The 126,292-nt window shown below is 44.6% G+C and overlaps 2 protein-coding genes across 6 annotated transcripts in view; both read right to left on the reverse strand.

Moving 5' to 3' along the window:
• Positions 1-24,204: 24,204 nt before the first annotated feature.
• On the reverse strand, positions 24,205-121,657 carry LOC311099043 (rho GTPase-activating protein 12-like). Of its 5 annotated transcripts, XM_084139644.1 has the most exons (21): positions 121,429-121,594; positions 103,399-104,201; positions 42,004-42,147; positions 41,573-41,707; positions 39,559-39,699; positions 38,972-39,052; positions 38,673-38,810; positions 38,172-38,240; positions 37,302-37,382; positions 35,961-36,022; positions 34,831-34,912; positions 33,159-33,260; positions 31,953-32,051; positions 31,628-31,730; positions 31,285-31,404; positions 30,939-31,037; positions 30,524-30,601; positions 30,251-30,385; positions 29,758-29,863; positions 29,221-29,388; positions 24,205-24,533 (listed from the first exon to the last, which is right to left on the reverse strand). In XM_084139644.1, the coding sequence occupies exons 2-21, from the start codon at positions 104,122-104,124 to the stop codon at positions 24,410-24,412; spliced, it is 2,793 nt and encodes a 930-aa protein (XP_083995770.1). In that variant the 5' UTR covers positions 104,125-104,201; positions 121,429-121,594; the 3' UTR covers positions 24,205-24,409. The 5 variants fall into 5 exon arrangements, 4 of the variants coding, with proteins under 4 accessions (XP_083995770.1, XP_083995771.1, XP_083995772.1 ...); XM_084139645.1 differs by lacking the exon at positions 24,205-24,533 and having other exon boundaries at positions 27,023-29,388; positions 39,559-39,768; XR_014609674.1 differs by lacking the exons at positions 24,205-24,533; positions 38,172-38,240; positions 39,559-39,699 and adding an exon at positions 27,023-28,436 and having other exon boundaries at positions 28,560-29,388; positions 121,429-121,593.
• A 3,341-nt stretch (positions 121,658-124,998) lies between these two features.
• Positions 124,999-126,292, reverse strand: part of LOC311099113 (kinesin-1 heavy chain-like) — a 27,769-nt gene continuing 26,475 nt past the window's right edge. The window contains exon 25 of the mRNA XM_084139757.1: positions 124,999-126,286. Coding sequence (XP_083995883.1) covers positions 126,283-126,286 — 4 coding nt within the window. The 3' untranslated portion in view covers positions 124,999-126,282. The remainder of the gene's footprint in view (positions 126,287-126,292) is intronic.

Here is a 126,292-nt window from a genome sequence, read left to right on the forward strand (position 1 = left end):
TAGAAAGCTAATTACGGACTCCTCTTTGAATCTGCGTATTTCTCCAAAGCTCAATTGTCCTGAGTCTGCATAGAACTGCCAGGACCTAGGATCAATGGAGACACTGAAGTTTTTTAATCCTGTATCTGTTGACACATTCATGAAAATAGCCATGGCTTCTAAACCCTCAAGCTGCATACTGGACCCTATTCCAACTAAACTACTGAAAGAGCTACTTCCTGTGCTTGGCCCTCCAATGTTGAAATAAATGGCTCCCTATCCACTGGATGTGTACCAAACTCACTAAAAGTGGCAGTAATAAAGCCTCTCTTGAAAAAGCCAAACCTTGATCCGGAAAATGTAAAAAACTATCGGCCTATATCGAATCTCCCATTCCTCTCAAAAATGTTAGTAAAAGCTGTTGCGCAGCAACTCACTGCATTCCTGAAGATAAAAAATGTATATACGAAATGCTTCAGTCTGGTTTTAGACCCCATCATAGCACTGAGACCGCACTCGTGAATGTAGTAAATGACCTTTTAATGGCGTCAGACCAAGGTTCTGCATATGTCCTCGTGCTCCTAGACCTTAGTGCTGCTTTTGACACCATTGATCACTGCATTCTTTTGGAGAGATAAGAAACCCCAATTGGTCTACACGGACAAGTTCTTGCCTGGTTTAGATCTTATCTGTCGGAAAGATATCAGTTCGTCTTTGTGGATGGTTTGTCCTCTGACAAATCAATTGTAAGTTTCGACGTTCCTCAAGGTTCAGTTTTAGGACCACTGTTGTTTTCACTATATACTCTACCTCTTGGTGATGTCATTCGGAAACACAATGTCAACTTTCACTGCTATGTGGACGACACACAGCTGGACATTTTAATGAAACATGGTGAAGACCAGAATTTGCCTACCCTGGAAGCCTGTGTTACAGACATAACTCGTACAAAACAGAGATGCTACTTTAGGTCCCAAGAAACAAAGAGATCTGCTGTTAGATCTGACAATTAATCTTGATGGTCGTTTCAAATAAAACTGTGAAGGACCTTGGCGTTACTCTGGACCCTGATCTCTCTTTTGACTAACATATCTAGAATATTTAGAGGACAGCTTTTTTCCATCTTCGTAACATTTCAAAAATCAGAAACGTTTTGTCAAAAAATGATGCTGAAAAGCTAATCCATGCTTTTGTCATTTCTAGATTAGACTACTGCAATGCTCTACTTTCCGGCTACCCAGATAAAGCACTAAATAAACTTCAGTTAGTGCTAAACACGGCTGCTAGAATCTTGACTGGAACCAAAAAAGTTGATAATATTACTCCAGTGCTAGCCTCTGGCTTCCTGTTAAGGCTTGGGCTGATTTCAAAGCTTTACTGCTAACCTACAAAGCATTACATGGACTTGCTCCTACCTGTCTCTCCGATTTGGTCCTGCCGTACATACCTACACGTACGCTACGGTCACAAGACGCAGGCCTCCTTATTCTCCCTAGAATTTCTAAGCAAACAGCTGGAGGCAGGGCTTTCTCCTATAGAGCTCAATTTTTATGGAATGGTCTGCATATCCATGTGAGAGACGCAGACTCGGTCACGACCTTTAAGTATTTACTGAAGACTCATCACTTCAGTAGGTCCTATGATTGAGTGTAGTCTGTCCCAGGAGTGCGAAGGCGAACGGCAAGGCACTGGAGCGACAAACCGCCCTTGCCGTCTCTGCCTGGCCGGCTCCCCTCTCTCCACTGGGATTCTCTGCCTCTGATCCTGTTACGAGGTTTGAGTCACTGGCTTGCTAGTGCTCTCCCATAATGTCCCTAGGAGGGGTGCGTCACTTGAGTGGGTTGAGGCACAGACGTGATCTTCCTGTCCGGTTTTGCGCCCCCTCGGGCTCGTGCGGTGGAGGAAATCTTTGTGGGCTAAACTCAGCCTTGTCTCATGGTAGTAAGTTGGTTGCCTGTTGGTATCCCTCTAGTGGTGTGGGGTTTGTGCTTTGGCAAAGTGGGTGGGGTTATATCCTGCCTGGTTGGCCCTGTCCGGGGGTATTGTCGGACGGGGTCACAGTGCCCCCCGACCCACCCGTCTCATTTTTTACATTTTAGTCATTTAGCAGACGCTCTTATCCAGAGCGACTTACAGTTAGTGAGTGCATACATTTTTCATACTCCAGTGTCTATGCTGCAGTAGTCTATGTGCCGGGGGGCTAGGGTCAGTCTGTCACGATCGTCGTATGGATTAGACCAATGCGCAGCGTTAGTAGCGAACATACTTGTTTATTAAGTGAATAACGACAAAAACAACAAACACGATAACGTGACAGCCAACGGTCAAACACAAACCTAACTAGAACAAGATCCCACAAACACAAAGGGAAAACAGACAGTTTAAATATGGCTCCCAATCAGAGACAACCAGCCACAGCTGACACTCGTTGCCTCTGATTGGGAGTCACTCTAGCCAACATAGAAATAAACAAACCAGAACTCCCAACATAGAAATACACCACATAGAATGACCCCACCCTGGCTCAACATATAGAGTCCCAGAGCCCGGGTGTGACAGTACCCCCCCCTAAAGGCGCGGACTGCGACCGCGCCTCAACTTGAACAAAACAGGGGAGGGCTGGGTGGGCATTCCTCCTCGGCGGCGGTTCTGGCTCCGGGCTTGCCCACCACCCTCCAATAATCCCCCCATAGCGCCCCTCGTCCGATCTGGCCCCGTTGGCTGGAGCTGGACTGGACATAGTAGGAGCGGATAGCTTCAGCGCCGGTGTGGAGCAGCCGACCGGTACCTGATCAGGCACCGGTGACCCAGGCACGGGTTGTGCCGGACTGACGACGCGCACCCCTGGCTTGGTGCGTGGAGCAGGAACGGTCCGGACCGGGCTGACGATGCGCACCCCTGGCTTGGTGCGTGGAGCAGCAACTGGCCGGACCGGGCTGACGATACGCACCCCTGGCTTGGTGCGTGGAGCAGGAACGGACCGGACCGGGCTGACGATGCGCACCCCTGGCTTGGTGCGTGGAGCAGCAACGGGCCGGACCTGGCTGACGATACGCACCCCTGGCTTGGTGCGTGGATGAGGAACGGGCCTTACCAGGCTGACGACTCGCACCCCTGGCTTGGTGCGTGGAGGAGGAACGGGCCTTACCAGGCTGACGACTCGCACCCCTGGCTTGGTACGTGGAGGAGGAACGGGCCTTACCAGGCTGACGTCTCGCACCCCTGGCTTGGTGCGAGTAGCAGGAACAGGCCGGGCCGGGCTGGCGACGCGCACCCCTGGCTTGGTGCGTGGAGGAGGAACGGGCCTTACCAGGCTGACGTCTCGCACCCCTGGCTTGGTGCGAGTAGCAGGAACAGGCCGGGCCGGGCTGGCGACGCGCACCGTAGGCTTGGTGCGAGTGGCAGGAACAGGCCGGGCCGGGCTGGAGACGCGCACCGTAGGCTTGGTGCGAGTGGCAGGAACAGGCCAGGCCGGGCTGGCGACGCGCACCGTAGGCTTGGTGCGAGTGGCAGGAACAGGCCGGGCCGGGCTGGCGACGCGCACCGTAGGCTTGGTGCGAGTGGCAGGAACAGGCCGGGCCGGGCTGGCGACGCGCACCGTAGGCTTGGTGCGAGGGGCAGGAACAGGCCGGGCCGGGCTGGTGACACGCACCGTAGGCTTGGTGCGAGGGGCAGGAACAGGCCGGGCCGGGCTGGCGACGCGCACCGTAGGCTTGGTGCGAGTGGCAGGAACAGGCCGGGCCGGGCTGGCGACGCGCACCGTAGGCTTGGTGCGAGTAGCAGGAACAGGCCGGGCCGGGCTGGCGACGCGCACCGTACACTTGGTGCGAGGGGCAGGAACAGGCCGGGCCGGGCTGGCGACGCGCACCGTAGGCTTGGTGCGAGTGGCAGGAACAGGCCGGGCCGGGCTGGCGACGCGCACCGTAGGCTTGGTGCGAGTGGCAGGAACAGGCCGGGCCGGGCTGGCGACGCACACCGTAGGCTTGGTGCGAGGGGCAGGACCAGGCCGGACCGTACTGGGGACACACACCACTGGCTCTACACCGGGATCTGGAACGGGCCGGACCGGACTGGCAACACACCCCAGTACCTCTCGCCGTGCCTCTACACCTTCCTTCCCTTCCTTGACCAGTGACCCCCGTAACCTGGTGGCCTTCTGAATTCGCCCCTTGTCTGCCTCCGTCAGCCCCGTCGTCCATGCCCTGTGCCCCCCCCTAAAACATTTTTGGGGTTGCCTCTCGTCCGTCCGACGACGACACTGATTACGCCGTTGCTCCTCTCTCCGTCGCGCCTCTACCGTCTCACTCCATGGCCGGCGATCCATCCCGGCCAGGATTTCCTCCCAGGTCCAGGACCCCTGCCCGTCCAAGATCTGCTCCCACGTCCAGGCTGCCTGCTCCTGGACACGCTGCTTGGTCCTGTTATGGTGGGATCTTCTGTCACGATCGTCGTATGAATTAGACCAATGCGCAGCGTTAGTAGCGAACATACTTGTTTATTAAGTGAATAACGACAAAAACAACAAACACGATAACGTGACAGCCAACGGTCAAACACAAACCTAACTAGAACAAGATCCCACAAACACAAAGGGAAAACAGACAGTTTAAATATGGCTCCCAATCAGAGACAACCAGCCACAGCTGACACTCGTTGCCTCTGATTGGGAGTCACTCTAGCCAACATAGAAATAAACAAACCAGAACTCCCAACATAGAAATACACCACATAGAATGACCCCACCCTGGCTCAACATATAGAGTCCCAGAGCCCGGGTGTGACACAGTCTGTTATATCTGGTGTAATTCTCCTGTTTTATCTGGTGTGCTGTGTGAATTTAAGTATGCTCTCTCTAATTCTCTCTCTCTCCATCCCCTCCCGGAGGACCTGAGCCCTAGGATCATGCCTCAGAACTACCCGTCCTGATGACTCCTGGCTGTCCCCAGTCTACCCGGTCGTGCTGCTGCTCCAGTTTCAACTGTTCTGCCTGCGGCTCTGGAACCCTGACCTGTTCACCGTACATGGTACCTTGTCCCGGACCTGCTGTTTTTCGACTCTCTCTCTCTGCCGCACCTGCTGTCTCGAACTCTGAATGCTCGGCTATGAAAGGCCAACTGACATTTACTCCTGAGGTACTGACCTGTTGCACCCTCTACAACCACTGTGATTATTATTTGATCCTGCTGGTCATCGATGAACGTTTGAACATCTTGAAGAACAATCTGGCCTTAATGGCCATGTACTCTTATAATCTCCACCCGGCACAGCCAGAAGAGGACTGGCCACCCCTCAGAGCTAGGTTCCTGCCTTTCTAGGGAGTTTTTCCTGGACATCTTCTACATCTGCATTGCTTGCTGTTTGGGGTTTTAGGCTGGGTTTCTGTATAGCACTTTGTGACATCTGCTGATGTAAAAAGAGCTTTATAAATACATTTGATTGATAGCAAAGGGTCTGAATAATTATGCAAATAAGCTATTTCTGTTTTTATTTGTTTTATTTAAATTTGCAGAAATGTATAAAAACCTGTTTTCGCTTTGTCATTATTGGGTATTGTGTGTACTGTAGATTGATTTGGAAATGTTTTTATTTAATCCATTTTAGAATAAATCTGTAATGTAACAAGATATGGGAAAAATGAAGGGGTCTGAATACTTTCCGATTGCACTTTAAATGACTCATGATGTAATCTTAATTAGTATAAAATACACTTTGGGTCTGTACCTAGACTTTTGTGTAATAACAACAGCTATGAAAAAGATTATTCTGATTTACCTTCATTCCTCTTGGTCAGTTCCTCCACCTGGCTCTCACTGGCTGTCAGTCGGGCCTCCATGGCTCCCAGTTCAGTCTTTGTGTGACTCAGCTCAACTCTCTGCTCCGCCATCATGTTGCTCATCTCTCTCAGCACAGTGTGGATGTCAGGCTGGCAGGTTTGCTGGCTGTGTGTTGAGGCTGCAGCGTCAGCTCTCTGTTTGTCAGTCTGAATGTCATTCCCTCTGCTCTCTCTGTCCTCATAGTCAACCTGCTGGATCTCATTCCCACTGACTCCATCTCTATCTCTGTGGACCTGGGCCCCAGACAGACAGCAGTGCAGCAACACCAGCAGAGATACAACACTCTTCATTGTCATTCCTGGATGATGATTTCCTCTTCTTGTGGTTATTTCTGCGGTTATTTTGGAGTCTCAGTTGTCCCCTTTATATCTAGTCCTCTTAAACTATGACCTGGTGATAACTGAGACACGTGTAGATATGAAGCCTAACAACAAGGTGGTAAATCAAACTGATTCACCTCATGATTACTTTTATCTGATTTCTGTGGTCCTGTAATAACCACGTGACAGCAAACAGAATGAAGATGTCAATACCAGGTTTATAATATAATTACCTTTGCCCTCTGGTCTCATTGGTTATTACCTCATAATATAGTATTCTAATCATTACGTTTGTAAGTGAATTAATGATTTACAATAAAATATTTTCATCAACAAAGTAAAACAGTAATGTGCTCTCTCAGCAAAATTCATATAATGATATCCAGTATCATCAAGCCACAACTGAAAGACCTTTGTCTTGTGTTCACGGATGTTGGCAATGTTTACATGTTTTTGTTGAAGGTATCAGTGCTCACGTGTGCAGAAATGTTTGTGTGTGTGTGTGTGTGTGTGAGAGAGAAAGACAATGTGTATGACATTATTAATTATCTTTCCTGTCTTGTGATGCTTTATTAAACAACACAGTGCTCACTAGTCTTCCAGGTACATTATTACACAACACAGTGTTCAGTAGTCTTCCAGGTACATTATTACTCAACACAGTGTTCACTAGTCTTCCAGGTACATATTAAACAACACAGTGTTCACTAGTCTTCCAGGTACATTATTACACAACACAGTGTTCACTAGTCTTCCAGGTGCATTATTACACAACACAGTGCTCACTAGTCTTCCAGGTACATTATTACACAACACAGTGCTCACTAGTCTTCCAGGTACATTATTACACAACACAGTGCTCACTAGTCTTCCAGGTACATTATTACACAACACAGTGCTCACTAGTCTTCCAGGTACATTATTACACAACACAGTGCTCACTAGTCTTCCAGGTACATTATTACACAACACAGTGCTCACTAGTCTTCCAGGTAGTTTATTACACAACACAGTGTACACTAGTCTTCCAGGTAGTTTATTACACAACACATTGCTCACTAGTCTTCCAGGTACATATTACACAACACAGTGCTCACTAGTCTTCCAGGTACTTATTACACAACACAGTGCTCACTAGTCTTCCAGGTACTTATTACACAACACAGTGCTCACTAGTCTTCCAGGTGCAGTAGGATCAATTTCATGACAGAAATGATAGAAAATCTGCATTTATTCAACACAATTTGTAGCTACAGTATAATATTGGGTAACACTTTACTTCACACCCAGTGTCAGAACATGTTATAATAATATGTCATAACAGCTGACACAACTTGTCATAACCTGTCATAATATGGTCATAACACTGTGACATATATTGTGCTACTCAAATCATTTGTTTCCCTGCCAAGAAGTTTCCTTTCGTTTTAAAGTTTTTTTTCTTCAATACTTTGTTGTTGTTGTAATGAATTCTTTACAGTCATGTTTTTTTTCATGATATTTTAAATAACTTGTAGAAATTACACTTTATGACACTGTCATGAAGCATTATGACCATCCTGTGTCACTTTACTTGGACTAAGAAAATACACTTTATGAAACTGTCAAGAATCATTAAGACCATCATAATCATATACTGTAAGCCAGATAAGCCTATCATGTACAGTACAGGCCCTTATATCAGTCATCAGTCACAAACAGGGTGTCTTGTCCTGCTCCTGAAATCTGCTCCTGCATTCATCCCAGTCATTAGTAACAGAGCATTGGGGTAGGTGCATGTCTGAAATCAATGTGTGCACAATTATAATCATAATTGAATGTGGTCAATTAAAAAAAATATATAACATAAATATACTGTTATAATATAATAATATGCCATTTAGCAGACACTTTTATCCAAAGCGACTTACAGTCATGTGCGCATACATTTTTACATATGGGTGGTCCCGGGGATCGAACACACTACCCTGGGGTTACAAGCGCCATGCTCTACCAATTGAGCTACAGAGGACCACTGTTGACTGTTGACACGTAGGCTACGGTGTAATGGTATGTATTGCCTTGTGTGGTAGGTTCTGTGGGTTTTTACACTCTTATGTAGGTGTCATAACCAGCCATAAAATAACGTAATATATGTTACAACAGGTCTCAATATATGTGTGTCATGACAGTGTTACAACCATATTATAACAGGTTATGACAAGTTGTCAGATGTTATGACTCATTGACATGGTTATGACCGTGTCATGACTCTGGGTGTCAAGTAAAGTGTTACCTAATATTAACATGACAAAGACAACACACCCCATCAGATAGTTTTTTACCAACCCTCTTACATAGTGAAGAGCAGATGACCACTGAAGGTGCTGAGGCGATTTTTACAATCATATATCTTTCTCCCAGCCCAGAGATGCATGTAGACCACATCTCCTACCTCCAGCACCACTGACACTCCATTGGAGGAATTAATGCCACCACTAGCTTGGTGAGCATGTGCAATAGCTAATAGATGTCCATTCTTATGCAAGGCTGCAGTTGTAGGAACTGAACTATCACCCTCTCCATAGATGTAAAACCTGAACAGGTAGAGTCCTCTCACTGGTGCCGTGAAGATCCCTGTATCAGAACACAACATTCACATAGAAACAGCCATCAGACATGATATGAGGACAGATGATTATTAATAACTATGTTTTCAGACAGACTTATAAATACTGATGATATGAATAGGGTGTACCTGTAGTGGGGTTATAAGCATTGCCAATGTTTGAGTAGATATTTCTGTAGACCAGGGTGATTCCAGTGTTGAAGGGTCCAGTGTTTCCGTGTTGACCAGGTGCTGCTAGTGAGGCTGAGAAAGCCAACTTCCTGTCTGTGGGATAGAGATGCGTCAACACTACTTTATCTAACTGGACACTAGTTGGTGTAGTTTAGACATGTTATCAACAATAAGGTCAGTCATTCAGACCATTAAAAAAAAAAGAAATACTGTCAAAACTCATACTTAATTTTCCTCCCATTACCTTGACTGTTTCTCTTCAGAACTTCAACATGGCTCTCAGTGATGTTAGAACGAGTCTCCATGGAGCTTAGTTTCAGTGCTTGTGCTGAAATCAGATGCATGAACAATAAGCAAGTCAGTGAGATTTAGTATATAGTTCATTCGGAAAGTATTCAGACACCTTCACTTTTTCCACATTTTGTTACGTTACAGCCTTATTCTAAAATTGATTAAATAGTTAATTTTCCTCATCAATCTACACACAATACCCCATAATGACAAGGCAAAAACCGTTTTTTGGAAATGTTACCAAATTCATAAAATAAGAAAAAACTGAAATATTACATTTACAGTGCCTTGCGAAAGTATTGAACCCCGTTGGCGTTTTTCCAATTTTGCTGCATTACAACCTGTAATTTAAATTGATTTTCTTTTGGATTTCATGTAATGGACATACACAAAATAGTCAAAAAATTCTAAAAAATAAATAACAGAAAAGGGGTGCGTGCATACCTATTCACCCTGCTATGAAGCCCCTAAATAAGATCTGGTGCAACCAATTACCTTCAGAAGTCACATAATTAGTTACATAAAGTCCACCTGTGTGCAATCTAAGTGTCACATGATCTGTCACATGATTTCAGTATATATACACCTGTTCTGAAAGGCCCCAGAGTCTGCAACACCACTAAGCAAGGGGCACCACCAAGCAAGCGGCACCATGAAGACCAAAGAGCTCTCCAAACAGGTCAGGGACAAAGTTGTGGAGAAGTACAGATCAGGGTTGGGTTATAAAAAAATATCTGTAACTTTGAACATCCCACAGAGCACCATTAAATCCATATAATTTTAAAAAAAAGAATATGGCACCACAACAAACCTGCCAAGAGAGGGCCGCCCACCAAAACTCACGGACCAGGCAAGGAGGTTATTAATCAGAAAGGCAACAGAGACCAAAGATAACCCTGAAGGAGCTGAAAAGCTCCACAGCACAGATTGGAGTATCTGTCCATAGGACCACTTTAAGCCGTACACTCCACAGAGCTGGGCTTTACGGAAGAATGGCCTGAAAATAGCCAATGCTTAAAGAAAAAAAGAAGCAAAAACGTTTGGTATTCGCCAAAAGACATGTGGGAGACTCCCCAAACATATGGAAGAAGGTACTCTGGTCAGATGAGACTAAAAATGAGCTTTTTGGCCATCAAGGAAAACGCTATATCTGGCGCAAACCCAACACCTCTCATCACCTCGAGAACACCATCCCCACAGTGAAGCATGGTGGTGGCAGCATCATGCTGTGGGGATGTTTTTCAGATTTGAAGGAATGATGAATGGCGCTAAATAAAGGGAAATTCTTGAGGGAAACCTGTTTCAGTCTTTCAGAGATTTGAGACTGGGACGGAGGTTCACCTTCCAGCAGGACAATGACCCTAAGCATACTGCTAAAGCAACACTTGAGTGGTTTAAGGGGAAACATTTAAATGTCTTGGAATGGCATAGTCAAAGCCCAGACCTCAATCCAATTGAGAATCTGTGGTATGACTTAAAGATTGCGGTACACCAGAGGAACCCATCCAACTTGAAGGAGCTGGAGCAGTTTTGCCTTGAAGAATGGGCAAAATTCCCAGTGGCTAGATGTGCCAAGCTTATAGAGATATACACCAAGAGACTTGCAGCTGTAATTGCTGCAAAAGGAGGCTCTACAAAGTATTAACTTTGGGGGGGTGAATAGTTATGCACGCTCAAGTTTTCTGTTTTTTTGTCTTATTTCTTGTTTGTTTCACAATAACAAATATTTTGTATCTTCAAAGTGGTAGGCATGTTGTGTAAATCAAATGACACAAACCCCAAACAAATCCATTTTCATTCCAGGTTGTAAGGCAACAAAATAGGAAAAATGCCAAGGGGGGTGAATACTTTCACAAGCCACTGTACATAAGTGTACAGACCCTTTACTCAGTACTTTTTTGAAGCACCTTTGGCAGTTATTGCACCCTCAAGTCTTCTTGGGTATGATGCTACACGGTTGGCTCACCTGTATTTGGGGAGTTTCTCCCATTCTTCTCTGCAGATCCTCTCGAGTTTGGTTTTTGCTCTGACATACACTGTCGACTGTGGGACCTTATATAGAAAGTGTGTGCCTTTCCAAATGATGTCCAATCAATTGAATTTACCACGTGTGGACCAATCAAGTTTTAGAAACATCTTAAAGATTGACAAACCGGTTTTCGCTTTGTCAATATGGAGTATTGTGTGTAGATTAAAGAGTACATTATTTTATTTTTTATCCATTTAAAAATAAAGCTGTAACGTAACAAAATGTTGAATAAGTCAAGTGGTCTGAATACTGTATAGACAGGTGTGTGCTTTTCCAAATCATGTCCAATCAATTTAATTTACCACAGTTGGACTCCAATCAAGTTGTAGAAACATCTCAAGGATTATCAATGGAAACAGGATGCATCTGAGCTCAATTTTGAGTCTCATAGACCGTGTCTGTGCCTCGATCTAGGTTGAGCAAAACTAAACATGGCGGTGTTCGCCTTAGCAATCTCACTGGAATAAAGACCTCCTCTATTCCTGTCATTATTGAAAGAGATTGTGATATCTCATATCTTCAAATAGGGCTACTTAATGTTAGATCCCTCACTTCCAAGGAAGTCATAGTCAATGAACGAATCACTGATCATAATCTTGATGTGATTGCCCTGACTGAAACATGGCTCAAGCTTTAATATTCACATGGAAAAGTCCACAGACCCGCTCCAAAAGGCTTTCGGAGCCATCATCAACTCAGTGGGTTTTGTCCAACATGTCTCCGGACCTACTCATTGCCACAGTCATACCCTGGATCTAGTTTTGTCCCGTGGAATAAAGATTGTGGATCAAAATGTTTTTCCTCATAATCCTGGACTATCAGACCACCATTTTATTATGATTGCAATCACAACAAATAATCTAATCAGACCTCAACCAAGGATCATCAAATCTGTGCAATAAATTCTCGGACAACCCAAACATTCCTAGATGCCCTTCCAGACTCCCTCCACCTACCCAAGGACGTTGGAGTTAAAAAATCAGTTAGCCACCTAACTGAGGATCTAAATTTAACCTTGCGTAATACCCTAGATGCAGTCGCACCATTAAAAACAAAAAAGAAGAAATGTACTCCCTGGTATACACAATATTCCCGAGCCCTGAAGCAAGCTTCCATAAAATTGGAACAGAAATGGCGCTCCGCCAATCTGGAAGTTTTCCGACTAGCTTGGAAACACAGTACCGTGCAATATCGAAGAGCACTCACTGCTACTCGATCATCCTATTTTTCCAACCTAATGGAGGAGAGTAAGAACAATCCAAAATTTATTTTCTATACTATCGCAAAGCTAACAAAAAAGTGACGATGGCTTTCACTTCAGCACTGATTAATTCATAAACTTATTCGATGAAAAGATCATGATCATTAGAAAGCAAATTACGGACTCCTCTTTGAATCTGCGTATTTCTCCAAAGCTCAATTGTCCTGAGTCTGCACAGAACTGCCAGGACCTAGGATCAATGGAGACACTGACATTTTTTAATCCTATATCTCTTGACACATTCATGAAAATAGCCATGGCCTCTAAACCCTCAAGCTGCATACTGGACCCTATTCCAACTAAACTACTGAAATAGCTACTTCCTGTGCTTGGCCCTCCAATGTTGAAATAAATGGCTCCCTATCCACTGGATGTGTACCAAACTCACTAAAAGTGACAGTAATAAAGCCTCTCTTGAAAAAACCAAACCTTGATCCGGAAAATGAAAAAAACTATTGGCCTATATAGAATCTCCCATTCCTCTCAAAAATGTTAGTAAAAGCTGTTGCGCAGCAACTCACTGCATTCCTGAAGACAAATAATGTATATATACGAAATGCTTCAGTCTGGTTTTAGACCCCATCATAGCACTGAGACTGCACTCGTGAATGTAGTAAATGACCTTTTAATGGCATCAGACCAAGGCTCTGCATATCATTTACTACATTCCTCGTGCTCCTAGACCTTAGTGCTGCTTTTGACACCATCGATCACCGCATTATTTTGGAGAGATTAGAAACCCCAATTGGTCTACACGGACAATTCTTGCCTGGTTTAGATCTTATCTGTCGGAAAGATATCAGTTCGTCTTTGTGGATGGTTTGTCCTCTGACAAATCAATTGTACGTTTCAACGTTCCTCAAGGTTCCGTTTTAGGACCACTGTTGTTTTCACTATATACTCTACCTCTTGGTGATGTCATTCGGAAACACAATGTCAACTTTCACTGCTATGTGGACAACACACAGCTGGACATTTCGATGAAACATGGTGAAGACCAGAAATTGCCTACCCTGGAAGCCTGTGTTACAGACATAACTCGGACAAAACAGAGATGCTACTTTAGGTCCCAAGAAACAAAGAGATCTGCTGTTAGATCTGACAATTAATCTTGATGGTCGTCTCAAATAAAACTGTGAAGGACCTTGGCGTTACTCTGGACCCTGATCTCTCTTTTGACTAACAGATCTAGAATATTTAGAGGACAGCTTTTTTCCATCTTCGTAACATTTCAAAAATCAGAAACGTTTTGTCAAAAAATGATGCTGAAAAGCTAATCCATGCTTTTGTCATTTCTAGATTAGACTACTGCAATGCTCTACTTTCCGGCTACCCAGATAAAGCACTAAATAAACTTCAGTTAGTGCTAAACACGGCTGCTAGAATCTTGACTGGAACCAAAAAAGTTGATAATATTACTCCAGTGCTAGCCTCTGGCTTCCTGTTAAGGCTTGGGCTGATTTCAAAGCTTTACTGCTAACCTACAAAGCATTACATGGACTTGCTCCTACCTGTCTCTCCGATTTGGTCCTGCCGTACATACCTACACGTACGCTACGGTCACAAGACGCAGTCCTCCTTATTCTCCCTAGAATTTCTAAGCAAACGGCTGGAGGCAGGGCTTTCTCCTATAGAGCTCCATTTTTATGGAATGGTCTGCATATCCATGTGAGAGACGCAGACTCGGTCTCAACCTTTAAGTATTTACTGAAGACTCAGCTCTTCAGCAGATCCTATGATTGAGTGTAGTCTGTCCCAGGAGTGCGAAGGCGAACGGCAAGGCACTGGAGCGACAAACCCCCCTTGCTGTCTCTGCCTGGCCGGCTCCCCTCTCTCCACTGGGATTCTCTGCCTCTGATCCTGTTACGGGGCTGAGTCACAGGCTTACTGTTGCTTTCCATGCCGTCCCTAGGAGGGGTGTGTCACTTAAGTGGGTTGAGGCACAGACGTGATCTTCCTGTCCGGTTTTGCGCCCCCTCGGGCTCGTGCGCTGGAGGAAATCTTAATGGGCTATACTCAGCCTTGTCTCATGGTAGTAAGTTGGTTGCCTGTTGGTATCGCTCTAGTGGTGTGGGGTTTGTGCTTTGGCAAAGTGGGTGGGGTTATATCCTGCCTGGTTGGCCCTGTCCGGGGGTATTGTCGGACGGGGCCACAGTGCCCCCCGACCCACCCGTCTCATTTTTTACATTTTAGTCATTTAGCAGACACTCTTATCCAGAGCGACTTACAGTTAGTGAGTGCATACATTTTTCATACTCCAGTGTCTATGCTGCAGTAGTCTATGTGCCGGGGGTTTAGGGTCAGTCTGTTATATCTGGTGTAATTCTCCTGTTTTATCTGGTGTGCTGTGTGAATTTAAGTATGCTCTCTCTAATTATCTCTCTCTCCATACCCTCCCGGAGGACCTGAGCCCTAGGATCATGCCTCAGGACTACCTGGCCTGATGACTCCTGGCTGTCCCCAGTCCACCCGGTCGTGCTGCTGCTCCAGTTTCAACTGTTCTGCCTGCGGCTCTGGAACCCTGACCTGTTCACCGTACATGGTACCTTGTCCCGGACCTGCTGTTTTTCGACTCTCTCTCTCTGCCGCACCTGCTGTCTCGAACTCTGAATGCTCGGCAATGAAAGGCCAACTGACATTTACTCCTGAGGTACTGACCTGTTGCACCCTCTACAACCACTGTGATTATTATTTGACCCTGCTGGTCATCTATGAACGTTTGAACATCTTGAAGAACAATCTGGCCTTAATGGCCATGTACTCTTATAATCTCCACCCGGCACAGCCAGAAGAGGACTGGCCACACCTCAGAGCTAGGTTCCTGCCTTTCTAGGGAGTTTTTCCTGGCCACCTTCTACATCTGCATTGCTTGCTGTTTGGGGTTTTAGGCTGGGTTTCTGTATAGCACTTTGTGACATCTGCTGATGTAAAAAGGGCTTTATAAATACATTTGATTGATAGCAAAGGGTCTGAATAGTTATGCAAATAAGCTATTTCTGTTTTTATTTGTTTTATTTAAATTTGCAGAAATGTATAAAAACCTGTTTTCGCTTTGTCATTATTGGGTATTGTGTGTACTGTAGATTGATTAGGAAATGTTTTTATTTAATCCATTCTAGAATAAGGCTGTAACGTAACAAAATATGGGAAAAATTAAGGGGTCTGAATACTTTCCGAATGCACTTTAAATTACTCATGATGTAATCTTAATTAGTATAAAATACATTTTGGGTCTGTACCTAGACTTTTGTGTAATAACAACAGCTATGAAAGAGATTATTCTGATTTACCTTCATTCCTCTTGGTCAGTTCCTCCACTTTGGATTTCAGCTGGACTTTCAGTTCCTCCACCTGGCTCTCACTGGCTGTTAGTCGGCTCTCACTGGCTGTCAGTCGGCTCTCACTGTCTCTCAGTCGGGCCTCCATGGCTCCCAGTTCAGTCTTTGTGTGACTCAGCTCAACTCTCTGCTCCGCCATCATGTTGCTCATCTCTCTCAGCACAGTGTGGATGTCAGGCTGGCAGGTTTGCTGGCTGTGTGTTGAGGCTGCAGCTTCAGCTCTCTGTTTGTCAGTCTGAATGTCATTCCCTCTGCTCTCTCTGTCCTCATAGTCAACCTGCTGGATCTCATTCCCACTGACTCCATCTCTATCTCTGTGGACCTGGGCCCCAGACAGACAGCACTGCAGCAACACCAGCAGAGATACAACACTCTTCATTGTCATTCCTGGATGATGATTTCCTCTTCTTGTGGTTATTTCTGCCGTTATTTTGGAGTCTCAGTTGTCCCCTTTATATCTAGTCCTCTTAAACTATGACCTGGTGATAACGGAGACACGTGTAGATATGAAGCCTAACAACAAGGTGGTAAATCAAACTGATTCACCTCATGATTACTTTTATCTGATTTCTGTGGTCCTGTAATAACCATGTGACACAGCAAACACAACAAATAATGTCTAAATGTCAATAACATGTTTATAATATAATTACCTTTACCTTTTGGTCTCATTGGTTATTACCTCATTATATAGTATTCTAATCATTAGGTTAGGAAATGAATGAATGATTTACAATAAAATATTTTCATCAACAAAGTAAAACAGTAATGTGCTCTCTCAGCAAAATTCATATCATGATATCCAGTATCATCAAGCCACAACTGAAAGACCTTTGTCTTGTGTTCACGGATGGTGGCAATGTTTACATGTTTTTGTTGAAGGTATCAGTGCTCACGTGTGCAGAAATGTTTGTGTGTGTGTGTGTGTGTGTGAGAGAGAGAGAAAGACAATGTGTATGACATGATTAGTTATCTTTCCTGTCTTTTGATGCTTTATTTCACAACACAGTGCTCACTAGTCTTCCAGGTACATTATTATACAACACAGTGCTCACTAGTCTTCCAGGTACATTATTACACAACACAGTGTTCACTAGTCTTCCAGGTACATTATTACACAACACAGTGTTCACTAGTCTTCCAGGTACATTATTACACAACACAGTGCTCACTAGTCTTCCAGGTACATTATTATACAACACAGTGCTCACTAGTCTTCCAGGTACATTATTACACAACACAGTGTTCACTAGTCTTCCAGGTACATTATTACACAACACAGTGTTCACTAGTCTTCCAGGTACATTATTACACAACACAGTGCTCACTAGTCTTCCAGGTAGTTTATTACACAACACAGTGCTCATTAGTCTGCCAGGTACATTATTACACAACACAGTGCTCACTAGTCTTCCAGGTGCAGGTGGAGAAATGTAATGAAAGAAATTATAGAAAATCAGCATTTATACAACAAAATGTGTCACTACAGTATAATATTGGGTAAAAAATTGGGTAACACTTTACATCACACCCAGTGACACACCATCACATAATATGTCATAACAGCTGACACAACTTGTCATAACCTGTCATAATATGGTCATAACACTGTCATGGCCCATTTATTTACACCTGTTGTGACACATATTGTGCTATTCAAATCATTTGTTTCCCTGCCAAGAAGTTTCCTTTCGTTTTAAAGTTTGTTTTCTTCAATACTTTGTTGTTGTTGTTGTTGTTGTTGTAATGAATTCTTTACAGTCATGTTTTTTTTCATGATATTTTAAATAACTTGTATAAATTACACTTTATGACACTGTCATGAAGCATTAAGACCATCATAATCATATACTGTAAGCCAGATAGGCCTATCACGTACAGTACAGGCCCTTATATCAGTCATCAGTCACAAACAGGGTGTCTTGTCCTGCTCCTGAAATCTGCTCCTGCATTCATCCCAGTCATTAGTAACAGAGCATTGGGGTAGGTGCATGTCTGAAATCAATGTGTGCGCGATTACAATGATAATTTAATATGGTCAATAAAAAAATATATAACATAAACATACTGTTGACACGTAGGCTATGGTGTAATGGAATGTATTGCCTTGTGTGGTAGGTTATGTCGGTTTTGACACTCTTATGTAGGCGTCATAACCAGCCATAAAATAACGTAATATATGTTACAACAGGTCTCAATATATATGTGTCATGACAGTGTTACAACCAATTTATAACAGGTTATGACAAGTTGTCAGATGTTATGACACATTGACATGATTATGACCGTGTCATGACTCTGGGTGTCAAGTAAAGTGTTACCTAATATTAACATGACAAAGACAACACACCCCATCAGATAGTTTTTTACCAACCCTCTTACATAGTGAAGAGCAGATGACCACTGAAGGTGCTGTGGCGATTTGTACTATCATATATCTTTCTCCCAGCCCAGAGATGCATGTTGACCACATCTCCTACCTCCAGCAGCACTGACACTCCATTAGAGGAATTAATGCCACCACTAGCTTGGTGAGCATGTGCAATAGCTAATAGATGTCCATTCTTATGCAAGGCTGCAGTTGTAGGAACTGAACTATCACCCTCTCCATAGATGTAAAACCTGAACAGGTAGAGTCCTCTCACTGGTGCCGTGAAGATCCCTGTATCAGAACACAACATTCACATAGAAACAGCCATCAGACATGATATGAGGACAGATGATTATTAATAACTATGTTTTCATACAGACTTATAAATACTGATGATATGAATAGGGTGTACCTGTAGTGGGGTTATAAGCATTGCCAATGTTTGAGTAGATATTTCTGTAGACCAGGGTGATTCCAGTGTTGAAGGGTCCAGTGTTTCCGTGTTGACCAGGTGCTGCTAGTGAGGCTGAGAAAGCCAACTTCCTGTCTGTGGGATAGAGATGCGTCAACACTACTTTATCTAACTGGACACTAGTTGGTGTAGATTAGACATGTTATCAACAATAAAGTCAGTCATTCAGACCATAAAAAAAAAAGAAATACTGTCAAAACTCATACTTAATTTTCCTCCCATTACCTTGACTGTTTCTCTTCAGAACTTCAACATGGCTCTCAGTGATGTTAGAACGAGTCTCCATGGAGATTAGTTTCACTGCTTGTGCTGAAATCAGATGCATGAACAATAAACAAGTCAGTGAGATTTAGTATATAGTGCATTCGGAAAGTATTCATACCCCTTCACTTTTTCCACATTTTGTTACGTTACAGCCTTATTCTGAAATGGATTAAATAGTTAATTTTCCTCATCAATCTACACACAATACCCCATAATGACAAGGCAAAAACAGTTTTTTGGAAATGTTACCAAATTCATAAAATAAGAAAAAACTGAAATATTACATTTACAGTGCCTTGCGAAAGTATTCATCCCCGTTGGCGTTTTTCCAATTTTGCTGCATTACAACCTGTAATTTAAATGGATTTTCTTTTGGATTTCATGTAATGGACATACACAAAATAGTCAAAAAATTCTAAAAAATAAATCACAGAAAAGGGGTGCGTGCATACCTATTCACCCTGCTATGAAGCCCCTAAATAAGATCTGGTGCAACCAATTACCTTCAGAATTCACATAAAGTCCACCTGTGTGCAATCTAAGTGTCACATGATCTGTCACATGATCTCAGTATATATACACCTGTTCTGAAAGGCCCCAGAGTCTGCAACACCACTAAGCAAGGGGCACCACCAAGCAAGCGGCACCATGAAGACCAAAGAGCTCTCCAAACAGGTCAGGGACAAAGTTGTGGAGAAGTACAGATCAGGGTTGGGTTATAAAAAAATATCTGAAACTTTGAACATCCCACAGAGCACCATTAAATCCATATAAAAAAAATTGAAAGAATATGGCACCACAACAAACCTGCCAAGAGAGGGCCGCCCACCAAAACTCACGGACCAGACAAGGAGGTTATTAATCAGAAAGGCAACAGAGACCAAAGATAACCCTGAAGGAGCTGAAAAGCTCCACAGCACAGATTGGAGTATCTGTCCATAGGACCACTTTAAGCCGTACACTCCACAGAGCTGGGCTTTACGGAAGAATGGCCTGAAAATAGCCAATGCTTAAAGAAAAAAATAAGCAAAAACGTTAGGTATTCGCCAAAAGGCATGTGGGAGACTCCCCAAACATATGGAAGAAGGTACTCTGGTCAGATGAGACTAAAAATGAGCTTTTTGGCCATCAAGGAAAACGCTATATTTGGCGCAAACCCAACACCTCTCATCACCTCGAGAACACCATCCCCACAGTGAAGCATGGTGGTGGCAGCATCATGCTGTGGGGATGTTTTTCAGAATTGAAGGAATGATGAATGGCGCTAAATACAGGGAAATTCTTGAGGGAAACCTTGTTTCAGTCTTTCAGAGATTTGAGACTGGGACGGAGGTTCACCTTCCAGCAGGACAATGACCCTAAGCATACTGCTAAAGCAACACTCGAGTGGTTTAAGGGGAAACATTTAAATGTCTTGGAATGGCATAGTCAAAGCCCAGACCTCAATCCAATTGAGAATCTGTGGTATGACTTAAAGATTGCGGTACACCAGAGGAACCCATCCAACTTGAAGGAGCTGGAGCAGTTTTGCCTTGAAGAATGGGCAAAATTCCTAGTGGCTAGATGTGCCAAGCTTATAGAGATATACACCAAGAGACTTGCAGCTGTAATTGCTGCAAAAGGAGGCTCTACAAAGTATTAACTTTGGGGGGGTGAATAGTTATGCACGCTCAAGTTTTCTGTTTTTTTGTCTTATTTCTTGTTTGTTTCACAATAACAAATATTTTGTATCTTCAAAGTGGTAGGCATGTTGTGTAAATCAAATGACACAAACCCCCAACAAATCCATTTTCATTCCAGGTTGTAAGGCAACAAAATAGGAAAAATGCCAAGGGGGGTGAATACTTTCGCAAGCCACTGTACATAATCAATTTAATTTACCACATGTGGACTCCAATCAAGTTTTAGAAACATCTTAAAGATTGACAAACCGGTTTTCGCTTTGTCAGTATGGAGTATTGTGTGTAGATTAAAGAGTACATTATTTTATTTTTTATCCATTTAAAAATAAAGCTGTAACGTAACAAAATGTTGAATAAATCAAGTGGTCTGAATACTGTATAGACAGGTGTGTGCTTTTCCAAATCATGTCCAATCAATTTAATTTACCACAGATGGACTCCAATCAAGTTGTAGAAACATCTCAAGGATTATCAATGGAAACAGGATGCATCTGAGCTCAATTTTGAGTCTCATAGACCGTGTCTGTGCCTCGATCTAGGTTGAGCAAAACTAAACATGGCGGTGTTCGCCTTAGCAATCTCACTGGAATAAAGACCTCCTCTATTCCTGTCATTATTGAAAGAGATTGTGATATCTCATATCTTCAAATAGGGCTACTTAATGTTAGATCCCTCACTTCCAAGGAAGTCATAGTCAATGAACGAATCACTGATCATAATCTTGATGTGATTGCCCTGACTGAAACATGGCTCAAGCTTTAATATTCACATGGAAAAGTCCACAGACCCACTCCAAAAGGCTTTCTGAGCCATCATCGACTTAGTGGGTTTTGTCCAACATGTCTCCGGACCTACTCATTGCCACAGTCATACCCTGGATCTAGTTTTGTCCCGTGGAATAAATATTGTGGATCAAAATGTTTTTCCTCATAATCCTGGACTCTCAGACCACCATCTTATTATGATTGCAATCACAACAAATAATCTAATCAGACCTCAACCAAGGATCATCAAATAATAAATTCGTACGCTGGAGGAAATCTTAATGGGCTATACTCAGCCTTGTCTCATGGTAGTAAGTTGGTTGCCTGTTGGTATCGCTCTAGTGGTGTGGGGTTTGTGCTTTGGCAAAGTGGGTGGGGTTATATCCTGCCTGGTTGGCCCTGTCCGGGGGTATTGTCGGACGGGGCCACAGTTTAGTCATTTAGCAGACGCTCTTATCCAGAGCGACTTACAGTTAGTGAGTGCATACATTTTTCATACTCCAGTGTCTATGCTGCAGTAGTCTATGTGCCGGGGGGCTAGGGTCAGTCTGTTATATCTGGTGTAATTCTCCTGTTTTATCTGGTGTGCTGTGTGAATTTAAGTATGCTCTCTCTAATTCTCTCTCTCTCCATCCCCTCCCGGAGGACCTGAGCCCTAGGATCATGCCTCAGAACTACCCGTCCTGATGACTCCTGGCTGTCCCCAGTCCACCCGGTCGTGCTGCTGCTCCAGTTTCAACTGTTCTGCCTGTGGCTCTGGAACCCTGACCTGTTCACCGTACATGGTACCTTGTCCCGGACCTGCTGTTTTTTTACTCTCTCTCTCTGCCGCACCTGCTGTCTCGAACTCTGAATGATCGGCTATGAAAGGCCAACTGACATTTACTCCTGAGGTACTGACCTGTTGCACCCTCTACAACCACTGTGATTATTATTTGACCCTGCTGGTCATCTAGGAACGTTTGAACATCTTGAAGAACAATCTGGCCTTAATGGCCATGTACTCTTATAATCTCCACCCGGCACAGCCAGAAGAGGACTGGCCACACCTCAGAGCTAGGTTCCTGCCTTTCTAGGGAGTTTTTCCTGGCCACCTTCTACATCTGCATTGCTTGCTGTTTGGGGTTTTAGGTTGGGTTTCTGTATAGCACTTTGTGACATCTGCTGATGTAAAAAGGGCTTTATAAATACATTTGATTGATAGCAAAGGGTCTAAATAATTATGCAAATAAGCTATTTCTGTTTTTATTTGTTTTATTTAAATTTGCAGAAATGTATAAAAACCTGTTTTCGCTTTGTCATTATTGGGTATTGTGTGTACTGTAGATTGATTAGGAAATGTTTTTATTTAATCCATTCTAGAATAAGGCTGTAACGTAACAAGATATGGGGAAAATGAAGGGGTCTGAAAACTTTCTGATTGCACTTTAAATGACTCATGATGTAATCTTAATTAGTATAAAATACACTTTGGGTCTGTACCTAGACTTTTGTGTAATAACAACAGCTATGAAAGAGATTATTCTGATTTACCTTCATTCCTCTTGGTCAGTTCCTCCACTTTGGATTTCAGCTGGACTTTCAGTTCCTCCACCTGGCTCTCACTGGCTGTTAGTCGGCTCTCACTGGCTGTCAGTCGGGCCTCCATGGCTCCCAGCTCAGTCTTTGTGTGACTCAGCTCAACTCTCTGCTCCGCCATCATGTTGCTCATCTCTCTCAGCACAGTGTGGATGTCAGGCTGGCAGGTTTGCTGGCTGTGTGTTGAGGCTGCAGCTTCAGCTCTCTGTTTGTCAGCCTGAATGTCATTCCCTCTGCTCTCTCTGTCCTCATAGTCAACCTGCTGGATCTCATTCACACTGACTCCATCTCTATCTCTGTGGACCTGGGCCCCAGACAGACAGCACTGCAGCAACACCAGCAGAGATACAACACTCTTCATTGTCATTCCTGGATGATGATTTCCTCTTCTTGTGGTTATTTCTGCGGTTATTTTGGAGTCTCAGTTGTCCCCTTTATATCTAGTCCTCTTAAACTATGACCTGGTGATAACTGAGACACGTGTAGATATATGAAGCTTAACAACAAGGTGGTAAATCAAACTGATTCACCTCATGATTACTTTTATCTGATTTCTGTGGTCCTATAATAACCACGTGACAGCAAACAGAATGAAGATGTCAATACCAGGTTTATAATATAACTACCTTTGCCCTTTGGTCTCATTGGTTATTACCTCATAATATAGTATTCTAATCATTAGGTTAGGAAGTGAATGAATGATGTAAAATAAAATATTTTCATCAACAAAGTAAAACAGTAATGTGCTCTCTCAGCAAAACTCATATCATGATATCCAGTATCATCAAGCCACAACTGAAAGACCTTTGTCTTGTGTTCACGGATGTTGGCAATGTTAACACGTTTTTGTTGAAGGTATCAGTGTTCACGTGTGCAGAAATGTTTGTGTGTGTGTGTGAGAGAGAGAGAGAAAGACAATGTGTATGACATGATTAGTTATCTTTCCTGTCTTTTGATGCTTTATTAAACAACACAGTGCTCACTAGTCTTCCAGGTACATTATTAAACAACACAGTGCTCACTAGTCTTCCAGGTACATATTAAACAACACAGTGCTCACTAGTCTTCCAGGTACATATTACACAACACAGTGCTCACTAGTCTTCCAGGTAGTTTATTACACAACACAGTGCTCACTAGTCTTCCAGGTACATTATTACACAACACAGTGCTCACTAGTCTTCCAGGTATATTATTACACAACACAGTGCTCACTAGTCTTCCAGGTAATTTATTACACAACACAGTGTTCACTAGTCTTCCAGGTACATTATTACACAACACAGTGCTCACTAGTCTTCCAGGTACATTATTACACAACACAGTGTTCACTAGTCTTCCAGGTACATTATTACACAACACAGTGTTCATTAGTCTTCCAGGTACATTATTACACAACACAGTGTTCACTAGTCTTCCAGGTACATTATTACACAACACAGTGGGGTTATAAGCATTGCCAATGTTTGAGTAGATATTTCTGTAGACCAGGGTGGTTCCAGTGTTGAAGGGTCCAGTGTTTCCGTGTTGACCAGGTGCTGCTAGTGAGGCTGAGAGAGCCAACTTCCTGTCTGTGGGATAGAGATTAGTCTTTATTACTTCAGTAAACAGTCAGACATACCTACATACAACCAAATAATATAATTTATCTGTAGTCTAAACTCCACATGTTGAGAAGATGATTCAGATTTATCTTAATTCCTTTTGCTCAGTTAACCTCATAATATAGTATTCTAATTATTAGGTTAGGAAGTGAATGAATGATTTACAATCAAATACTTTTCATCAACAAAGTAAAACAGAAATGTGCCCTCTCAGCAATAAGCCATATAGTGGAATAGTGTATCAACAAGCCCCACCTGAAAGACCTTTGTCTTGTGTTGATTTATGGTGGCAATGTTTACATGTTTTTGTTGAAGGTATCAGTACTCACATGTGCACAAATATGTGTGTGTGTGTGAGAGAGAGAGACAGAGAGACAGAGGAGAGAAGAGAGACAGACAGAGAGAAGCGAGACAGACAGAGAGAGACAGACAGAGAGAGAGGAGACAGAGTGAGAGTGAGTATGTCATAAGTTATCTTTCTTGTCTTTTGATACTTTATTAAACAACACAGTGCTCACTAGTCTTCCAGATCCAGCAGGATAAATTAATGACAGGATTGAGAGAAAATCAGCATTTATTCATCAAATGTTGTAGCTACAGTATAATATTGCCAATAAGTGTATTTCAAGGACCACACTTATAATGATCTACATTTTCCTTTAGGTTGAATCTGTTATTATTTCAAGAAAATGTACAGTGGGGGAAAAAAGTATTTAGTCAGCCACCAATTGTGCAAGTTCTCCCACTTAAAAAGATGAGAGAGGCCTGTAATTTTCATCATAGGTACACATCAACTATGACAGACAAATTGAGAATTTTTTTTCCAGAAAATCACATTGTAGGATTTTTAATGAATTTATTTGCAAATTATGGTGGAAAATAAGTATTTGGTCACCTACAAACAAGCAAGATTTCTGGCTCTCACAGACCTGTAACTTCTTCTTTAAGAGGCTCCTCTGTCCTCCACTCGTTACCTGTATTAATGGCACCTGTTTGAACTTGTTATCAGTATAAAAGACACCTGTCCACAACCTCAAACAGTCACACTCCAAACTCCACTATGGCCAAGACCAAAGAGCTGTCAAAGGACACCAGAAATAAAATTGTAGACCTGCACCAGGCTGGGAAGACTGAATCTGCAATAGGTAAGCAGCTTGGTTTGAAGAAATCAACTGTGGGAGCGATTATTAGGAAATGGAAGACATACAAGACCACTGATAATCTCCCTCGATCTGGGGCTCCACGCAAGACCTCACCCCGTGGGGTCAAAATGATCACCCCGTGGGGTGAGCAAAAATCCCAGAACCACACGGGGGGACCTAGTGAATGACCTGCAGAGCTGGGACCAAAGTAACAAAGCCAACCATCAGTAACACACTACGCTGCCAGGGACTCAAATCCTGCAGTGCCAGACGTGTCCCCCTGCTTAAGCCAGTACATGTCCAGGCCCGTCTGAAGTTTGCTAGAGTGCATTTGGATGATCCAGAAGAGGATTGGGAGAATGTCATATGGTCAGATGAAACCAAAATAGAACTTTTTGGTAAAAACTCAACTCGTCGTGTTTGGAGGACAAAGAATGCTGAGTTGCATCCGAAGAACACCATACTTACTGTGAAGCATGGGGGTGGAAACATCATGATTTGGGGCTGTTTTTCTGCAAAGGGACCAGGACGTATGATCCGTGTATAGGAAAGAATGAATGGGGCCATGTATCGTGAGATTTTGAGTGAAAACCTCCTTCATTCAGCAAGGGCATTGAAGATGAAACGTGGCTGGGTCTTTCAGCATGACAATGATCCCACACACACCGCCCGGGCAACGAAGGAGTGGCTTCGTAAGAAGCATTTCAAGGTCCTGGAGTGGCCTAGCCAGTCTCCAGATCTCAAGCCCATTGAAAATCTTTGGAGGGAGTTGAAAGTCCGTGTTGCCCAGCGACAGCCCCAAAACATCACTGCTCTAGAGGAGATCTGCATGGAGGAATGGGCCAAAATACCAGCAACAGTGTGTGAAAACCTTGTGAAGACTTATAGAAAACGTTTGACCTGTGTCATTGCCAACAAAGGGTATATAACAAAGTATTGAGAAACTTTTGTTATTGACCAAATACTTATTTTCCACCATAATTTGCAAATAAATTCATTAAAAATCCTACAATGTGATTTTCTGGATTTTTTTTTCTCATTTTGTCTGTCATAGTTGACGTGTACCTATGATGAAAATTACAGGCCTCTCTCATCTTTTTAAGTGGGAGAACTTGCACAATTGGTGGCTGACTAAATATTTTTTTCCCCACTGTATTCTAATCATTAGTTATGGAAGCATATGAAAAATTTAATTATATTTTCCGTCACAAAAAGGTCAGGTAGAAATTTGCTCCAGTATCAACAAGCCCCACCTGAAAGACATTGTGTGTGTGTGTGTGTGTGTGTGTTAGACGAAAGATGAGAAAAAGTGGCTCAGGTTTTACAGGGTCTCAATGGAGGCCTTTATTCCAATTAGACAAAGAAGTCATGAACAGCAGTTATTTTGAATGTAATTCTTTTACAAACTGTGTCATTTACACACAACACAGGTAAACTTCCAAAACCCCAGGTCATATAGTAAGAAGTTCTAGGGTTGCAAAATTACAGTAACTTTCCCAACAATCCTGGTTGGAATGTTCCCTGAATCAGGAGTGAATATGCAGAATATCCAGGGAATTCTGAGAAAGTAAACCGGAATTTTGCAATCCTAAATTATATATTTTTTACACAGTCGACATGATGGAATGAATCTTAATACGTTAGTGATTGTTTCCCCAAGTTTCTAACGCTCACCGTCAAGTCAAACATAATTTCACTACTATCAAACATCTGTACACACACACACAGGTTGCGTCCCAAATGTTACCCCGTTCATTCCCTTTATAGTGCACTGCTTTTGACCAGAGCAGGGAATAGGGTACCATTTGAGACAAACACACTACAGCTGTACATATTTTTCAATAGAACGTTCATTTATTAATGGTTGCCTTATTCTCCACCAGTCAGAGTACCATTTCTGTATTTTCAAGCTGAAATCTTCTTAAAACCAGAGAAGCAGAATAGTTTTGGTATGATGGCTGAAGTAAAACCATGAGTCTGTGTCTGCATCCCAAATGGCACCCTATTCCCTATATAGTGCACTACCTTTGGCCAGAAGCAGTGCACTTTATAGTGAATAGGGTGCCACGTTAGACACAGCCAGTGTGTAGAACGGACTGCTTCACAGAGGAGAGAGAGGGTCTGTACTTTAGAGAGGGATCATTCACACACACAGGGGAGCTGTAACAGGAGGCACGAGGCTCCCACATACAGTAGCTCAATACATGACATCCCAGTACATACACACTGCATCTCTATGGCACCCTATTCCCTACATAGGGCACTACTTTTGACCAGGGCCCATAGGGAGTATAGTGAATAGGGTGCCATTTGGGATGCAAGCCCATTCTCCCAGCTCTGTACAGTGGAAACAGCAGAGGGAGACAAAGTGTGTGTGAGTGTGTGTGTGTACGTGCCTGTGGAAGGGCTACAGCAGGCAGGTAGCCTAGTGGTTAAGAGCGTTGGGCCAGTAACTGAAAGGTTGCTGGTTCGAATCCCCGAGCCAACTAGGTGAACAATCTGTTGATGTACCCTTGAGCAAGGCACTTAAACCTAATTGCTCCTGTAAGTCGCTCTGGATATTCAGTCATTGAGCCAGTCTACCCTCCATTCAGCCAGTCTACCCTCCATTCAGCCAGTCTACCCTCCATTCAGCCAGTCTACCCTCCATTCAGCCAGTCTACCCTCCATTCAGCCAGTCTACCCTCCATTCAGCCAGTCCACCCTCCATCCATTCAGCCAGTCCATCCTCCATTCAGCCAGTCTACCCTCCATTCAGCCAGTCTACCCTCCATTCAGCCAGTCCATCCTCCATTCAGCCAGTCCACCCTCCATTCAGCCAGTCTACCCTCTATCCATTCAGCCAGTCCACCCTCCATTCAGCCAGTCCACCCTCCATTCAGCCAGTCTATCCAGGCGAGAGTCTAGCTCAGGTATCGACCATAGTAATCCAGTGTATGGACAGTCAGGATTGGATTTTGCCTTTTGCAGAAAGTCCCACAAAACCAGTCATGGAGAGAGGAGCAGGAAGGGGGGAAGCATCATCCAAATTTGCTGCTAAGTGCAAAGCGTCTCAACTTGAGTTTTATTGGTTGTGTTTAATAAGTCCTTGTCTTACAGGTTTGGTTCGCGGGAGATGGATTCTGAGGCGTGAATGACTACAGGTTAGAGGGAGGTGAGTTGGACCGGTCTCGCCTGGGTTGGGTTGAGAGCTCTGCATAATCATGGTGGTGATGGTGTTCAGAGAGGAGGCCTGGGTTGGAATTTATTACAGCACAACGTTACGAAGCATTTTACAACGGAAAACAAAAACAAGTGTTCACGTAGTCCCTCTCCGTTTCGGCCGTTTGCTTCCGTGTCGTTCCGAGTGAACATCACCTCGCGTCTCTACCGGTGTAGGGTGAAGATGCCCCTAGACACTGATCTGGGGTCAGTTTAGCATTTCCTCCACTAATGGTTAAGGTTAGGATTGTGGGAAGGGAAGCTGATCCTAGACCTGTACCCAGGGGAAAGGTCACCCCTCTGGCGTCTACCTAAAGATGCCCTCGTACTCCAGCAGGATGAGCTCTACTATCTGGTTCTGATAGACCATGTGGACCGCCATGTTCCACGTCTCCGTCTCGGGTCTGAGGAGGGTGGGGCCGAACACTATGGCCACGCTCTGGGTGGTCATACGGTTCTCCTCACCGTGGTCAATCACCCTGCGGACAGAGAGAGAGGAGCACTATAGTTAACGGCTACATCATTATATATGCAACATCATATAGCTACAACTCAAATCACCCTGCGGACAGAGAGAGAACAAGTTTGTATTGATTTATTTAACCAGGCAGGTCAATTAAGAACAACTTCATATTTACATTGACGGCAAGAGGAGATACAAGTACAAGCAAAGTAACAGTATGAGACAGGGGGGAGGGTTAGAGTTATAGCATTGGACTGTACATAAATATATCTGGAAAATCTGAGAATTTGGGGAAAGTTACCGGAATCTTGCAACTCTCAATATGAATGAGGCGAAGACAATCAGATCATATTGTAATTTAGTTAACTGTGCAGGTTTGACTGACCTCCTGAGGTGTTTGAAGAGGACCTGCATAGTATCCTGATTGGGTTTTGGCAACTGTTTGACCCGCTCCTTGACGGACTGGACACGCTGCTTGTAGTCTGGGATCTCTGTTGAGCAGACAGGAACATCAACAGGGGGACTATTCATTACTGCACACCGTAAGAAAATGTTTTGCAACCGATAACCAAAACAAGCTTATCTCATTGGACAACTTCAGCTTGTCCCTTCCTGTTTAGCAAGAAGAACAACAACAGGCTTCACATTCAGACAACACACAGGGTGATACCTATTTACTCATCTTTAATGTGATGTAGCGCCATCCAATGGATAAATATAACATTTACCACAATTCAGTAACAGAAATTAAGATGGATCCTAATAAAACATGAAGTAAAGATTTAAACTATTAGAATGGAGTAGCCAGGATGCATTGTGGATGTATAGTTGTTATTGTGCTCATAATAATAACAACAATGGAAATATTATGTACTCACTGATGGCGTTGACAAAGTCATGGAATAGTCCATATGTGAAGAGGGGTTCAGGCAGCTCTCTGAAGAACATCTTCAACGCTCCTGTAGTCACATGGATATCCTCCCACTTCCCTTCCTCCAGGTCCACCTTCTCATCTACACACACACACACACACACACACACACACACACACACACACACACGCACAGGGTTATTCAGTATACTACAGGTCCATGGATACCCAGGCTGCCAGTATACAGAGAGAGAGAGGGAACAGTAGCAGTAGTAACTACCATGATTGACAGCGAAGCGTAGTTTCTGGATGATCGCCAGGTTCCCACTCACTCTGTACAGCCCGTCCACGTTCAGAGCTGCAGACAGAGGAACACAGAGGAGAGCTCCATCACACAACCATTCAAAGTTGTATTTAATAAAAGGTGATCGACGTTCTGATAGCCTTACATATTTAGTTACTGTTTTTCAAAGGACATGTGTAAGGGTGATAGATACAGAGGGACACAGAAAGGATTTAAGGGCAGCGACCAAACGGCCGAGCCGGGGCTCAAATCCCTGTTGCCAGGGGGATGTGTGGTCCGGAGTCAGGAGCTCAGACAGCTACACCAGGCACATCACATTCAACTCACCACACCACTGTCACGATGAGAGACAACCGAGTCAGACACATTCAGATAGGAGGAGCACACCTACCGTTGTTTTCCACGTGGTCGATGCACATGGTGACGAAGCTTGGCACGGACGTGTTCTCTCTCTGACAGAGGTCACTCAGACTGCAACCAAACACCTGGTCTAAGACGCACAGACATCAACATGGTTATTATTATAGAGGTCCAAAGTACTCCCCTACTGGAAAATAACATTCCCTTTTCTGGTAACTTTCTGGTAACTGTCCCAAAATGTCCAGGTTTTCCAGAAATCCTGGTTGGAAGCTTCTAGATTATAATTTCCTTCTGATTCCGGGACTCTTCCAACCTGGATTTCTGGAAAACCTGGGAAAGTTATCACAATTCTACAACCCTAACGCTCTTTGTAATACCTTTGATATAGCCCTTGTCTCTGACTGTCTGCAGAGTGGGTCTGCGTGTCAGGAACTTCTTCAGCTTGATTCTGGTCTTCTTGTTGTCCGACGCGTCCATACTGGTGGAACTCTTCATGGCTAAAGACCAATGACAACGGGAGATGACTTAACACCCTGACACACATAGGGACAGTTTCCCGGACACAAATCAAGCCTAGTCCTCGACTAAAAATATATTTTATTGGAGGTTCTCCATTGAGTCATCTTTTTAGTCCTGGACTGCTGACCTATTATGATCAACAGAAACATCCTTAGTAGACAAAGAGGAGTGATCTGAAACAGACAGACATGGTCCTCTGACCTCGGCTCTTCTTAGAGTCTCTGTGCTCTCTCTCCTTGTCTTGTTTCTCCAGTCCAGGAGACTCTGGCATGTCCTCCTCTATAGCCTCATCTGACTCCCAGGCCTATGGTAGGTAACACACACACACACACACACACACACACACAGACACACACAGACACACACACACGGAAACAGGAAGTGGACAGTCAGGAACACACAAAAACAGGTAGGCTACCTTTGGACTGGCCCAATGACTAAACATGACAACTCTGCCACTTAGTGGATAGATGTGGAACTGCGGTGGAAATCACACAACCGTGTGTGTGCACGCGCGCAGACTCACGTGTGTGCTGATGGTGTCCATCAGTGCCCTGTACCATTCGTTGATGACGACGTCGTTCTCTGACTGGATCAGCAACTCTGTACTCTGATGGGTTTTCAGCTGCAAGGAGACCAAGAAGTTGACTTTACTACCAGGTTAAAGAGTACATGTTAGTGGCTTGTAGAATTGATTGATTTATATTTTTTATTTAAGTGTCATACACCTACCGGTGTCGAGCCCACATGGGCTTACAAGATGTTACTAAACACAACAGCAACAAAAATATTGTTCCTTGTACACAAACAAAATAATTTAAAATGTATACCCATACCATAATCACATACCATAATCACATCCCATAATCATATGAATAATCATAATATTGTGCAGAGACATTACTTTCCAACATGAAATAATCTTCCCTGCCTTTAGCGTGCCACCTGGTCGTGCTGCTGCTCCAGTTTCAACTGTTCTGCCTGCGGCTATGGAACCCTGACCTGTTCACCGGATGTGCTACCTTGTCACCGACCTGCTGTTTTCAACTGACATTTACTCCTGATGTACTGACCTGTTGCAACCTCTACAACCACTGTGATTATTATTATCATCTATGAACGTTTGAACATCTCGAAGAACAATCTGGCCTTAATGGCCATGTACTCATATAATGTCCACCCGGCACGGCCAGAAGAGGACTGGCCACCCCTCAGAGCCTGGTTCCTCTCTAGGTTTCTTCCTAGGTTCCTGCCTTTCTAGGGAGTTTTTCCTAGCCACCGTGCTTCTACATCTGCATTGCTTGCTGTTTGGGGTTTTAGGCTGAGTTTCTGTATAAACACTTTCTGATGTAAAAAGGGCTTTATAAATACATTTGATTTGCACATGTTCTACAGTCATAGTGCTACGGCCCTGATAGAATTAAGCAATAAGGCCCGAGGGGGTGTGGTATATGTCTAATATACCACGGCTTAGGGCTGTTCTTAGCCACGACGCAACGCGGAGTGCCTGGATACAGCCCTTAGCCGTGGTATATTGCCCATACACCACAAACCCCCGAGGTGCCTTATTGCTATTATAAACTGGCCACCAACGTAATTAGAACAGTAAAAAGATCCCCGTGGTATACGGTCTGATATAGCATGGCTGTCAGCCAATCAGCACTCAGGGCTCGAACCACCCAGTTTATAATTGGGGACATATTAACGTTTTGTAGTGTCAGAGCCCTCTCACCTCAATGACATGTTTCTTGCTTGACTTGTCCTTGGAAGCCCATTCTATAGATCCTCCTCTCAGGTCCACAGTGAACTCTGGTTTAGACTGGCTTCCTCCAAACTACAAGGAGAGAGTAGAAACACACCAGACAGACAGAGAGAGACAGAGAGAGAGACAGAGAGAGAGAGAGAGAGAGAGAGTGGAGCTTGTCAAACCCACTGTCAACCCAGAGGGTTGTTGCTGAGATATTAGGATACTGCTGTGTCTTAGAGAATCATCCGCTAGACTACAGGTACATCACTGAGTTTGGTCTATGACTGTCCCAAATGGAAACCTATTCCCTATATAGTGCACTACTTTTGACCAGAGCCTTATGGGGTAGTATAGTAGTGCACTATACAGGAAATAGGGTGCCATATGGGACACAAGCCTAAGAAACCCACTTCCTACATCGAACCCATTGACTTGACTGTCTGACCCCTCCCTCTTCAAGGATGCCAACCTACAGTAGGGTCAGACCTACCCCCTTCCTCTTCAAGGATGCCAACCTACAGTAGGGTCAGACCTACCCCCTTCCTCTTCAAGGATGCCAACCTACAGTAGGGTCAGACCTACCCCCTTCCTCTTCAAGGATGCCAACCTACAGTAGTGTCAGACCTACCCCTTTCCTCTTCAAGGATGCCAACCTACAGTAGTGTCAGACCTACCCCCTTCCTCTTCAAGGATGCCAACCTACAGGAGGGATGAGGGTAGAGGAGGGATGGAGAGAGAGGAGAGGAGGGATGGGGTAGAGGAGGGATGGAGAGAGAGGAGAGATGGGGTGAGGAGGGATGGGGGAGAGGAGGAATGGGGGAGAGGAGATTTGGGGTAGAGGAGGGATGGGGTAGAGGAGGGATGGGGAGAGAGGAGATGGGAGAGAGGAGATGGGGGAGAGGAGGGATGGAGAGAGAGGAGAGATGGGGGAGAGGAGAAATGGGGGAGAGGAGAAATGGGGGAGAGGAGAGATGGGGGAGAGGAGAAATGGGGGAGAGGAGGGATGAGAGAGAGGAGAGATGGGGGAGAGGAGGGATGGAAAGAGAGGAGAGATGGAGAGAGAGGAGGGATGGGGTAGAGGAGGGATGGAGAGAGAGGAGGGATGGAGAGAGAGGAGAGATGGAGGAGAGGAGGGATGGGGAGAGGAGGGATGGAGAGAGAGGAGGGATGGAGAGAGAGGAGGGATGGAGAGAGAGGAGAGATGGAGGAGAGGAGGGATGGGGAGAGGAGGGATGGAGAGAGAGGAGAGATGGGGAGAGGAGGGATGGGGTAGAGGAGGGATGGGGTAGAGGAGGGATGGAGGAGAGGAGGGATGGGGAGAGGAGGGATGGGGTAGAGGAGGGATGGAGAGAGAGGAGGGATGGGGGAGGAGAGATGGGGGAGAGGATAAATGGGGGAGAGGAGGGATGAGAGAGAGGAGAGATGGGGGAGAGGAGGGATGGAGAGAGAGGAGGGATGAGAGTGAGGAGAGATGGGGGAGAGGAGGGATGGGGTGGGGGAGAGGAGGGATGGGAGGAGAGAGAGAGAGACACACACACACAAACACACACCACTCACCCAGCTGGTCCCGCCCCACTAGCTTTTAGCGAATAGCAGACACCACTCACCCAGCTGGTCCCGCACCCCTGACCTTTAGCGAATAGCAGACACCACTCACCCAGCTGGTCCCGCCCCCCTGGCCTTTAGTGAATATCAGCGAGGAGCCCTGGAGAACCGTCCAGGACGACGTCCAGTTCTTCCTGTAAACACACACACACACAAACATAACATACAGACATAGCTCCATAAGTCATCTTACATCATTGTTGTATCAACTAACACTTCATATACAGCTGATCCGATATCACTCCCTACCCATTCCCTAGGCCGTAACTCTTCAATGTTTGCAGATCTGTAAGGTGGAAGCAATATGGGGGGGGGGGGGGGGTTCAATTTGAGACTGTCTGGTTGTGTTGCCCTGGAGGAGCAGTTTCTCTGCAGGTGTTCTCATCCTGTTCCTATCTTAGTCCAGTACTACTCACCCTACTTTCTGCTGGTGTTCTCATCCTGTTCCTATCTTAGTCCAGTACTACTCACCCTACTTTCTGCTGGTGTTCTCATCCTGTTCCTATCCTAGTCCAGTACTACTCACCCTACTTTCTGCTGGTATTCTCATCCTGTTCCTATCCTAGTCCAGTAATACTCACCCTACTTTCTACAGGTGTTCTCATCCTGTTCCTATCCTAGTCCAGTACTACTCACCCTACTTTCTGCTGGTGTTCTCATCCTGTTCCTATCCTAGTCCAGTACTACTCACCCTACTTTCTACAGGTGTTCTCATCCTGTTCCTATCCTAGTCCAGTACTACTCACCCTACTTTCTACAGGTGTTCATCCTGTTCCTATCCTAGTCCAGTAATACTCACCCTACTTTCTACAGGTGTTCTCATCCTGTTCCTATCCTAGTCCAGTAATACTCACCCTACTTTCTACAGGTGTTCATCCTGTTCCTATCCTAGTCCAGTACTACTCACCCTACTTTCTACAGGTGTTCTCATCCTGTTCCTATCCTAGTCCAGTACTACTCACCCTACTTTCTGCAGGTGTTCTCATCCTGTTCCTATCCTAGTCCAGTACTACTCACCCTACTTTCTACAGGTGTTCTCATCCTGTTCCTATCCTAGTCAAGTACTACTCACCCTACTTTCTACAGGTGTTCTCATCCTGTTCCTATCCTAGTCCAGTACTACTCACCCTACTTTCTACAGGTGTTCTCATCCTGTTCCTATCCTAGTCAAGTACTACTCACCGTACTTTCTTTCCATGCTCAGTGATCTTGGTCACGTTGAGAATACCACACTTCTCCGAAGGCTGCAGAGAAACAAAGAGAGAAGTCATTGTCACATGAAGACAGGGCCAGACACAACTGACAGGGAAAAAAGCAAGACATAGTCTGCGTCCCAAATGACACTATTTCTTATACAGTGCACAACTTTTGAGTAGTGCACTATATAGGGAATAGGGTGCCATTTGGGACACAGACATACAACAAGCAGACCAAACAAACAGACAGAAAGAGTAGAGTTACAGCAGACCATCAGAAAGTAGTTACAGTAGACCATCAGAAAGTAGTTCCAGTAGACCGTCAGAAAGTAGTTCCAGTAGACCATCAGAAAGTAGTTCCAGTAGACCATCAGAAAGTAGTTCCAGTAGACCATCAGAAAGTAGTTCCAGTAGACCGTCAGAAAGTAGTTACAGTAGACCATCAGAAAGTAGTTCCAGTAGACCATCAGAAAGTAGAGATACAGTAGACCATCAGAAAGTAGTTCCAGTAGACCATCAGAAAGTAGTTACGGTAGACCATCAGAAAGTAGTTCCAGTAGACCATCAGAAAGTAGTTCCAGTAGACCGTCAGAAAGTAGTTCCAGTAGACCGTCAGAAAGTAGTTACAGTAGACCATCAGAAAGTAGTTCCAGTAGACCGTCAGAAAGTAGTTCCAGTAGACCGTCAGAAAGTAGTTCCAGTAGACCGTCAGAAAGTAGTTACAGTAGACCATCAGAAAGTAGTTACAGTAGACCGTCAGAAAGTAGTTACAGTAGACCGTGAAAGTAGTTAACAATAGACCGTCAGAAATATAAGCTTTAGTATGACAACACCCTTTCCCCATAGTTTGAATTGAAAAATAGATTTTCCCACAGCTCAGTCTGTGTTACTGTCATCAACATCACCGGGATCATCATCATCATCATCAGGATTATCATCGTCATCACTGGGATCATCATTATCATCAGAATCATCATCAGGATTATCATCATCATCGCCGTCATCATCATCATCATCACCATCATCATCATCATCATCATCATCACCATCAGCATCATCAGCATCGTCATCACCAGGATCATCATCGTCATCATTATCATGACCATCACCAGGATTATCATCACCACTATCATCATGATCAGTTCCAGTGCAGGGAGAAGAAACACAGAGTCACCATTGAAGACTGCAATTGAGAAAAGGCCTAGAGGCCTTGGTCGACAAGTACGGATGTCAGGAAGCCAGCCACAGTTCAGGGCAGGGGGGAGAGGAGTATACAGAGAACAGAGGGAGAGGAGGAGGAGAAGGAGAAGGAGAGGGGGATACTAACAGAGGTAGGGGGCTTGTGGGACGAGGGGTCTGAGGAATCAGAGTCTGGAGAGCCAGGGACCTTGGGGCCCAACGCACCGTCCTAGTAATCAGAATGACAACAACACCGACTAATTACTACAGAGAACTGCAGAGACTCAGACCTGGGTTCAAATACTATTTAAAATCTTTCAAATATTTTTAGTGTTTGCTTTAGCCTGCCTGGAGTGTCAAATGGGCAGAGTTTGTGCTTTTGCATTTATTCTATTGATTCCACTGTGCCAGGCAATTTCAATCAAGCACAGAGAATGTATATGGTTAGAGGAGTAAACCAACACTGAATCAGTGTTTACATGAACCACAAGAGTTGAGGAAATGGTTGAATGTTAATTAGGTATTCTTTCAAAATAACAATTAAACCATGCATGCAATGACAAGATATGATACATTTCAATTAATGTAGCTCAAATCATACTACTGACAGAGAAAGGAGAGGTTGATAGATTATAGATCCCAAACAGGTTTACGGTCACAGGCATCATTGGGCCAGTAGAAGTGATCATTGGGCCAGTAGAATTGATCATTGGGCCAGTAGAGGTGATCGAAGTGATCATTGGGCCAGTAGAAGTGATCATTGGGCCAGTAGAGGTGATCATTGGGCCAGTAGGAGTGATCATTGGGCCAGTAGGAGTGATCATTGGGCCAGTAGGAGTGTCAGGTGAATCAGAAGAGCAGGAATTAAAAAAGGAAGGAGGACGCTGTGGCACTCAGTGATGGCAAGCAACAAGGAACGTGATTGGTCTGATTGGATGAGATCATTCTTGCGCTCTGTGATTATCATGCAAGATGATTGGCTGCTGGGATTTGAGGGCGGGGTGTATAGGGCACTGACTTGTGTCTGTCTGTAGGGGTGGGGGCGACCAGAGCCCGTACGGAAACGCCTGTTGTTTTTGATGAGCCGCTGCAGAACAGAATCATGAGTCTACAGTGTGTCCCAAATGGCACCCTATTCCCTATCGTGACGCCTGTTGTTTTTCACATACAGGGAACAGGATGCCACACCTCACATTCTAAAACGCACTCACTGGACAAGATACTTCAGAGACCTGGTTGGAATATAAATGATTGCTATGGAATTAGGGTTGTATGAAGTACATCCTTTTCCAACTGCTGTGGACGTCTGAGATTGATAGTAGCAACAGGCTACTGCATCTCAGTCACTATTTGCAGTCTGCTTCCCAACAGAGTATACGTCCCAAATGGCACCCTATCCCCTATTTAATGCACTACTACCAGAGACCACTCCTATGGGTCCTGTTCAAAAGCAGTGGACTATATATATTGAGACACACCCAGAATGGCTGGGCGGGCCATGACAGGGCGTCTGTCTCACCTTGTCGTTGGTGTCCAGCACGTTGGTGCTGTTTCTCCACTTGGTCAGGACGATGGGGTCTACGTGTTTCCTGTCCAGACTGAGGCTTTTAGGGGTCCCGTCTCCTCCACCAGGCAGAGGAGGGGGGGAGTGGTTGTACTGCAGAGAGGAGAGAGGAGGGGGAAAACATTGTAGAGGTACTTATAAACACCAATACTAACACTAACTAATATGAAACTAATAAGCCTAAATCATTTTGGGGACAAGCAATCAATCCAAACCATTAAATTAAAACAGTGAGGTAGTGTACATGGCCTTACCTTGGGCAGCTCCCACTCTGACCTGGAGCCATCAGCACTGTAGTAGTAGGGTCTGCCCTGTTCATCAACATGCTTTATCCACTGGACACACACACACACACACACACACACACACACACACGAGATGAGATGAGGAACCACTCACAGACACACCAATTTACTATAACATGATGTTCAAGAAGCCAGAACTCTCTCTCTGGTGAGCGGTCTATGAGCCATGCTAAATATGTGATAGTAGTGTGGTGCAGTGGTCCAGTCTAAGTGAAATATAAACACTATACGTGACAGTACAGACTTGTCTGTAAATCAGCAGAGAGAGACCAATTGCCTGACAACCCCACACATTGATCACACATTTTATCTCTGTCTGTTGGTTTGGTCAAAGAGAGAGATCAATAGAGAGAGAGAGAGAGACAGATCAATAGAGAGAGAGAGACAGATCAATAGAGAGAGAGAGAGAGAGAGAGAGAGATCAATAGAGAGAGAGAGAGAGAGAGAGAGATCAATAGAGAGAGAGAGATCAATAGAGAGAGCAAGCTATCAATAGAGTGAGAGAGATACATAGAGAGAGACAGAGACCCCGGTACCTTCTCATTAGTATAGTCATTGACATACAGAGTGTGTCCATGCTCATCCAGCTCTTCTGACCAACCCCGGGGCGGGAAGCCGTACTGGCTGTCTGATTGGCTAGAATATGTGCTGTGGCCGTTGTCCTCCAACAACAGAGGCTGGAACCGACCAATGGAGAGCGAGAGGAGAGGAAGGAAGGACGGGGAGAGAGAGAGCGGTGGAGTCATCTATGATTAGGGAGGGAAACGGAAGAGGGAGGGAGAGGGGGAGGCAGAGAGAAAGGGAGAGAGAGAAGGATAGAGGGAAGAGAGAGAGAGATAAATAGAGAGAGAGGGATAGAGAGAGAAGAGAGAGAGACGGATAGAGGGAAGAGAGAGAGAGATAAATAGAGAGAGAGGGATAGAGAGAGAAGAGAGAGAGACGGATAGAGGGAAGAGAGAGAGAGAGATAAATAGAGAGAGAGAGGGATAGAGAGGAGAGAGAGAGGGATAGAGGGAAGAGAGACGGATAGAGGGAGGAGAGAGAGATAAATAGAGAGGAGAGAGAGAGATAAATAGAGAGAGAGAGGGATAGAGGAGAGAGAGAGATAAATAGAGAGAGAGAGGGATAGAGAGGAGAGAGAGAGATAAATAGAGAGAGAGAGGGATAGAGAGAGAAGAGAGAGAGACGGATAGAGGGAAGAGAGAGAGAGATAAATAGAGAGAGAGAGGGATAGAGAGGAGAGAGAGAGATAAATAGAGAGAGAGAGGGATAGAGAGGAGAGAGAGAGGGATAGAGAGGAGAGAGAGAGATAAATAGAGAGAGAGAGGGATAGAGAGGAGAGAGAGAGGGATAGAGAGGAGAGAGAGAGATAAATAGAGAGAGAGAGGGATAGAGAGGAGAGAGAGAGGGATAGAGAGAGGAGAGAGAGAGCGGCATAAAGGGAGGAGAGAGAGAGAGATAGCGAGAAGGACCAATCACCATTGAGAATAGAAAGCACCAAATCAGCAGTCACGATGAATCACAGTCAGCGCTATAGAGGTCACCGTCACCCATAATGTACCGCCAAGAATACTGAAGCCACTTACGGCACCAGTCCTGGGTTCAAATACTTTAACATTTGCTCTTGCCTGCCTGTAGCCCAGATGAGAGGGGTTTGCAGCTTTGGGATTAAAGGGATACTTCGGGATGTTGGCAACGAGGCCCCTTTAACTACCTTCATACTGGACACAGAGACATAAAAATGGTATCCACGAGTTCATCTGACTCTGGGGAAGTAGATAAAGGGCCTGATTGCCAACATCCAGAAGTATCCCTTTAAAAGGCAAACTCCACTCAAAAACGATATTTTTGTATTTTTTTTCCATTAGTCCAATGATACAGTCCCAAAATGTTTTGATGTCAGCAGTCAAGTTTTCAAGATATTGAAATATTTGCATCGTCATGGTGATGCAGCCAGTGACACTTTGCTTCTTGAAAGTCCAATATCTTGAAAACTTGACTGTTGACATGCAAACCATTTTTGGGACCGTATCAACAGTGGACTAATGAAAAAGTCCATTAAGCCAGGATAACTCAAATCAAGCACAGGTATTCAATCAAATAGTATTTGAACCCAGGTCTGCAAAGCACAGAGAGCCAAAGATACCATAAGCGTCAAAGCACTGCACCCTACTCAGTCTGAACACTGTTACTGTGTGTGGATAGACAGAGGATACTGTAGTGACAACAAACGAGGTTGGGACCGTCACAGTTTGAGGAGCACTGACTGCTTCTGGCCACAGGGTGGCAGTGTGGCGCTATTATCATCATTCTAGAGACCACCGCAAAACATACTGTTTCTGTGATCCTGCCGGAATGCAGCAGTGATTCTTTCTGTCTAATGTGTTTGGATGGGCGTGTTTTAGAGCACAAGCACATATAAATCATGATTATTCATAAATGCATTTACTTGTGTCTGTGCCTATGTGTGAGTTTGAGTAAGTGTGTGTGTGTGTGTGTGTGTGTGTGTGTGTGTGTGTGTGTGTTTCCAACACATGTCCCAGTACATACCTCTGTCTCCCCAGTGCTATTGCTGTGGGATTCACCGCGGCTGCTGCTGCCACTGCTAGCGTCTCTGGCTCGGGGAGGCTTCCATGTTCTCTCCTGGGTGGAACAGTTGTAGTAGTACTGTCTGCCGCTCTGGTCCTTGAAATTGAATTGAATTTAAATCTACAATATATCAGCTCGTGGTTAAAAACAGTCAAATGACATACACAGATCAGACAACATTACATTTACGTCATTTAGCAGACGCTCTTATCCAGAGCGATATACAGCATACATCCCAAATGGCACCCTATTCCCTATTTAGTGCACTACTTTTGACCAGGGCCCTATGGGCCCCGTAGTGCACTAAATATGTAATAGGATGCCATTTGGGACGCACACGTAGACAATACCTAAGTCACAATCCATGACACAGTGGCAGTAGTAGTACAGACCTTATGTGTCTCCCAGTCCCCCAGGACGTGCTGCGGGGAGCTGGAGGGGTCGGGGGGCAGGCTGGACCCAGAGATCTTCAGCTCCTGGAGGTTAGTGTAGACAGGAGACTCAGGACGACCACTCTGACCCGACAGAGAGACGGTCTGGATAAGAGGAGAGAGATGGGTTGGAAAATACATGAATGACTTGTCTGAATCTTGACGTGAGCCACTTAAACTCTTGAGAGAGAAAGAGAATGAACAGACATAGCCTGATTAATAACTCTGGGCACTACTTATAGAATGAACCCTAACATCATTATGTGCAGGTCAGGACAATTTTTTAATGACAACAAACAGTCTCAAATTGCCCTTTTCTCTAGTGCGTCTCTAAACCACCATGGGTTAGTAATAGACGTATTGGTGAACACTTGACTGACAGGGATCGACATAAACGCTTGTCTGCTTGCCTGGACAAGTTAAAAAATAAATAAATAAAAACGCAAAAAACACTATATCAAACAATTCGGCGACTGATCAGAATTGGATCAGTGTCCTCCAGATGCAATGTCTTGCACACGGTCCTCCCAATACCTGCAGAGCGCATGAGAGAGAGCGCATGAGAGAGAGATTTGCACAGCAGGTAAATAAACTCAGCAAATAAAGAAACGTCCTCTCACTGTCAACTGTGTTTATTTTCAGCAAACTTAACATGTGTAAATATTTCTATGACCATAACAACATTCAACAACTGAGACATGAACAACTGAACAAGTTCCACAGACATGTGACTAACAGAAATTGAATAATGTGTCCCTGAACAAAGGGGGGGGGGGGGGTCAAAATCAAAAGTAACAGTCAGTATCTGGTGTGGCCACCAGCTGCATTAAGTACTGCAGTGCATCTTCTCCTCATGGACTGCACCAAATTTGCCAGTTCTTGCTGTGAGATGTTACCCCACTCTTCCACCAAGGCACCTGCAAGTTCCCAGACATTTCTGGGGGGAATGGCCCTAGCCCTCACCCTCCGATCCAACAGGTCCCAGACGTGCTCAATGGGATTGAGATCCGGGCTCTTTGCTGGCCATAGCAGAACACTGACATTCCTGTTTTGCAGGAAATCATGCACAGAACGAGCAGTATGGCTGGTGGCATTGTCATGCTGGAGGTTAATGTCAGGATGAACCTGAAGGAAGGGCACCACAGTCACGGTGAAGTAAATCAACCACAGTCACGGTGAAGTAAATCAACCACAGTCACGGTGAAGTAAATCAACCACAGTCAATCAACCACAGTCATGGTAAAGTAAATCAACCACAGTCACGGTGAAGTAAATCAACCACAGTCAATCAACCACAGTCATGGTAAAGTAAATCAACCACAGTCACGGTGAAGTAAATCAACCACAGTCACGGTAAAGTAAATCAACCACAGTCACGGTAAAGTAAATCAACCACAGTCACGGTGAAGTAAATCAACCACAGTCACGGTGAAGTAAATCAACCAGTCATGTTGAAGTAAATCAACCACAGTCAATCAACCACAGTCATGGTGAAGTAAATCAACCACAGTCACGGTGAAGTAAATCAACCACAGTCACGGTGAAGTAAATCAACCACAGTCACGGTGAAGTAAATCAACCAGTCATGTTGAAGTAAATCAACCACAGTCATGGTGAAGTAAATCAACCACAGTCATGGTGAAGTAAATTAACCACAGTCATGGTGAAGTAAATCAACCACAGTCATGGTGAAGTAAATCAACCACAGTCACGGTGAAGTAAATCAACCAGTCATGGTGAAGTAAATCAACCACAGTCATGGTGAAGTAAATCAACCAGTCATGTTGAAGTAAATCAACCACAGTCATGGTGAAGTAAATCAACCAGTCATGGTTAAGTAAATCAACCACAGTCATGGTGAAGTAAATCAACCAGTCATGGTGAAGTAAATCAACCACAGTCATGGTGAAGTAAATCAACCAGTCATGTTGAAGTAAATCAACCACAGTCATGGTGAAGTAAATCAACCAGTCATGTTGAAGTAAATCAACCACAGTCATGGTGAAGTAAATCAACCACAGTCATGGTGAAGTAAATCAACCAGTCATGGTGAAGTAAATCAACCACAGTCATGGTGAAGTAAATTAACCACAGTCATGGTAAAGTAAATCATAGTAAGCAGAAAGGGAAAACAAGGCCGGAGGGGAAAAGAGGAAGTTAGTCAGGAAGGGAAGTGAAGTGAAACACAGATTGGTTCCGTAAATTGACTTGACCGTTGGCTTGATGACATAAGTCATTTAAAAGGAGAGGCCATGCAAGCACAGTAAATACAAAAGTAAAACTGTGTTACATCTCAAATGGCACTATACACCGATTGTACAAAACATTAAGAACACTTGCTCTTTCCATGACATAGACTGACCAGATTAATCCAGGTGAAAGTTATGATCATTTTTTATGTCACTTGTTCAATCCACTTCAAATCAGTGTAGACGAAGGGGAGGAGACAGGTTAATGAAGGATTTTTAAGCCTTGTGACATGGATTGTGTTTGTGTGCCAATTAGAGGAGGAATGGGCAAGACAAAATAGTAGTACAGTAGTAGGTTCCAGGCGCACCGGTTTGTGTCAAGAACTGCAACGCTGCTGAGTTTTTCCACGCTCAACCGTTTCCCGCGTGTATCAAGAATGGTCCACCACCCAAAGGACATCCAGCCAACTTCACACAACTGTGGGAAGCATTGGAGTGAACATGGGCCAGCATCCCTGTGGAACGCTTTCGACACCTTGTAGAGTCCATGTCCCGACGAATTGAGGCTGTTCTGAGGGCAACTCGATATTAGGAAGGTGCTCCTAATGTTTGGTATTCTCAGTGTAGTGCACTACCTCTGGCCAGGGCCCATAGAAACATAACATTTAGTATGTGTCCTAAATGCCACCCTATTGCCGATAGTGCACTACATTTAACCAGAGCCCAGTACAACAAGCTACATCATAACCATGACGACTATTTCTTAAGAAACAATATTCCTGGAATGACTCGTTGTCTCTCACTCTATCTGATCAACAGAGGGGTCTTGGTAAAGGAAAGCCTTTTTTAGTTCACAAGGTATCGGCCAGCTTTGTCACAGACTTCATAGAAGCATTACTTCTCTGTTATAGATTACGTGGTAAAAAATTCACAATGAAGGAACCGCTGATGCGTTGAAACGGAACAGTTCATACCCCTAGCAAAAAAAGAGAAGAGTGTGTGTGACTTTCTGAGAACCAAATCACAGGAATCGACAGAGCAAAGAAAGACGAGAGCAGGAGAGAGCGAGATCATAAATTATACCACGCCCTGCAGTCTCTAAACAGATCAATCGGTCTGAAATATGCAGCGCTCTACAACACAGCTTAGGGCCAATGTTTGATTTACAATTCACTAGTCTCTCTGTCCTTCACAACACACTCCAGTCTACTCACTGCCTTCAGTGCTCTATCGGTCTTGAAGGAACATAGAAGGCTGCTCCAGCCACAAGAATGCAGAGCCTTATTTCCATTGTGGTCCTCTTAGCGCTGAGGAGTACACACGTCGTACTTTATTTGACATTTGATCATTTAGCAGACGCTCTTACCCAGAGTGAAACACTGAGTCCATCATACTACTTACGGGCCAACGATTAACTATTTATTCACTAGTCCCAGTAGGCTTCACAGGACACTTCAGTGCCTCTGCCGCCTTAGCACTGAGAAGTATACACACTGAAATACACTGAGTCCATCTATAATTCTATTTTTCCATTCTCTACCTCAGGTCCTGAGCAGTAGAAGAACACATCGTCCTCCTCCAATGGTTTGACTGGACTCCTCAGACGCATCACGGTGGACAGGACAGGAGTAGTTCAGTCAAATACGTCTCATACGTCACTGGTCCCAATCGACCCTTCAGGCAGCCACGCTTCTCTCTGTACAACCGTCCAACAGTGTGTATCCTCTAAGGGGAAGTCCTGCCTGACACTAGCTGCCGTTAAGCACCAAACAGAATCCTCATTTGATCGGCCACAAAACCACAGAAACACTCCTCTCTCCCCCCCAGACGGACGCATGAACACAGCAGATGACATTCTAATTCCACTTTAGGGAATGGTGGTCAGAAAAATCCTAATCTCGGCACCCAGAACCAATCAGCTACCCTATTTAGGTCTAATATTTTAATGTTAAGGCAGTCACAAGAGAGTAGGAAACTCCCAAGCTTTTCCCTCCCTCATTCGGAGGTGACAGTTCGGGGTTTCTGCCCTCAACTAGTCTTCACTTTCATATTACCCTGAAATCCTCCAAGCCACAGAGCACGCACAAATGACTGATCCAGGATGTGTTCTTAAGGGCTCCACACAGTCTACGCAACGGATCCGACGGAGCTGTGTTTGTGTAGCTCTACGTAGTTTTGTGACTGTGAAATCACTGTGGAGAGTCCTTTAGAGGTAATGGATGACTGAACATACAGTACAGAGGTAGCAGTTGGGTACAGTAGTTGTACACTGGTCCATAGAGCTCTGGTTAAAAGTAGTGCACTATATAGGGAATAGGGTGCCAATTAGGACTTTCCGAGTTTGCCAGGTAGGTTCATTTATAATGTAAAGGCCTTTTGACTCCATGTCACCAGTTGTATTGTATTGTGTTGTAACTGGTGGTCAGATGGACATCTGGGAGAATTGGGGACGGACGTGACTGAGTGGAGTCTGGATCAATACTCTCTGTCTCAACCCTACAGGACATACTGGAGTCTGGATCAATACTCTCTGTCTCAACCCTACAGGACAGACTGGAGTCTGGATCAATACTCTCTCAGTCTCAACCCTACAGGACAGACTGGAGTCTGGATCAATACTCTCTCTGTCTCAACCCTACAGGACAGACTGGAGTCTGGATCAATACTCTCTGTCTCAACCCTACAGGACATACTGGAGTCTGGATCAATACTCTCTCAGTCTCAACCCTACAGGACAGACTGGAGTCTGGATCAATACTCTCTCAGTCTCAACCCTACAGGACAGACTGGAGTCTGGATCAATACTCTCTCAGTCTCAACCCTACAGGACAGACTGGAGTCTGGATCAATACTCTCTCAGTCTCAACCCTACAGGACATACTGGAGTCTTGATCAATACTCTCTCAGTCTCAACCCTACAGGACAGACTGGAGTCTGGATCAATACTCTCTCAGTCTCAACCCTACAGGACAGACTGGAGTCTGGATCAATACTCTCTTAGTCTCAACCCTACAGGACATACTGGAGTCTGGATCAATACTCTCTTAGTCTCAACCCTACAGGACAGATTAGAGTCTGGATCAATACTCTCTCAGTCTCAACCCTACAGGACATACTGGAGTCTGGATCAATACTCTCTCAGTCTCAACCCTACAGGACAGATTAGAGTCTGGATCAATACTCTCTCAGTCTCAACCCTACAGGACATACTGGAGTCTGGATCAATACTCTCTTAGTCTCAACCCTACAGGACATACTGGAGTCTGGATCAATACTCTCTCAGTCTCAACCCTACAGGACAGACTGGAATCTTGATCAATACTCTCTGTCTCAACCCTACAGGACAGACTGGAGTCTGGATCAATACTCTCTCAACCTTAGCCCTGCAGGGCACAATAGGACCACTGGAGCACTGCAGGGGACATCAAAGGGTTGACCTCTTCAACTATTGTACTGTCTGCGTCCCAAATGGCACCCTATTCCCTGTAATCATATAGTGCACTTATTTTGCCCAGGGACCATAGGGCTCTGGTCAAAAGTAGTGCACAATATAGGGAATGGGGTGCCATTTGAGACGCAGCCATGGGGTGAATCAATAGTGCTCCCTTGAGGACCAGAGCAGAAGTAGTTAAACAATGTAATGTAATGTAATGTAATGGAAACTGGTGCTGAGTGAATAATGATCCGAACACTGTATTGTAATTCTACACAATATGTTGCTGTAGTATCAGTTGATCTGCAGTACAGTGATAAGCTACTGAAATCCCAGAGCGAACACACACTCACACGTACACACAGTTTAAAGTCATTTGAAAGGCAAAAGGAGCAGCCCACAACACTGTCCACGGTGCAGTCAATTACACGCCTCTCTATCAGTGTGGTTTAGTACCAGACACGATCAACATTATGCACATTCCAAATCTCACAATTACAGCGTGGGCTGGGAGGCTGCTGAGGGGAGAGAGAGAGGGCTGGGGATGGGGCTGGGAGGCTGCTGAGGGGAGAGAGAGGGGGCTGGGGATGGGGCTGGGAGGCTGCTGAGGGGAGAGAGAGGGGGCTGGGGATGGGGCTGGGAGGCTGCTGAGGGGGGAGAGAGAGGGCTGGGAGGCTGCTGAGGGGAGAGAGAGAGGGCTGGGGATGGGGCTGGGAGGCTGCTGAGGGGGGAGAGAGAGGGCTGGGGATGGGGCTGGGAGGCTGCTGAGGGGAGAGAGAGGGGGCTGGGGATGGGGCTGGGAGGCTGCTGAGGGGGAGAGAGAGGGCTGGGGATGGGGCTGGGAGGCTGCTGAGGGGAGAGAGAGAGGGCTGGGGATGGGGCTGGGAGGCTGCTGAGGGGAGAGAGAGAGAGGATGGGGCTGGGAGGCTGCTGAGGGGAGAGAGAGAGGGCTGGGGATGGGGCTGGGAGGCTGCTGAGGGGAGAGAGAGGGCTGGGGATGGGGCTGGGAGGCTGCTGAGGGGAGAGAGAGAGGGGGCTGGGGATGGGGCTGGGAGGCTGCTGAGGGGAGAGAGAGAGGGCTGGGGATGGGGCTGGGAGGCTGCTGAGGGGAGAGAGAGAGGGCTGGGGATGGGGCTGGGAGGCTGCTGAGGGGAGAGAGAGGGCTGGGGATGGGGCTGGGAGACTGCTGAGGGGAGAGAGAGAGGGCTGGGGATGGGGCTGGGAGGCTGCTGAGGGGAGAGAGAGAGGGCTGGGGATGGGAGGCTGCTGAGGAGAGAGAGAGGGCTGGGGATGGGGCTGGGAGGCTGCTGAGGGGAGAGAGAGAGGGCTGGGAGGCTGCTGAGGGGAGAGAGAGAGGGGGCTGGGGATGGGGCTGGGAGGCTGCTGAGGGGAGAGAGAGAGGGCTGGGGATGGGGCTGGGGCTGGGAGGCTGCTGAGGAGAGAGAGAGAGAGGGCTGGGGATGGGGCTGGGAGGCTGCTGAGGGGAGAGAGAGAGGGCTGGGGATGGGGCTGGGAGGCTGCTGAGGGGAGAGAGAGGGGGCTGGGGATGGGGCTGGGAGGCTGCTGAGGGGAGAGAGAGGGCTGGGGATGGGGCTGGGAGGCTGCTGAGGGGAGAGAGAGAGAGGGCTGGGGCTGGGAGGCTGCTGGGGGGAGAGAGAGAGGGCTGGGGATGGGGCTGGGAGGCTGCTGAGGGGAGAGAGAGAGGTCTGGGGATGGGGCTGGGAGGCTGCTGAGGGGAGAGAGAGGGGGCTGGGGATGGGAGGCTGCTGAGGGGAGAGAGAGAGAGGCTGGGGATGGGGCTGGGAGGCTGCTGAGGAGAGAGGGCTGGGGATGGGAGGCTGCTGAGGAGAGAGAGAGAGGGCTGGGGATGGGAGGCTGCTGAGGAGAGAGAGAGAGGGCTGGGGATGGGAGGCTGCTGAGGAGAGAGAGAGAGGGCTGGGGATGGGGATGGGGCTGGGAGGCTGCTGAGGAGAGAGAGAGAGGGCTGGGGATGGGAGGCTGCTGAGGGGAGAGAGATGGCTGGGGATGGGGCTGGGAGGCTGCTGAGGAGAGAGAGAGAGAGGGCTGGGGATGGGAGGCTGCTGAGGAGAGAGAGAGAGAGAGAGAGAGAGAGAGAGAGAGAGAGAGAGAGAGAGAGAGAGAGAGAGAGAGAGAGAGAGAGAGAGAGAGAGAGAGAGAGAGAGAGACTTATTCGAAAAATTAATTACACCAAGATTATCATTAGACATGAACAAAATGCATCAGTGATTCGTATTTTTCTTCAACTTTCTGAAGAGGAAATGCATGTACCCCTGCCGTTAGAGATAATGCTAATGATAACCGTCAACTTGTAGACGGACAGGCTTTCCCAAAAACCTTTGATTTTATTAGGATTCCCATTAGCCGACGCAAATGGCGACATCTAGCCTTACTGGGGTCCGACACATAACGGAAAAGACAGTACAGACAAGACTTAACAGTTTACATACACTACAGTACAGGATCAAAATGGCCAGAAACAAAGAACTTTCTTCTGAAACTCGTCAGTCTATTTTTGTTCTGAGAAATAAAGGCTATTCCATGCGAGAAATTGCCAAGAAACTGAAGATCTCGTACAACGCTGTGTACTACTCCCTTCACAGAACAGTGCAAATTGGCTCTAGTTATTTGTTTCTGGCCATTTTGATCCTGTAATCGAACCCACAATTGCTGATGCTCCAGATACTCAACTAGTCTCAAGGCCAGTTTTCAGCTGTGCTAACATAATTGCAAAAGGGTTTTCATAATGATCAATTAGCCTTTTAAAATGATAAACTTGGATTAGCAAACACAACGTGCCATTGGAACACAGGACTGATGGTTGCTGATAATGGGCCTCTGTACGCCTATGTAGATATTCCATTAAAAAAATCAGCCGTTTCCAGGTACAATAGCCATTTACAACATTAACAATGTCTACACTGTATTTCTGATCAATTTGATGTTATTTTAATGGACAAAAAAAATGCTTTTCTAAGTAACCCCAAACTTTTGAACGGTAGTGTACATACAGGTCATGTTGACACTACCGAGAAAGTTGATCACATCCATTAGATGGCAGTCTGTCTGTACAGGATTGTAACAGCTCTGAGAGGGAGGGAGGGAGGGAGGGAGGGAGGGAGGGAGGGAGGGAGGGAGGGAGAGGGAGAGGGAGGGACTCAGGAGATTCTGTACTACAGCAACCTGCACTAACACATACCAGCCTGAGTGAGTGCAAACAGTACACTTATGATTTTACCTAAATCACACATTAGCAACTGTTATGGTTCTACCTAAATCACACATTAGCATGTCCCCCTTACACACACACACACACACACACACATACCCTGTCCCCCTTAGTTCTTCCTCCACTCAGAGCTGGATTTGGTTACACAGGCAAGAAGTGTAACCCAAGTACGGTGCCACAGACACACACACACACACACACACACACACACACACACACACACACACAGACAGACAGACAGACAGACAAACAGGAAACGTTGTTTCTCCAGGAAGAAGCCTAATCTGCCATATGGCCAGTGTGTGGTGAACACTTAGCAGAGCAGAGTAAAGGCCAAGGAGAGCGAGTGCTGCTGGGCTGCTGACATTCCTGTACAACATGCCCTCTGCTCTCTCCGCTGGAGTCCTGTACAACATGCCCTCTGCTCTCTCCGCTGGAGTCCTGTACAACATGCCCTCTGCTCTCTCCGCTGGAGTCCTGTACAACATGCCCTCTGCTCTCTCCGCTGGAGTCCTGTACAACATGCCCTCTGCTCTCTCCGCTGGAGTCCTGTACAACATGCCCTCTGCTCTCTCCGCTGGAGTCCTGTACAACATGCCCTCTGCTCTCTCCGCTGGAGTCCTCAGACACAGACAGACAAACAGCGCTCCTCTCCTTCATGCTGTTACGCAACGGTTCTCATCTGCAGCCCAAATGGCACCCTATTCCCTATGTAGTGCACCACTTTTGGCCAGTTTGTGGGCTATGGTGAAAAGTAGTGCACTATATAGGGAATAGGGTGCCATTTGGGACACAGTCCTCATCCTCCAACCTAGTAACTTAATTATGGGAGAGCATGTTTATGAGGGGGCGGGGCCAGTGTTGATGGACAGCAGGGAGAGGTGGAGATGACCAATGAGGAAAGGCAGGGGGGGTACTTTAACGGTCTGACAGTGCCATGAAATCAGGAAGTAAGGCATGTGGTCGTCCAATTGTGCGTCCCAAATGGCACTAGGTAGGGAATAGGGTGCCATTTTGGGCCACAGACTTCTTCTCTGATTAGATTACATCACAGTAGAGCTCAGAGAGGAGTGCCTTGATGAAGAGGTGCCCTGCTCTGCTCTCTCTGGGTTAGCAGCCATTTCACAGGTGGGTGGAAGAGCAATGTCAACAAGAATGCCCCGAGGGAGGGAGCGGTAGAGAGAGAAGAGAAGGGCAAGTCTGGCCTCTGGCAGTAACCTTGTTCAACGGTAAAGCGTGACAGTAAAGCGTGACGGTAAAACGTGACGGTAAAGTGTAGCAGGAAAGCGTGACGGTAAAGCGTGACGGTAAAACGTGACGGTAAAGGGTAGCAGGAAAGCGTGACGGTAAAGGGTAGCAGGAAAGCGTGACGGTAAAGGGTAGCAGGAAAGCGTGACGGTAAAGCGTGACGGTAAAACGTGACGGTAAAGTGTAGCAGGAAAGTTGCTGTAGTAGCTAACGTGTATAGTGTTGAGTCATCCGCATACATAGACACATTGGATTTGCTCAAAGCCAGTGGCATGTCGTTAGTAAAGATTTAAATGTCCCTGAGGTAGAGGTGTCCACACCGTGAACATCAACTTAGGTCCTCACCTACTCTCTTCACCTTACTTCACCTCAACTCTCCTCTCACCTCACCTCACCTCCCGTCACCTCACCTTATTTCAACTCTCCTCACCTTACCTCACCTTACTTCACCTCAACTCTCCTCTCACCTCACCTCAACTCCCGTCACCTCACCTTATTTCAACTCTCCTCACCTTACCTCTCCTTACTTCACCTCAACTCTCCTCTCAACTCTCCTCTCAACTCTCCTCTCACCTCTCCTCACGTCACCTCAACTCCCGTCACCTCAACTGACCTCAACTCTCCTCACCTTACTTCACCTCAACTCTCCTGACCTTACCTCACCTCAACCATCCTCACTTCACCTCAACTCTCCACACCTTACCCTCACCTTAACTCTCCTCTCATCTCTCCTTACTTCAACTCTCCTCACCTTACCTCAACTCTCCTCACCTTACCTCAACTCTCCTCACCTTACCTCACCTCTCCTCACCTTACCTCACCTCTCCTCACCTTACCTCACCTCTCCTGTTAGAGGACAAGATACCTAGGGTTCACCTTAGCACTATGACCACCCGTAACACATAGTTGGTTCAACACAGCAACATTCAAACATACGGCAAGCAGCACACATCATATGCAACGCATGCATTCATAACGCAGGGATAAAGGATGGAAGTTTGCACACTGATGATTAAATGCAACCTAAAACAGTAGCCTGGCATGTTGCATTATTAGAAGAGTCATTATGAGATGTGAAGAGTCATTATGAGATGAGAAGAGTCATTATGAGATGTGAAGAGTCATTATGAGATGTGAAGAGTCATTATGAGATGTGAAGAGTCATTATGAGATGAGAAGAGTCATTATGAGATGTGAAGAGTCATTATGAGATGTGAAGAGTCATTATGAGATGAGAAGAGTCATTATGAGATGTGAAGAGTCATTATGAGATGTGAAGAGTCATTATGAGATGTGAAGAGTCATTATGAGATGAGAAGAGTCATTATGAGATGAGAAGAGTCATTATGAGATGAGAAGAGTCATTATGAGATGTGAAGAGTCATTATGAGATGTGAAGAGTCATTATGAGATGAGAAGAGTCATTATGAGATGTGAAGAGTCATTATGAGATGTGAAGAGTCATTATGAGATGAGAAGAGTCATTATGAGATGTGAAGAGTCATTATGAGATGAGAAGAGTCATTATGAGATGTGAAGAGTCATTATGAGATGTGAAGAGTCATTATGAGATGAGAAGAGTCATTATGAGATGTGAAGAGTCATTATGAGATGTGAAGAGTCATTATGAGATGTGAAGAGTCATTATGAGATGTGAAGAGTCATTATGAGATGAGAAGAGTCATTATGAGATGAGAAGAGTCATTATGAGATGAGAAGAGTCATTATGAGATGTGAAGAGTCATTATGAGATGAGAAGAGTCATTATGAGATGTGAAGAGTCATTATGAGATGAGAAGAGTCATTATGAGATGTGAAGAGTCATTATGAGATGTGAAGAGTCATTATGAGATGAGAAGAGTCATTATGAGATGTGAAGAGTCATTATGAGATGAGAAGAGTCATTATGAGATGTGAAGAGTCATTATGAGATGAGAAGAGTCATTATGAGATGAGAAGAGTCATTATGAGATGTGAAGAGTCATTATGAGATGTGAAGAGTCATTATGAGATGAGAAGAGTCATTATGAGATGTGAAGAGTCATTATGAGATGTGAAGAGTCATTATGAGATGTGAAGAGTCATTATGAGATGAGAAGTGTCATTATGAGATGTGAAGAGTCATTATGAGATGTGAAGAGTCATTATGAGATGTGAAGAGTCATTGAGATGAGAAGAGTCATTGAGATGTGAAGAGTCATTATGAGATGAGAAGAGTCATTATGAGATGTGAAGAGTCATTATGAGATGAGAAGAGTCATTATGACTCCAACCTGACAGAGTTTGCGAGGATCTGCAGAGAAGAATGGGAGAAACTCCCCAAATACAGGTGTGCCAAGCTTGTAGCGTCATACCCAAGAAGACTCAAGGCTGTAATCGCTTCCAAAGGTGCTTCAACAAAGTACTGAGTAAAGGGTCTGAATACTTATGTAAATGTGATATTTCAGTTTAGTATTTTTTTTATAAATGCAAAAATTTCTAAAAACCTTTTTTTGCTTTGTCATTATGGGGTATTGTGTGTAGATTGATGAGGAACAAAAACGATTTAATCAATTTTAGAATAAGGCTGTAACGCAACAAAATGTGGAAAAAGTCAAGGGGTCAGAATGCACTGTAGCTAACAAACTAGGCAGTTAAATACACAGCTGGACTTTCTCCCGTTGTGCTATTTACAAACAAACACGTTACTGGCTCAACTGTGGAACTACGGTAAGCTTCACAATGTAAAATAAAGCGACAGGTGAAATGATCTGTTTTATCTCCTAACGTATTGCACAAGTTGACTGCAGGTATTTACTTAAAAAGCAGCCAAAAATATTAAAACGTATACAAATAAACCGGACAGGACAGGGAAGGCTAGGGAAGAGGCGGGAGGAGAGAGGAGAGGAGAGGAGGGAGGAGAGGACAGGACACAGAGGAGAGGAGGTGGTAGGAAGGAGAGGAAGGAGGACTTGACAGGACACAGAGGAGAGGAGGTGGTAGGGAGGAGAGGAAGGAGGACTTGACAGGACACAGAGGAGAGGAGGTGGTAGGGAGGAGAGGAAGGAGGACTTGACAGGACACAGAGGAGAGGAGGTGGTAGGGAGGAGAGGAAGGAGGACTTGACAGGACACAGAGGAGAGGAGGTGGTAGGGAGGAGAGGAAGGAGGACTTGACAGGACACAGAGGAGAGGAGGTGGTAGGGAGGAGAGGAAGGAGGACTTGACAGGACACAGAGGAGAGGAGGTGGTAGGGAGGAGAGGAAGGAGGACTTGACAGGACACAGAGGAGAGGAGGTGGTAGGGAGGAGAGGAAGGAGGACTTGACAGGACATGGAGGAGAGGAGGAGGGAGGGGAGGAGGGATGAGAGGAGGTAGGGGAGGAGGGAGGTCTTGACAGGACACGGAGGAGAGGAGGAGGTAGGGAGGAGAGAGGAGGGAGGGGAGGAGAGGAGGGAGGACTTAACAGGACATGGAGGAAAGGAGGTGGTAGGGAGGAGAGGAGGAGAGGATGGATGACTTGACAGGACACGGAGGAGAGGAGGTAGGGAGGAGAGGAGAGAGGACTTGACAGGACACAGAGGAGAGGAGGAGGTAGGGAGGAGAGGAGGGAGGGGAGGAGAGGAGGGAGGGGAGGAGAGGAGGGAGGACTTAACAGGACATGGAGGAGAGGAGAAGGGAGAACTTGACAGGACACAGAGGAGAGGAGGAGGTAGGGAGGAGAGGAGGAGAGAGGAGGGAGGACATGACAAGACACAGAGGAGAGGAGGGAGGAGAGGAGGGAGGGGAGGAGGTATGGGCGGGCCCATAGGCTGCTGCATCGGTCTGTCTCGGAAGCAACAAGGTAACAGACATAATCTTATCACAGCACAGTCACAAAACACTGAGGAACATAGCCAGGAGAGGAGTGATGCATATTTGGGACGCAACCGCAGTTCAAGAGTCATCTACACTTAGGGCCTCACATTAAAACTCAAAGGGAGAAATGGCTGCCTGCCCGGAGCTATATCTGGCTGGCATTTATCACAGTTTCCATCTAAAAGACAGACCTCATCTTCATCCAACAGCTTCACAGTAAAGCCAACAGAGGAGTAATGCGTCCCAAATGGCACCCTATTCCCTATGCAGTTTACTACTATACTTTTGACCAGGGCACATAGGGCACTATATAGGGAATAGGGTGCCATTTGGGACATAGACGAGGGTGCAGACAAAGTAGATATAAAGTTGATAGCACACACAGTGTTTATCATGCCATGTAGGAAACTATTCTAATAATTACAATTTCTATAATTATTTGGCGGGTGCTTATATATACACTGCTCAAAAAAATAAAGGGAACACTAAAAGAACACATCCTAGATCTGAATGAATGAAATAATCTTATTAAATACTTTTTTCTTTACATAGTTGAATGTGCTGACAACAAAATCACACAAAAATGATCAATGGAAATCAAATTTATCAACCCATGGAGGTCTGGATTTGGATTAAAGTGGAAAACCACACTACAGGCTGATCCAACTTTGATGTAATGTAGTGTGTGGCTCAGTAGTGTGTGTGGCCTCCACGTGCCTGTATGACCTCCCTACAACGCCTGGGCATGCTCCTGATGAGTTGGCGGATGGTCTGGACTAAAGCATCCGCCAACTCCTGGACAGTCTGTGGTGCAACGTGGCGTTGGTGGATGGAGCGAGACATGATGTCCCAGATGTGCTCAATTGGATTCAGGTCTGGGGAACGGGCGGGCCAGTCCATAGCATCAATGCCTTCCTCTTGCAGGAACTGCTGACACACTCCAGCCACATGAGGTCTAGCATTGTCTTGCATTAGGAGGAACCCTGGGCCAACCGCACCAGCATATGGTCTCACAAGGGGTCTGAGGATCTAATCTCGGTACCTAATGGCAGTCAGGCTACCTCTGGCGAGCACATGGAGGGCTGTGCGGCCCCCCAAAGAAATGCCACCCCACACCATGACTGACCCACCGCCAAACCGGTCATGCTGGAGGATGTTGCAGGCAGCAGAACGTTCTCCACGGCGTCTCCAGACTCTGTCACGTGCTCAGTGTGAACCTGCTTTCATCTGTGAAGAGCACAGGGCGCCAGTGGCGAATTTGCCAATCTTGGTGTTCTCTGGCAAATGCCAAACATCCTGCACGGTGTTGGGCTGTAAGCACAACCCCCACCTGTGGACGTCGGGCCCTCATACCACCCTCCTGGAGTCTGTTTCTGACCGTTTGAGCAGACACATGCACATTTGTGGCCTGCTGGAGGTCATTTTGCAGGGCTCTGGCAGTGCTCCTCCTGCTCCTCCTTGCACAAAGACGGAGGTAGCAGTCCTCTGCTGGGTTGTTGCCCTCCTACGGCCTCCTCCACGTCTCCTGATGTACTGGCCTGTCTCCTGGTAGCGCCTCCATGCTCTGGACACTACGCTGACAGACACAGCAAACCTTCTTGCCACAGCTCGCATTGATGTGCCATCCTGGATGAGCTGCACTACCTGAGCCACTTGTGTGGGTTGTAGACTCCGTCTCATGCTACCACTAGAGTGAAAGCACCGCCAGCATTCAAAAGTGACCAAAACATCAGCCAGGAAGCATAGGAACTGAGAAGTGGTCTGTGGTCACCACCTGCAAAACCAGTCCTTTATTGGGGGTGTCTTGCTAATTGCCTATAATTTCCACCTGTTGTCTATTCCATTTGCACAACAGCATGTGCCTTGTTTTTGGTAAGCCATTGGGTGCATGTATTTCATGATACTTGGGTGCATGTATTTCATGATACTTGGGTGCATGTATTTCATGATACTTGGGTGCATGTATTTCATGATACTTGGGTGCATGTATTTCATGATACTCGTTTGCTACAAAACCTTGCTGAAACAAGGAGCAGAAAAGTGTTACCACGGAAACGGACTCAACCAGCACAGGTCTTCAGTCAGCTGTTCCTTCCACAAAATGCTGAAACGGGCTAGTTTTGCCTCCTGTCGTCGCTCCTCATCTCGGCTGTTAGATGAACCAGGATTACTTTTACTTTACTGCTTTTGGGAAAAGTTTGTCGACTTGAAAATTAAGGTATAAAATGTTTTGGTTCTGGACAGCCAGGCACTGGGTTTGGTTCTGGACAGCCAGGCACTGGGTTTGGTTCTGGACTGCCAGGCCCTGGGTTTGGTTCTGGACTGCCAGGCACTGGGTTTGGTTCTGGACAGCCAGACACTGGGTTTGGTTCTGGACAGCCAGACACTGGGTTTGGTTCTGGACTGCCAGGTATAGATGGCAGCCTGTATATAATCCTACAGGGCAAACACAGTTCAACAGCCTCTCCCACTGGGCAGCCAGACTAAACTATTATGCATGGTTTCTATTATGAATACCTGTTTCCCCTGCTAGTCACTCTGCCCTTAGGCCTACAGATGTAGGATCAGCTAAGCTTACCCAAACCCTGAGATAAAGGAATGAGAGGCCCACACAGCACACAGAATATTTCTACACCCCAATGCTTTATTCCTGCACCCAAATATACGATTCAACTTCACAGAAATCTTACCGAAATCCAACCATAACCATTAGGGAGGAAAACACAAAGACTGACCTTGGATCATTGTACGGGGCGACGTCCTACTCATCTTACCCTCCTATGGGAGAAGTAGTATGCTTCCTGTCATTTGGGAGGCAGACTAATTTATGCAAGAATACACAGTCGTTTAGTTAGCCTTCCACTCTGATGTCAGAGATAACCGTCAACCCAAAAGAACACAGGCCCCATACAGTCCATAATACTGTAGGCCATTTCTCTGTACTCCTACACATAGGAGCCATGACGATGAATGTGCAAGGGGAGGAGTGGCCTTTCTCCTTGGGAATGGGACAACCCATAGAATTCGATTCTAAATTCAAATTCTCTAATTCTAGTTCTAATTCTATGGGACTACCACACAGACAGGACTACCTACGTTACTGCAGTTTCTGAGTTCCCCAGCAAGTGACACGGCTTGTCCCACATGGTGGAAAGTACTGGGAACCCAACAGCCGTCACAGGCCAATGAAAAGACACACTCTTGTCCGTCATACATTAATGATGGCCTGTGCTGAACTGCATGGGTGGCTAACAAGTACAATGTCACTGTGTTGTGCGTCAGTGGGTAAATGAGGCTGTAGGTCCACTGTGGACCATGACTCATGAGGTTAGCCTGTGGATTGGGATCAGTCGGTGGACCACAGGCAGAGACCTAACCTATGGAGACCTGGACAGTAGACAACACTATTGCAAGCTAAGGCACAGAGGCAGAGACACGAGGAGCGGAGAGAAAACATGCAGTTAGTGGGAGTAGATCAGAGCAGTAATGCTGGTCTATAGGGCAGACTACAGAGACGATTGAGTGTGCCTGTCAGACATTCATGTCACAGAGAGACACAACGGTTCCTCACAGACAGACGTAAAGGCTATAAAGGTCATAGAAGAGAGAGTGGGCACTGGAAAAGACAGTGAGTCATGACTGGACCAAGACATGACAAGAGGCTTGTTCTTCTGGACAACATGGTCATTAACCCTTTACACTCTAAGCCCTGTCTAAGCCGAGGGAGGGGGTTCTAAGCAAACATATGGAGTTGTTTTAAGATTGTCATTCCAAGGATCATTTTGCGATTTGATTTGGAATTTTAAGACCCCTTAAGGTATATAAAAAATACAAAAAACAATTGTATGAAACATTGAATTTAGCGTTACTGCTATTAGCCAATAGAAATGCATTAAATAACAGATTCACCACATGGAACAACAGATATCCCCCCAAAAATCAAAAATAAGTTTGTTCTGAAGTGTCTGTCCTATATCAGAGACGTAAGAAAGATCAGGAAACTATTATTATAATTATTTTACATATTTTAGGCACTAAACTACATGACCAAAAGTACATCTCATTCCAAAACCATTTCTGTATGGACCTCGCTTTGTAAACGGGGGCATTGTCATGCTGAAACAGGAAAGGGCCTTCCCCAAACTGTTGCCACAAAGTGGGAAGCACAGAATCGTCTAGAATGTCATTGTATGCTGTAATGTTAAGATTTCCCTTCACTGGAACTAAGGGGCCTAGCCCGAACCATGAAAAACAGCCCCAGACCATTATTCCTCCTCCACCAAACTTTACAGTTGGCACTATGCATTGGGGCAGGTAGCGTTCTCATGGCATCCGCCAAACCTAGATTCATCTATCAGACTGCCAGATGGTGAAGCGTGATTCATCACTCCAGAGAACGCGTTTCCAATGCTCCAGAGTCAAATGGCGGCGAGCTTTACACCACTCCAGCAGACGCTTGGCATTGAGCATCGTGGTCTTAGGCTTGTGTGAGACTGTTCGGCCATGGAAACCCAGTTCATGAAGCTCTCGACAAACAGTTATTGTGCTGACGTTGCTTCCAGAGGCAGTTTGAAACTTGGTTGTGAGTGAGGACAAATTATTTTTACGTGCTACGCGCTTCAGCACTCGCCGGTTCCGTTCTATGAGCTTGTATGGCCTACCTCGCGGCTGAGCCGTTGTTGCACCTAGACGTTTCCACTTCACAATAACAGTACCTACAGTTGACTGGACGAGTGGCGCAGTGGTCTAAGGCACTGTATTGCAGTACTAGCTGTGCCACTAGAGATCCTGGTTCGAATCCAGGCTCTGTCGTAGCCGGCCGCGACCGGGAGACCCATGGGGCGGCGCACAATTGGCCCAGCGTCATCCAGGGTAGGGGAGGGAATGGCTGGCAGGGATGTAGCTCAGTTGGTAGAGCATGGCGTTTGCAACGCCAGGGTTGTGGGTTCGATTCCCACGGGGGGTATAATTTTTTTTTTTTAAAATTATGTATGCACTCACTAACTGTAAGTCGCTCTGGATAAGAGCGTCTGCTAAATGACTAAAATGTAATGTAAAATGTTGACCGGGGCAGCTCTTGCAGGGCAGAAATTTGACGAACTGGAGATTACATGGCTGTGTGCTCGATTTTATACTCCTGTCAGCAACGGGTGTGGCTGAAATAGCCGAATCCACTAATTTGAAGGTGTGTCCACATACTTTTGTATATACAGTACCAGTCAAAAGTTTGGACACACATACTCAGTCAAGAGTTTTTCTTTATTTTTTACTATTTTCTACATTGTAGAATAATAGTGAAGACATCAAAACTATGAAATAACACGTATCATGTAGTAACCAAAAAAGTATTAAACAAATCAAAATATTTTTCAATTTTTAGATTCCTCAAAGTAGCCACAGCTTTGCACACTCTTGGCATTCTCTCATCCAGTTTCACCTGGAATCCTTTTCCAACAGTCTTGAAGGAGTTCCCACATATGCTGAGCACTTGTTGGCTCCTTTTCCTTCACTCTGTGGTCCAACTCATCCCAAAGCATCTAAATTGGGTTGAGGTAGGGTGATTGCGGAAGCCAGGTCATCTGATGCAGCACTCCATCACTCTCCTTCTTGGTCAAATAGCCCTTACACAGCCTGGAGGTGTGTTGGGTCATTGTCCTGTTGAAAAACAAATGATAGTCCCACTAAGCGCAAACCAGATGGGATGGCGTATCGCTGCAGAATGCTGTGGTAGCCATGCAGGTTAAGTGTGCCTTGAATTCTAAATAAATCACTGACAGTGTCACCAGCAAAGCACCCCCACACCATCACACCTCCTCCTCCATGCTTCACGGTGGGAACCACACATGCAGAGATCATCCGTTCACCTACTCTGCGTCTCACAAAGACACCACCGTTGGAACCAAAAATCTAAAATTTGGACTCATCAGACCAAAGGACAGATTTCCACTGGTCTAATGTCCATTGCTCGTGTTTCTTGGCCCAAGTAAGTCTCTTCTTCTTTTTGGTGTCCTTTAGTAGTGGTTTCTTTGCAGCAATTCGACCATGAAGGCCTGATTCCCGCAGTCTCCTCTTAACAGTTGATGTTGAGATGTGTCTGATACTTGAACTCTGTGAAGCATTTATTTGGGCTGCAATCTGAGGTGCAGTTATTCTAATGAACGTATCCTCTACAGCAGAGGTAACTCTGGGTCTTCCTTTCCTGTGGTGGTCCTCATGAGAGCTAGTTTCTTCATAGCGCTTGATGGTCTTGAAATGTTCTGCATTGACTGACCTTCATGTCTTAAAGTAATGATGGACTGTAGTTTTCTTTGCTTATTTGAGCTGTTCTTGCCATAATATGGACTTGGTCTTTTACCAAATAGGGCTATCTTCTGTATACCACCCCTACCTTGTTACAACACAACTGATTGGTTCAAACGCATTAAGGAGGAATTAACTTTTAACAAGGCACATCTGTTAATTTAAATGCATTCCAGGTGACTACCTCATGAAGCTGGTTGAGAGAATGCCAAGAGTGTGCAAAGCTGTCATCAAGGCAAAGGGTGGCTTACTTTGAAGAATATAAAATATAAAAATATATTTTGATTTGTTTAACACTATTTTTGGTTACTACATGATTCCATATGTGTTATTTCACAGTTTTGCTGTTGTCGCTATTATTCTACAATGTAAAAAAGAGTACAAATAAAGCAGGTGTGTCCAAACTTTTTATGGTTGTGAAATTGAGGTACATTTCCCATAATTCCCAGGTTTTCCAAAAATCCTGGTTGGAGGATTCATGTACAGTGAGGGAAAAAAGTATTTGATCCCCTGCTGATTTTGTACGTTTGCCCACTGACAAAGACATGATCAGTCTATAATTTTAATGGTAGGTTTATTTGAACAGTGAGAGACAGAATAACAACAAAAATATCCAGAAAAACACATGTCAAAAATGTTATAAATTGATTTGCATTTTAATGAGGGAAATAAATATTTGACCCCTTGGTGGCAAAACCCTTGTTTGGCAATCACAGAGGTCAGACGTTTCTTGTAGTTGGCCACCAGGTTTGCACACATCTCAGGAGGGATTTTGTCCCACTCCTCTTTGCAGATCTTCTCCAAGTCATTAAGGTTTCGAGGCTGACATTTGGCAACTCGAACCTTCAGCTCCCTCCACAGATTTTCTATGGGATTAAGGTCTGGAGACTGGCTAGGCCACTCCAGGATCTTAATGTGCTTCTTCTTGAGCCACTCCTTTGTTGCCTTGGCCGTGTGTTTTGGGTCATTGTCATGCTGGAATACCCATCCACGACCCATTTTCAATGCCCTGGCTGAGGGAAGAAGGTTCTCACCCAAGATTTGACAGTACATGGCCCCGTCCATCGTCCCTTTGATGCGGTGAAGTTGTCCTGTCCCCTTAGCAGAAAAACACCCCAAAGCATAATGTTTCCACCTCCATGTTTGACAGTGAGGATGGTGTTATTGGGGTCATAGGCAGCATTCCTCCTCCTCCAAACACGGCGAGTTGAGTTGATGCCAAAGAGCTCGATTTTGGTCTCATCTGACCACAACACGTTCAACCAGTTCTCCTCTGAATCATTCAGATGTTCATTGGCAAACTTCAGACGGGCCTGTATATGTGCTTTTTTGAGCAGGGGGACCTTGCGGGCGCTGCAGGATTTCAGTCCTTCATGGCGTAGTGTTACCAATTGTTTTCTTGGTGACTATGGTCCCAGCTGCCTTGATATAATTGACAAGATCCTCCTGTGTAGTTCTGGGCTGATTCCTCACCGTTCTCATGATCATTGCAACTCCACAAGGTGAGATCTTGCATGGAGCCCCAGGCCGAGGGAGATTGACAGTTATTTTGTGTTTCTTCCATTTGCGAATAATCGCACCAACTGTTGTCACCTTCTCACCAAGCTGCTTGGCGATGGTCTTGTAGCCCATTCCAGCCTTGTGTAGGTCTACAATCTTGTCCCTGACAACCTTGGAGAGCTCTTTGGTCTTGGCCATGGTGGAGAGTTTGGAATCTGATTGATTGATTGCTTCTGTGGACAGGTGTCTTTTATACAGGTAACAAACTGAGATTAGGAGCACTCCCTTTAAGAGTGTGCTCCTAATCTCAGCTCGTTACGTGTATAAAAAGACACCTGGGAGCCAGAAATCTTTCTGATTGAGAGGGGGTCAAATACTTATTTCCCTCATTAAAATGCAAATCAATTAATAACATTTTTGACATGCATTTTTCTGGATTTTGTTGTTGTTATTCTGTCTCTCGCTGTTCAAATAAACCTACCATTAAAATTATAGACTGATAATTTCTTTGTCAGTGGGCAAACGTACAAAATCAGCAGGGGATCAAATACTTTTTTCCCTTCACTGCATCCTCTATTAATTATTTTAACTGGTACCGGGGACCTTCAGACGAGTCTTGTGAGGCTTGTAGGTGTCGTAGAGCAAAACAGAGAACGCCATCGTGAGAGTCTTTCAATAGAGTGGTAATAATACTTTTTAGGCCAAACCGTTCAGACACTACAGACGTATTGGTGAGATGACCAATTTGTACTAAGGGACTTCATCAAGACAAATACCTACTATACTGTACACACTATAATTACTAACACTGACAATATGACTGGAGCTGGACAGCCCTGTGTGCATAAAATATAAAATTTTCCAAATAATTGCACCAGATTAATAGGGCTGGGAATTGTCAGGGACAAAAAACAACAAATAAAAAAAAACATTTTTGAGGTCTGTGAAAAATCTAAGCAATTGTAATATTCACCCTTTGATTCACATGCACAACAGCAAGAGACTTGTTTGGTTGGCTGTGTTTCTGTAACACACATGAGTTTGCTAAACAAATCGCCACTGGATTGATGCAAATAACCATGATACCAGGTAGGCTACTTTGTAGTTAACATTTAATTGAGAAGGTTATCAGAAGACCGTTATCATTATTAGCTTCATCGCTAATGGCTACACACAGTGGTAGACAAACACACACACACACAGACAGGGTCATTCCTGCATTTCCTCTTCAGAAAGTTAAAGGAAAATATGAATCACTGATGCATTTTGTTAATGTCTTATGATAATCTTATGATAATTTTCTATCAATTTAATCAATACATTTAGTTGATTTCCTACTAAGCTGAATACATTTTAGAATATTGTTGAATTCCATTTTAATGTCTGGATTCCGTGATTCCATCCGCATTCTCTGTATCACAGATTTTATAGGGCCCTACGATACGATATGTATTGCGATTCTCATGATTGTATACGTATTGAGATTCGATACTGCAATTGTATTGCGATTTGATGTTCCAAACATATTTCTCATTATAGCCTGTCTGCTGCAGAGGAAAGAGAGCATGAGAAAACAAGTTTTGATCAGTTATGGAAATAAAAGTGCTGAAAACATGTTGGCTCACTATTTAAAAAGAAGATGAACAAGCTATAGGATGAGTATTGGCGCAAGTACAGCTGAATAGCGCTAGCGAACGATACCTAGCAACCCCAAAAAAATCTAAGCGTAAATAATATTATAATCTACAATAATATGGATTTTGCCCCCTCCCCCATCACTAAATATTGAGGAATTGCAGTGGTGCTTCAAAAAACTTAGCTCAATTCACCTGTACACTGAAACTCACACCACATAACAACACACCCTACAAGAAACACAAACATACTAACCCATAAAGAAAGATGAGTAAAACAAACATGAATCTACAGTAGGCCAACTCAAGATTACTGGCATTACTCACCAGTTGGGGGGACTTTACATAGGAGTACATGCTGTCTGTCAGCTCTTGTGACAGCTATCAACAACACAGCATGAGAGCAGAGCACAGCATGACATGGCTCGGAATGACAGGGCTCAAGGATAAAACAGCTCAGAATCACATACTTACAGCTGCCAACAACCGGATGCATCCGGTTTTCAGGGATACAGCTAATTCAACCTAGCTTCCTTTTCCGCTGAAAACCGGATGTGGAAACTCCGCTCAGGTGTTTTATTTTATGCCTGCCCACAGGACTGTCCACATTCTCTTCAAATGGGGATGCTTATTAGCAGGAAGACCCACAGGCACTGTCGGTCTTCAACAGGCTTACATGAAATATAAATAGGCAACGTCTGTCGAAGAAAGGGAAAGAAAGGGAGAGGAGAAACAGAGGAAAGAGTGATATTGACAGAGAATGAGTGTGAGACACTAATTGGCTAAAGGTTGGGGAAAGCTAAAGCTTGACAGGCAGGTCAGAGTCCCTGGCTGTTTCCCTCTGGTCCCAGTACCCTAGCTACCACTCCGTAGGTACCCTAGCTACCACTCCGTAGGTACCCTATTTACCTCTCTGTAGGTACCCTAGCTACCACTCCGTAGGTACCCTAGCTACCACTCCGTAGGTACCCTAGTTACCTCTCTGTAGTTACCCTAGCTACCTCTCTGTAGGTACCCTAGCTACCTCTCTGTAGTTACCCTAGCTACCTCTCTGTAGTTACCCTAGCTACCTCTCTGTAGTTACCCTAGCTACCTCTCTGTAGTTACCCTAGCTACCTCTCTGTAGTTACCCTTGCTACCTCTCTGTAGGTACCCTAGCTACCTCTCTGTAGTTACCCTAGCTACCTCTCTGTAGTTACCCTAGCTACCTCTCCGTAGCTACCGTAGCTACCTCTCCGTAGGTACCCTAGCTACCTCTCCGTAGGTACCCTAGCTACCTCTCTGTAGGTACCCTAGCTACCTCTCCGTAGGTACCCTAGCTACCTCTCCGTAGGTACCCTAGCTACCTCTCCGTAGGTACCCTAGCTACCTCTCCGTAGGTACCCTAGCTACCTCTCCGTAGTTACCCTAGCTACCACTCCGTAGCTACCGTTGCTACCTCTCTGTAGGTACCCTAGCTACCACTCCCTAGCTACCTCTCCGTAGGTACCCTAGCTACCTCTCCGTAGCTACCGTTGCTACCTCTCTGTAGGTACCCTAGCTACCTCTCTGTAGCTACCCTTGCTACCTTTCTGTAGGTACCCTATATGCAGTACAGGAGGCTGAGACATCTGCTAGGTTACAAGATGGCTGAGCTGTGATTGCACAGTGGTCAGTTTCCTCTTCAAACCACTCCACACTGGGCTGGGCTCAATGAATTGACTCCTTAAAGCTGAACAGCCTCCACTATGCTTCTCTCCAGGGCCATATAAAGCATAGACAGTATAAAGATATGAAGACTGTCGGGCACTGTTGGCTCTGCTGACTGGATGGGCTTGAAGCTATCTCTCGAGTGGCGCAGTGGTCTAAGGCACTGCATCGCAGCTGTGCCACTAGAGATCCTGGTTCGAATCCAGGCTCTGTCATAGCCGGCTGCGACCGGGAGACCCATGGGGCGGCGCACAATTGGCCCAGCGTCGTCCAGGGTAGGGGAGGGAATGGCCCGCAGGGATGTAGCTCAGTTGGTAGAACATGGCGTTTGCAGCGCCAGGGTTGTGGGTTCGATTCCCACGGGGGGCCAGTATGAAAAAAATATATAAAAAAATAATAATAATGTATGCACTTACTAACTGTAAGTCGCTCTGGATAAGAGCGTCTGCTAAATGACTAAAAATGTTTAAAAAATGTAAAACTTCAGTTGAGCCAGAGACAAGTCAGTCCTCTCTTATAAAGCAGTGGCTTGGCCTGACGCGGTGTCAGACATGCACCATAAAACGTGTGTGTGAGGTCAGTAACAGGCTTCTATCACTCGCCTTCACTGAGCCATGTTTCTACTTATCTATAGCAGTAGTACAGTCTGTGCCAAAGCTATTCCTGTTGAAGTCGCATGGTAGGTTTAGCACAGCTACGTTCCCTGTTACTGTAGTTGCATCCTGACACATTGGTCTTGCTCAACTGGTTTTGAGGAGTTTGTTCTGTGTTTCCGTCTCAGAGACCAGATAGTAATGCTTTTTGTTGTATTTACATGCTAGACCAGAAATACAGGTTTGACAGTCGAATGACAGAAATTCTGAATGGATAGAGAACGGTTTTCCAAGGACTGGCAGACAGTTGGGATTTGAACACGCATGAATTACTATGAACACAAATCAAATCAAGTCTAAGCATTGCAAACCTTGACTGACTGCCTACGATATCCATTTCACATTTTATTCCTGATTGAAAAAGCCCATCCTAAAATTACTTCAACTCCATAACCTAGTCTATACTTGTACTATGCAATATGCATCTCAAATGGCACTCTATTCCCTATACAGTGCACAACTTTTACCCATAGTTCATAACACTATATAGGCTATAGGGTACCATTTGGGATGCAACCTAACGGTGTCAGATTAATGAGAGTAACTGGATGGGATAGAGCGAGAGCGCCTATTCTTCCCCCTCTGTTCTGTAGTGTCTAACTGCAGCCAGCTAGCCTCACAGCCCCAGCCTCTTGACGTAGCCTAGCAACCCAGTCCTTCTATCTGTCAGCAGACTGAGGAGCGCAGATGGGGCGGAGTCAGCAGCACTGAGCAGCAAAAGGACAGGAAGTGCAGACTGTTGAGAAACGCTGACCCAGTCACTTCTCTGTATCTGGGTATATCCTAATGGCACCCTATTCCCTATATAGTGCACTACTTTTGACCAGGGCCAATAGGCACCCTATTCCCTATATAGTGCATTACTTTTGACCAGGGCCTATAGGTACCCTATTCTCTATATAGTGCACTACTTTTGACCAGGGCCAATAGGCACCCTATTCCCTATATAGTGCACTACTTTTGACCAGGGCCAATAGGTACCCTATTCCCTATATAGTGCACTAGTTTTGACCAGGGCCAATAGGTACCCTATTCCCTATATAGTGCACTACCTTTGACCCGGGCCTATAGGTACCCTATTCCCTATATAGTGCACTACCTTTGACCCGGGCCTATAGGTACCCTATTCCCTATATAGTGCACTACCTTTGACCCGGGCCTATAGGTACCCTATTCCCTATATAGTGCACTACCTTTGACCCGGGCCTATAGGTACCCTATTCCCTATATAGTGCACTACCTTTGACCCGGGCCTATAGGTACCCTATTCCCTATATAGTGCACTACCTTTGACCCGGGCCTATAGGTACCCTATTCCCTATATAGTGCACTACCTTTGACCCGGGCCTATAGGTACCCTATTCCCTATATAGTGCACTACTTTTGACCCGGGCCTATAGGTACCCTATTCCCTATATAGTGCACTACCTTTGACCCGGGCCTATAGGTACCCTATTCCCTATATAGTGCACTACCTTTGACCCGGGCCTATAGGTACCCTATTCCCTATATAGTGCACTACTTTTGACCCGGGCCTATAGGTACCCTATTCCCTATATAGTGCACTACCTTTGACCCGGGCCTATAGGTACCCTATTCCCTATATAGTGCACTACCTTTGACCCGGGCCTATAGGTACCCTATTCCCTATATAGTGCACTACCTTTGACCCGGGCCTATAGGTACCCTATTCCCTATATAGTGCACTACTTTTGACCCGGGCCTATAGGTACCCTATTCCCTATATAGTGCACTACCTTTGACCCGGGCCTATAGGTACCCTATTCCCTATATAGTGCACTACTTTTGACCCGGGCCTATAGGTACCCTATTCCCTATATAGTGCACTACTTTTGACCCGGGCCTATAGGTACCCTATTCCCTATATAGTGCACTACCTTTGACCCGGGCCTATAGGTACCCTATTCCCTATATAGTGCACTACTTTTGACCCGGGCCTATAGGTACCCTATTCCCTATATAGTGCACTACTTTTGACCCGGGCCTATAGGTACCCTATTCCCTATAAAGTGCACTACTTTTGACCCGGGCCTATAGGTTCCCTATATAGTGCAGTACTTTTGACCAGGGCCTCTAAGGGATAGCGTGCCATTTGGGACGCTCCCTCTGTGTCTGTCGCCAGCATCTCAGCCTTGGTGCTGCTGCTGTGTTTTGACAAGAGCCTGGTAAATCAGCAGCCTGAATGTCCCCGAGTGGGAATACCCTCCCTCCTACTCAAACCAAGAGAGAGAGAAAACACAGAGAGAGAGAGAGAAAGGAAGGGAGAGAGAGAGAGAGAGAGAAAGGAAGGGAGAGAGAGAGAGAGAGAGAAAGGAAGGGAGAGAGAGAGAGAGAGAGAGAAAGGAAGGGAGAGAGAGAGAGAGAGAAAGGAAGGGAGAGAGAGAGAGAGAGAGAGAAAGGAAGGGAGAGAGAGAGAGAGAGAGAAAGGAAGGGAGAGAGAGAGAGAAAGGAAGGGAGAGAGAGAGAGAGAGAGAGAAAGGAAGGGAGAGAGAGAGAGAAAGGAAGGGAGAGAGAGAGAGAGAGAGAGGAAGAGAGAGAGGTAGAGAGGAAGAGAGAGAGGTAGAGAGGAAGAGAGAGAGAGAGAGAGAGAGAGAGAGAGAGAGAGAGAGGAGAGAGAGAGAGAGAGAGAGAGAGAGAGAGAGAGAGAGAGAGAGAAAGGAAGGGAGAGAGAGAGAGAGAGAAAGGAAGGGAGAGAGAGAGAGAGGAAGAGAGAGAGAGAGAGGAAGAGAGAGGAAGAGAGAGAGAGAGGAAGAGAGAGGAAGAGAGAGAGGAAGAGAGAGAGAGAGAGAGAGAGAGAGAGAGAGAGAGAGAGAGAGAGAGAGAGAGAGAGAGAGAGAGAGAGAGAGAGAGAGAGAGAGAGAGAGAGAGAGAGAGCGAGAGACAAGAAAAGGTCAACCAGTGAAGAACAAACACCATTGTAAATACAACCCAGATTTATGTTTATTTATTTTCCCATTTGTACTTTAACTATTTGCACATTGTTACAACACTGTATATATACATAATATGACATTTGAAATGTCTTTATTATTTTGGAACTTCTGAGTGTAATGTTTACTGTTAATATTTATTGTTTATTTCATTATTATCTATTTCACTTGCTTTGGCAATGTTAACATACGTTTCCCATGCCAATAAAGCCCTTCAATTTAATTTGAGACAGACAGACAGACAGACAAGAGTTCCAAGAGCAGCTGGTAAAATGATGAGTTCCTAATATCTAGTATTATATATCATATTTCAAACGATTTAGAGTCAGACTACATTTGAGAAAAACAAGTGAGTTAAAGATAAAGGAAGGACAAAAAATTTAAAATCAGAAGAAAACTTGCTAACAGTTGTTTACACATTGCTAGGGGGTTGCTAAGAGAGCTTCTAGCTTCTGGCTACCTGCTGTTAGCTAAAAAACCCAGCTAGCTAACAAATAACAAAAGCACAATCAAAAATGACAAAGGCCAGGACAAAGGACATGAAAACTAGTACCTAAACTTACACAAGCAAGAGAAAACTATTCAGACAGAAAACAAGGTAGGCTTTGTTTACATTCAAAAACAACTAGCTACAACTATCCAAGTACAAACCAGCTGTAACATCTACTGTATCCAGCTGTAATCAACTAAGATGGATACATTTACAAGCCCCAAGCTCAGCAGCCTTACAATCAAATATGCAGCAAGTATTGCCAGTGAAGCAGGTAGGAAAAAAAATATCAAGCAAAAGGTTTTAAAAGAGCACCCAGAGTCCCTAAGAGCAGACTTTATGCAACAAAAAGACAAAAGAAATCAAAAAAGGTGGATCTTCTCTTTCTCACTGAACGTCCAAATGTTTGGCATGAAGCCCTGCGCAAGGCAAACAAACATGTGAACACAACCCCAAAATGTAATGTAATGTTACTCTAATAATGGAACAGTAATGATCCAAGGCTCTGAGGCCAGTCTAGAGCTGTTTGAAGAGGAGTTGAACATGATAAAACATCTAGTGGATGATAAACTAAAAACTGACATGTCTCCACTAACAACGCCTGCAACTCCCAAAAGCTGGGCTTCAAAACCAGGAGGCCCACAGTACATCACAGGAGGCCCACAGTACATCACAGGAGGCCCACAGTACATCACAGGAGGCCCACAGTACATCACAGGAGGCCCACAGTACATCACAGGAGGCCCACAGTACATCACAGGAGGCCCACAGTACATCACAGGAGGCCCACAGTACATCACAGGAGGCCCACAGTACATCACAGGAGGCCCACAGTACATCACAGGAGGCCCACAGTACATCACTCCCTCCCTCACCTGGAGCAGCTGTGTGCACCCCAAAAACATTATGGGTGAAATGAATCCAGAACGGCCTTCTCCCTACTTGAAGTACGAGGTTAAGGAATTCAGGGAGAGCAAACAACAAGAATGTGACACTGTCCAGACGCCGATGGAAGCGTTGAGACTTTTCCAGGATGAGAGCTGTGCTTTAATAAAACCAAGTCAGACGACAGAAGTTAAGACAGAACACTGAACAAATGACACAGTCCAATGACGTCCTCCAAGAGGAGCTGTGTGTGGTAAAGGTGGAGGTGCAGCAGAGAGAGAGGGACATGATGCCCTCCAAGAGGAGCTGTGTGTGGTAAAGGTAAAGGTGCAGCAGAGAGAGAGGGACAGGATGCCCTCCAAGAGGAGCTGTGTGTGGTAAAGGTGGAGGTGCAGCAGAGAGAGAGGGACATGATGCCCTCCAAGAGGAGCTGTGTGTGGTAAAGGTAAAGGTGCAGCAGAGAGAGAGGGACATGATGCCCTCCAAGAGGAGCTGTGTGTGGTAAAGGTGGAGGTGCAGCAGAGAGAGAGGGACATGACGTCCTCCAAGAGGAGCTGTGTGTGGTAAAGGTGGAGGTGCAGCAGAGAGAGAGGGACATGACGTCCTCCAAGAGGAGCTGTGTGTGGTAAAGGTGGAGGTGCAGCAGAGAGAGAGGGACATGACGTCCTCCAAGAGGAGCTGTGTGTGGTAAAGGTGGAGGTGCAGCAGAGAGAGAGGGACATGACGTCCTCCAAGAGGAGCTGTGTGTGGTAAAGGTGGAGGTGCAGCAGAGAGAGAGGGACATGATGCCCTCCAAGAGGAGCTGTGTGTGGTAAAGGTGGAGGTGCAGCAGAGAGAGGGGGACATGATGCCCTCCAAGAGGAGCTGTGTGTGGTAAAGGTGGAGGTGCAGCAGAGAGAGAGGGACATGACGTCCTCCAAGAGGAGCTGTGTGTGGTAAAGGTGGAGGTGCAGCAGAGAGAGAGGGACATGACGTCCTCCAAGAGGAGCTGTGTGTGGTAAAGGTGGAGGTGCAGCAGAGAGAGAGGGACATGACGTCCTCCAAGAGGAGCTGTGTGTGGTAAAGGTGGAGGTGCAGCAGAGAGAGAGGGACATGACGTCCTCCAAGAGGAGCTGTGTGTGGTAAAGGTGGAGGTGCAGCAGAGAGAGAGGGACATGATGCCCTCCAAGAGGAGCTGTGTGTGGTAAAGGTGGAGGTGCAGCAGAGAGAGAGGGACATGATGCCCTCCAAGAGGAGCTGTGTGTGGTAAAGGTGGAGGTGCAGCAGAGAGAGAGGGACATGATGCCCTCCAAGAGGAGCTGTGTGTGGTAAAGGTGGAGGTGCAGCAGAGAGAGAGGGACATGATGCCCTCCAAGAGGAGCTGTGTGTGGTAAAGGTGGAGGTGCAGCAGAGAGAAAGGGACATGATGCCCTCTGTCAGCAGCTTCTGACAACGGCGCCAACAGAACAGCCCCATCAGCCTGGTGGAAGCCCAGATACCCCTGAGCCCAGCGCAGCCTTCACCCAATCTGCCTCACAAGCCTCTCAGCCTACCACAGCCTACCAGCCTCACCAACCTCCCAGCCTACCACAGCCTACCCTGACCTGCCAACATCCCAGCCTACCAGCCTCACCAACTTCCCAGCCTACCACAGCCTACCAGCCTCACCAACCTCCCATAGCCTACCCAGCCTCACCAACCTCCCATTGCCTACCAGCCTCACCAACCTCCCATAGCCTACCCTGCCTCACCAACCTCCCAGCCTACCACAGCCTGACAACCTCGTCTAACATACTGGGACAATGACCTGTGACTAAAGGAGAAAGAGTGTCTGAGAAAGTGAGAAAGGTGTCAGAGAAACACCCTGTTCCCAACGACAACCATTATTATACTCACCCTTCTACCAAGGAAAGATCTCCCCTGGAAAATGTCAACCAAAAAAAATAATCACCATGACTGTGCCTCACTACCAAATGTCAGCCTCTCTCACCACTACACCCTGACATGTGAGCACTTGTACGACCATGTACACCTGGACCATGAGGGAGTCATTAGGCAGAGTTCCACTACCATACCAGCCCAGCAACAGAGCCCCCCCCCCCACCTCCCCGCTATCCAAGGAGAGAGGAGGCCAATCTCATCTGAGCTGAGCCAGACAGACATCTCCAGTCCCTACTAACATGTCCAAGCCCAGTGTTGCTAGACCCAGACCAGCTCAGCCCGGTGGTGCCAGAACCAACACAGCTCAGCCCAGCAGTGCCAGAACCAACCCAGATCAGCCCAGCAGTGCTAGACCCAGACCAGCTCAGCCCATCGCTTCCAGAACCAACCCAGCTCAGCCAAGTGGTGCCAGGAACAACCCAGCTCAGCCCAGCGGTGCCAGAACCAGCCCAGCTCAGCCCAGCCCAAAAGGGACACAGCTCAGCCCAACACAACCCTTCACAGCACTGGACTGTACTCTAGGGGTAGGACAAATAGTGGCCAACAGGAGGGTACTCTTGCCCGGGCCCAGACCTCACTGACAGCCCACACATGCAGAGACAGCCTCTGGTAAGAGACATATACACCCTTCAGCCATCGGAGAGGTGGTCAACTGCTAAAGCTGATGTGTAAACTTCTAGAATAGGTATAAGCCAATGTATTGGACCTCAGAAAACACTCATTCTATAAAGATAAAAGAGAAATGAATTTCCCATTCTGAAATGACATGTAGATATAGTCAACACTATAATTTTTATTTCCTGCTACTGAAGAATGCTCTTAAGTGAAACACACACAGCACAACATTTACTTGTGTTAGGCGTGGTTAGTGCGCTTAGTGCCTTATGTTATTTATTATTACACTCACACACTTTATTTATTTTGCTTTGCTTCACACACACATTTTGATTTTCCTGTTCTATATTTGCTTGTGTATTAATTTAATATGTACTTGACTCTAACCAAATAATATATGCTATACATATATACAGTACCAGTCAAAAGTTTGGACACACCTACTCATTCCAGAGTTTTTCTTTATTTTTACTATTTTCTACATTGTAGAATAATAGTGAAGACATCAAAACTATGAAATAACACGCATGGAATCATGTAGTAACCAAAAAAAGTGTTAAACAAATAAAAATATATTTTATATTTGAGATTCTTCAAAGTAGCCACCCTTTGCCTTGATGACAGCTTTGCACACTCTTGGCATTCTCTCAACCAGCTTCACCTGGAATGCTTTTCCAAAAGAGCTGAACCCTGCCCTAAGTCAGCTGTTAAAAACACTAAACAACCCTATTATCAAAACACACAGGGTAATCAATCACATTGTTACAGCAATGAAAACCTCCTATTTGACAAATTTGGAAAATGAAATAAAAACACAGAATAAACTAAATTGCTAATTGGTCCTCAAAAGAGAATTCAAATGGGCAGAATATCTCTACTCTGTCAGAGATACAAAACAGAGACATATCCTGACTAAATACAGGCTCAGCCACCACCTGGCTATAGAAATAGGGAACCACAAAAATACATGGCTACACAAAGAGGAGCGTCCATGTGGTCACTGAACGACCGGGGAGGTAGAGACATATACACTTTTTCCTCTACTGTGAGAAATACTCCCAAATAAGATCATATTTTTTTCAAGAAAATATCTCAATCAATTCCCAACTTATGTGAATTTACTAACAACATAAAGCTGGGAATTATTCTGTGTGAGGGAGAAACCGCAAAAATTACTGCCAGATATGTATATGATTGCCATAGCCTGAGGGACATCCCATGAATATTAATTTCCTGAAGTATTTACATTGTATATAACTTACAAGTAATACAAAAAGAGAGAGAGGAGCGAGAGAGAGGGAGAGAGGAGCGAGAGAGAGGAAGAGAGAGCAAGAGAGAAAGGGGCAGAGAAGAGAGAGAGGCAGGGAAGAGAGTGAGTGAGAGAGAGAGAGAGAGAGAGAGAAGAGAGCGAGAGAGAGGCTGAGAGAATATACAAGGTCTGAGGTCATCTGCCTTTAAGAGCAGGAACCCCAACTTCATAAAAAAATTGGAAATACAGACATTGTCATCCTACAAGAAACATGGTACAGAGGAGACGGACCCACTGGTTGCCCTCTAGGTTACAGAGAACTGGTAGTCCCATCCACCAAACTACCAGGCGTGAAACAGGGAAGGGACTCAGGGGGTATGCAAATTTTGTATAGAGCAGACCTAACCCACTCTATTAAATTAGTAAAAACAGGAACATTTTATATCAAATGGTCTGAACAGAGAATAATGTCCTCATGTGTGCTACCTACAGTGGGGGGAAAAAGTCAGCCACCAATTGTGCAAGTTCTCCCACTTAAGAAGATGAGAGAGGCCTGTAATTTTCATCATAGGTACACGTCAACTATGACAGACAAATGGAGAATTTTTTTTCCAGAAAATCACATTGTAGGGTTTTTTATGAATTGCTCTATATTGCTTTATATGCTCTGTCACACGCTGGGTTTGTACACAGTCAATGGTAGGCTTCAAGGGGACTCTTACGGTAGGTACACCTACAGCTCATCCCTGGGCAGTGGTACTGTAGACTACTTTATCACTGACCTCAACCCAGAGTCTCTTAGAGCGTTCACAGTCAGCCCACTGACACCCCTATCAGATCACAGCAAAATCACAGTCTAATTGAACAGAGCAATATTCAATCATGAGCCATCAAAGCCAAAGGAACTGAATAATATTAAGAAATGCTATAGATGGAAGAAAGTAGTGTCGAAACCTACCAATAAACTATTAGGCAACAACAAATTCAATCCCTTTTAGACAACTTCCTGGACAAAACGTTTCATTGTAATAGTGAAGGCGTAAACTTAGCAGTAAAAAACCTAAACATTATATTTGACCTCTCAGCTTCCCTATCAAATAAAAAAATAAATAAAGCAGACAACCTATGAAAATTAACAATGACAAATGGTTTGATGAAGAACGCAAAAACCTAAGAAAGAAATTGAGAAACCTATCCTACCAAAAACATAGAGACTCAGAAAACTACAGCCCATGTCTTCACTATGGAGAATAAAACAATACAGAAATACACTACGTAAAAAGAAGGAACAGCATGTCAGATATCAGCTCAATGTAATTGAAGAATCCATAGAAAATTGGAACACACTAAACAAACAACAACATGAAGAGTTATCTATCCAAAACGGAGATGTATGGATAAACCACTTCTCCAATCTTTTTGGCTCTATAACAAAGAAAAAACTGCAAAAACATATACATGATCAAATACAAATCTCAGACTCAACTATTAAAGACTACCAGAATGCACTGGATTCCCCAATTACATTGAATGAACTACAGGACAAAATACAAAACCCTCTAACCCAAAAATGCCTGTGGTGTTGATGGTATCCTCAATGAAATTATAAAATATACAAACCACAAATTCCAATTGGCTATACTTAAACTCTTTAACATTATCCTCAGCTCTGGCATCTTCCCCAATATTTGGAACCAAGGACTGATCACCCCAAATCTACAAAAGTAGAGACAAATTTGACCACAATAATTACCATGGAATATTCGTCAACAGCAATCTTGGGAAAATCCTCTGCATTATCATTAACAGCAGACTCGTACATTTCCACAGTGAAAACAATGTACTTAGCAAATGTCAAATTGGCTTTTTACCACATTACCGTACGACAGACCATGTATTCACCCTGCACACCCTATTTGACAAACAAACAAACAAAAACAAAGGCAAAGTCTTCTCATACTTTGTTGATTTCAAAAAAGCTTTTGACTCAATTTGGCATGAGGGTCTGCTATACAAAATTGATGGAAAGCGGTGTTGGGGGAAAAACACATTACATTATCAAATCCATGTAGACAAACAACCAGTGGGCCGTTAAAATTGGCAAAATACAAAAAAAAATCCACAGGGCTGTGGAGTGAGACAGGGATGCAGCTTGAGCCCCACCCTCTTCAACATATATATCAACGAATTGGCGAGGGCACTAGAACAGTCTGCAGCACCCGGCCTCACCCTACTAGAATCTGAAGTCAAATGTCTACATTTTAGTCATTTAGCAGACACTCTTATCCAGAGCGACTTAAAGTTAGTGAGTGCATACATTTTTTTTTCATACTACTCTTTGCTGATGATCTGGTGCTTTGTCCCCAACCAAGGAGGGCCTACAGCAGCACCTAGATCTTCTGCACAGATTCTGTCAGACCTGGGCCCTGACAGTAAATCTCAGAAAGACAAAAATAATGGTGTTCCAAAAAAGGTCCAGTTTCCAGGACCACAACTACAAATTCCATCTAGACACTGTTGCCCTAGAGCACACAAAAAACGATACAATCCTCGGCCTAAACATCAGCGCCACAGGTAACTTCCACAAAGCTGTGAACCATCTGAGAGACAAGGCAAGAAGGGCCTTCTACGCCATCAAAAGGAACAACACTTGACATACCAATTAGGATCTGGCTAAAAATACTTGAATCAGTTATAGAACCCATTGCCCTTTATGGTTGTGAGGTCTGGGGTCCGCTCACCGACCAATAATTTACAAAATGGGACAAACACCAAATTGAGACACTGCATGCAGAATTCTGCTAAAATATCCTCTGTGTACAACGTAAAACACAAAATAATGAGAGAGACGAGGAAGAGACCGAGGAAGAGAGAGAGACCGAGGCAGAGAGAGAGGGAGATAGAAAGAGACCATTGTGGTGTCTAGACCTGCTATATACTGCTGCCTGCCTGGGATAAAACAACAGATCAGGTGTCCTGGATTGAACTCTGCTTAAATAACACTTCCATGTGCTATCTACAGTAAGCCCCTATAAATCAACGATGTGGCGAAAGTGGATGGAATCACGGAATCCAGACATTAAAACGGAATTCAACAATATTTAAAAATATATTGAACTTAGTAGGAAATCAACTAAATGTATTTAACTTTAGAAAATGCATTCATTTGTCCAAGATTGTCATAAGACAAAGTGGTTTGTCTACCACTTTGTGCAATGATTAGAGATGATGCTAATGTAATGACAACCGTCTTCTGGTAGATGGAAAGGTTCCCAAAAACCTTCTCAATTAAATGTTAACTACAAAAGTAGCCTATTCCTACCTGGCAAAATTATATAATAATAATAATAATATGCCATTTAGCAGACGCTTTTATCCAAAGCGACTTACAGTCATGCGTGCATACATTTTTTTGTGTATGGGTGGTCCCGGGGATCGAACCCACTACCTTGGCGTTACAAGCGCCGTGCAAGCGCCGTGCTCTACCATGATTATTTGCATCAATCCAGTGGTGATTTGTTCAGCAAACTCTGCAATCACATGAGCACTACAGAAACATCGCAAACCAAACAAGTCCTGGCTGGTGACCAGTTGAATTAAAGGATAACTACACCCAAAAATCTAAATGTCAAAAGTAGTCTTCTGATGTGGTTTAAGCATTGCTGTGGACTTAGAACATCCAATTTAGTTGGTTTTATATTTTAAAAAGTGTGATTTTGAGAGCGAAAACTTGAAAAGGAAAAAGAAAAACAGAAACCTGGAAACACAAAATGGAGGAAACAGAATTTGGGAAAAAGGTAAAACGGAAGCAGGTAAACTTGATTGAGCCCTGGACTGCACTTGAAATACAATGAAAACCGAAACGCATTTGACAAGAAATTGGTTATTGATGCAGCACTACAGCTGCTTTTAGACCTAGCTAGCGTATTTCTTACCCAGTTAAAACTGTTTTCTCCAGGTCTGGCTGGCGTGAGTGTGGCCAATATGGACCTATATAGCTAGCCTAACTCTGGAAGTCACTGCTCCTGAAGAGCCGTCACCAAGTGATTTTCTGCGTAAGTTTAGCTTCTGACGCTGGCTGAGAGTTTGGTGGAAGACAAATTAGACTTTTTATAATGCCCAAAGAATCATGGCATGATGGTTGTCACTGGGTTTCTTTACGGTACTCTTGGCAAACTAACACAGTAACACTAACAAGCAACTTGTCTTCACCTGGAAGTCTCTCTCTGGTGGCCTGACCGTGTGGTAACATTAACCCTAACCATCAGCTCCTCGTAAACAGGATGTGGACAAAGTGTCAGTCTGTTATCTCTGTTAAAATTGTTCTCTGCACTACACTGCAGCATAGTTTGGCTTCCGGAGGTCATATAGGATAGCGTTTCTCCAGGGATGTGTGCCAAATGACATCCTATTCCCTATACAGTACAGTACACTACTTTTGACTGCAGAATCCTGTTCAAAAGTAGTGTACTTTGGGAATAGGGTTCCATTTGGGACACAGTCCAGGACTCTGTTGGACATTTCTGTATTTGCAGGGTCATTGGAATCAAATCAAATCGTTTGGGAAACAACAGCTGTAGATTAACAGTGAAATGCTTACTTACGGGTCATTCCCAACAAAGGCAAAGAGATAGAAAATAGAGAAATAATAGAAAAGTAATGACACGTAATAATAAAAGCAATAATAAATACACAATGAGTAAAGATAATGTATCTACAGTATATACGTGTACAAAACATTAGGAACACCTGCTCTTTCCATGACAGACTGACCAGGTAAAAGCTATGATCCCTTAATGATGTCACCTGTTAAATCCACTTAAAATCAGTGTAGATGAAGGGGAGGAGATTCTTAATGCTTCAGACAATTGAGACATGGATTGTGTATGTATGCCATTCAGAGGGTGAATTGGCAAGACAAAATATTTAAGTGCCTTTGAACGGGGTATGGTAGTAGATGCCAGACCCACCGGTTTGAGTGTGTCAAGAACTGCAACGCTGCTGGATTTTACATGCTCAACAGTTTGTGTGTATCAAGAGTCCATGCCTTGACGAATTGAGGCTGTTCTGAGGGCAAAAGGGGGTTTAACTCAATATTAGGAAGGTGTTCCTAATGTTTTGTACACAGGGTACCAGTACCGAGTCGATGTGCAAGGGTACGAGGTAATTGAAGTAGATACAGTGGCCTGCCGAAGTATTCACCCCCCTTGGTATTTTTCCTATTTTGTTGCCTTACAACCTGGAATTAAAAACGTTTTTTGGGGGGGTTTGTATCATTTGATTTACACAACATGCCTACCACTTTGAAGATGCAAAATATTTTTTATTGTGAAACAAACAAGAAATAAGACAAAAAAACTGAAAACTTGAGCGTGCATAACTATTCACCCCCCCCAAAGTCAATACTTTGTAGAGCCACCTTTTGCAGCAATTACAGCTGCAAGTCTCTTGGAGTATGTCTCTATAAGCTTGGCACATCTAGCCACTGGGATTTTTGCCCATTCTTCAAGGCAAAACTGCTCCAGCTCCTTCAAGTTGGATGGGTTCCGCTGGTATACAGCTATCTTTAAGTCTTACCACAGATTCTCAAATTGGATTGGATTGAGGTCTGGGCTTTGACTAGGCCATTCCAAGACATTTAAATGTTTCCCCTTAAACCACTCGAGTGTTGCTTTAGCAGTATGCTTAGGGTCATTGTCCTGCTGGAAGGTGAACCTCCGTCCCAGTCTGAAATCTCTGGAAGACTGAAACAGGTTTCGCTCAAGAATCAAGAATTTCCCATCATTCCTTCAATTCTGACCAGTTTCCCAGTCCCTGCCGATGAAAAACATCCCCACAGCATGATGCTGCCACCACCATGCTTCACTGGATGGTGTTCTCGGGGTGATGGTGTTCTCGGGGTGATGAGAGGTGTTGGGTTTGCGCCAGACATAGCGTTTTCCTTGATGGCCAAAAAGCTCAATTTTAGTCTCATCTGACCAGAGTACCTTCTTCCATATGTTTGGAGAGTCTCCCACATGCCGTTTGGCAAACACCAAACGTGTAATTTTTTTCTTTAAGCAATGGCTTTTTTCTGGCCACTCTTCCGTAAAGCCCAGCTCTGTGGAGTGTATGGCTTAAAGTGGTCCTATGGACAGATACGCCAATCTTCGCTGTGGAGCTTTGCAGCTCCTTCAGGGTTATCTTTGGTCTCTTTGTTGCCTCTCTGATTAATGCCCTCCTTGCCTGGTCCGTGAGTTTTGGTGGGCGGCCCTCTCTTGGCAGTTTTGTTGTGGTGCCATATTCTTAAACATTTTTAAATAATGGATTTAAATAGTGCTCCGTGGGATGTTCAAAGTTCCGCATATTTTTTTATAACCCAACCCTGATCTGTACTTCTCCACAACTTTGTCCCTGACCTGTTTGGAGCTGCTGAAAATGGATTGTGAAAGGCTGTTGTTGTTTCTCTCCTCATCCATTTGATAAAATGGTACAGGGTGTTAAAATAGCTAGAGCCATGCTCCGCATACCCCTGCACTACTCACCACTCTGTTTTACTCCCTTAGTGGCAGTGAATCACTACGTATTTTACTCTTAATCCAACAGGTTTGCCATGTTTTTCCCCCCTAAATTCCTCGGTATCCCACCTCAAATATTTTCGGAGGCAAGGTCTTGACATGTCTGTGTGGGATCTGACTGGGCCCGGTCCGCGTCCCAAATGGTACCCTATTCCCTTTATAGTGCACTACTTTTGAGCAAGGCCCATTTGGCTCTGGTGAAAAGTAGTGCACTATGGGGGGGGGGAGAATTCTTTCTCTGTTGCTGGAGGTGATGGAAAATGTTCCCTCACCTTTTTTTCTTAATTCTTTCAGAAGAGGGGGACAAGTTGATGCATGAAGCAGTTTAGGATGGGGAGAAGAGTGAAACAATGGGTCATAGAGGAGTAACTCAGAGAGAGAAGGAGAGTTGTAACTCCGAGAGAGAAGGAGAGGAGTAACTCAGAGAGAAACAGAGAATATGTACTGTAGACTGAGGGAGGATCGCTCTCTCTCTGCCCGCCCGCAACAATTGGGGCGGATGGTAATGACGTCTATAAGACTCTCAGAATCTCACCATCTAAGCTGTGTGATAACTAGACCTTTGTGATTGAATGATAAAAGTCAGTCAATATACTGAGGACTGACGCTCTTCAATCAAGCTGCAGCCAGGAACAGTAACACTTAATCAGATCTCAGCGAGCTATGGCAGGGAGGAAGGAATAAGGGAGGCAGAAATAATAAATAAGCCTGTGCCACATCTGTTTTTAGCTGCCAGTTCTGTATGGCTCTTCCACAGGGTTAAATACATCATGATGGATCAAAAACTGAGTAAGGCTATGGTGTTGGGTTGAATGCACATAGCTAGCTGATTCTGAGACAGCCAACCAGTGGCAGCAGCTAGGCTAGCGGTTCTTGTGCAAAATAAACCCCAGGGTGTCTCTGTGTGAGTGTGATTAGTTGTCCGCAATCACACATTTCCTGTTGCTATGGAATAAACTAAATCAATCCCTATTGCTATGGCATAAACTAAATCAATCCCTGTTGCTATGGTATAAACTAAATCAATCCCTGTTGCTATGGCATAAACTAAATCAATCCCTGTTGCTATGGCATAAACTAAATCAAACCCTGTTGCTATGGCATAAACTAAATCAATCCCTGTTGCGCAGCACTTCCCCGCCTAGTCATTCAGTGACTACGCAGTCATTCAAACTGAGGGGCAAGTGCAAACAGAGGCACTCCTCGGGTGCATCCCAAATAGCACCCTATATCCTATACAGTGCACCACTTTTGATCAGGGCCCATAGGGAATAGGGTGCCATTTGGGATGCGCACACAGAGGCAGGCTTCACTTCTCACGTCGGGAGAATGAGGAATTACAGAGAACCATGTATCAGACAACTGTAAGTGCACATGGGCAGGGACCCAGTCTCCATTTAGTTTGATTATACTGTCCTAAGTGTGCTCTATCATTTAGGTTAGTGGGTGGTGGTGAGAGAGCATTGGGATACGCATGGTGGTTTGGGGTCTCCTGTTCCCTTTCCTTCACCACAGAGATGTCAACATACAGGGTGTGTCCCAAATGGTTCCCTATATAGTGCACTACTTTTGACCAGAGAACCATAGACTAGAGGGCCCTCTCAGAGACAAGCGCCCTATATAAAGGGTTTCTTTAAAAGCATTATTTCAGCTTGATCTGGCAGCATTTATGGACTTTTATATGGAACCAGTCAACCAATGACACATTCATGAAATCCTCCCAACTTGGCTGCGTTTAGATAGGATAAGACAGCACTTTATTAATCCCCAAAGAGGACATTTTGTTTGCACCAGCTAATACTTACAACATCAATAATTGCAGAATAAATACACAACAAAGGACTGACAGACACTAAAACTCAAAACTTCATCATATCAACAAGGCATTTTTCAGTTACTGCAGTATTTGTGATTCCTTCCCCCCTCTCCTGTAGAACATTACCAGTAACATCCCAAATCCACAAAACAATATTACAGAATATTCTGTCCAGAATACCTTATTACCCCCCCCCCTATTCTCACCAGCCAGCTGTCCAAACAAAACGTTACATAGCCTCTGCTCTGCCCGGGCTGCTTATGTAATATGGCATGGCAAACGCTTAGCAGCACATCCTCTCTCACTCTCTCTCTCTCACACACACACACACACTCTCTTAGCTTAGCATTCTTCCCGCGGCATGCCATGCGATCAAGCCTCTCAAGTCAAATTAAACTATGAATGTCAAGCTCCCAGTCAGTCACTGTTCATTGATGTGCATCAGATCTTATAAGAGCACTGTTATATTTCAAGGAATCCTAAAAAAAAAAGTGATCATGACGTTTAATAAGTAAACAATAGGATCAGGAAGTCTGTACAGGATGGGTTTAATCCCTACAAACTAAGCAGGCAGGTCAACGAATTGTGTGTGTATTGTGTGTGTAAAGCACTGTGTGTGTGTGTGTGTGTGTGCAATGCATTTGAGCATAGCATACTGTGTGTGCAATGCATGCATTTAGAGTACTACTAAGCTTAAAGTTACATGTACACAGTGTACAAAACATTAAGGACACCTGCTCTTTCCATGACAGACTGGTGAAAGGTGAAAGCTATGATCCCTTATTGATGTCACTTGTTAAATCCACTTCAAATCAATGTAGATGAAGGGGAGGATACTTTTTAAGCCTTGAGACAAATGAGACATGGATTGTGTATGTGTGCCATTCAGAGGGTGAATGGGCAAGACAAAATATTTAAGTGCCTTTGAACGGGGTATGGTAGTAGGTGCCAGGTGCACCGGTTTGTGTCAAGAACGGCAACGACGCTGGGTTTTTCACGCTCAACAGATTCCCGTGTGTATCAAGAATAGTCCACCAGTCAAAGGACATCCAGCCAACTTGACACAATTGTGGGAAGCATTGGAATCAACATGGGCCAGCATCCCTGTGGAACGCTTGACACCTTGCAGAGTCAATGCCTCGACAAATTGAGGCTGTTCTGAGGGGGGACGACTCAATATCAGGAAGGTGTCCCTAATGTTTTGTACACTGTGTACATTTAACTTTAAGCTTAGTAGTACGCTACATGCATGCATTGCACACACAGTATGCTATGCTCAATACATGCTAACAGAGCTTGTGTGTAATAATGTTGTATTGTATGTCACAAATGAAGCAGCCCAATTACGATAATGGTCTAGTGCTCACAGAGTGCAGAGATAGTCCACTTTCATTTGAAAGTGCCAGTTGGCATGTTGTGCATCGGTTTGATGTGTTGTCGACTTTCCTCTGTGTTGTTCCTGTTTGCTATTGTGCATGCTATTGATATCCGTGTGTGTGTGTGTGTGTGATGAAGCCAGCATTCTTACCGTAACCGTCTCGTCGGTTGGGTACATGGCGTCCCTTTTGGGAGTGATAGTGTTCTATCCCAAGAATTCTATCCTGTAGTGCTGTTGCAGGGGCAGAGGAGAGACAAAACACGACTGCAGCGCTCTCTCTCTCTCTCTCTCTCTCCCTCTCTGACTGACTGACTATCACTGAGGCACGTTAGATAGATACTGCTGCAATAGGGAAGGACCCACACTGCCAGCTACACAAACACATAGACCAATACACTTCTATAAAACAGAGACCATGCCAGCTGAGCTCAAAGTGACACTCCTCTCTATAAAAAAAAAGAGAGCATGCCAGCTGAGCTCAAAGTGACACTCCTCTCTCTGGCTGGCACAACAAGCTCTCCGTCTCTCCTCTCTCTGGCTGGCACAACAAGCTCTCCGTCTCTCCTCTCTCTGGCTGGCACTGTGCTCCAACCAATCCACATGCAATACCCCTTAACACAGTCCGTCCCATCAGATACAACCCACCGCTCTCTCCACAGAGGAAAGTCCCCCCACCCCCCGGCGCTCTCTCCCCCACCCCCCTTCAGATGTACTTTTCAGTTTACATTTTCCATGTACTGAATGAAAATCTAAAAGTTCAATGTGTTTCCATTGCATTTTCAACTATACCGACAGTTTTGTCACAAAATGTGCCTACGCTCCAGCCAACAGCTCGTAGATACAGCGTGGGTAGGTTAGTCTACATGATGAGATTATTATGGATAAGACCGAGAATATTTTTATTTGTCAAACGGCAGTCAAGCATAGATCATCATGTCACCAGAATAAGAACCTCAATATTTATTGGAAAGCAGCATCAAGCTCATCACCACTCTGTGAAGTTCATCATTACATTTACGTCATTTAGCAGACGCTCTTATCCAGAGCGACTTACATTATTATTATTTTTTTCATACCCCCTGTGGGAATCGAACCCACAACCCTGGCGTTGCAAACGCCATGCTCTATCAACTGAGCTACATCCCTGCCGGCCATTCCCTCCCCTACCCTGGACGACGCTGGGCCAATTGCGCGCCGCCCCATGGGTCTCCCGGTCACGGCCGGCTACGACAGAGCCTGGATTCGAACCAGGATCTCTAGTGGCACAGCTAGCACTGCAATGCAGTGCCTTAGACCACTGCGCCACTCATAACTTATTTCATCTGTAGCCTAATAAACGGTTTCCCGAGTCGTAGTGGGAGGACCACACACCCCATATCATTGGTGATATGATGGTTATTATATCAATATTTGCGCATAAAGGCATTTCCAACGCCATTTCTCACATCATTAATTTTACCGACACAAAAAGAGCCCACCATGTCGAACGAACAAATTATCTGTCGGCATTTATAAAATTGTACCGAAATGTCCTGTTTCCATCACATCTGTCGTGATTTTACTCGCATAAAAACCGCGGTTGGAAACGTGGTTAGTGTAAGTACATTTTTCCTCAATAAAAGTAGCTATTAGCAAAGTCAGAGCTAGTAAGGAAAAAGTCAAGTGCAAGTGTTAGTTTGGTGGGGGGGTGAGGAGAGGTAATGTCTGCACCTGTTGTATTCGGCGCATGTGACCAATAAAATTTGATTTGATTTGATTTTTTCAGAATACGGGCAGGGACTCTGCTGTCCTAGCCTCAGGGGCAAGTTGGTTCCAGGACAGAGAAGAGCTTGGACTGAGTGTGAGCTGCCCTCCCGTAGGGGTGGGAGGGACAAGAGACCAGGGGTGGTGGAAAGGAGTGCTCAGGTTGGGGTGTAAGGTCTGAGCAGAGCCTGAAGGAAGGGAGGGGCAGTTCCTCTTGCTGCTCCGTAGACAAGCACCATGGTCTTGTAGTGGAGACGAGCTTCCACTGGAAGTCAGTGGAGTGTACGGAGGAGCGGGGTGACATGGGAAGGTTGAACACCAGGCGGGCTGCAGCGTTCTGCCCTGTGCCAACACCGCGACGACCAGATGCTCTCAGACTATGAGTGTTCTCTGGGGTGATCCATGTCTCCGTCAAGGCCAAAAGGTCAAGGGACTGAAGGGCAGCATAGGCTGAAATTAACTCTGTGTTCTTCACCACAGATCGGCAGTTCCAAACGCTGCCAGAGACCAGGAATTCCATGTGGGTTGTGCACACAGGGTACACTAAATTAGAAGGGTTGCAACCAATTGAAATCTTGCATTGGTTCAACGGATTTAATAGCTATGTAGAATATTTGCTCTCCACCTGAAGACAGGTGAATTCACATGTGGTAAGCTGCTTCTTCATCACAAAAATTGACACTTGGCAGAAACAACACCGTTGGAAGAGAGCTGGAACAGGAAGAAGGAAAGAGATAGGAAGAGAGATGAAAGAAGAGAGAGAGAACAGAAGGTATGTAGGGTACAGGACCATGAACTAAATGACTATCGCCCCGTAGCACTCACCTCTGTCGTCATTGAGGTGCTTTGAGAGTCAAGGATCATATCACCTCTACCTTACCTCTCACCCTAGACCCACTTCAATTTACTTACCGCCCCAAAAGATCCACAGACGATGCAATCGCCATCACACTGCACACTGCCCTATCCCATCTGGACAAGAGGAATACCTATGTAAGAATGCTGTTCATTGACTATAGCTCAGCATTCAACACCATAGTACCCTCCAAGCTCATCATTAAGCTCGAGGCCCTGGGTCTGAACCCCGCCCTGTGCAACTGGGTCCTGGACTTCATTACGGGCCGCCCCCAGGTGGTGAAGGTAGGAAACAACAAGGGTGCGTGCTCAGCCCCTCCTGTACTCCCTTTTCACCCATGACTGCGTGGCCAAGCACGCCTCCAACTCAATCATCAAGTTTGCAAACGACACAACATTGATTACCAACAATGACGAGACAGCCTACAGGGAGGAGGTGAGGGCTCTGGGAGTGTGGTGCCAGGGAAATAACTTCTCACTCAACGTCAACAAAACAAAAGAGATGATTGTGGACTTCAGGAAACAGCAGAGGGTGCACCCCCCTATCCACATCGACGGGACCACAGTGGAGAAGGTGGAAAGCTTCAAGTTCCTTGGCATACACATCACTGACAAACTGAAATGGTCCACCCACGCAGACAGTGTAGTGAAGAAGGCGCAACAGAGCCTCTTCAACCTCACGAGGTGGAATAAATTTGTCTTGGCACCCAAAACCCTCACAAACTTTTACAGATGCACAATTGAGAGCATGCTGTCGGGCTGTATCACCGCCTGGTACGGCAACTGCACCACCCGCAACCACAGGGCTCTCCAGAGGGTGGTGTGGTCTGCCGAACGCATTACCGGGTGCAAACTACCCGCCCTCCAGGACACCTACAGCACCCGATGTCACAGGAAGGCCAAAAAGATCATCAAGGACATCAACCACCCGAGCCACTGCCTGTTCACCCCTTTATCATCCAGAAGGCGAGGTCAGTACAGGTGCATCAAAGCTGGGACCGAGAGAATGAAAAACAGCTTCTATCTCAAGGCCATCAGACTGTTAAATGGCCATCACTAGCAAAATAGCCATCACTATGTTAAATAGCCATCACTAGCACATTAGAGGCTGCTGCTGCCTATTGAAATCACTGGCCACTTTAAGAAATGGAACACTAGTCACGTTAATAATGTTTACATATCTTGCATTACTCATCTCATATGTATATACTGTATTCTATAATATTCTACTGTATCTTAGTCCATGCCGCTCTGTCATTGCTTGTCCATATATGTATATATTCTTAAATTCCATTCCTTACTTAGATTTGTGTGTATATGTTGTGAAATTGTTAGATATTACTTGTTAGATATTACTGCACTGTCGGAGCTAGAAACACAAGCATTTCGCTACACCCGCAATAACATCTGCTAAACACGTGCATGTGACAAATATCATTTGATTTGATTTGTGCAGGACACCCTGAGCTCAGCCTCTTCCACTAAGTCTGCATCCCAAATGGCAACCTATTCCCGTTTTTTTGCGCACTACTTTTGTGTAAAAAGTATTGCACTATATAGGGAATAGGCGGGTGCCATTTGGGACATAGTCCCTGAGACCAACCTTTGGTCTCTTACATGAGAGAGAGAACACAACACAGGAGTGGGCCGAGTGCCAGAGTCACTCCCAAGAAGAAAACAGAACACAACCCCTCAGCCTTTACAAATCAGTCAGCTGCAGAGAGCAGAACGTTCCTAGACTGACATTCGACATTACTCACTACAAGCACTATACTTACCAAGCGTCTCAGAGTAAGAGTACTGATCTAGGATCAGTTTTCCTTTTTTTAGATCATCCTGAATAAGATTACATGGGCTAAGGGGACCCTGATCGCCCGTTCACAGAGGAAAAAGCCACCAGGCAACCGAGACTGCAGAGTCTTTCCAGCATTAGGCTACATCCCAGGCCAAAACAGAACTGTCCCCTTTAGAAACCCCATACGGCCCCTTGCCCTCCCCTGCCACCATGTGACATAATAAGCCTATTAAAAAGAGAATTAACAACATGACTGCAGCTGGCTAATCTCTCTCACACATCTCTGGCTCCCTCTGTGTGTGTGTGTGTGTGTGTGTGTGTGTGTGTGTGGGTGTGTGTGTGCTCATCCCTAGCTGCTACACAGAGAGAGTTCATTGAAAAGTTTATTACAGCTGCCTGCCAGGGGAGATAGAGGAGAGTGATGGGAGATAAACCAGAGAGAGGGAGAGGCTGGTTGGTCGTTCTGATTAGACAACACATATTGTCCTTAGTGCTTCTTTGAGAGGAAAAGAGTGCGGGAGAGAGGGAGATATAGAGGGAGAGGAGGAAGATAGAGAGGGAGAGGAGGAAGAGAAGAAGAGTGAGGGAGAGGAGAGAGGGAGAGGAGAGAGTGAGGGAGAAGAGAGAGGGAGGGAGAAGAGAGAAGGAGAGTGAGGGAGGGAGAGAGGGAGTGAGGGAGGGAGAGAGGGTGAGGGAGAGGAGGGAGAGAGTGAGGGAGAGGGAGAGAGGGAGTGGGTGAGGGAGAGGAGAGAGGGAGAGAGGGAGAGAGAGGGAGAGGAGATAGGGAGAGAGTGAGGGAGGGAGAGAGTGAGGGAGGGAGAGAGTTAGGGAGAGGGAGAGAGAGGAGAGAGGGAGAGAGTGAGGGAGAGAGGGAGAGAGTGAAGGAGAGGAGAGTGAGGAAGAGGAGAGGGAGGAAGATAAGAAGAGTGAGGAAGAGAGGAAGAGTGAGGGAAAGAGGAAGTATTTCTGCTGACTCACTGCCTTGGAAGGGCTGAGCAGGTTGAAAGAGGATAGAGAACAGAGGGATGGAGGGAGGGTGTTAACTTGAACAATGTGCTTAACAAGCATCTAGGGGACTGCCTGTGCTTCCACGATAATATCCATTACCGTAAGCACATTTCTCTAAGAACATTACTTAAAACAATGCACTCTATACATTACCCTAGGTAAGCCAATACCTTTATCTAGAATCAAATCAAATTGTATTTGTCACATGTGCTGGGTAGCCATTTGATTAGATGTTCAGGAGTCTTATGGCTTGGGGGTAGAAGCTGTTTAGAAGCCTCTTGGACCTAGACTTGGCCTCCGGTACCGCTTCCGTGCGGTAGCAGAGAATGATCTGCAAGTCATGTTAAAATCAGTATGTTATTCAAAATCATCTCATCCTGATAAAAAGCTCTGTTTGCTACAGGAAACAGCAATATGGATTGAGCAACAGTTCTGCAGCATGCTTACTAAGGTTGCAAAATTTCCCAAAATGCCTAGGTCTTAGGACAAAATACAGTGAGGGAAAAAAGTATTTGATCCCCTGCTGATTTTGTACATTTGCCCACTGACAAAGAAATGATCAGTCTATAATTTTAATGGTAGGTTTATTTGAACAGTGAGAGACAACAACAAAACAACAACAAAAATCCAGAAAAACACATGTCAAAAATGTTATTAATTGATTTGCATTTTAATTGAGGGAAATAAGTATTTGACCCCCTTTCAATCAGAAAGATTTCTGGCTCCCAGGTGTCTTTTATACAGGTAACGAGCTGAGATTAGGAGCACACTCTTAAAGGGAGTGCTCCTAATCTCAGCGTGTTACCCGTATAAAAAGACACCTGTCCACAGAAGCAATCAATCAATCAGATTCCAAACTCTCCACCATGGCCAAGACCAAATAGCTCTCCAAGGATTCAGGGACAAGATTGTAGACCTACACAAGGCTGCAATGGGCTACAAGACCATCACCAAGCAGCTTGGTGAGAAGGTGACAACAGTTGGTGCGATTATTTGCAAATGGAAGAAACACAAAATAACGGTTAATCTCCCTCGGCCTGGGGCTCCATGAAAGATCTCACCTCGTGGAGTTGCAATGATCATGAGAACGGTGAGGAATCAGCCCAGAACTACACGGAGGATCTTGTCAATGATCTCAAGGCAGCTGGGACCATAGTCACCAAGAAAACAATTGGTAACACACTACACCGTGAAGGACTGAAATCCTGCAGCGCCCGGAAGGTCCCCCTGCTCAAGAAAGCACATATACAGGCCTGTCTGAAGTTTGCCAATGAACATCTGAATGATTCAGAGGAGAACTGGGTGAAAGTGTTGTGGTAAGATGAGACCAAAATGGAGCTCTTTGGCATCAACTCAACTCGCCGTGTTTGGAGGGGGGGGGGGGGGTTCTGCTAAGGGGACATGACAACGCATCAAAGGGACGATGGACGGGGCCATGTAACGTCAAATCTTGGGTAAGAACCTCCTTCCCTCAGCCAGGGCATTGAAAATGGGTCGTGGATGGGTGTTCCAGCATGACAATGACTCAAAACACACGGCCAAGGCAACAAAGGAGTGGCTCAAGAAGAAGCACATTAAGGTCCTGGAGTGGCCTAGCCAGTCTCCAGACTTTAATCCCATAGAAAATCTGTGGAGGGAGCTGAAGGTTCGAGTTGCCAAACGTCAGCCTCGAAACCTTAATTCCTCAAGTAGCGACATGGATTCAGGATTCTGACAAACCTGTGTTGAACTCATCCCTAGAAGATCTGCAAAGAGGAGTCGGACAAAATCCCTCCTGAGATGTGTGTAAAACCTGGTGGCCAACTACAAGAAACGTCTGACCTCTGTGATTGCCAACAAGGGTTTTGCCACCAAGTACTAAGTCGTGTTTTGCAGTGGGGTCAAATACTTATTTCCCTCAATAAAATGCAACTCAATTTATAACATTTTTGACATGCGTTTTTCTGGATGTTTTTGTTGTTATTCTGTCTCTCACTGTTCAAATAAACCTACCATTAAAATTATAGACTGATCATTTCTTTGTCAGATACTTTTTTCCCTCACTGTACATGAATCCTCCAACCAGGATTTTTGGAAAACCTGGGAATTATGGGAAATGTACCTCAATTTCACAACCATATTCAACTCATTTAAATCCTCATAGATTATTATACTGCATTCTCAAAGTCCTTCCCAAGTGTTATAGAAAAACAATAGCCAACAAAAAATAATAATAATTGCAATCGATAATGGGCACTGATGCAGCAAATTAAGAGAGGCAACGAGACCTTGAGAATATCTTTAGATGAGGTGGCTGGGGGGGGGGGAAATGTCATTCTGCATAGATAAAATGAACAAAACAATATATTATGACGACCTTTTGACAGCAATATGGCAATATGGATTGAGAACCAGCAGTGTCTTCTAGGGATGAGTTCAACACAGGTTTGTCAGAATCCTGAATCCATGTCGCTACTTGAGGAATACAACAGTGAGGAATTCTAAGAAAAGTTGGAGCCGGGCTAAGCTCCTAAAATAGTGTTTAGAGCCCCCCAGCTATCCACTGAAATGGGATACACAAGAGAGAAAGAAAGAGGGCGAGGGACACACACAGTACGTCTCAAATGACACCCTATTCCTTTTATAGTGCACTACTTTTGACCAGATCTCTATGGGCCCTGGTCAAAAGTAGTGCACTACACAGTGGACAGGGTGCCATTTTGGAAAGTGGTAGAAAACTGGGTCACAGTTTCTCCTCAAATACAGCTGATAAGAGAAGTATACCAATGTTGGGAGGTCAGACAGACAGACACAGACAGACCAGGCCAGGGGAAAACAAACAGTACTGACAGACACAGACAGACCAGGCCAGGGGAAAACAAACAGTACTGACAGACACAGACAGACCAGGCCAGGGGAAAACAAACAGTACTGACAGACACAGACAGACCAGGCCAGGGGAAAACAAACAGTACTGACAGACACAGACAGACCAGGCCAGGGGAAAACAAACAGTACTGACAGACACAGACAGACCAGGCCAGGGGAAAACAAACAGTACTGACAGACACAGACAGACCAGGCCAGGGGAAAACAAACAGTACAGACAGACACAGACAGACCAGGCCAGGGGAAAACAAACAGTACTGACAGACACAGACAGACCAGGCCAGGGGAAAACAAACAGTACTGACAGACACAGACAGACCAGGCCAGGGGAAAACAAACAGTACTGACAGACACAGACAGACCAGGCCAGGGGAAAACAAACAGTACTGACAGACACAGACAGACCAGGCCAGGGGAAAACAAACAGTACTGACAGACACAGACAGACCAGGCCAGGGGAAAACAAACAGTACTGACAGACACAGACAGACCAGGCCAGGGGAAAACAAACAGTACTGACAGACACAGACAGACCAGGCCAGGGGAAAACAAACAGTACTGACAGACACAGACAGACCAGGCCAGGGGAAAACAAACAGTACTGACAGACACAGACAGACCAGGCCAGGGGAAAACAAACAGTACTGACAGACACAGACAGACCAGGCCAGGGGAAAACAAACAGTACTGACAGACACAGACAGACCAGGCCAGGGGAAAACAAACAGTACTGACAGACACAGACAGACCAGGCCAGGGGAAAACAAACAGTACTGACAGACACAGACAGACCAGGCCAGGGGAAAACAAACAGTACTGACAGACACAGACAGACCAGGCCAGGGGAAAACAAACAGTACTGACAGACACAGACAGACCAGGCCAGGGGAAAACAAACAGTACTGACAGACACAGACAGACCAGGCCAGGGGAAAACAAACAGTACTGACAGACACAGACAGACCAGGCCAGGGGAAAACAAACAGTACTGACAGACACAGACAGACCAGGCCAGGGGAAAACAAACAGTACTGACAGACACAGACAGACCAGGCCAGGGGAAAACAAACAGTACTGACAGACACAGACAGACCAGGCCAGGGGAAAACAAACAGTACTGACAGACACAGACAGACCAGACCAGGGGAAAACAAACAGTACTGACAGACACAGACAGACCAGGCCAGGGGAAAACAAACAGTACTGACAGACACAGACAGACCAGGCCAGGGGAAAACAAACAGTACTGACAGACACAGACAGACCAGGCCAGGGGAAAACAAACAGTACTGACAGACACAGACAGACCAGGCCAGGGGAAAACAAACAGTACTGACAGACACAGACAGACCAGGCCAGGGGAAAACAAACAGTACTGACAGACACAGACAGACCAGGCCAGGGGAAAACAAACAGTACTGACAGACACAGACAGACCAGGCCAGGGGAAAACAAACAGTACTGACAGACACAGACAGACCAGGCCAGGGGAAAACAAACAGTACTGACAGACACAGACAGACCAGGCCAGGGGAAAACAAACAGTACTGACAGACACAGACAGACCAGGCCAGGGGAAAACAAACAGTACTGACAGACACAGACAGACCAGGCCAGGGGAAAACAAACAGTACTGACAGACACAGACAGACCAGGCCAGGGGAAAACAAACAGTACTGACAGACACAGACAGACCAGGCCAGGGGAAAACAAACAGTACTGACAGACACAGACAGACCAGGCCAGGGGAAAACAAACAGTACTGACAGACACAGACAGACCAGGCCAGGGGAAAACAAACAGTACTGACAGACACAGACAGACCAGGCCAGGGGAAAACAAACAGTACTGACAGACACAGACAGACCAGGCCAGGGGAAAACAAACAGTACTGACAGACACAGACAGACCAGGCCAGGGGAAAACAAACAGTACTGACAGACACAGACAGACCAGGCCAGGGGAAAACAAACAGTACTGACAGACACAGACAGACCAGGCCAGGGGAAAACAAACAGTACTGACAGACACAGACAGACCAGGCCAGGGGAAAACAAACAGTACTGACAGACACAGACAGACCAGGCCAGGGGAAAACAAACAGTACTGACAGACACAGACAGACCAGGCCAGGGGAAAACAAACAGTACTGACAGACACAGACAGACCAGGCCAGGGGAAAACAAACAGTACTGACAGACACAGACAGACCAGGCCAGGGGAAAACAAACAGTACTGACAGACACAGACAGACCAGGCCAGGGGAAAACAAACAGTACTGACAGACACAGACAGACCAGGCCAGGGGAAAACAAACAGTACTGCAGTGAAACTAGGGCAGTCAGTCAGTGTCACATGGCACTCAGCTACAGCCTCTGAAGCTCTGACACACACACACACACACACACACACACACACACACACACAACTCCCCTGGTGGTACAACGACACGTCCCAGAGACGGTCAGAGTGCAGCGGCAACACAGAGCTGATCTACTGCATTAACAACAAGTGGTTCAAGAGTTTAACTCACAAAACAGACTGCCTGGTTGGTTGTATATAATGCATGATTTGCCTTGGTGTTGAACATAAGAATCAAATCAAATCAAATGTTATTGGTCGAATACACATATTTAGCAGATGTTATTATGGGTGTAGCGAAATGCTTGTGTTCCTAGCTCCAACATAAGAATCAATCAATCAAATCGATTTAAAAAAAGCTTTTTCGACATCAGCAGTTGTCACTAAGTGCTTTACAGTTCCCCCGACCTGGACGAGTCCAGACTCTTAAGAGTGCAGAGAGAGCGAGAAACAAAGCGAGTGATTTACTAAGGATAGATTAGAGCTGGGCTCTGGGCTTGCTGCCTACATAACCAGAACTGGCTGGACGACGTTGACCTTTATCTTGGGCAGTATTTCAATGGCCACTTAAAAGGCTTTTGGAGCTCCACTCTGGAGCTGACAAACATGTTTTCTTTCAAACAACATTTCTTCCTGTTAAAATGTCACCTACTGACTCAGCATTAAGTCTTTATTAAAAAAGGTGCAATATGCAGAATTCGCTCCGCCATTTCCTGGTTGCTAAAATTCTAAAACGTTCGCCTAATTTCAGTTTATGTGACAAATCAAGCAGTCATTGTGTAAAGAATCATTGTACCATCTAAACCGCTGTGAAATATATTTTCCATAACCAAAAATAATTGTATTTTCAGCTGTTTGAAGCTGGCATAAAAAAGGGCACGTAGAACTGATCTATAAATAACATTCCTATGTGAATTTGGTATTCGCCCAAAAAGTTATATACAGTGGGGAGAACAAGTATTTGATACACTGACGATTTTGCAGGTTTTCCTACTTACAAAGCATGTAGAGGTCTGTAATATCATAGGTACACTTCAACTGTGAGAGACGGAATCTAAAACAAAAATCCAGAAAATAAAAATAAGTAATTAATTTGCATCTTATTGCATGACATAAGTATTTGATCACCTACCAACCAGTAAGAATTCCGGCTCTCACAGACCTGTTAGTTGTTCTCCACTCATTACCTGTATTAACTGCACCTGTTTTGAACTCGTTATCTGTATAAAAGACACCTGTCCACACACTCAATGAAACAGACTCCAACCTAATGGCACAAGACTCATTGGAGTTTAAAGCAGGCTAGTAAACAAACAGCTGAAACGTTTGTTTTACTAATCTCTGAAAAAAATATATTAAGAACTTTGAAAATAGTTATTTTGTTAATAAAGAAAAGTGTAATTTTGTATATATATATTTTTTCTATTTTATTATATCTTATATTTTTTGTTATGGATTTTTTGTCTTTTTATGTTTAGCTTTTTCTGAATTTGCTGTTATTTCTGTGTTTTTTAAAAATATTTTGTATATTTTTTGTATAATTTTTTTTAGACCCCAACTGAATAGCAGCCTATACACCCAGATAATGTACAGTTGTGGTCAAAAGTTTTGAGAATGACACAAGTATTGGTCTTCACAAAGTTTGCTGCTTCAGTGTTTAGATATTTTTCTCAGATGTTACTATGGTATACTGAAGTATAATTACAAGCATCCCATAAGTGTCAAAGGCTTTTATTGACAATTACATTAAGTTTATGCAAAGAGTCAATATTTGCAGTGTTGACCCTTCTTTTTCCAAGACCTCTGCAATCCGCTCTGGCATGCTGTCAATTAACTTCTGGGCCACATCCTGACTGATGACAGCCCATTCTTGTATAATCAATTCTTGGAGTTTGTCAGAATTTGTGGGTTTTTGTTTGTCCACCCGCCACTTGAGGATCGACCACAAGTTCTCAATGGGATTAAGGTCTGGGGAGTTTCCTGGCCATGGACCCAAAATGTCAATGTTTTGTTGCCCGAGCCACTTAGTTATCACTTTTGCCTTATGGCAAGGTGCTCCATCTTGCTGGAAAAGGCATTGTTCGTCACCAAACTGTTCATGGATGGTTGGGAGAAGTTGCTCTCGGAGGATGTGTTGGTACCATTCTTTATTCATGGCTGTGTTCTTAGGCAAAATTGTGAGTGAGCCCACTCCCTTGGCTGAGAAGCAACCCCACACATGAATGGTCTCAGGATGCTTTACTGTTGGCATGACACAGGACTGATGGTAGCGCTCACCTTGTCTTCTCCGGACAAGCATTTTTCCGGATGCCCCAAACAATTGGAAAGGGGATTCATCAGATAAAATAACTTTACCCCAGTCCAATCCCTGTACCTTTTGCAGAATATCAGTCTGTCTCTGATGTTTTTCCTGGAGAGAAGTGGCTTCCTCGCTGCCCTTCTTGACACCAGGCCATCCTTCAAAAGTCTTCGCCTCACTGTGCGTGCAAATACACTCACACCTGCCTGCTGCCATTCCTGAGCAAGCTCTGCACTGGTGGTACCCCGATCCCGCAGCTGAATCAACTTTAGGAGACAGTCCTGGCGCTTGCTGGACTTTCTTGGGCACCCTGAAGCCTTCTTCAAAACAATTGAACCTCTCTCCTTGAAGTTCTTGATGATCCGATAAATGATTGATTTAGGTGCAATCTTACTAGCAGCAATATCCTTGCCTGTGAAGCCCTTTTTGTGCAAAGCAATGATGACGGCACATGTTTCCTTGCAGGTAACCATGGTTAACAGAGGAAGAACAATGATTTCAAGCGCCACCCTCCTTTTAAAGCGTCCAGTCTGTTATTCTAACTCAATCAGCATGACAGAGTGATCTCCAGCCTTGTCCTCGTCAACACACTCACCTGTGTTAACGAGAGAATCACTGACATGATGTCAGCTGGTCCTTTTGTGGCAGGGCTGAAATGCAGTGGAAATGTTTTTTGGGGATTAAGTTCATTTTCATGGCAAAGAGGGACTTTGCAATTAATTGCAATTCATCTGATCACTCTTCATAACATTCTGGAGTATATGCAAATTGCAATCATAAAAACTGAGGCAGCAGACTTTGTGAAAATTAATATTTGTGTCATTCTCAAAACTTTTCACCACGACTGTATACCAGATAGTGGTTTCGTTTGGGACATCCATCTATGAACTGAGCAGGCCTGTATCCCCCACCCACCCAGCCCCTGTTGCCCATTCACTCACTGGCCCATTTGTTCCGCTGGAGACACTCCAATAAACTCCAATAGAGCCAGCCGGGTGGCATGGCAACAAAGGCCCCAGCAGCCAGGCCCTAGGTTAAGTCCCAAATGGCACCCTAGTCCCTTTATAGTACACTACTTTTGAACAGTGCCCATAGTAGTGCACTTTATAGGACACAGAGTGCCATTTGGGACATATAACATCTAATAGAGCCGGGTAGCATGGGAACAAAGGCCATACCAGCCACTAGGGTACGCGTAATAGAGCCGGGTAGCATGGGAACAAAGGCCATACCAGCCACTAGGGTACGCGTAATAGAGCCGGGTAGCATGGGAACAAAGGCCATACCAGCCACTAGGGTACGCGTAATAGAGCCGGGTAGCATGGGAACAAAGGCCATACCAGCCACTAGGGTACGCGTAATAGAGCCGGGTAGCATGGGAACAAAGGCCATACCAGCCACTAGGGTACGCGTAATAGAGCCGGGTAGCATGGGAACAAAGGCCATACCAGCCACTAGGGAAAGCGTACCCATTAAGCCCACTTACATCTTTGGATTCAAATAATAAAGAAATAGAAAAAAAATATGCTGTTTAATGTTTCAACCAATTAATCTGGTTGTTATATCCATAACAGTTTTTATTCTAAGCCAATCAGATGTTTTATTATTAAGTCATTGACTGTTATGTAAGTTCCTACTAGTGGCCAATTTCAAAGCTGCAAAAACACTTGTGTTGAGGCGACCCTCGGATAAACACATGTCAAAAAAATATTGTACCTTCTAAAATAAGTGATCATACTTTATGTAAAATTAAGAAAATAATGTGCTGATGAATGCACATGATAGCATATTTCATGGGCATTCATTACTATTTCTTGCCAATTGAAAATATGGGTTTTTCACGCTAGCAGTCGTGGCTGCATGTCACAGCCACACAGTAACAACATAACTTGGTGAACTACAACAACATAATAGATTTCTGGCATTAACAGATTCCATTTTTAAATACATGTTGTCTTATTTTACTGTTAAATGAGCCTTGCATTGTTATACATAGATGTTGTTTCTGTACATTTGACATTTATCTCAGGTGGGCTTAAAAGGTGCATTATGCAAAGAAAATCACTCCGCCATTTTCTGATTGCTAAAATTCTAATAGTTCGCCTAATTCCGTTTATGTGACAAAAACAAGCAATGTATAGCGTAGAGAATCATTGTACCAGCTAAACCGCTGTTAAATACCTCTTCAATAACCCAACATTTATTTTCAGCTGTTTGAAGCTGGTGTACAAAACCGAAAGTAAAAAACACAAAAACTAAAAACTTAAGAACGGGAAGCATAGAAATATCGCACTTAGAACAGATCTACCGCTTTTAAGACTTGCTTTCAATGAAAATGACAGATCCATAACTCATATTTCTAGGTGAATTTGGTCGGGTCGCCCAAAAAGTTAAATATCGCAGCTTTAAAAAAGGGTAGAGTAGCACAAAAAGCACTCCCGCTATACAGAATGTAAATGGCAACAAATAAATATTACTCCATATGATCAATACTTCCTTTGCATAATATTGTAGTCTACAGTGTATATTTATAGTTTCTAAATATTTTATGAGTATCTAAATATTTTATGAGTAGAGTTTGCTATTCTGTCTTTTTCATCATAAATCACAGTTGTTCCAAATAAGCCCAGTATGCTACTATTAAGCCCAGTATGCTACTATTAAGCCCAGTATGCTACTATTAAGCCCAGTATGCTACTATTAAGCCCAGTATGCTACTATTAAGCCCAGTATGCTACTATTAAGCCCAGTATGCTACTATTAAGCCCAGTATGCTATTATTAAGCCCAGTATGCTACTATTAAGCCCAGTATGCTACTATTAAGCCCAGTATGCTCTTATTAAGCCCAGTATGCTCTTATTAAGCCCAGTATGCTACTATTAAGGCCAGTATGCTACTATTAAGCCCAGTATGCTACTATTAAGCCCAGTATGCTACTATTAAGCCCAGTATGCTCCAGTATGCTCTTATTAAGCCCAGTATGCTCTTATTAAGCCCAGTATGCTCTTATTAAGCCCAGTATGCTACTATTAAGCCCAGTATGCTACTATTAAGCCCAGTATGCTACTATTAAGCCCAGTATGCTACTATTAAGCCCAGTATGCTCTTATTAAGCCCAGTATGCTACTATTAAGCCCAGTATGCTACTATTAAGCCCAGTATGCTACTATTAAGCCCAGTATGCTACTATTAAGCCCAGTATGCTACTATTAAGCCCAGTATGCTACTATTAAGCCCAGTATGCTACTATTAAGCCCAGTATGCTACTATTAAGCCCAGTATGCTACTATTAAGCCCAGTATGCTACTATTAAGCCCAGTATGCTCTTATTAAGCCCAGTATGCTCTTATTAAGCCCAGTATGCTACTATTAAGCCCGGTTTGCAATGAAACACATGGGGATAGTGTGTTGATATCCTTAATATTCAATGAACATGAGCATAAATATGTTTTTTGTTCAGAACTAAGTTGATTAAAAACACACACAAACTACAGTTATGCATATTATGCATCTAGTCACGGTTTTTTTGGTCCACCACCTGCTTCAGGAAGACAAGTTGAACTAATTAACAACAATAGCAGTACAGCAAAATGTGAATCAGCTTTCAGATAATTCATTGAAAGTTGTGTGTGTTATGGTCTTTGTGCATGGCTTCTTATCCACAGAGGGCCAATGTGGGTGCAGGTTTTTGTTCTAACCAAGCAATAATACACCCGATTCATTGTCTTGATTGAAGTCTATGATTAGTTGAATAAGGTGTGTAATGACACCTCCTCTGTTATGAGTGCTGTTTTCATGATGAATAGCAATGTTCTGTTTATTTTAATAACTTTAGGGGAGATTCATATAATCTATTTTTATATAAGAAATTTCAATTTCTAAGTTTTGAACATTTTGAAATGAATTCAAAATTATGATTGAAAAGGTAGCCTTATTTGGAACACCCCATGGGATTAAAGGGTACTTTCTGTACCAATTAAACCCAGTCCAGACTTCACATATGTTTTTTTATGTAAGTGAAGTCATAAAACTTCGAGAGATTCATCTTTCATTTTATCATCTCCACTTCTCTTGGGCAGTATAATGTCCAAACGTGGGCAGTATAATGTCCAAACGTGGGCAGTATAATGTCCAAACGTGGGCAGTATAATGTCCAAACGTGGGCAGTATAATGTCCAAACGTGGGCAGTATAATGTCCAAACGTGGGCAGTATAATGTCCAAACGTGGGCAGTATAATGTCCAAACGTGTGCAGTATAATGTCCAAACGTGGGCAGTATAATGTCCAAACGTGGGCAGTATAATGTCCAAACGTGGGCAGTATAATGTCCAAACGTGGGCAGTATAATGTCCAAACGTGGGCAGTATAATGTCCAAACGTGGGCAGTATAATGTCCAAACATGGGCAGTATAATGTCCAAACGTGGGCAGTATAATGTCCAAACATGGGCAGTATAATGTCCAAACGTGGGCAGTATAATGTCCAAACTTGGGCAGTATAATGTCCAAACGTGGGCAGTATAATGTCCAAACTTAGATTTTGGTAGGCTTAATAGGTACACTTACCCTACACCCAGGCTCTAAATCAGCCAGCCACTACAGAGAACAACAGGGTGTATTCATTAGTGCACAACATAGCAAAATCCAAAGGTTCAGGTAGTACCTCATATTGTGTTGCCTAAAAGAAAGAACAACTGCAGTAGGCTCCAATTACTTTCAAATCACCACCGCTGCACATGAACAACAGGGTGAAAGAGTGAAAGACCAATGGAATAAAACCAGCTTTTTTTTAATTCAACAAGATTTGGATTAGAGCGAGATCTTCTCTTTCATTACCTGCAGGTGTTCAGTAGAACTGCTGCTCAGCTCATCTCCAGACTCTGAGTCGTTGCGTCTCTCCGACCCCTCTGAGTCACAGTGCCCCGGCGGCATGTCCACGTCCAGGGGTGCCCTGCGGAGCTCTGGGGAGGAGGCGCGGGCACGGGGCAGCGTGTTACATCCCCGTCCAGGAGCGTGGGGGTGAGGGTGGGTGTTTTGGAGGACATCTGTCAAGGCCCTGTCGTGGTCGGTGGGGCTGCCAGGGTCTCTACCAGGGTTCTGGTTGGCATCCCTGTCCCTGCGCTGGCTCGGAGGGGTGAGGGCTGCCCCCGACGACGAGGAGGGGGAGGGTGACGAGGGAGAGGGCCGGCTGAAACTGGTCACATTCAGGTTCTCGTTAGATCTGTCTCTGTCCATCTCCAGGACGCTGGGCTTGACCCGCACCGGGTTCCCCCCACTCCCCCCACGGTAATGCCCCAGGTGCAGGGGCTTGGGAGGCGGCATGAGGGCCTTACGGACCTCCCTGACGTACTGCGCTGGGACATAAAACGCCTTGGTCCCCTCCTCTTTCTTGACCTGCCACCAGTCCTGGTTGGTCTTTTTCACCAGCATGTAACACTCTCCCTGGCGGATGGAGACCTGGCGCTCTTTGGATTTGTAATCGTAGTCATACTCCACCTCGATGTACACCTGGCCCGGGGCAATGGGCAGCTCACACCCCCGCCCATCCCGCTCTGCCGCCATCACGGTGAAAACACTGGCTGGTGCTGGAGCTCACCGCCGCAGGGACACAGCCTGGCTCTGCATGGCCCACTGTACAACTTGAGAGGAGAGAGAAATGGGGGAGAGAGAACAGGCCTAGTTTATCATAACATTCGTTTATATACACACACACACACACACACACACACACACACTAGGGTTGCAAAACTCAGCTAAAAGATTCCCGGAATCAGGAGATAATTAGCAAGAAATCCGGAATCCTTCAACTCCAAGATTTCTGGGCTTGCATAGTTTAGACACACTCACACTATAGAATGGAGGGATGGGATGGGGGAGCATAGACTGAAGACTGACTGAAGACTCTGGTAATCCCATTCCCCAAGTCTATGTACACTGTCAACAGTAAGAGTTGTGCTCCTAGCCTAGGAAGTTGCCTGAGACAGGTAGATAAGATTACAGGAACACACACACACACACACACACACACACACACACACACACACACACACAGACAGACACACACACAGACACAGACACTCAGGAGCAAAGACTGAAGAGAAGACTGACTGGGTAATCCCATCCAAATCAAATGTTATTTGTCACATTATTTGCCGAATACAACAGCTGTAGACCTTACAGTGAAATGCTTACTTACAAGCCCTTAAAACAACAATGCAGTTAAGAAAAAATGTGTTAAGAAAGTATTTACTAAATAAACTGATGTAAAAAATAAATAAATAAAAAAGAAGAAAATAGAGTTAAAGTGACTATGCACAGATAATAAACAGAGTAGCCGCAGTGTAAAAATGTGTGTGTGTGGGGGGTCAATGCAAATAGTCCGGGTAGCCCTTTGATTAGATGTTCAGGAGTCTTATGGCTTGGGGGTAGAAGCTGTCATGTAGCCTAGCCCATAGGCCTATATGTTTAAATAAGGTTTGTATCACAACTAAAGTGGCCAAATAACTTCTTAAAATTAAGCACATTAATCCGCTTTACAAGGGGTGTAGAGCCTAACTGGCATATATAAGCAACGCGTGAGTTTCAAGTTTGGGGAAGAAAATGTTCACCATAAAAATGCACCTTTATAATAAAAGCATTACATGCATAATGGCATTTCCGCCAATGGAACATCCGTGCTTATAGCCTACTACCATGTGAGCATTGCTGCACTTATAAATGTGAAGAAATAGCCTAATAGTTTATCAACATTTTTAGCTAAACGTTCTGATCTGTTGCGTCAGCCACATTGCATAAAAAAGGGTTTTCGATGCTAGTGGTTGTATTAATTTGGGATCTATGGCATCCCACAACTGTCCCAGACTATGTTTGGAATATTTATTTCTCGAACAGAATAGGTCGACTTTTGTACTATGGGGGATAGTAGATTGACATAGGCTAGTGCTTTTGCTGTTCGTTAGGAAAACTAATCTTGTTGGCTGACGAAAAATTAACGTGGACAGTTCTTCCAATATCTTCAATATGCACCTCGGAATTGGATAAGGATGCGCGCAGTTGCGCAGCACTCCGGGCCGCAAAAGGCATGGATTTTTTTTGGGGTGCATTACGGCCAAAGGGGATGCCGCCATGAAATTCGAGAGACTATTGGAGTGTTTACAGCGTGCACAAAAAACAAGGCAGAGCTCATGCCTTTAAATCAACTTTTTTCAAATCATCATTAGAGTTTCATCATGCAGCCTTACAATGTATTAAAAATCAAAACATATAGCCCAACGTTTGTAGAACAACTAAAGTTACATTAATAACTCTAAATTAAGCATATAGGAGTACCTATTTCTTTGTTAACCGCTCAACACAGAATAGCCGCATGTGCGCGCTCCCTCAAATCGTTTGGAGAAAATATTTATATTTTATTCAGCTATGTTCAATTGAATTCTTCATACTAACAAATAATGCCACGGAATTCTAAGCAAATCTTGTCTGCTAAATGAACTAGTGTAGCAAACAGCCATTTGACATAGCCACAACAGGACCTAACATAAGGACAACTCAGAGTATGCTATTCTTTTCTTCTGCAATAGACTACATTTTCTTCATATCATGCTTCTTTAGACCTATCTAAAATAAATAATGGATTTATTGTGAAGGTGTAGGCTATACTACATGGATTTATTAGACTTTTTAAAATGGCTTGTAAGCTATGTGTGGGGAAGCCAGGAGATGCTAAATGTGTTTATGTTAACTAACGGTCAATTACCGTGAGACCGACAGTTATTTGCTTGACAATCACCGGCTGACAACATTTCGTGACCGCCACATCCCTGATTTGAACCCTGATAGTTCGTTGGTGATGTGGACACCAAGAAACTTGGAAGCTCTCAACCTGCTTGAAGCTCTCAATCCCCAAGCCTCTCTGGTGTTCTACAGTAAGAGTTGTGCTGCTCCAAGCCTCTCTGGTGTTCTACAGTAAGAGTTGTGCTGCTCCAAGCCTCTCTGGTGTTCTACAGTAAGAGTTGTGCTGCTCCAAGCCTCTCTGGTGTTATACAGTAAGAGTTGTGCTGCTCCAAGCCTCTCTGGTGTTATACAGTAAGAGTTGTGCTGCTCCAAGCCTCTCTGGTGTTATACAGTAAGAGTTGTGCTGCTCCAAGCCTCTCTGGTGTTATACAGTAAGAGTTGTGCTGCTCCAAGCCTCTCTGGTGTTATACAGTAAGAGTTGTGCTGCTCCAAGCCTCTCTGGTGTTATACAGTAAGAGTTGTGCTGCTCCAAGCCTCTCTGGTGTTATACAGTAAGAGTTGTGCTGCTCCAAGACTCTCTGGTGTTATACAGTAAGAGTTGTGCTGCTCCAAGCCTCTCTGGTGTTATGCAGTAAGAGTTGTGCTGCTCCAAGCCTCTCTGGTGTTATACAGTAAGAGTTGTGCTGCTCCAAGACTCTCTGGTGTTATACAGTAAGAGTTGTGCTGCTCCAAGCCTCTCTGGTGTTATACAGTAAGAGTTGTGCTGCTCCAAGCCTGAGAGGTAGATAAGATTAGTGTGACTAATACGATTCATGTGTCCCTCTTTCCCCCACTCCACACTCAATCTGAGCAAGCAACTCTGACTGACTGGCCGTAGATCTGAAGCACAGTGCCATTTGTTGTTCCGATTACTCAATCCGCACATACTTCCTTCGTGATGTCACACATTCCTGAGGCTATGGACATAAAATGAGCCCAGTCAGGTGCAACTTGTTGTACAATCTGACCTTTGATGAACTGTTCCACCTAAAAAAAAAAAGAGACATTCACTAGCCTGGAATCCAAAATGAATTGCTCCATTTCACTTTTGACATCCCAGGCTAGACATTCCCACAACTGGTCCAGAGAAGTTGTAGTAGTAGTCAGTACAAGTATTTGAGCTTCTCAATGCAACCCAAAACCCTGTGCCACCCCAGTGATAATCTTACATTTCCATCTGTTATGCCAATGGGCTAAACTGTGCTCGAGAAGGGGCAGTTGTGATTTGCCCTGCCTGAGGCCATTGCTGACTTGCTGTGCCCCAAAGTTAGGCCATGTTTCATGTACAGTCTTTGGATAAATCCTGCCATCCAACTTTACCCAGGCTAGTTAATGTTAGTCATCAACACACAAACACAGTTTCATTGCTCTCAAAACTTTCCCATTTTCTGTACACCAAACCATCCTTTTCAAAAACATTGGTTTTGAGTAGCCTAGTTACTGGGGACTTGAGAAAAGGGTCCCCCACAAGACAACCACAGCGAGCCAAACTGCTTTGAGTATTTCTACCCTGGCTCCACTGAGTCAGCCAACGCCCAGAGAGAGGCCTCTGAGACTGGTCTAAAAACTCCTCAGAAAGGGGTACCAATTCTGTGGCCTTGTGGTTAGTGTCCGCCCTGAGATGGGAAGGCTGGGGGTTCAATCCCGGTCGAGGATTGTGGGTTTGATTTTCACTGGGGCCACCCATACTAAAAATGTATGCACGCATGACTAAATTGCTTTGGATAAAATGGGACCGATGCCTCTCTGATTAGGGTAAGGCCCAGTCCAGGGGGCGATGCCTCTCTGATTAGGGTAAGGCCCAGTCCAGGGGGCGATGCCTCTCTGATTAGGGTAAGGCCCAGTCCAGGGGGCGATGCCTCTCCGATTAGGGTAAGGCCCAGTCCAGGGGGCGATGCCTCTCCGATTAGGGTAAGGCCCAGTCCAGGGGGCGATGCCTCTCCGATTAGGGTAAGGCCCAGTACAGGGGGCGATGCCTCTCTGATTAGGGTAAGGCCCAGTCCAGGGGGCGATGCCTCTCTGATTAAGGTAAGGCCCAGTCCAGGGGGCGATGCCTCTCTGATTAGGGTAAGGCCCAGTCCAGGGGGCGATGCCTCTCTGATTAGGGTAAGGCCCAGTCCAGGGGGCGATGCCTCTCTGATTAGGGTAAGGCCCAGTCCAGGGGGCGATGCCTCTCTGATTCGGGTAAGGCCCAGTACAGGGGCGATGCCTCTCTGATTAAGGTAAGGCCCAGTCCAGGGGCGATGCCTCTCTGATTAGGGTAAGGCCCAGTCCAGGGGCGATGCCTCTCTGATTAGGGTAAGGCCCAGTCCAGGGGGCGATGCCTCTCTGATTCGGGTAAGGCCCAGTACAGGGGCGATGCCTCTCTGATTAGGGTAAGGCCCAGTCCAGGGGGGTGTACTGGAACATCAAGCTGCCTCATGCTACAGAAACAGGCTCAGACAAGCCTTACTGAAGGGTGTCCTAAAGCAGAACCCTCATTAACAGTGTCACCAACAACGTCCACTGCCTGCTCTCTTCATAGGGGTGACTGTGGGACAGGCTAGTCCAGCCTTGAGGTGGCTCCTGTGCTGACAAAAAGATTATCAGGATTTGTCTTTGTGGCGACAATGCCTAGGTCTATACCTTTGCTGGCCTATTTTGAGGACATCCATGTCCTATTGTGTAACCAAAAGAATAACAGGTCTGCTAAACGTTTCGTATGTGAAGCACATAATTATGAGACAAGACAGAGTTTGGATTTATTCTCATCCAGCAGAGCAGCGTGATGATAAAACCCTCAGAATTCATTGCCACTGAACGCCAAGATGGTTCACACATCACACGCTAGAGAATAACAAGCCAGAGAGAGGATCCAAATAAACAAGAATAAACACGGTGTCTCATGGGTAATTTAAATGCAAACCCAATAACCCACTGCTGTAAACAAACAGATGGTTTTATGAATCACAATTCGGTAGGCCTAGGCTAGGTCAGCATCCCAAATGGCACCCTATTTCGTAGTGCACTATATAGGAAACTGATCCCAAATGGCACCCTATTTCGTAGTGCACTATATAGGAAACTGGGTGCCATTTGGGATGCATGATTAAATCTGTTCTCAATCAACATCTGTCTGCACAGTCTGCAATGGGCTATTTTAGCAGTATCTCTCCAGCCACTCCCAGTTTGTGTCCCAAAAGGCAACCCTTACCCTTTATAAACGCACTATTTTTGACCAGAACCCTATGGTCTTCAAAGGAAATAGGGTGCCATTTGGAATGCCCGTAAATCTCCAGTTACTCCCAGTAGATGCTGTTATCTTTTGATCATTACCTTAAGCACACAGACAGACCGTGAGACCGTGTGATGAACTACCTCCAGTGGGATTAATCCTCCCCTAATAGGAATACCTCAGCCAGAACAGCCATATCACCCTCCCTGGATTACCACAACCACACACTCTATTACATGAGCCCCTGTCATGGCTAATAATCCCACCAAACATCCATACTTTACAGAATGATAAATCACAGCAGAGCTGAGCAGAGCCACTGGCCAGGCCAGGCCAGCATACTAATTCTATAGTATTGGACACTGAATAGGGGCCAGATATGACGACTGTGGATGCGTCCTATGTCTACTAAATGATGTAAATGTAAAATGTCCTAAATGGCAACCTATTCCCTATTTCAGTCTGCTACTTTTGACCGTATGGGCCCTGGTCAAAAGCAGTGCACTATATAGGATATGGGTGCCATTTGGGATAGAGCCTTGGTCTGCTTGATTTCCAAGCTACATCTCCAGACAAGACAGTTTCGGCAGGCGAGAATGACGGGAAGATGTAGCCATTCTATTTCTATCGCTCTCTATCCAGATGAATCCTTATTTTGAGGAGACATGGAGCGTGGCCAAGACAACACGGCAGTCTCTTCTAGCGACCTTGCTTCCCAGGGGCTTTTCAGGTGTCTCTGGCACATGAAGAGGGCAACACTGATAGGATTTGTGCCTCCTTGCCTGCGGTAGTTACAGATTGACTATGGTATTGGGTATTGCTTTGCAAGGTGTTCGGCTGGGTTCTGTGTGGATCAGTTGGTAGAGCATGGCGCTTGAAACGCCAAGGATTGTGGGTTTGATTTCCACTGGGGCCACCCATACTGAAAATGTATGCACGCATGACTAAAAGTGTCAGCTAAAAATGGCATATTATATTATCTGAGAACTAGCTCCAACACATATGCCTTGGCCTATCGTACAGAGTCCATGCACTGCTATCAACTGACAGTCTGGCTAGCACAGTGTGGACTGGACAGAAAACCAGTTTACTACTTGTTGATTAGTCCTACACTACCAGTCAAAGGTTTGGACACACCTACTCATTCAAGTTTTTTTTTTTTTTTTTTTTTTTACTATTTTCTACATTGTAGAATAATAGTGAAGACATCGAAACTATGAAATAACACATATGGAATCATGTAGTAAACAAAAAAGTGAAACAAATGAAAATATATTTTCTTTTTGAGATTCTTCAAATAGCCACCCTTTGCCTTGATGACAGCTTTGCACACTTGGCATTCTCTCAACCAGCTTCATGAGGTAGTCACCTGGAATGCATTTCAATTAACAGGTGTGCCTTCTTAAAAGTTAATTTGTGGAATTTCTTTCCTTCTTAATGCGTTTGAGCCAATCAGTTGTGTTGTGACAAGGTAGGGGTGGTATACAGAAGACAGCCCTATTTGGTAAAAGACCAAGTCCATATTATGGCAAGAACAGCTCAAATAAGCAAAGAGAAATGACAGTCCATCATTACTTTAAGACATGAAGGTCAGTCAATACGGAACAAGTTTCTTCAAGTGCAGTCGCAAAAACTCCCGAGTGGCGCAGTGGTCTAAGGCGCTGCATCACAGTGCTAGCTGTGCCACTAGAGATCCTGGTTCCAATCCAGGCTCTGTCGTAGCTGGCCGTGACTGGGAGTCCCATGGGGCGGCACACAATTGGCCCGGCGTCGTCCAGGGTAGGGGAGGGAATGGCCGGCAGGGATGTAGCTCAGTTGGTAGAGCATGGCGTTTGCAACACCAGGGTTGTGGGTTCGATTCCCAGTATGAAAAATAAAAAAATAATGTATGCACTCACTAACTGTAAGTCGCTCTGGATAAGAGCGTCTGCTAAATGACTAAAATGTAAAAATGTAAAAACCATCATCAAGCGCTATGATGAAACTGGCTCTCATGAGGACCACCACAGGAATGGAAGACCCAGAGTTACCTCTGCTGCAGAGGATAAGTTCATTAGAGTTACCAACCTCAGAAATTGTAGCCCAAATAAATGCTTCACAGAGTTCAAGTAACAGACACATCTCACCATCAACTGTTCAGAGGAGACTGTGTGAATCAGGCCTTCATGGTCGAATTGCTGCAAAGAAGAGACTTGCTTGGGCCAAGAAACACAAGCAATGGCATTAGACCGGCGGACATTTGTCCTTTGGTCTGGAGTCCAAATTGGAGATTTGTGGTTCCAACCACCTTGTCTTTGTGAGACGCGGTGTGGGTGAATGGATAATCTCTGCATGTGTATTTCCCACCGTAAAACATGGAGGTGGTGGTGTTATTGTGTGCTTTGCTGGTGACACTGTCTGTGATTTATTTAGAATTCAAGGCACACTTAACCAGCATGGCTACCACAGCATTCTGCAGCGATATGCCATCCCATCTGGTTTGGGCTTAGTTAGTGGGACTATCATTTGTTTTTCAACAGGACAATGACCCAACACACCTCCAGGCTGTGTAAGGGCTATTTTACCAAGAAGGAGAGTGATGGAGTGCTGCATCAGATGACCTGGCCTCCACAATCCCCCGACCTCAACCAAATTGAGATGGTTTGGGATGAGTCGGACCGCAGAGTGAAGGGAAAGGAGCCAACAAGTGCTCAGCATATGTGGGAACTCCTTCAAGACTGTTGGAAAAGCATTCCAGGTGAAGCTGGTTGAGAGAATGCCAAGAGTGTGCAAAGCTGTCATCAAGGCGAAGGGTGGCTATTTGAAGAATCTAAAATATAAAAATATATTTTGATTTGTTTAATACTTTTTTGGTTACTACATGATTCCATATGTGTTATTTCATAGTTTTGATGTCTTCACTATTATACTACAATATTCTTCCATAGCAAAGTGACTTTTTCGTAGATGGTTTGGAGAATTTATGCAGCAGATTAGGATAATTAACGTAGCAGGTTAGGAGACTGAGGTTAAGGTTAGGAAAAGGGTTAGGGTTAGCGAAAATGCTTTCCTAACCTGCTACGAAAATCACTTATTATCAAAGTGGCTTGAAAAGAGTGTGTCCCTAGAAACATTAGCAGCATCCCTTAAAGGGATAGTGCGACATTTGGGCAATTAAGCCCATTTTTCTACATACCCAGTCAGATTTATTTATGGATTTATATGTATGTCTCTGCGTGCAGCTTGATGGAAGTTTAAGGTAGTTTCTGGAGCCATTGCTAACTACCCTTGGAAGTCTACAGGAACAACTAGCGTGCTAATTGCCAAAATGTCACACTATCCCTTTAACACACCTGGCTTTGATCTGCATCTGTCTGCCAACAGAGCTGAGGCACAGCATTGACTTTTAAAATGCCACTTGTTTTCTGTGACAATAAGGGGATGGTATTTACAATGAGGTGCTTTAGGGCAGGCCCCATGTTCCTCCAGGAACAAAGAGGATTAGGTAAGTATAATGAGGAGTGTGGTGGGACTGGGAGGGGCGGTTTCAATGATACTGAATACAAACAAGGGTCACTGAGAGAATAGCTAGAGGACATCTTATACAGCGCACTGCTTTTGACCAGGACACGTGGCACCCTATTCCCTATGTAGTGCACTACTTTTGACCAGGATACATGGCACCCTATTCCCTATGTAGTGCACTGCTTTTGACCATTACACACGGCACCCTATTCCCTATGTAGTGCACTACTTTTGACCAGGGCCCGTGGCACCCTATTCCCTATGTAGTGCACTACTTTTGACCAGGACACATGGCACCCTATTCCCTATGTAATGCACTACTTTTGACCAGGACCCCGTCTCTTCATCTAATAATCAATGCCATACACCATGGCAATGACTGTTGCACTGAAGGTGTCTGCGTTAGGGGTGTGAACGTTTATACGAAATTGGGATCCTTAAATGCCTACACGAAACCTTCTCTGGTGATATGAACTAACATTTTATTTGTCTGTAAAGGAATGCTGCTTCTGAAACGGGACTCAAATCCATCACTAGGCAACCCGAACCGTCAATCAAATAATCTCGAGCTGCTGAGCACAGACCACTCGCTCTTAAAAAAGTACTTTAAAGTTGGTTAAATAGATTTTTAGAAGAAATAAAACATCTAGCTACCATACCATAAAAAACGGCATAAACAACAACAACAGGGCAGCACATCAATCAGCGACGTTTAGTTGTCAGGGGAAAAAAATACAGAACATTTTACGCAGGAGCAGAATTCTACTGACTGAAAAGGTACAGACCTGATGCGGTACTTCTATACTTTTTTATTGTCTGAAATGTTATCAATTGTCGCTATCCACGTTAATGTAGCTGTGTTCTATGTATGTAAAGGGTTGTGGTAGATATAACTTCATCGCCCGGCCCTAGTGTCATACGCAATATGACCATTATTCTGCATTGTAAACTGACGTGGAATTATATGATATTTTCTAATCGTTTTAACGGAAAACCGAGAAAACAAAATGACAGTTTAAACGTTAAGCAATATTCTCCATTTGTCACATCCCTAGTCTGCATTCACCATGGCACTAACTGCTGCACTGCTGGTGCCTTTATTTTATGGCATTTTATAGATGCTGCATTCCGTTATTTACAGAGTGGAAAGACAGACACCAAGATAAGGGGCCTGTTTCCTAGACACAGGTGAAAGTGCTTCTTAAATCATTCAGGACTAGGCTTAATCTGTGTCTGAGAAATAAGGCCAAGGAGATGTAGTCTAGAACAACTAACATTGGGATTATTTAGGAAACTTTCTTCCAAGGGGAAGAGAAGACAGCTCCTGGAGCCTCTTATCAATAATGTGTCAACCATGCATGAGATTTATCAATATGAACGTTTGCTTGAGAGTGTGGGTGAATGTAGCACAGTTCCAAGTGGTGGAATAAGGGAAATGCTTGTCAGGCGTAGCCTAGTGAATGGGGGAAAATATACAAAGAGTATCAGTGGTGGAAAAAGTACCCAATTGTCATACTTGAGTAAAAGTAAATATACCTTAACAGAAAATGACTCAAATAAAAGTGAGTCACCCAGTAAAATACTACTTGTGTAAAAATCTAAAAGTATTTGGTTTTAAAATATACTTAAGTATCAAAAGTAAATGTAATTCCTAAAATATACTTAAGTATCAAAAGTAAAAGAATAAATCATTTACAAATGCTTATATTAAGCAAACGGCACCATATTGTTTTTATAGCCAGGGGCACACTCAAACACACAGACATTATTCAAATCAAATTGTATTTGTCACATGCGCCGAATACAACAGGTGTAGACCTTACCGTGAAATGCTTACTTACAAGCCCTTAACCAACAATGCAGTTCAAGAAAGAGTTAAGAAAATATTTACTAAATAAACTAAGGTAAAAAATATTTAAAAAGTAACACAATAAAACAACAATACCGAGGCTATATACAGGGGGTACCGGTACAGAGTCAATGTGCAGGGGTACAGGTTAGTCAAGGTAATTTGTACATGTAGGTAGGGGTAAAGTGACTATGCATAGATAATAAACAGAGAGTAGCAGCAGTGTAAAAACAAATGGAGGGGGGGGTGGTGTCAATGCAAATAGTCCAGGTGGCCATTTGATTAATTGTTCAGCAGTCTTATGGCTTGGGGGTAGAAGCTGTTAAGGAGAGAGAACAGTCTATGACTTGGGTGACTGGAGTCTTTCACAATTTTTTGGGCCTTCTTCTGACACCGCCTAGTATATAGGTCCTGAATGGCAGGAAGCTTGGCCCCAGCGAAGTACTGGGCCGTACGCACTACCCTCTGTAGTGCCTTACGGTCAGATGCCGAGCAATTGCCATACCAGGCGGTGATGCAACTGGTCAGGATGGTCTCGATGGTGCAGCTGTAGAACTTTTTGAGGATCTGCGGACCAATGCCAAATCTTTTCAGTCTCCTGATGGAGAAAAGTTGTTGTCATGCCCTCTTCACTACTGTCTTGGTGTGTTTGGATCATGATAGTTTGTTGGTGATGTGGACACCAAGGAACTTGAAACTCTCGACCCGCTCCACTACAGCCCCGTCGATGTTAATGGGGGCCTGTTCGGCCTTTTCCTGTAATCAGCTCATTTGTCTTGATCACGTTGAGGGAGAGGTTGTTGTCCTGGCAACACATTGCCAGGTCTCTGACCTCCCTATAGGCTGTCTCATCGTTGTTGGTGATCAGGCCTACCACTGTTGTGTCGTCAGCAAACTTAATGATGGCGTTGGAGTCATGTTTGGCCACGCAGTCGCGGGTGAACACGGAGTACAGGAGGGGACTAAGCACGCACCCCTGAGGTGCCCCAGTGTTGAGGATCAGCGTGGAAGATGTGTTGTTTCCTACCCTTAACACCTGGGGGAGCCCGTCAGGAAGTCCAGGATCCAGAGGGAGGTGTTTAGTCCCATGGTCCTTAGCTTAGTGATGAGCTTTGTGGGCACTATGGTGTTGAACGCTGAGCTGTAGTCAATGAACAGCATTTTCACATTGGTGTTCCTTTTGTCCAGGTGGGAAGGGGCAGTGTGGAGTGCGATTGAGATTGCGTAATTCACAAACAAAGCATGTGTGTTTAGTGAGTCCAACAGATCAGAGGCAGTAGGGATGTTCTCTTGATAAGTGCATGAATTGGACCCTTTTCCTGTCCTGCTAAGCATTGAAAATGTAACTGCTACTTTTGGGTTTCAGGGAAAATGTATGGAGCAAAAAAGTACATTATTTTCTTTAGGAATGTAGTGAAGTAAAAGTTGTCAAAAATATAAATAGTAAAGTACAAATACCCCCAAAAAATGACTTAAGTAGTACTTTAAAGTATTTTTACTAAAGTACTTTACACCACTGCTGAGTATACAAAACATTAATAACACCTGCTCTTTCCATGACAGACTGACCAGGTGAAAGCTATGATCACTTATTGATGTCACTTGTTAAATCCACTTCAAATCAGTGTAGATGAAGGGGAGGAGACAGGTTAAAGAAGGATTTTTAAGCATTAAGACAATTGAGACGTGGATTGTGCATCTGTGCCATTCAGAGGGTGAATGGGCAAGACAAAAAATGTAATGTGCCTATGAACGGGTTATGGTAGTACGTGCCAGGTGCACCAGTTTGTGTCAAGAACTGCAATGCTGCTGGGTTTTTCACACTCAACAGTTTCCCCATGTGTATCAAGAATGGTCCACCACCCAAAGGACATCCAGTCAACTTGACACAACTGTGGGAAGCATTGGCGTCAACATGGGCCAGCATCCCTGTGGAACGCTTTCGACACCTTGTAGAGTCCATGGCCCGACCAATTGAGGCTGTTCTGAGGGGAAAAGAGGGGGGTGCAACTCAATATGTGTTCCTAATGTTTGGTATATTCAGAGTACGTTGAAAATGTGTGAAATTGTAAGAGTAATCATTAAATCATTATTTCCATTGTGAATTCATGCAACATATCTTGACAGGCAATATCAAATAACTTTACCACATCAGTGAAATTATTAAATTAATAATCCATATAAAGTACAGTAATTTGTTAAATTAGAGGCACGTGTAGAAGTGAGACCATTGTCAACACACTATAAAAGACTGAGATAATGGGAAATTGAATGAAAGATGGCTGATCTTGCTCTGTTGGAAGATTTGGCACAAGCTGCATTTCGCAGAGAGCTCGTTTTTAGAGACAGGTGGGACATTTTTGCAGAAACTACAGATTGGCTCATCAGATATCATTTCCCAAAACCAATCTTCTAGGATTTTTTGCGAGGATTTGAGACCTACTTTAGAAAGGTAAGTGCATGCCATTCCGGTGCACATCCAAGTGCTATTCACCTTCAGGTTTTTGGCAACGGGCACTTTTCAGAGGGAGCTTGCCGATTGGCATCTCACAGCCCTTGGTGAGCCGATGTTTAGGATGCAATCATCAGCACAGTTGCATACAATTACCATACACCATCGCACAACAGGTTGATGTTAAGAGGGGTTTCTTTGCCACCAATGGGTTTCCAAATACGACTAAACTCTTTGGTCCTTTAAAAAACATACTTTATGTAAAATATTGTGTGCTATAGCTGGAAAGAAACGTGATTCTGGGTGTCAACATAAGGCTGCTTGTCTCCAACATTAGGACTGTTTCCTCATTACATTTAGTCTGCTTCATGTTTTGTTTTCTTGCCACGATACCTCTGGGTATCGCAATACTGATATGGTGACGACCCTACATTTGAAGTATATTTGCCATTGCTAAAGCAACTTGAATTGTCCTAATGGTCCTCTCTTTGTAGCTATGTTTTTATGTTTACTGGTCAAGCCACAACTGAGCGAGACAAATAAAACCTTTCGGTTGTCCTCAATCTCTGACACTAACACCTCTATTTCATGGTACGGCATTGTATATTCCCCCAGGCTTTAAAGGTATGATTTTAACCATATATGGTTAATTAGGGGCATTTCGAAATGCAAATAGCCAAGGTCGTGCACGAACACAGCCTGAGAACAATTGGTATTTATCAATGGGGATCTCCTACAGGTGTGCGTATGACGATCGTAGAATTTTTCTATCCGTACGAACATTCTAAATTCCATTCTTAAGTATCATTTTAGAAAATGTGATGGTATTGCCATGCTGTGAGCCTAACTCACCTCGTCCCCAGACAGCTCTCTAGCAATTGAGCCTGTGGATATCTGAGGTGATGCTGCAACATCCAATGGATGCAAAATGACCTAGTCATGCTAAATAAACTAAATCCTTCTCTAGCCGGGGAAGGATGGGCTGAGTCTGGTTCCACTGAAGGTTCCTTCCTCCCTGGGTCTGCCTGCTGCTGCTTGCCTCTTGTTTGTTTGATTTATTAAATATAAAATCAGTATCATATGGAAGGTAGCGAGAGAAGCCCAGAAAAATTATCAAACCGTAAACCAGGGATTATCAACTAGACTCAGTCGTGGGCCAATTTATTTATTGAGCGGCTGGTCAGGGGGACGGAACATAATTACAAATAATTTGTAGACTGCAAATTGACTGGAAAAAGCCCACACAGATATAATATTTGACTAAAACAATAATTTCAAACCTTGCATACATTTGTATATGATCACATGTATCTCTCTATTATGCGTGGGAATATTAAACAATACAAATCAAGAATTGAGGGGGCAAATAAAATTACAGGCGGGCTAATTTCGGCCCGCAGGCCGACAGTTTGAGAACCCTGTCGTAAACCACCCAATCTAGAGGCAGGAGAACATGCAGTGCCTTCAGAAAATATTCACACCCCTTGACTTTTTCCACATTTTGTTGTGTTACAACCTGCATTTAAAATGGATTAAATTTAGATTTTGTCGTCACTGACACAATACCCCATAATGTCAAAGTGGAATTATGTTTTTAGACATTTTTACAAATTAATCAAAAATGAAAAGCTGAAATGTCGAGTCAATAAGTATTCAACCCCCTTGTTATGGCAAGCCTAAATACGTTCAGGAGTAACAACTTGCTTAACAAGTCACATAATAAGTTGCATGGACTCACTGTGTGCAATAATAGTGTTTAACATGATTTTTGAATGACTACCTTATCGCTGTACCCCACACAGACAATTATCTGTAAGGTCCCTCAGTGAATTTAAAAACAGATTCTACCACAGACCAGGGAGGTTTTCCAATGACTCACAAAGGGCACCTATTGGTAGAAGGGTAAAAAAAAAAAAAAAGCAGACATTGAAGATCCCTTTGAGCATGGTGAAGTTATTCATTACACTTTGGATGGTGTATAAATACACCCAGTCACTACAAAGATACAGGCGTCCTGCCTAACTCGGTTGCCGGAGAGGAAGGAAACCGCTCTGAGATTTCACCATGAGGCCAATGGTGACTTTAAAACAGTTACAGAGTTGAATGGCTGTAGTGGCAGATAACTGAGGATGGATCAACAACACTGTAGGTACTCCACAATACTAACCTAATTGACAGAGTGAAAAGAAGGATGCCTGTACAGAATAAAAAAAATCCAAAACATGCATCCTGTTTGCAACAAGGCACTAAAGTAATAATGAAAAAAGAAAAAAAAAGGGGGCAAAGCAATGTTTTGGGTATGCTTGTAATCAGACTGGGGAGTTTATCAGGACAAAAAATTAATGGAATGGAGTTAAGCACAGGCAAAATCCTAGAGGAAAACCTAGTTCAGCCTGCTTTCCACCAGACACTGGGAGATTAATTCACCTTTCAGCAGGACAATAACCTAAAACACAAGGCCAAATCTACACTGGAGTTGCTTACCAAGAAGACTGTGAATGTTCTGAGTGGCCGAGTTACAGTTTTGACTTAAATCTGCTGGAAAATGTATGGCAAGACTTTAAAATGGTTGTCTAGCAATGATCAACAACCAATCTGACAGAGCTTGAAGAATTTCGAAAATAATAAAATGCCCAAATATTGTACAATCCAGGTTTGCAAAGCTCTTAGAGACTTACCCAGAAAGACTCACAGTGGTAATCGCTGCCAAAGGTGATTCTAAAATGTATTGACTCAGAGCCAGGGGTGTGAATACTTATGTAAATTAGATGTTTCTGCATTTCATTTCCAATAATAAAAAATCTAAATCAAAAAACATGTTTTCACTTTGTCATTATGGGGTATCTTGTGTAGGTAGATGGGTGAGATTTTTTTTTAGATTTAATCCATTTTGAATTCCGGCTTTAACACAACAAAATGTGGAATAAGTCAAGTGGTATGAATACTTTCTGAAGGGACTGTAACTAGATTAGATTGTGTATAACACCAAATAAACTGTTTTGTTAGCAAGCTGCAGTTGGCTTACTAGTTATGGGTACTTTATGTAGGAACATGCCAAGAAGTTGCCTGGAAACCTGATGTTGAATTGCATTTAATTCTACATCGAGCAGAAATGAGCATTTGAATCAGGAAAGTTTCCTCTCAGGACCTCTGCAAGCCAGAATGTTGAATACAATTATATTTTAATGTACTTTACCAGTTGTCTGTGCGGTTGGTCGGGTGGAATGTGAGACAACAGATCCACAGAACAGTATAATGATATAAACTTTTCAAAGGGGTAGTGCGTTCAGTTTTCTATCACCAGAACCATGTAAACAAGCGCACGAGCTCCGCAAGTATGCATGCAACTCCTGCATGTATTTTTATCTCGTGTGTATGCTTCAGGTAATATACATCTGAAAGCACTACAAGTGTATTGAAAAGTTGACTTAATTATGTGGATATATTGTCTCACATTCCTACCGCCAAAAGGACCAACCGCACGGACAACCGGTAATGTATGTTAAAATATAATTGTATTCAACATTATGGCTTATAGAGGTCGTGAGAGGAAACTTTCCCAATTCAAAAGCTAATTTCTGCCCGACATAGAATTCAGTGCAATTCAACGTCGGGTTTCCAGGCAAGCCAAGAAACCACTGAGCAGTTTCCTGGAATATTTATGCCTCCTCTCACCCCTAGGTTAGGTAGCTAGTTAGGTAGGTGGTGTGGGATTATTAGGGGTAACCATGTACAATATTTCTCTCATTCACATTCTAAGGGCACGAAATAAGGAACTCTACCTGGTTTGGTGTTACCTCCTAACGTTAGGTACAAGTTCTCATCTAACCAGTAACTTGCTTGTCGACAATATCCAAACACCAGAATGTCTCGTTCTGTGAACGGCGAGTCAGAACAGGTTGCTTCTCATTCCAACAAACAGTGGGTCGTTTTGCTCGCTGAAAGCAAAACTCAATTTGTGGGATGACGCACTAGCTAGTTAGTTAGCAGGTTTAACTACCTAGCAAACAAGAACAGTAAATAAGACCTTTTTCATTCTCCTGGGAAAGACACAACCAGTCAGACTCGACATACCTTTTCTTCTGGCAGGGATAATCCTTGTTTTGTCAAAGTAAGCACTTGTGAAGAATGTATAATTCCATAAACTTTTCGTCTTGTCTTTTCGCCTCGACTTCCCTGTCGACACTACACCGTCAAGTCACAAGGCTTCTAGCAAGGTAACAGCACTAACTACACACATTTTCTCCGCCTTGTTTCCACTTTTCCCTGACGTTCCCGTATGTGCTCGCTCCCGCTTTTGCCTGTCTGCCAATTTCGATAGTTACATACCACTCAAGACAGTCCGCAACAGTTTTTGAGGGAGAGAGCAGTGATGGTGTACTGGCTCCACCTTGTGGCGGAAGTGAAAAGGGCTCCAAGCACCTTAGGCGAGCAATAGTGCATTTTGACACTGTTTCTTTCAAGGTTACATACACCCCATTACAACTGAAATGTATGCTGCCCTACAAATGCAAAACGCAGTAACTACGAATTTGGTAAAACGTCTTTATCTGTTGTAATGGCCAGGTATATTATCTGATTAATGTGGTATTCAGTTTCCTGACACAAGAACAAGCCAGTTGATCAGAATATATCACGGAGTATCAGAAATTACTGTCTGTCAAGACAGAACGACTTTGAAGTCAGATTTTGCATTTTTTTTAAAAGACGTAGTTACTGCGTTTTGCCTTTGTAGGGCAGTATGGTGGCATTCAAAAATGTTTGGTAGAAAATGGTATACACATCAAGAAGTGATTTAAAAAATCACTAAGAATTCTCAGTGGCATGAAAAATATAACAAATATGGTGTAATGCAAAATTGGCAAAGGTTTTATTCTGGTAAGGTTAATTTTTATCACTTTTGAACACCAGTCAATATCTGCCTCAATAGATCTCTTCAACATCTATTGGGTGCGGGGTAGGGTATTGCCCTCCCAAACTTTCATGTTGCCCACCCAAATGATTATGCTTGAGCCATATTAAACTGTACAATTGCAGGATATTAGCTCAGAATCAGCCAACAAAATGTCTGTACAATAAGAAAGCTTGAATGAGACTGAACGAGTTGGCACAGAATGAGAACGACACCAGATATGTTTTTCTCATAATTATTTAATCACACATACATTTACATCATGCAGTCAATCCAAAAAGGTGATATCATCATTAACCTTTAACCTCCCCTCCTCCTCCAATCAGAGTGCTGCGATTGTGGCCCAGTTCTCTATGGTTCCATCCCAAATGGCACCCTATTCCCAATGTACCAGAGCCCTAGGGGCCCTGGTCAAAAGTAGTGCCCTACACAGGAAATAGGACACCATCTGGGACAGAGCCTAAGAATGATCCAATACCTTTGTCCATCCAGTTCCTTTGTCTTCATCTGTCAATTAGAAATGGTTGAGTAACTATTACACAGTAATAAAAAAGTGCCTATGCTTTTCTTTAGAATCAATGCAAACAAATGAATTTGGTTGGTAAACACCATGGACAAATGGTTGGTAAACAAATGGTTGGTAAACACCATGGACAAATGGTTGTTATTGTGCTTCTTTTTCTAGACTTTACCATTTCATAGCCATTCAATCCATTACAGTAGAACCCTGGGCAGGTAAGGATGAGGTAACTATGCACTTCGAAGACCATGTTGCAAAGCGTTTCCTGTTCTAAAGGTTACAAAGAGGAAAACTTGATAGACACAAAGCATTGTCCTGTCATTGGTATAGACTACCTACCTCTCCCAAACTAGCCTGTAATAACAGCAAATAGAGCACTATGCCAATCATGTAAACAAAGCAACATACATTTAAGTTACATTTATCAGACTTTGGAAAATGTTTTACACTTCCTCCTCATAAGTTACCACAGATATGAAGTGTTTTAAAAAATAACCAAATTTACGGTGTACATTAAAGCGCAGGTGTATCTGGAGAAGAATTCTGAAGTACTATCCATTTTTATGTATAATCCTTCCAAGACAACAACAGTTAATTTCATAAAACACCATCACCATGTCATGGCTAAAGACTATTAAAAAGAGTCAACCCTGGTCACACCTAACAATATATTGTTGATATACAGTATAGTCATATTCGAGTCACAAGATGTCAGTGGTTTGATTCACGCTGGGCTACAATCACAGCAACGTCTTTGCAGATGCTTCGGAATTTACACCAGGCCATAAAATCAAGAGATGGGGAAACATTTGACTCTCATATATAATAATAATATAGAAGGGGAAAGATCATTGAAGGGGATTTGGGAAGACGTTTAAAAAAATGCAAGAAGAGAAGAAGTGTAAAATATATCTGAAATGTGTAGTCCTTGGCGCCTGACTAGATATTTGATGAATAAACCACTCCAAAAGACTGACTTCTTTAGGATGGGCTGAGTCTGAAATGGCACTCTGTTCACTAGGCCAGAGCCCACTATATAGGGTGCCATTTCGGACGAAGCCCTCGTTTACCAGCAGACAACCAAACCACGTTCCCCCTAGGTACATACCTAGGATCAGCTTCCCCTCCCCCAATCCTAACCTTTACCATCAGTGGGGGAAATACAAAACTGGATCAGCGTCCGGGGGAACTTTCACCCTATTCTCCTTCCTAACCCAAGGCCCTGCTCATCTGACTGGCTGATCAGTGGCAAGGGTGGGCCAATCAAACACTGCCATCCCAACCATCCGACCAATCCAGATCCAATCTACTTGTCAAACTAGGGAACAGTGAGACAGACACAGTACAGCAATCCACAGTAAGGTTACATGTGCACTTGACTCTACCGATGGGTTGTAAGTAACTGTTAGCCTTAGAGCGGACTCAATGGGTAGTAACTGTTAGCCTTAGAGCGGACTCAATGGGTAGTAACTGTTAGCCTTAGAGCGGACTCAATGGGTAGTAACTGTTAGCCTTAGAGCTGACTCAATGGGTAGTAACTGTTAGCCTTAGAGCGGACTCTGGGTAGTAACTGTTAGCCTTAGAGCGGACTCAATGGGTAGTAACTGTTAGCCTTAGAGCGGACTCAATGGGTAGTAACTGTTAGCCTTAGAGCTGACTCAATGGGTAGTAACTGTTAGCCTTAGAGCGGACTCTGGGTAGTAACTGTTAGCCTTAGAGCGGACTCAATGGGTAGTAACTGTTAGCCTTAGAGCGGACTCAATGGGTAGTAACTGTTAGCCTTAGAGCGGACTCAATGGGTAGTAACTGTTAGCCTTAGAGCGGACTCAATGGGTAGTAACTGTTAGCCTTAGAGCTGACTCAATGGGTAGTAACTGTTAGCCTTAGAGCGGACTCAATGGGTAGTAACTGTTAGCCTTAGAGCTGACTCAATGGGTAGTAACTGTTAGCCTTAGAGCGGACTCAATGGGTAGTAACTGTTAGCCTTAGAGCGGACTCAATGGGTAGTAACTGTTAGCCTTAGAGCTGACTCAATGGGTAGTAACTGTTAGCCTTAGAGCTGACTCTGGGTAGTAAGCATTTTTAGCCATAGATCTACAGAGAAAAAAATAGGTATATTTTGGGAAAAGTCCGATTCTCAATATAAGGCTCTGGGGAAAGTATTGATTCAAACAAAGAGATGGATGGATAAAATATAGCAGTATCCAATAGCATCATTTATTCACTTTGTTTAATCCACTTCACATGACAGGGAGGGCACCAAATAGGAGCCCCTTGATAAGAAAACGATACTATAAACAGTTAAAATGTACAAAGAAAATGTAAAACAGCCACCAGCCAATATCCTTGATTTGTTAACAGAGGAGGTCAGGACAAATGTGGTGAATGGATGAGAGGAGCTAGCTAGCTACGACAGGACAAGCATGTGTGCCACCCATCTCAGTGGACCAGTAGTCTATGCATGTGCTCTTATGTGCAGATAGATAAATAACAACCAGCTTTTAAAACCGTTTAAAACCAGCACATTAAAATTGACTGAATAGGCTGTGATAAGGTATAGAGGGAGTGGCCCAAATAGAACCCTATCCCTTATATAGTGCACTACTTTTGACCAGAGCCCTATTGGCCCTGTTCAAAAGAAGTGCACTATAAGGGATAGGGTGTCATTTGGGATGTAGACATGACAGCTCACTCCTGATCGGACTCCTCTTTCCTTCTCACACACGTTTAATGTAGCCACCTCACCAGAACCTGTAGCTTTATTTTCCTTACAATAAAAACAATGGCCACCACAGGTATTCTGTCATTAAATAAATCTACACTGTAGTCGCACCTCTTGTCATTTCAAATCCAAACACCTCATAAGGAAGCATGTGCAGTGCCATATTACATCTGTACAACAGGACAGTAGTGCTCAATAGCCATCTATTCGGTTCAAACCTTTTAAGAAGCTTGTAAAATCTATTCAGCGAAAGAAGTGTGGTACAACCAGGAGGATAGTAATGAAATGTGCTGTACAAGAGATTAGCGAAATAACATTTGTGGTATCAAGGATCCTTTTCTGTCTTTTATTTTCCAGTGGCTTTTTCTTTATCCTGTCATCTCTTTTGAAATCCTGGTTACAATACGTTCAACTTGGCACAGTGCAGACTAAACCTTAAGACATACATGACAACAAACTGTGCAATGAAACAAAGCTACACATTCAAGTCACGTGTAGTTCATTACGCCAAGACTGAACTCTGTGGTTGGTGGATGTCTTGTTGTGTTGTTTTGTATATTAAATTCATTTCTTTGTTGTTGTTGTTGTTTGTTTCAGAGAGAAGAAACATGAGGGTAGGTGGATCTGTACAGGCAAGGAATATTTATATATTTATATTAAAACTCCTCCCTCTCTCTAATATATACCCTGCAGGGAGCCAATGGCTGTAATGGGATGACAGGTGGTCAGGGTGATATCCTTCTGCTTCTTCTGTGGTCACGCCCCATCCTGTCCTCAGCTGCTT

The sequence above is a fragment of the Coregonus lavaretus genome (genome assembly GCF_964263955.1).
Source record: "Coregonus lavaretus genome assembly, chromosome: 23".
NCBI lineage: Eukaryota > Metazoa > Chordata > Actinopteri > Salmoniformes > Salmonidae > Coregonus > Coregonus lavaretus.

Excerpts from the sequence above, each read along its gene's own strand:
- LOC311099043 (XM_084139644.1), bottom strand. The coding sequence starts at position 104,124 with ATGGCGGCAGAGCGGGATGGGCGGGGGTGTGAGCTGCCCATTGCCCCG. Across the intron at positions 41,708-42,003 it reads GGGACTGGGAGACACATAAG|GACCAGAGCGGCAGACAGTA; the intron begins GTCTGTACTACT and ends TTCAATTTCAAG. Across the intron at positions 34,913-35,960 it reads GAGCATGGAAAGAAAGTACG|GAAGAACTGGACGTCGTCCT; the intron begins GTGAGTAGTACT and ends GTGTGTTTACAG.